The 144,179-nt window shown below is 47.1% G+C and overlaps 1 protein-coding gene across 2 annotated transcripts; it reads left to right on the top strand.

The window, feature by feature from the left end:
• The first annotated feature begins 36,211 nt into the window (after nt 1–36,211).
• On the top strand, nt 36,212–141,802 carry LOC139235005 (alpha-synuclein-like). 2 transcript variants are annotated; one of them, XM_070866076.1, is made up of 6 exons: nt 36,212–36,376; nt 36,498–36,634; nt 37,875–37,916; nt 49,970–50,115; nt 137,271–137,363; nt 141,192–141,802. In XM_070866076.1, exons 2-6 carry the CDS (start codon nt 36,514–36,516, stop codon nt 141,222–141,224), a joined length of 435 nt encoding a protein of 144 aa, XP_070722177.1. In that variant the 5' UTR covers nt 36,212–36,376; nt 36,498–36,513; the 3' UTR covers nt 141,225–141,802. The 2 variants fall into 2 exon arrangements, with proteins under 2 accessions (XP_070722177.1, XP_070722186.1); XM_070866085.1 differs by lacking the exons at nt 137,271–137,363; nt 141,192–141,802 and adding an exon at nt 88,659–88,727.
• Nucleotides 141,803–144,179: the final 2,377 nt, after the last annotated feature.

The raw sequence follows: 144,179 nt of genomic DNA, 5'->3' as shown, positions 1-144,179 counted from the left end.
TGGACTTGGACAGGGCCATCACGATCGCTCAGTCAGGCATGATGACGGATAGAAGTCTAAAGCAGATATCAGTGAAAAATCGAAACTCGGCAAGTACTGTAAATATGATCGATTCAGCGTTCGGCAGAGCGGCACATGGCAGGGCCTACCCGACTGCGTACGCGAAACCTGTGGCGGCCCAAAGTCCGCCAGCGGGAATGCATTAGATTTCTCCGTGTTGCCATTGTGGGGGAAATCACCGGCACCAGCAGTGCCGATTTAAGCAATATACTTGCAAAGGCTGTCTGAGAGTGGGGAATCTCCAGCGCAAGTGTCCGCAGATGAGCAAGCGTGCTGCGACACACCACGTGGAGGATGATGGTCAGACTAGTGCGGATCTGGATACGCAATCCAAGATACCAGAGGAGGAAATGTATGGACTGTACTCATTCCTAACTAAGAGCAAACCGATAATGATCAACGTGAAATTTAATGGGGTGCTGGTATTAATGGAACTGGACATGGGGAGTGAGTCAATCGATAATGAGCCAGAGGGCATTTGACAAGCCGTGAGGCCCAGGCTGAGTCCAGTCAATGCCAAGTTGAGCACATACACCAAAGAACTCATAACGGTGATTGGCAATGCCACAATTAAAGTGTCGTATGACGGTGCGGTTCACGAGTTACCGCTGTGGATTGTCCCAGGCAATGGCCCGATGCTGTTCAGCAGGAACTGGCTTGAAAAAATCAGATGCGACTGGAATGACATCAAGGTGTTGATGTCGGAGGAAGGTACATGTACCCAAGTACTGAGCAAGTTCCCCTCGCTGTTCGAACCAGGCATCAGCAACTTCACGGTAGCCAAGGCGCAGATCCACGTGGACTCGGATGCAAGACCCGTCCATCATAAAGCTCCGGCAGTTCCGTATATGATGAGGGAGAAGGTCGAAATCGAACTGGACAGACGCCAGCGTGAAGGGATCATATCACCGGTTGAATTGGATCAGCCCCGTTCTTGCGCTGAAAAGTGATGGCACAGTCAGAATCGGTGGAGACTACAAGACTACGATCAGTATCCGTTACCGAAGGCTGATGACTTGTTTGTAATGCTAGCGGGGGAAAGTTGTTCACCAAACTGAACTTGACATCGGCCGACATGACACAGGACCTGGTCGAGACGTCGAAGAGACTTGCGTGCATTAACACGCATAAAGGACTGTTTATTTATCACAGGTGCCCTTTTGGAATTCGCTCGGCTGCAGCAATATTTCAGAGGAACATGGAGAGTCTACTGAAGTCCATTCCCAGAACCGTCGTGTTCCAAGATGACATCCTGATCACCGGTCGTGACTCAGAGGAACATCTGAACAATTTGGAAGAGGTTCTACATCGTCTGGACAAAGTGGGACTCAGATTGAAACACTCGAAGTGCGTCTTCATGGCATCAGGCCCACGGACGCGAAAACCAAGGCCATCAAGAATGCACCCAAGCCGCAGAATGTGACGGAGCTGCGTTCGTTCCTGGGTCTACTCAACTACTTCGGTAACTTCCTACCTAAATTGAGCACCTTATTAGAACCACTGCACATGCTGCTAAGAATAGGTGACAACTGGGTGTGGGGTCCATCTATAGACAGAGCGTTTGAGAAAGCCACTAATCTACTTTGCTCTGACATGCTGCTGGTACATTATAACCCATGTAAACGTTTAGTATCGGCGTGTGATGCTTCATCATATGGAATTGATTGCGTACTCCAACAAGCTAATGAGTCCGGTAAACTTCAACCAGTCGCGAATGCTTCAAAAGGTTTGTCTAAAGCGGAAAGAGCCTACAGCATGGTAGAGAAAGACACACTAGCCTGTGTGTATGGGGTTAAAAAGATGCATCAGTACCTGTTTGGTCTTCGGTTTGAACTGGAGACAGATCACAAACCACTCATTTCACTGTTATCTGAAAACAAAGGTATCAATACCAATGCTTCATCCCGCATCCAGAGGTGGGTGCTGACATTATCCACTTATGATTATGTCATTCGTCATACACCTGGCACCGAGAATTGTGCCGATGCTTTGAGCCATCTGCCATTGCCCACACCGGAGGTGGAAATGCCACAACCGGCAGATCTAATGTTAATCATATATGCTTTTGAGAGTGAAGGAACCCTTGTCACGGCTCAACAAGTTAAGACCTGGACCAGCCAGGACCCGATTTTATCGGTGGTAAAGAGTTGCATCCTCAAAGGTGATTGGTCTGCCATACCCAAGTAAATGTGCGAGGAGACCAAACCTTACATTCGTCGCAAAGACGAACTGTCCATTCAGTCGGATTGTATACTGTGGGGCAATCGTGTTGTTATGCCCAAGAAAGGGAGAGAGAAATTTGTACGTGAGCTGCATAGCACACATCCCGGCATTGTCATGATGAAAGCCATCACCAGGTCTCATGAATGGTGGCCGGGAATTGACTCTGAGCTGGAATCGTGTGTGCATCGGTGCAACACTTGCATGCAGCTCAGCAAAGCACCAGCGGAATCGCCGCTGAGTCTGTGCTCGTGGCCATCGAAACCATGGTTCAGGATCCACATCGACTTTGCAGGTCCCTTCGTGGGGAAGATATTTTTAGTTGTGGTGGATGCATATTCGAAGTGGATAGAGTGTATAATCATGTCATCCAGCACATCCACAGCTATCATTGAGAATCTGAGTGTCATGTTCGCGACACATGGTCTGCCTGACATCGTTGTTAGCGACAACGGATCGCGCTTCACCCGTCAGGAGTTTCAAGAGTTCATGAAACTCAATGATATCAAACATGTGAAGTCAGCACCGTTCAAACCTGCATCCAATGGGCAAGCAGAAGATGCTGTCCAAATCATAAAGCAGAGTATGAAGCGAGTAACCCAAGGGTCACTGTAGACCCGCCTGTCATGCATACTTCTTAGTTACAGGACAAGACCACAAACGCTTACCGGGGTCTTGCCAGCTGAACTAATGATGAAAAGAGGTCTTAAGACCAAGCTATCTCTTGTACACACTGATTTGAATAATCATGTTGAATATAGAAGACAAAGTCAGCAAGGGTATCACGATCGCGTAGCTGTGTCACGCGATATTTCTGTAAATGATCCTGTATATGTTCTGAATTATGGTCAGGTTCCCAAGTGGATCGCTGGTACTGTCATGGCCAAGGAGGGCAACAGAGTATTTATTGTCAAGCTCAAAAATGGATCAGACAAAGCTGCGGCACACAGACGAACTGGAACAGTCGGAGGAAGAGACAATCGACGACCAACCAACCTACCCCCAGTCATCAGAGGATTCAGTGGTCATCAGTGAATTGGGACTTTCAATCACTGACATGTTCAATGAAAATGGATTTTCAATCCCTGACGTGGCCATTGCTACTCCCACCAGGTCAGCCACCCAGCCACCAGTCACAACAGGCTCTGAACACTCACCCAAGGCTGGAGTTGAACTGAGACGGTCAACCCGGGAGCGTAAAACACCGGACCGTCTCTATTTGTAAAAGACTGTGTTAATATCTCAGAGGGGGGGCATTGTCATGTATGTACTTTTGGGATCACTAGCCACTAGATGGCGTCACTGTTGGAGGCCATTGGGCTGCACGCACGTGTGCGCAGCCCAAGTATAAAAGGCCAGCCATTTTGTACATTAGTCACTTTGGGCCTTAATAAAGCAGAGCCAAGGTCATACCCCTTGGAGTTTAACAGTACTCAGTCTAACAGTTATTGTATACACAACAGTGAGCATGACAGATCCATTGCATTACTCATTTACAAAGCCAAGTTCTAACGGCAACGTAACAGAAACATCATGTGGCTTGAATTGGTAATGAGGCTTTCCTCTGATTCCGTTTGAAATGAAAGAATACAGTCAGACATAAAACGTGATCTCTGGTATCCTTTCAAGCCTTTCTGGCAACGTTGCGTGTGAGTTGCAAAATCCAGAATTTGCGGTCGGATGCCTCGGACCTGAAAATTTTTAACGAATTTACCTGTTGGTCCGGGAGGTTCGGAGACTTGTGGTCATGGGGCTCTACGTGAAGGCCTGCGTGGAGGCCCATGTATCTCAGGGACGAGGGCACTTCGTACCAGTCTCTGGGATCACGTGGGCCGGCCCAACCAATCAAAGTAGGGGTATTCCCATTGTCCGGTTCACTCAGAGCGGGGTGAACCTGTGGAATTCTCGACCACAGAAGGCTGTGGAGGCCAAGTCACTGAATATATTTAAGAGGGAGATAGATCGATTTCTAGAAGCAAAAGACATCAAGGGGTATGGGGGAAAAGCGGGAATATGGTCTTGAGATAGAGGATCAGCCATGACCAAATTGAAAGGCGGTGCAGACTCAAAGGGCTGAATGGCCTACTACTGCTCCTATTTTCTATGTTTCTATGTACTTGTGGTGAGTTCCATATGTATTCCACAAGTATAATACCCCCAAAACACACGAGCACTTAAAATATATATATTTTTAAATCACATATTTAAAATTAATCAAGATGAAATTGAACTAATTATTTAAAACAAAAATTTAATTTTAAAAAAAGTGTATATTTTTAAGGGTCTAAAAATAAACTCATCTTATTTAAATTATTGAAAAAAATTTATTTTTCTGTCCTTTAAAAGTTTTACGCCCACGGGAAGCCTCTGACTGCAATTTCTGGGCCATCGTTTTGCAAATCACGCGTAATATTACCAAAAGGCTTGAAAGGATACCAGTGTTCACGTTTTATGTCCGACTGTATTCTTTCATTTCAAACAGAATAAGAGGAAGGCTTCATTACCAATTCAAGCCACATGATCTTTCTGCTACGATTTCATTAGAACGCGGCTTTGTAAATCCAAGTGATGCATTGAATCTGTCATGCCCACCCATTGCTTTTATCAGTTGTAAGAATTTCACGGGAATTTGCTGGGCAGGAGGTGGGCAAACTGCCCCACTCTCTGCCCACGGGGGCCCTCTACTTTCGGATGTGTGCGATCTGTCAAGAGAATTCTTGACAGATCACCAGCTCCGGATTTAGGTGCGTGTGCAGCGCATACTTAAATCTGGAACTTGCGGGATCCCTACGGGTGTGTACCAAAAGAAAAGTCCGAACTCGCATTTGAATTTGATTTTAATGCTTTTGTGTTCCTAATTTTAGACTGTAAAGCCCCAATATCATCGCTGTTAAATACCTCTGGACTATGAAAGAAACCCACCAACAATCACCTGGAACACTGCGTCCAATTCTGGTTGTCAAGAAATCTCAAGTGCTGGGGGTGATGCGGAGAAGGCCCTGGAGGTTGATCTCTAATGTCAGGGGTCTGAGTTGTGAGGAAGGTCTGGAGACACTTGGGGCTAGACTTTCCCGAGAGCTCCTCGACGCCTGATTGCCCGGCCGGAAAAAACGCTAACGTTTGGTAAGTAACGCTGGCGAGAATTTCCATAATTAAGTTAAAAATAATTGCCCAGCAGTTTCTCGACAGTTAAAGACGAAACTAAGCGAAACGGGCGGTTCTTAAATTCTTTTTAAAAATTTACTCTGAGGCTGCGGTTGGGCCTAGGGAGAGGGGAGACTTTTTTTTAAAATTTCACTCCAAAAAAAACTAAAAATTAAAAAACATTTCCAAGATAGTTTTAAAGCTAATCGCCATTTTACAATTAAAACATTAAATAAATAAAGAACCTTTAACATTTGCTAATGCAGTTCGGGAGTGTTTAAACTAATATGGCAGGGGGATGGGAACCTATGCAGCGAGACAGGGCGAAGTAATATGGAGTCAGAAACAGATGGTAGAGCGGTAAAAAGCAATAGTGGAAGGCCGAGTAAACAAAGGCAAGAAACAAAAAGGGCCACACTACATCATAATTCTAAAAGGACAGAGGGTGTTAAAAAAACAAGCCTGAAGGCTTTGTTTCTTAATGCAAGGAGTATCCGTAATAAGGTGGATGAATTAACTGTGCAAATAGATGTTAACAGATATGATATGATTGGGATTACAGAGACGTGGCTCCAGGATGATCAGGGCTGGGAATTCAACATCCAAGGGTATTCAACATTCAGGAAGGATAGAATAAAAGGAAAAGGAGGTGGGATAGCACTGCTGGTTAAAGAGGAGATTAATGCAATAGTTAGGAAGGACATTAGCTTGGATGATGTGGAATCTATATGGGTAGAGCTGCAGAACACCAAAGGGCAAAAAACGTTAGTGGGAGTTGTGTACAGACCTCCAAACAGTAGTAGTGATGTTGGGGAGGGCATCAAACAGGAAATTAGAGGTGCATGCAATAAAGGTGCAGCAGTTATCATGTATGACTTTAATATGCATATAGATTGGGCTAACCAAACTGGAAACAATACGGTGGAGGAGGATTTCCTGGAATGCATAAGGGATGGTTTTCTCGACCAACATGTTGAGGAACCAACTAGGGGGGAGGCCATCTTAGACTGGGTGTTGTGTAATGAGAGAGGATTAATTAGCAATCTCGTTGTGCAAGGCCCCTTGGGGAAGAGTAACCATAATATGGTGGAATTCCACATTAGGATGGTGGAATTCTACATTAGGATGGAGAATGAAACAGTTAATTCAGAGACCATGGTCCAGAACTTAAAGAAGGGTAACTTTGAAGGTATGAGGCGTGAATTGGCTAGGATAGATTGGCGAATGATACTTAAGGGGTTGACTGTGGATGGGCAATGGCAGACATTTAGAGACCGCATGGATGAACTACAACAATTGTACATCCCTGTCTGGCGTAAAAATAAAAAAGGGAAGGTGGCTCAACCGTGGATATCAAGGGAAATCAGGGATAGTATTAAGGCCAAGGAAGTGGCATACAAATTGGCCAGAAATAGCAGTGAACCCGGGGACTGGTAGAAATTTAGAACTCAGCAGAGGAGGACAAAGGGTTTGATTAGGGCAGGGAAAATAGAGTACGAGAAGAAGCTTGCAGGGAACATTAAAACGACTGCAAAAGCTTCTATAGATATATAAAGAGAAAAAGGTTAGTAAAGACAAACATAGGTCCCCTGCAGTCAGAATCAGGGGAAGTCATAACGGGGAACAAAGAAATGGCAGACCAATTGAACAAGTACTTTGGTTCGGTATTCACTAAGGAGTCACAAACAACCTTCCGGATATAAAAGGGGTCAGAGGGTCTAGTAAGAAGGAGGAACTGAGGGAAATCCTTATTAGTCAGGAAATTGTGTTGGGGAAATTGATGGGATTGAAGGCCGATAAATCCCCAGGGCCTGATGGTCTGCATCCCAGAGTACTTAAGGAGGTGGTCTTGGAATTAGCGGATGCATTGACAGTCATTTTCCAACATTCCATCGACTCTGGATCAGTTCCTATGGAGTGGAGGGTAGCTACTGTAACCCCACTTTTTAAAAAAGGAGGGAGAGAGAAAACAGGGAATTATAGACCGGTCAGCCTGACATCGGTAGTGGGTAAAATGATAGAATCAATTATTAAGGATGTCATAGCTGCGCATTTGGAAAGAGGTGACATGATAGGTCCAAGTCAGCATGGATTTGTGAAAGGGAAATCATGCTTGACAAATCTTCTGGAATTTTTTGAGGATGTTTCCAGTAGAGTGGACAAGGGAGAACCAGTTGATGTGGTATATTTTGACTTTCAGAAGGCTTTCGACAAGGTCCCACACAAGAGATTAATGTGCAAAGTTAAAGCACATGGGATTGGGGGTAGTGCGCTGACGTGGATTGAGAACTGGTTGGCAGACAGGAAGCAAAGAGTAGGAGTAAATGGGTACTTTTCAGAATGGCAGGCAGTGACTATTGGGTACCACAAGGTTCTCTGCTGGGGCCCCAGCTGTTTACATTGTACATTAATGATTTAGACGAGGGGATTAAATGTAGTATCTCCAAATTTGCGGATGACACTAAGTTGGGTGGCAGTGTGAGCTGCGAGGAGGATGCTATGAGGCTGCAGAGCGACTTGGATAGGTTAGGTGAGTGGGCAAATGCATGGCAGATGAAGTATAATGTGGATAAATGTGAGGTTACCCACTTTGGTGGTAAAAACAGAGAGATAGACTATTATCTGAATTGTGACAGATTAGGAAAAGGGGAGGTGCAACGAGACCTTGGTGTCATGGTACATCAGTCATTGAAGGTTGGCATGCAGGTACAGCAGGCAGTTAAGAAAGCAAATGGCATGTTGGCCTTCATAACGAGGGGATTTGAGTACAGGGGCAGGGAGGTGTTACTACAGTGTACAGGGCCTTGGTGAGGCCACACCTGGAGTATTGTGTACAGTTTTGGTCTCCTAACGTGAGGAAGGATATTCTTGCTATTGAGGGAGTGCAGCGAAGGTTCACCAGACTGATTCCCGGGATGGCGGGACTGACCTATCAAGAAAGACTGGATCAACTGGGCTTGTATTCACTGGAGTTCAGAAGAATGAGAGGGGATCTCATAGAAACATTTAAAATTCTGATGGGTTTTGACAGGTTAGATGCAGGAAGAATGTTCCCAATGTTGGGGAAGTCCAGAACAAGGGGCCACAGTCTAAGGATAAGGGGTAAGCCATTTAGGACCAAGATGAGGATAAACTTCTTCACCCAGAGAGTGGTGAACCTGTGGAATTCTCCACCACAGAAAGTTGTTGAGGCCAATTCACTAAGTATATTCAAAAAGGAGTTAGATGTAGTCCTTATGACTAGGGGGATCAAGGGGTATGGCGAGAAAGCAGGAATGGGGTACTGAAGTTGCGTGTTCAGCCATGAACTCATTGAATGGCGGTGCAGGCTCGAAGGGCCGAATGGTCTACTCTTGCACCTATTTTCTATGTTTCTATCTTTCTAACTTACCTTTCTTTGCAGAGTGCTCACCTACCGCCTTGCTTAAGCAGCTTTCACAGGGCAGTTCCCTCGGCGATCTGGACGGGCTTCCGTTGAGGCCAAACTTACGCACTGGCGATTTTCCCGGTGGTGCACATCGCCGGTTTGATCCCGGCGGGCGTTTTGAGATTTGTGCGGTACCATTCAAAAAGTAAGGGGGGAAACTTTCGCCGGGCGGTTTCTCTCCCAAAAACAGCTGTACCGCCGAGAAAACCGCCAGAAATGAAGACGAAAATCTAGCCCATTGGCTTTTCAGCCTGGAAACGAGGTCTCTGGGAGATGGTCTTATAGAGGGACATAAAGTTGCTTAGGATATCGAAAGAGCTAACCTGGAATATTGCTCTAAATTAAACTGCAGGAGTAGAACTAGGGGACACAGGTTTGAACTACCGAAAGATATTTTTCGGATTGATATCAGGCAAAGCTTCTTTTCATGAAGACTAATCAATGTGTGAAATGATTTTCCAGTTAGAGTAATGGAGGTAAAACTCCTGGAACTATTTAAGGAACAATTGGAGGCTACGATGGAGACCTACAAGAGCAGGTCAGGGGCTGGGTATTCTGCAGCGAGTGTCTCACCTCCTGACTCCCCAAAGCCTTTCCACTATCTACAAGGCACGAGTCAGGAGTGTGATGGAACACTCTCCACTTGCCTAGATGAGTGCAGCTCCAACCACGCTCAAGAAGCTCGACACCATCCAGGACAAAGCAGCCCGCTTGATCGGCACCCCATCCACCACCTTCAACATTCACTCCCTCCACCACCAGTGCACCGTGGCTGCAGTGTGCACCATCTACAAGATGCACTGCAGCAACTCGCCAAGGCTTTTTCGGCAGCACCTCCCAAACCGGCAGACTCTACCACCTAGAAGGACAAGGGCAGCAGGCGCATGGGAGCACCACCACCTCCACGTCCCTCCAAGTCACACACCATCTCGATTTGGAAATATATCGCCGTTCCTTCATCAAAATCCTGAAACTCCCTCCCTGCCAGCGGAGTACATACTGCAGCGGTACAAGGTGGCAGCTCACCACCAACTTCTCAATGGCAATTAGGGATGGGCAATAAATGCCGGCTTTGGCAGCGACGCACACATCCAAGAAACGAATAAAACAAACATGAGGACGAATCAATGTGTGAACTGATTTTCTGGATAGAGTAGTGGAGGCAAATCTCCTGGAAAAATTAAAGGAACAATTGGAGGCTACAATGGAGGAATTGAGATGGGTCAAAAGGCCTTCTTTATTTGTAATTATCTTATGATCAACAGTGTGGACAGAGGTTTGGAAACTGTTGACTTTAATTGTACAACCAAAAAGAGATTTGGCTGTGGAATTCGAACAGCAATAAAATGCCACTTGATCTGCATAATGCAATGAACAGTTCACACACCTCACTTCAACTGTGGCCTTTTCAGAGTGTGCAGATGTAAAAATCGATGGATTATATGCCCCAACTCATAAGAACATAATAGGAGCTGGATCAGGTCATTTGGCCCTTCGAGCCTGCTCCTCCATTCAATATGATCATGGCTGATCTTCCACCTCAACTCCACCTTCCCGCCCAATCCCCATATCCCTTGATTCTCTTAATATCCAAAATTCTATCAATCTCTGCCTTGAACATAAGAAATAAGAACATAAGAAATAGGAACAGGAGTAGGCTATTTGACCCCTCGAGCCTGCTCCGCCATTCAATAAGATCATGGCTGATCCGATCCTGGCCTCAACTTCACTTCCCTGCCCGCTCCCCATAACCCTTTACTCCCTTATCGCTCAAAGTCTGTCTATCTCCACGTTAGATATATTCAATGGCCCAGCCTCCACAGATCTCTGGGGTAGAGAATTCCAAAGACTCACGACCCTCTGAGAGAAGAAAGTCCTCCTCATTTTTGTTTTAAACCTCTAATTCTGAAACTATGCCCCCAAGTTCTAGATGATATTCCTCAGCTCATGAGAACATAAGAAATAGGAGCTGGAGGAGGTCATTCAGCCCTTTGAGAACATACCTAGTGACTGAGCATCCACACCCCTCATCAATGCACATTCTGTGCATTAGCTAATTCGCAAGAGTAGCCAGCTGTGCTGTTACATGGACGCCAACAGACCTTGATTCTGCTGTGCCGGCTGTGGGGTTAAATCTTTGTGCAGCATATGAGAATTGCTCCATAGGTGTCATCAAGGTCTAGGTCGGTGATTGGAGTGTGGGCAGCTACAGCAGGAGCGGCGAGAGATTGTAGAGGGATATGATCGGGGCCCAGGAGAGGCGTGAGTTCAGGGCCCAGAAGAGGCGAGGGCCCAGGGGCAGCAGGGCCGCCACACTGTGATATGTGCGCGCACTAGGTCCGTGCAGCAGAGCAGGTCTCCAGTCGTCTTGGGTAATCCTTGCCACTGGACCAAGACCTAGCTCTGTCAAGCCCGTGTGGTGGCTGGTGTGCAACGGTCACCCCACGTTAAAAAAATCCACGCACAGGCATCTTCCACCCTTCAGGATGTAGTTCGAGACCTTGAATATTAAGTCCTTTATTGAAGCAACTGTGAACTCATCCTTTTTTGCATATCATCTTCGTTTCGAGGGACTGCCTATGATCATGATGAGGTGTCTGTTACAGACTGTGGAACATTGATGGGATCAGATGGTGGCACGTACTGCCAGGGAAAAATCTGAGTGTCTTATGAATGCAATCTGAACCTTCCTGATCTGTCACAGATTGTGACACCAAGCACAGTCTGAATCTTTGAGCGAGCGACACAATATTTAATAGTCTCAAAGAAATTGTTGATGGCAAGAAGCTTAGATAGGGAGATCAATAAGTAGAAGCTGAATGGCCTATGGGGAATCTTGCAGATGTTTGAAGTGCAGTGCTGTCATGTGCAGACCGGTTAGTTTAAGTTAGCTGAGCCACACTGATGTTCATTTTCACTATGGTTGTTCCAGTGGGTCAATACATTGCCTGTTGTGGGAGCAAACCGCACAGATCAGAAAGGGCTCAGGTTCGAAGGTGAGTTAGCTCATCGCTGCCAGACTGGCTACAATTCTGTTGCCCCATCAAAACCCAGCAACTGAAAGACTGCTTAGACTAGGAAGAGAATCAGCAGGGCCTCCTGCTCCTGACTGTTACCCACTTCACGAGTGAGGCCATCTGATGAAGACAAAAGATGGGTCTTGGTTGTCGTGTTTGTTTTTTCCTTGAATTTCCGTGGGTCCAATGGCACACTTTGCAAGTGAAAGGTGACGGGCAAAAAAATCGCTCAGGGCTCATCGACGCCAAGTCCTGCCCTCGACTGCAAGTATCCATCAGAGCCTTTTCCACCAGGGACTTAGCCTGTCCCAAAACATGGCCCAAAATGTCGGTGAGAGCATGAGCTGGGAAGCGGGAATGCTGCCGCTGGAAATTTCCTCAGTCCCGGCCTCTCTAACGCCAAACAACACTGAAGGCCGGAATGAACTCAGCATCCAGGCAGGGCTGCACAACGTCTGGAGTAGGCCCCATCTGAGGATGTAGGCCTGAGCCCTGGCCTGGATTCCTGATCCAACGACTTCACTCATATTCCTGAGAAAGGGGGCCAATTTGGCACTGCAGTCAATTTGTCAAATGGCAGATCGTCGAACAGCTTGCACAGAGGGGCAGAGGCAACATCTCCTGCCATGTCAATGAGGTCATCATGTCATAGGCAGTCCCTCGAAATCGAGAAGTCTTACTTCCACTCTAAAAGTGAGTTCTCAGGTGACTGTACAGTCCAATACTGGAATTACAGTCTCTGTCACAGGTGGGGCAGACAGTGGTTGAAGGAAAGGGTGGGTGGGGAGTCTGGTTTGCCACATGCTCTTTCCGCTACCTGCACTTGTTTTCGGCATTCTCTCGGCGACGAGACTGAGGTGCTCAGTGCCCTCCCGGATGCTCCTCCTCCACTTTGGGCGGTCTTGGGCCAGGGACACCCAGGTGTCGGTGGGGATGTTGCATTTTATCAAGTAGGCTTTTGAGGGTGTCCTTGAAGTGTTTCCACTGCCCACCTGGGCTCGCTTGCCATGTAGGCGTTCCGAGTAGAGCGCTTGCTTAGGGAGTCTTGTGTCGGCCATGCGGACAATGTGGCCCACCTAACAGGGCTGGTCGAGTGTGGTCAGTGGCCTGATCGAGAACACTAACGTTAGTGCGTCTGTCCTCCCAGTGGATTTGCAGGATCTTGCGGAGGAAGTGCTGGTGGTACTTCTCCAGCATTTGAGGTGTCTGCTGTACATGGTCTACATCTCTGAGCCATATAGGAGGGCGAGTATCAATGAGGTGACCTTTCTCTGAACTTGTGTCGGCCGGAAGACTCAGGAACAGAAGCAGCTGCTTACCCACGTTTCTGCCGGGAGAGTGGGCCTGCATATTTCTGGCATCAACGTTTCCCTCTCTAAGCTTATCGCTTTGCTTGGTCATTGTTATATAGGGAGGGGGCTGTTGGCTTTTCTAAGGTGTACCTGGTCTTGGACTCAACCTCCAGTTGAAAGTCTGCTGGTAGCTCACCTGTGCAGCGTAGCAGTTACGCAGTGTCAGGTAAGGTCATCGCTAGCCCCATGTCCCTTTTCCCAGAAGCGCCTTTGCAATTTAGACAGTGTTCCCTGCCTTGCAATTTGCCCGTGGTTGCCTTGGTGAGCTCGTATGGCTGAATTTAAATTGTGATGCAAACACTTCGAATTCCTTTGAGTTCATATATTGGTGCTTTAGCTGATATAACTTCAAATTGTCGAAATTAGTTTTCATCAACCGACTATCCTTTTTTTTTGATTTCAGTAAGTCTGTCAATTTCAAAGAAATCAGATTAAAATCAGGACGTGTGAAATAATTGCATCCATTCACTCTTCACACCCTATTTTCTCCAAGAGCCTTGTCAATATTTGGCGATTAGTAAGTGGTTCCTTTTGCTGTTTAGCTTGAAAGATTTTGCATATATCCCACCGAGATATAGGTATCTTGGTATTTATCAGAGATCAATAAATCACTTCTGTAGCTGTCTGAAAACAACCTTGGATTCTGATGTGGTCTGTGTGATCTCTCTGCTTCATCTCTTCTCTCATATGCATCCGTATAACTGCCTCACGTCCCTTGAATATCAATCTATCCTGTATACATAATTCATCCCTCATAGTTATTCCAGCAGTTGGGACAAGTATTGATTTTTTTTCTCCCCGTGTCTTATATTGGCCCAGATTTTTATGACCAAAATAATGGTGAGTTTAATGGTGCACAAGGTACAACCTTGCTTCTGCTTTATTTAGGCCCAAAGTGTCTGACTCACAAAATGGCTGGCCTTTTATACCCGAGCAGCACCATGTGCGTGCTGCTCAGTGGCCTCCAACAATGACACCATCTGGTGGCTACAAACAGCATGTACATACATGACAGAGTGCTGCATTGTTGGAGGTGCCGTCTTTCAGATGAGATGTTAAACCGAGGCCCTGACTGCTCTCTCAAGTGGACGGAAAAGATTCCATGGCACTATTTCAAAGAAGAGCAGGGGAATTATGCCCCATGTCCTGGCCAATATTTATCCCTCAATCAACGTAACAAAACAAATTATCTGGTCATTATCACATTGCTGTTTGTGGGAGTTTGCTGTGTGCAAATTGGTCGCCGCATTTCTTACATTAGTATTTCAGTATTAGTACTTCTTTGGCTGTGAAGTGCTTTGAGGCTTCCGGTGGGTGTTGCTGGTAAGGCCGGCATTTATTGCCCATCCCTAATTGCCCTTGAGAAGGTGGTGGTGAGCTACCTTCTTGAACCGCTGCAGTCCGTGTGGTGAAGGTGCTCCCACAGTGCTGTTGGGGAGGGAGTTGCAGGATTTTGGCCCAGCGACGATGAAGGAATGGCCGATATATTTCCAAGTCAGGATGGTGTGTGACTTGGAGGGAAACTTGGAGGTGGTGGCATTCCCTTGTGCCTGCTGCCCTTGTCCTTCTAGGTGGTAGAGGACGTGGGTTTGGGAGGTGCTGCTGAAGAAGCCTTGGCGAGTTGCTGCAGTGCATCTTGTAGATGGTACACACTGCAGCCACGGTGCGCCGGTGGTGGAGGGAGTGAATGTTTAAACCTAGATTTACTGTAATATTAATGTGATAATACTGTAACAGTCAGTTCATTATTGACAATGAATACAAACACCAGGAAATTTCCCGGTGGATTCTCCTGATTGTCTGTTAATACTTCGGCAGAAATCCTGGACTGGGATTATAGCGGTTAAATCGGGAGAATTGCTGAGGAAATCCCGGTAAAGTTATTTTAGTGTGAATGTGAGATTGTCACTTTTACTAACACACATGACAGCAAGATCTCTTTATCTTCTTAAAAAGTCTAAGGGACAGATGAAAAAAATATTGTTTCACGCAGCCAGTTTTTGTGATCTAGAACACGATGGAAGCAGATTCAAATTGTGACTTTCAAAAGGGAATTAGATAAATACTTGCATTGGGAAAAAAAGTGTGCAGGGCTATGGGGAAAGAGCAGGGGGAGTGGTACTAATTGGATCGCTCTTTCAGAGAGCCGTCACAGGTACAAAGAGCCAAAAGGCCTCCTTCCGTGCTATATGATTCTACCAAGTCTGCTCGAGTCGAGGATGACTTGCTTCCACGCCAAAAAGTTACAGATGTTTCAATGAACGACCTATTATTCCAGGTCCCGAATTAAATCTTGGAGGGTGGAAGATGCCTGTGCGTAGATTTTTTTAACATGTGGTGACCGTTGCACACCAGCCACCACACGGGCTTGACAGAGCTAGGTCTTGGTCCAGTGACAAGGATTAACCAAGACGACTGGAGACCTGCTCTGCTGCACGGACCCAGTACGCTCACATATCACAGCGTGGGCTGGGCCTTGCTGCCCCTGGGCCCTCGCCTCTTCTGGGCGAGCAATTACCAGCTCGCACTCTGCCATACTGAGATAAACATTAATGTAATAAAGCTACTCAAACTTCAGGAACCCCCACCGCAGTTTTTTTGTAAACTTGTGCCACTTTGCTCTCCCTCAAAAAGCTGTCGAGGTTGGAGGTCAATTGAAAATGTCAAAACTGAGATTAATAGATTTTTGTTAGGCAAGAGCATTAAGGGATATGGAACCAAGGAGAGAAAATGGAGCTAAGATACAGCTCAGCCATGGTCTAATTAAATGGTGGAACAGGCTCGAGGGGCTGAATGGCCCACTCCTGTTGGGAGCCCTCATAAACCACAAACTGCACAGTAATTAATTATTTGAATCATATTTATGGAATTACTTCACAACATCGATGCAGCTTTTGAATCAACAGAAACCAAGTCAAAGGAAGAATTATAAAGGTAAATCTTCCGTCAGTAAGTATGATCGCAATTAGAACTGATATCTATAAATGTAAAGCCGTTGCTCAGTGGGTAGCACACTCGCCTCTGAGTCAGAAGGTTGTGGATTCAAGTCCTGCTCCAGAGACTTGAACACAAAAATCTAGGCTGACCCTCCAGAGCAGTGCTGAGGGAGCGCTGCACTGTCGGAGGTGCCATCCTTCAGATGAGACGTTAAACCGAGGCCCCGTCTGCTCTCTTGGGTGGATGTAAAAGATCCCATGGCACTATTTCGGAGAAGAGCAGGGCAGTTATCCCTGGGGCCAATGTTTATCCCTCGATCAACATAACAAAAACAGATTATCTGATCATTATCACATTGCTGTTTGTGGGAGCTTGCTGTGCGCAAATTGGCCGCCAGGTTTCCCACATTACAACAGTAACTGCACTCCAAAAGTTACTTCATAGGCTGGAAAGCACTTTGGCACGTCCTGAGGTGGTGATAAGGCGATATATAAATTCAAGTATTTCTATTTATAGCATGTTAGCAATTTACATTAAATGTGAGCATCCGTAATAATTGAAATACTACAAGAGACTGGATTTGTTTTTGAATCAGATGCATTGTTGTATATATTTATTTTGTACAAATGGCACATTCACAGAAGACACAGAATAAACTGGCAACCTTTTTCAAACTAGTCAATGACATTGTAAAGAAATTAGGATTTGCTCTGTGCACAATCAAGAGAGAATTCATGAGACTAACGCAAAGCAACTCAAGTTACAAATTGCACTGACTGCAGGCATTGAAATGTTAAATACCAACAAGTGTAACAGACTGATTTACAAGGTCCAGTCGAGTCATCAACATAGAAACAACTAGCAACTTTGCTGAAGATATTTTAAATGAATCAAATATGTTGTCCAAAAATATTTCTCTCAACTCACAGCGACCTAAGTGTCACGTGAGAATAAAAGAGCATAAGAACATAAGAATTAGGAACATGAGTAGGCCATCTAGTCCCTCAAGCCTGCTCCGCCATTCAACAAGATCATGGCTGATCTAGCCGTGGACTCAGCTCTACTTACCCGCCCGCTCCCCATAACCCTTAATTCCCTTATTGGTTAAAAATCTATCTATCTGTGACTTGGATACATTCAGTGAGTTAGCCTCAACTGCTTCCTTGGGCAGAGAATTCCACAGATTCACAACCCTCTGGGAGAAGAAATTCCTTCTCAACTCGGTTTTAAATTGGCTCCCCCGTATTTTAAGGCTGTGCCCCCTAGTTCTCGTCTCCCCGACCAGTGGAAACAACCTCTCTGTCTCTATCTTGTCTATCCCTTTCATTATTTTAAATGTTTCTATAAGATCACCGCTCACCCTTCTGAACTTCAACGAGTAAAGACCCAGTCTACTCAATCTATCATCATAAGGTAACCCCCTCATCTCCGGAATCAGCCGAGTGAATCATCTCTGTACCTCCTCCAAAGCCAGTATATCCTTCCTTAAGTAAGGTGACCAAAACTGCACGCAGTACTCCAGGTGCGGCCTCACCAATACCCTATACAGTTGCAGCAGGACCTCCCTGCTTTTGTACTCCATCCCTCTCGCAATGAAGGCCAACATTCCATTCGCCTTCCTGATTACCTGCAAACTAACTTTTTGGGATTCATGCACAAGAACCTCCAGGTCCCTCTGCACCGCAGCATGTTTAATTTCTCCCCATTCAAATAATATTCCCTTTTACTGTTTTTTTTCCCAAGGTGGATGACCTCACACTTTCCGACATTGTATTCCAGCTGACAAACCTTAGCCCATTTGCTTAACCTATCTAAATCTCTTTGCAGCCTCTCTGTGTCCTCTACACAACCCGCTTTCCCACTAATCTTTGTGTCATCTGCAAATTTTGTTACACTACACTCTGTTCCCTCAGGTCATCTATGTATAATGTAAACAGTTGTGGTCCCAGCACCGATCCCTGTAGCACACCACTAACCACCGTTTTCCAACCCGAAAAGGACCCATTTATCCCGACTCTCCACGTACCTTTATCTTCTGCAGTAACCTTTTGTGTGGCACCTTATCGAATGCCTTTTGAAAATCTAAATACACCACATCCATCAATACACCTCTATCCACCATGCTCGTTATATCCTCAAAGAATTCCAGTAAATTAGTTAAACATGATTTCCCCTTCATGAATCCATGCTGCGTCTGCTTGATTGCACTATTCCTATCTAGATGTCCCGCTATTTCTTCCTTAATGATAGTTTCAAGCATTTTCCCCACTACAGATGTTAAACTAATCGGCCTATAGTTACCTGCCTTTTGTCTGCCCCCTTTTTTAAACAGAGGCGTTACATTAGCAGCTTTCCAATCCGATGGTACCTCCCCAGAGTCCAGAGAATTTTGGTAGATTATAATGAATGCATCTGCTATAACTTCCGCCATCTCTTTTAATACCCTGGGATGCATTTCATCAGGACCAGGGGACTTGTCTACCTTGAGTCCCATTAGCCTGTCCAGCATTACCCACCTAGTGATAGTGATTGTCTCAAGGTCCTCCCTTCCCACATTCCTGTGACCAGCAATTTCTGGCATGGTTTCTGTGTCTTCCACTGTGAAGACCGAAGCAAAATAATTGTTTAAGGTCTCAGCATTTCCATATTTCCCATTATTAAATCCCCCTTCTCATCTTTTCCGTTTTATATATCTGTAAAAGCTTTTACTATCCGTTTTTATGTTTTGCGCAAGTTTACCTTAATAATCTATCTTTCCTTTCTTTATTGCTTTTTTAGTCATTCTTTGCTGTCGTTTAAAATTTTCCCAATCTTCTATTTTCCCACTAACCTTGGCCACCTTATACGCATTGGTCTTTGATTTGATACTCTCCTTTATTTCCTTGGTTATCCACGGCTGGTTACCCCTTCTCTTACCGCCCTTCTTTTTCACTGGATTATATTTTTGTTGAGCACTATGAAAGAGCTCCTTAAAAGTCCTCCACTGTTCCTCAATTGTGCCACCGTTTAGTCTGTGTTTCCAGTCGACTTGAGCCAACTCTGCCCTCATCCCACTGTAGTCCCCTTTGTTTAAGCATAGTACTCTCGTTTGAGACACTACTTCCTCACCCATCAATCTGTATTACAAATTCAACTATACTCATTCCGAGAGGATCTTTTACGAGGAGATCGTTTGTTATTCCTGTCTCATTACACAGGCCCAGATCTAAGATAGCTTGCTCCCTTGTAGGTTCTGTAACATACTGTTCTAAGAAACAATCCCGTATGCATTCTATGAATTCCTCCTCCAGGCTACCCCATGCAATTTGATTTGACCAATCGATATGTAGGTTAAAATCCCCCATGATTACTGCCGTTCCTTTTTCACATGCCTCCATTATTCCCTTGATTATTGCCCGCCCCACCGTGAAGTCATTATTTGGGGGCCTATAAACTACGCCCACCAGTGACTTTTTCCCCTTACTATCTCTAATCTCCACCCACAATGATTCAACATTTTGTTCATTCGAGCCAATATCGTCTCTCACAACTGCCCTGATATCATCCTTTATTAACAGAGCTACCCCACCTCCTTTCCCTTCTTGTCTATCTTTCCGAATTGTCAGATACCCCTGTATGTTTAATTCCCAGTCTTGGCCCCCCTGCAACCACGTTTCTGTAATGGCCACCAAATCATACCCATTTGTAATGATTTGTGCCATCAACTCATTTACTTTATTTCGAATGCTGCGTGCGTTTAGATAGAGTATTTTAATACTAGTTTTTAAACCATGATTTTTAGTTTTTACCCCTCCTGCAGCCCCTTTACATTCAGTGGCCCTTTTTGTTTTTTGCCTTGAGTTTCTCTGCCCTCCACTTTTACTCATCTCCTTTCTGTCTTTTGCTTTTGTCTCCTTTTTGTTTCCCTCTGTCTCCCTGCATTGGTTCCCATCCCGCTGCCATATTAGTTTAACTCCTCCCCAACAGCACGAGCAAACACTCCCCCTCGGACATTAGTTCCGGTCCGGCCCAGGTGCAGACCGTCCTGTTTGTACTGGTTCCTCCCCAGAATCGGTTCCAATGCCCCAGGAATTTGAATCCCACCCTGCTGCAACACTGCTCGAGCCACGTATTCATCTGAGTTATCCTGCGATTCCTACTCTGACTATCACGTGGCACTGGTAGCAATCCTGAGATTACTACTTTTGAGGTCCTACATTTTAATTTAGCTCCTAGCTCCTTAAATTCGTCTCGTAGGACCTCATCCCTTTTTTTACCTATATCGTTGGTACCAATGTGCACCACGACAACTGGCTGTTCACCCTCCCTTTTCAGAATGTCCTGCACCCGCTCCGAGACATCCTTGACCCTTGAACCAGGGAGGCAACATACCATCCTGGTGTCTCGGTTGCGGCCGCAGAAACGCCTATCTATTCCCCTTACAATCGAATCCCCTATCACTATCGCTCTCCCACTCTTTTTCCTGCCCTCCTGTGCAGCAGAGCCAGCCACAGTGCCATGAACTTGGCTGCTGCTGCCCTCCCCTGATGAGTCATCCCCCTCAACAGTACTCAAAACGGTGTATCTGTTTTGCAGGGGGATGACCGCAGGGGACCCCTGCACTACCTTCCTTGCACTGCTCTTCCTGCTGGTCTTCCATTCCCTAGCTGGCTGTGGACCCTTCACCTGCGGTAAGACCAACTCACTAAACGTGCTAGTCACGTCATTCTCAGCATCGTGGATGCTCCAGAGTGAATCCACCCTCAGCTCACAGAGACCAATGCAAGTATTGTGAGGCCACATCAAAAGTCCTGCTTTCGGATCATTTTCCGTACACAGTAAAACCTCGAAACAATGGTTAAAGGGCTAGAAATTCTTTTGAGGTGAGAAAAGTATCAGCGATACTCCTTTTTTCATCCCGGGAACTTCAGCTTAGAGCTCTTCTTCTCTAAGGGCGCTAAAGTGTGTGAGGGGGCGGTGGCAGCAGATGCTGAAGAATGTTCAGTGCAGTGCTGTCAGCCTCAGAGGCTCCAACCCTCGCATGAAGGGAAGAGCTAAATATACTTTGCAATACCCTCCCGCTTACTTCTGGAGGGCCAAGGGGACCCGAGCGACTGCCATTAGATGTGGCCCTTATGGCTAAGGGGATCAAGGGGTATGGAGAGAAAGCAGGAAAGGGGTACTGAGGGAATGATCAGCCATTTTCTTATTGAATGGTGGTGCAGGCTCGAAGGGCCAAATGGCCTACTCCTGCACCTATTTTCGATGTTTCTATGTTTCTATTACAGCCCCGATCATTCTCAGAGAGTGCAGGGCTGAGGAATCGTGCAGCAATCAGCCGTCAAAACGATTCCGCAGGCACCGACACTGGTGCGAGGAATGAAGTTTGCCCTAGCTGACCACCAACTGCCTTTAAATATCGCTCCCCAAGCGGCCAGCCGAGGTGACAACACCTCCCGCTGGTGAATCCGCTGTGCCCGGTCACTAGCCCAATAGCGCCCCATTACTGCCTCCGGCAAGCGCTAATGGGATGCGCAAAGCAGCCTAATTTCGCCCCCAAAGTATTTAACCAAATAGAGAGAGTGCTCGGTTTCACCGTCCCATTTCTTCGCTAATCGTTTTGCCTCTCGCCTCACAATTTAATCACTGGGCGTGTTGGTCCTCCAGTACAAGAGCTTCCAATGCTGCTGTCCCATTCTCGGTGAAACAGCAAGTGTCTAAGTCAACGTTTGGCACCGTTATGCTCGGAGCTGCCGGGCTGGCCCGCAGGAACCGTTCCTTTGCGCTGTGGCGGGGTAGTGAAAAAAGGCTCCCTGCCAGTTCTACATCTTAATAGGCTGGGATTGAAGGCCTGTGGGAAACAGAAAAATAATCCGTAAAAAAAAGAGCTGAAGGGAACATCGAGAGATGGGACAAGCAGTTTGAATTCAAACAGGAAGCGGCATGGTGAAGGACATCAGAATTGGCCAATCAACAAAAGGAATGAGTTATCTCTGGCCAAACACCACTGGAAACCCGGCTATCATGCGGGCCCAGTCTAATGTGGAGTATCAAAGCTGCAGGACACAGGATTGCTCGTTTTCTTGACATCAAAGGGAGTTTTTGGAAGCCAGCAGGCCAAACACTCGAAGTTATAATTCCAGTTGGACTGATCACCCACAGGATTATCATCATCATCACCATCATCGAAGCGAGGATGACTTGCTTCCACGCCAGAAAAGGATGAGTTCACAGGTGTTTCAATGAAAGTCCCGAACAACATCCTGAAGGGTGGAAGATGCCTGTGCGTGGATTTTTTTAACATGGGGTGGCCGTTGCACACCAGCCACCACACGGGCTTGACAGAGCTAGGTCTTGATCCAGTGGCAAGGGTTACCCAAGACGACTGGAAACCAGCTCTGCTGCACGGACCCAGTGCGGGCACATATCACAGTGTGGGCTGGGCCCATGCTGCCCCTGGGCCCTCAGCTCTTCTGGGCCCAGAACTCACGCCTCCTCTGGGCCCCGATCACGTCCCTCTACAGTCTCTCGCCGCTCCTTCGCCCCGACCTCGCCGCTCCTGCTGTATCTGCCCACGCTCCAATCAACGACCTGGACCTTGATGATGTCACTCTTCGCTGGCTTCGCCCTCCTGCACCAGCTCGCACTGCTCGCTGAAGTAGTATGCCTCCACGCTGGTACCTGAGGCCTCCACGCTGGTACCTGAGACCTCCACGGAGCTCCCCGAGGCCTCCACGCTGGTACCTGAGGTCTCCATGCTGCTACCCGGGGCCTCCACGGAGCTCCCCGAGGCCTCCACACTGGTACCCGAGGCCTCCACACTGGTACCCGAGGCCTCCACGCTGCTCCCCGAGGCCTCCACACTGGTACCCGAGGCCTCCACGCTGCTCCCCAGGGCCTCCACGCTGCTCCCCGAGGCCTCCACGCTGCTCCCCGGGGCCTCCACGCTGCTCCCCGAGGCCTCCACACTGGTACCCGAGGCCTCCACGCTGCTCCCCAGGGCCTCCACGCTGCTCCCCGAGGCCTCCACGCTGCTCCCCGGGGCCTCCACGCTGCTCCCCGGGGCCTCCACACTGGTACCCGAGGCCTCCACGCTGCTCCCCGAGGCCTCCACACTGGTACCCGAGGCCTCCACGCTGCTCCCCGAGGCCTCCACGCTGCTCCCCGAGGCCTCCACACTGCTCCCCAGGGCCTCCACGCTGCTCCCCGAGGCCTCCACGCTGCTCCCCAGGGCCTCCACGCTGCTCCCCGAGGCCTCCACGCTGCTCCCCAGGGCCTCCACGCTGCTCCCCGAGGCCTCCACGCTGCTCCCCGAGGCCTCCACGCTGCTCCCCAGGGCCTCCACGCTGCTCCCCGAGGCCTCCACGCTGCTCCCCAGGGCCTCCACGCTGCTCCCCGAGGCCTCCACGCTGCTCCCCGAGGCCTCCACGCTGCTCCCCGGGGCCTCCACGCTGCTCCCCGGGGCCTCCACACTGGTACCCGAGGCCTCCACGCTGCTCCCCGAGGCCTCCACGCTGCTCCCCGGGGCCTCCACGCTGCTCCCCGAGGCCTCCACGCTGCTCCCCGGGGCCTCCACACTGGTACCCGGGGCCTCCACACTGCTCCCCGAGGCCTCCACGCTGCTCCCCGAGGCCTCCACGCTGCTCCCCGAGGCCTCCACACTGCTCCCCGAGGCCTCCACGCTGCTCCCCGGGGCCTCCATGCCGCTCCTTTGATGGCCCCGACCTGCCGCTGCCGTTCTCGGTTGGACCCAGTTGGAAACAGACACTGAAGCCGCGCCTACACTTTGTCCGTGCGGCATCATGGCTGTGCATGCGCTGTCCTGCTCACTGGATCAAGATGGCGGGGCTCTGAACCTTCCTGCACAAAGATGCCGGCAGTTAGCCTGGGCCTGTTATTGGGAGAAAGCCCCAAGCTGAAAACGAGGATAGTTTAGATTATTATTCAGGGCTTGCGGCGTACACCAATTGTCTATGAAGCCTCGCTCACCCCGCCTCCCCATCTGCTGGCCCATTACTCGCCTCTGTTCCATGTTCCTTACCCAACTTTGCGGAGGCCATCATCACCCTTCCATCTCTGCCATTGCACGCCACGCGCATGTCACGTAGTGCTGCCCCAGTGGCTGCAGCATGGCTGGTGGAAGGCTGCTGACTTTCATGAGGGGATACTGCCAGTGGAATTGCTGGTTGACCTTCAGGAGCTGGGAGTGTCAAATCAATTGTACGTAAGCCAGTTTGGGCATCGTTATTGCCAGAAAGAGTGTGCATAACCAGTTAACTTAGAGGCACAGATATTGCGAAGGAATTAATTGTTTTAATTGTATGTAACTGGATGACCAGAGGCATAGATATTGCAAAAGGTTGAATTTAAAATCTGTAAGTTAGAGAATTTATAGTTTTGTTTGATACCTCTGAACCTGTACTCAGTAGTTTTGAACTAAGAATTTATAGTTGTTTTCATCTTTTTTTGTAATAAAGTCCATTGTATTGGAAAATCTCTCTGTTCTTATAAGTCTTGGGGCTGGAAATTCCACCACAAAACCTGCTATGACTGCGCTATGATTTCGAGGTGGAAAATTCCTGAAAAAAATGGGGGGAAAAAAACAGCTGGTGGGAAAAATCGATGTTGAGCGAGGAATCGCGCCGGAAACCGCGATCATCGCCAACTTTTCTCATTTACCGATACCGCTGTGCGTTGGGCCTCGGGAGCAGGGGGGGAAAACACAAAAAATATTTTTCCAAAAAAAAACATTTTGAAAAATCGCAAAACATTCACAAGACCCTTCTCTCGTGAATCGCTGCAAAAGAATTTAAAAATAAACTTCAACTTACCTTTTTTGCAGGTTTTCATACCTACCGCCGTTTCCTCGGGCTGCCCCGACAGGTTTTTCCTCTGCGTTTTTATTTCCCATCTGCGGGTCACCGCTGTGACCAAACTCGGGCGGAAGTGCTTTTTGCAGTGGTGCACGCCGGTGGTTCGCCCCCACAACGGTATTTCGAAACCTTCCATGAATTTCCCGCCGCAACGTTTTCCGCCCAAAACGACGAAATACTGCCAAAAAACGCGGCGGAAGGCTGATGAACTTACAGCCCGTAGAATTTTACAGCACAGAAGGAGGCAATTCAGACCATCGTGCCTGTGAAAGAGCTGCCCAATTAGTCCCACTCCCCCAGCTCCTTCCCCCTTATAATAGCAATTTTCTCTCCTTCAAGTATTTATCCAATTCCCTCTTGAAAGTTACTTCTGCTTCTGATTCCACTGACCTTTCAGGCAATGAATTCCAGATAACAACTCGCTGCGCAGAAAGATTCGCATCTCCTCTCAGTTTCTTTTTTCAATTACCTTAAATCGACCCTTCTGCAAGTTTCTCCTTCTCAAAATTCGATCAAAATCCTTGGTGATTTTGAATGGCTCTGTTAACTCTCCCCTTAACCTTCTCTGCTCCAAGCACGACAATCCCAGCTTCTCCAGTCTCTCCATATAACTAAAGTCCCTCTGGGATAGTATTAAGCAGTCCCTCCTATCGAGCCACTTCCACACCAAAAAAGGGATGAGTTTACAGGTGTTTCAATGAGGGACCTGACATTCTAGCTCCCGAACTACACGTTGAAGGGTGGAAGATGCCTGGGCGTGGATTCTTTTAACGTGGGGTGACCGTTGCACACCAGCCACTGCATGGGCTTGACAGAGCTAGGTCTTGGTCCAGTGGCAAGGATTAACCAAGACAACTGGAGACCAGCTCTGTACCTTTCTTGTGAAAGTCTCTGCACCCTCTCCAAGGGTATCCCACCTAAAGTGTGGAGCCCAGAATTGGACGCAATACTCCAGCTGAGGCCTCACCAGTGGTTGATAAAGGTTTAGCATAACTTCCTTGTTTTTGCACTCTCAGGGGCCGATTTTCAGCAAGGCCTCCGCCCGCGCCCAAGTGCCGCCCAAAGTGCCGATGGCCGCCGAGGTACCGGACGGTACTTTGGGCAGGATATTCATCGCCGAGGTCCCTCAAAGGTCGGCGGGCGACAAATGGACGACGTACACCGCCAATCTGGGCGGCAGCGGACGGGAGGTCTCATGCTCGGCGGCAGAGGCGCTTGCCGCCCAAGTGCCGCCGGGGATGGATTCGGGCCCACGGAGGGTCGAAGACCTGAATTTAAAAAATCAACAGTAAAAAGTTTTAAAACTATTGGAAGACCTTCAGGGGACCCCATCCAGGTAAGTCGCTGTGGAATTTGAAAAAAAAATGTTCACTAACCTTTTTTTCAGGTTCCTCATGCTCACCGTCGGGGACAGACCAGCCTCCAGCCAGCAGTCCAGCCCGCCCCCCCACCCCGTACTGCTGCTGAGTCCCGCCGACTCCCACCCACAGGAATCAGGGAGCTCAGCGGGCGGGAGCTCAGTTGGACCGCTCGGTCGCCCGCTGGTGTCAGCGGCCGGTTCCTGGCGGCTCTCCCCTCCCACCCGCTCCAGGTCACCTCTAAAGTGACACTGGGCGGATCAAGAAGGGGCAATGTTGGCGACAGTCAGCGGCAGTCGGCGGGGGCGGATGGTGAGTTGATGAATTTTGGCCCCATACCTCTATTTGCATCTTTGGAAGAAAATTTGTAATCGACGTTTTCATGTCAAGCATATTTTTGCTCCCTCAACTAGATTATAGTTCTGTTGATTAAAAATTGTGAAATGATGAGCAACATACTATGTTGAACACCAGTCTTCTGCACAACAGTTTTTGGAGAACATAAGAGTATAAGATATAAGAGCAGGAGTAGGCCATACCGCCCCTCGAGCCTGCTCCGCCATTCAATAAGATCATGGCTGATCCGATCATAGACTCAACTCCACTTCCCTGCCCGCTCCCCATATCCCTTGATTCCCCTAAAGTTCAAGAATCTGTCTATCTCAGCCTTGAATACATTCAATGACCCAGTCTCCAGCTCTCTGGGGTAGAGAATTCCAAAGATTCACCACCCTCTGAGAGAAGAAATTTCTCCTCATCTCCGTCTTAAATGGAGTACCTTTAGTGCTGCAACGGTCTCATTTTGCAAATAAAACTAATTTATATAAAGGGCGATTTATTTGCACCGTCATTGAAACAAATTATTGCAGATCATCTGCACAAAACACACAAGCTGCATATTAAAAGTTGCAGTTAAATTACATGTCCTTATCACAAGAGAAAGCTCGCCTCATTATAGTACTTACCGTGCTTTACAGTCAATACTTTGTGAGGAAGCTGGGTCTGTGTGATTCCTAACCCCAGTGCGTTATTATACGTTAGACCCTGAAATGGCAGCCAGGGAAAAGTCAAGATACGTTATGTTAAATCCATTTTCTCAAAGCGCTTAATTTTGGCTTTTGTGGGACTGCGGCTGTATTGAGCGACAACTTGGCTTTATATCGTGCCATTATAGAATTTCATACGGCTGCAATCTCTCAGTTATCTCCAATCATAGAGTCTGGAAGATGCGCGGAGTACCTTGTGGTGATTATGATCCACCAAGCCACCTATGATGTTTTTCCTTCTTAGGCAGTCCTCTGGAGCCGAGGATGACTTGCTTCCACACAAAAATGAGTTCTCAGGTGACTGATGAGACCAATGCGGGCCAGGTCCCGAGCTTCGTTTTAACGGGTGGAAGATGCCCGTGCGTGAATTCTTTTAACGTGGGGTGGCCGTTGCACACCAGCCACCACACGAACTTGACAGAGCTAGGTCTTGGTCCAATGGCAAGGGGATCCAAGACGATTGGAGACCAGGCTCTGCTGTATGTGCCTAGCACACAAACACACACTCCTATTTCTAGTGACCTCCTCCCTCAGGTTCACTCCCTGGTTTTCAGAGATCGCGGTGTAGGCGAGCACATTAATCTTGGAGCAGCTTGTGTATAGGTCCATAGAATACGGACACTGAGCCCCAGACCCCCCCCCCCCCCCCTGGCTCCAGCTCGCTGCTCTTTCTCCAGCCGCTCATGCTTTGGTCATTGGTTACCACATGTATTCTGGTCTCGTGTCCCGACCTCGCTGCTGGACCATGCCTCACCTACCTTGGCTCCCGAAGTCAGGACCCCGTCATGTAAGCGTTTGTTGCATCCAGCTCATTTGGAGAATCAGAGGTGAGGTAAGCCAGGTCCTCTTTCTTCATTGCTTCACTGAGGTGCTCGGAGGTAACGGTGATTCCCTGACAAGTCAAATTACAATAAAACATGTCATTGCATTAGTAATTCAACATCAGCTTGCATTTCTATAGCACCTTTAATGTAGTACAACATCCCAAGGCACTTCACAGTAGCGATTATCAAACAAAATTTGACATCAAACTACATAACAGATGAGAGGTAGGTTTTAAGGAGCGTCTTAAAAGGAGGAGAGACAGAGAGGCGGAGAGCTTTAGGGAGGGAATTGCAGTGCGGAGGGTCAAGGCAGCTGAAGGTGGGCCATTAAAATCATGGATGCGTAGAAGGCTAGGATTGCAGGAGCCCAGAGATTTCGGAGGGTTGTACAGCTGGAGGAGATTACAGAGATAGGGAGGGGCGAGGCCATGGAGGGATTTTGAAATTGAGGAGCTGGGAGCCAATGGAGGTCAGCGAGCACTGGAGGGTGGTGGGTGAACATGACTGTATGAGTAGCAGAGTTTTGGGTGAGTTCAAGTTTATGGAGGGTGGAAAAATGAGAGGCCGTCCAGGAGAGCATTGGCTCCGTGAGTATCAACAAAGCGTAATGTTTTAACACACAACCCTACGGCACCGACAGCTCCTGATCACCTGATCACTGCTACGTTAAAAACTTGAGTCAGTCTTTCTTCGTTTCTAGTTTGACAACTATTTTGTGTGAAGTTTCTTCGGGCTGGATTTTCGGATGGAGGATTTTTCGGGCGGTAATGGCGGCTTGGCGGTAATGTCTGTGCCGGGAAATGGTTTGTGTCTGCCAACACAAATTTTAGCAGCTGGCTCCTGAGTGTGGGGCAGAGCGCTAAGGGAGGCATTCCTTGGCGGGGGGGAAATCGCCACAAAACACACAAAGGAATTCCTGATAGCTTAACCTGCCCACATTAGGATAAATCTCAAAAATAAAAATAGACAAAACAATCAAGCTTACCTCATTCATTACTTATTTCACAATTTTAACCATTATGCACACACTTTAGTTTTGTGCATTTAACACTGCGAAATATATCACGGCCTCAGCAATGAACGAAAAAAACACAACGCACTTTATATTGAAAAACTCCCATCACTTACTGCTAACTCTAACAATATTCTCACACAAAAGCCATTTCATAATGGGAGAGGCGCAGAGAATGAGGAGGTGAGCCAGCACGTCCACAATGCAATCACAGCACATTCCTGTCAATTATCTGTCGGGTTTTCATGTTTTATACCCGTACCAGGAGTACAACCTCAAAAGATCACTTAAAACTGCTGTGAGAAACTTGGTTATTTGGAAAATGTAATATCTTCAATGGTGTGGACGGGGCTATCATCATCATGGGCAGTCCCTCGAATCGAGGATGACTTGCTTCCACGTCAAAAAGTTCACAGAGGTGTTTCAATGAAGGACCTAATATTCCAGGTCCCGACATCTCAAAGGGTGAAAGATGCTGTGGGTGGATATTTTTAACGTGTGGTGGCCGTTGCACACCAGCCACCACATGGGACAGGGCTATGGGCTGCAATCAGGAACACTTCAGGAGAAGAAGGAAGATGGGAGGCAACATTTTATTTAGAAGTGCTCCTTTTCGACAAGAAGATGTCAGAATTTTTTTTGGTTAGCGTTTATTTTCTTCTACACACAAAAAAAATCGAGTAATATACTTTCTCTAGACTTTCCTTTCCCATTAACAGAAAATTCACCCAAATGTCCAGCTTGGCAGATTTCAGTCATAAAATGTGAAACTTTTTTATTCCTGTTCCACGCTTTTCCTCCTTCCCCCATCCACCTAATGCACGTGTTAATCCTGGGCCACTGGAGCAAGCAAGTGGCCAGTTCCTAGGCTCTCATTTGTGCCATTCTGTAAATGGCCACCACAAAAGAAAGAAAAAAAGAAAGACTTGGATTTATATAGCGCCTTTCACGATCACCAGCTGTCTCAATGAGCTTTACAGCCAATGAAGTACTTTTGGAGTCTGGTCACTGTTGTAATGTGGGAAACCCGGCAGCCAATTTGCGCACAGCAAGCTCCCACAGACAGCAATGTGATAATGACCTGATCAACTGTTTTTTTTTGTTATGTTGATTGAAGGATAAATATTGGCAGGGACACCCGGGATAACTCCCCTGCTCTTCTTCGCAATAGTGCCTGGGATCTTTTACGTCCACCTGAGAGGGCATACGGGGGTCTCGGTTTTACGCCTCATCCGAAAAGACGGAAAATGCATGAGAGCATCCCAGATTCAACAGTCAGACTTTTACTCTCTTTGTAAAAAAGGGGCATGGAGACAGGTTATTACCAAAATTCAAGCCAATGCCTTCTCCCCTACCTCAAGGACAGCTGCAGTAAAATGTAAAACCCCACATGGAATCATGGGCATAAACCACATCTCACCGCAATACGTCACTGCCGTACCATCCCTTTCTCCCTCGATACTCAAAAAACAAAATTTAAGACTGCCCTTCAATAGTATCATGCTGTGTACAGTTGGTCTCCATATTACAAAATGAAGAGAGGCGCGGGAGAAATTGCAAAAAAGATTTACAAGGGTGATACCAGAATAGACTGAACAAGGCTGGGGCTCCTTCCTTCAGTAGACCTGATAGAGGTCTATAAAATGATGAAAGGGTTCGATAGGGTAGACGTAGAGAAGGTGTTTCTACTTGTGGGGGAGACAAGAGCTAGGATCTATAAATACAAGGTTGGCACTGATAACTCCATTCAGGAAAAACTTCTTTACCCAGAGGGTGGTTAGAATGTGGAACTCACTACCACCGGGAGTAGTTGAAGCGAATAGCATCGATGCCTTTAAGGGGAATCTGGATAATTATATCATCATCCATCATCATAGGCAGCCCCTCGGAATCGAGGAAGACTTGCTTCCACTCCTGAAGTGAGTTCTTTGGTGGCTGTGCAGTCCAACATGAGAGCCACAGACTCTGTCATAGACAGTCGTCGAGGGAAGGGGTGGGTGGGACAGGTTTGCCGCACGCTCCTTCCGCTGTCCGCGCTTGATTTCTGCATGTTCTCGGCGCCGAGACTCTAGGTGCTCAGCGCCCTCTCGGATGCACTTCCTCCACCCAAGGCGGTTCCTGGCCAGAGTCCCCCAGGTGTCAGTGGGGATGTTGCACTTTATCAGGAAAGATTTGAGGGTGTCCTTGCAGCATTTCCGCTGCCCACCTTTGGCTCGCTTGCCGTGACAGAGTTCTGAGAAGAGCACTTGCTTTGGGAGTCTCGTGTCTGCCATGCGGACAATGTGACCTGCCCAGCGGAGCTGATCGAGTGTGGTCAGTGCTTCGATGCTGGGGATGTTGGCCTGAGTGAGGACACTGATGTTGGTGCGCCTGTCCTCCCAGGGGATTTGTAGGATCTTGCGGAGACATCGCTGGTGATATTTCTCCCGCAACTTGAGACGTCTACTGTACATGGTCCATGTCTCTGAGCCATACAGGAGGGCAGATATTACTACAGCCCTGTAGACCATGAGCTTGGTGGCAGTTTTGAGGGCCTGGTCTTCAAACACTCTTTTCCTCAGGCGGCCGAATGCTGCACTGGCGCACTGGAAGCGGTGTTGGATCTCGTCGTCGATGCCTGCTCTTGTTGATAGGAGTCTCCCAAGATATGGGAAGTGGTCCACGGTGTCCAGGGCCGTGCCGTGGATCTTGATGACTGGGGGCCAGTGATGTGCGGTGAGGACAGGCTGGTGGAGGACCTTTGTCTTACGGATGTTTAGCGAAAGGCCCTTGCTTTTGTACGCCTCAGTAAATGCGTCGACGATGTCCTGGAGTGCAGCCTCTATATGTGTGCAGACGTGGGCGTCGTCCGCGTGCTGTAGCTCGACGACAGAGGTTGGAGTGGTCTTGGATCTGGCCTGGAGATGGTGCAGGTGGAACAGGTTCCCACTGGTTCTGTTGTTTAGTTCCACTCCAGCGGGGAGCTTGTTGACTGTGAGGTGGAGCATGGCGGTGAGAAAGATTGAGAAGAGGGTTGGGACGATGACACAGCCCTGTTTGACCCCGGTCCGGACGTGGATTGGGTCTGTGATGGATCCGTTAGTAAAGATCACGGCCTGCATGTCGTCGTGGAGCAGGCGGAGGATGGTGACGAACTTTTGGGGGCATCCGAAACGGAGGAGGACGCTCCATAGACCCTCGTGGTTGACAGTGTCAAAGGTCTTTGTAAGGTTGAAGAAGGCCATGTATAAGGGCTGGCGCTGTTCCCTGAATTTTTCCTGCGGCTGTCGCGCGGCAAAAATCATGTCCGTTGTGCCCCGTAGTGGATGAAATCCGCACTGTGACTCCGGGAGGAGCTCCCCAGCCACAGGGAGAAGGCGGTTGAGGAGGACTCCTGTGACGACTTTCCCAGTGGCTGATAGCAGGGAGATTCCTCTGTATTTGCCGCAGTCAGACTTGTCCCCTTTTTTAATGATGGTCACGATTACTGCATCTCTGAGATCCCTCGGCATGCTCTCCTCCCTCCAAATGGGAGAGATGAGAGAGGTCATGTATTCGCGCCAATAGTGCTTCTCCGCCATACTTCAATACCTCAGCAGGGATTCCATCCGCACCCATAGCCTTATTGTTTTTAAATATATGAGGGAGAAAGGAATCGAAGAATATGCAGATAAGGTGAATGAAGTAAGGTGGGAGGAGGCTTGTGTGGAGCATAAACACCAGTATAGACCTGATGGACCGAATGGCCTGTTTCTGTGCTGTAAATTTGATGTAGTTCTACAAAACGTCAGTGCAACTTTCGCTCTTCCTCACCTTCAACACCATTAAACTATCAAAGCTGCAGACCAGCACTACACAAACATTACTTGGAGTGACATCGCTCATGAAGTGTTTCCCCTCCTCGCTCCGAGTTTGACATTCGTGTCTTCTTTTTAGGCTTCTTCTCTTTACTTTTTTGCCAAACCCCAGAGGAAGAGAAAGATTAGTGGAAAGTGATTTGTTTAGAATTTTAATTGTACCGTTGATAAGTGAAAGAAGGTGTTAGCAAGGCTGCTTTTGATCATTCAATGTATCCTTGCAGATATTTTAATGAGCACTGGCTAAAACAAATGGCCCCAATTTTAATTAAGCATCTAATACACAAGGCTAGTGCGATTTCATGTTCCTGACATGTGGCACAAACTCCAAATAATTCAAGCCCTTGGGGTTTGTCAGGAATTGTTACTTGCTCTTGTCACTATATTACAGGAAGCACTGCACCGAAGTCTCAAAAATGTGCATAATGAGGGGCTATTAAAAACGGAAAGCAGAAAGATTGGGGGATGGGAAGGGTAAATTGATCAAGCAGAATTAATGGCGAGAAATAACGGTGAGGCGATCAGAGGAGGGGGGAGGCAGAAGTGGAGAGGGAGGGGGAGAGGGAGGGGGAGGGGGAAGGGGAGAGAAAAGGGGAGGGGGGAAGGGGAGGGGGAAGGGGAGAGGGAAGGGGAGGGGGAAGGGGAGGCGGGGGGGAGGGGGAAGGGGAGGTGAGGGGTGGGAGGGGAGGGGGAGGGGGAGGCGAAGGGGAGGGGGAAGGGGGAGAGGGGGTGGGGAGAGGGAGTGTGAGAGGGAATGGGAGGGGGAAGGGGAGAGGGAAGGGGAGAGGGAAGCAGGAGAGGGGGTGGGGAGAGGGGGAGGGAAGGGGAGGGGAAGGGGAGGGGGAGAGAGAAGGGGAGAGGGGAAGGGGAGGGGGAAGGGGAAGGGGGAGAAGGGGTGGGGAGAGGGGAAGAGAAGGGGTGAGGGAAGGGGGAGAGGGAAGGGGAGAGGGAAGAGGAGGGGAAGGGGAGAGGGAAGAGGAGGGGGAAGGGGAGAGGGAAGAGGAGGGGGAAGGGGAGAGGGAGGGGGAGGGGAAGGGGAGCGGGAGGGGGAGAGGGGAGGGGAGAGGGAAGGGGAGGGGGAAGGGGGATAGGGGAGAGGGGGAGGGGAGAGGGGGAAGGGAGGGGAAGGGGAGAGGGAAGGGGAGGGGTGAGGGGGAAGGGGAGGGGGAAGGGGAGAGGGAGGGGGAGAGGGAAAGGGAGAGAGAAGGGAAAGGGGAGAGGGAATGAGAGAGGGAAGGGGGAGAGGGAATGGGGAGAGAGAAGCATGGTGGAGGCAGATTAAATCGTGGCTTTCAAAAGGGAGTTGGATAAATACCTGAAGGAAAAAATTTGCAGGGCTACGGGGAAAGGGCGGGAGTGTGGAACTAGCTGAAGTGCTCTTGCAGAGAGCTGGCACGGGCTCGATGGGCCGAATGGCCTCCTCTTGTGTTGTAACCATTCTCTGATATCTAACCTCGGAATACTCAATATTGAGACTGGAGGTCCAAAATAGAAGCTTGTTCCGTTTTCCAGCAATGGCAACCTCATTGTGATGATGATTAAAAAGAACATCACTAAAGTGGATTGAGGGGCAAAGAGAGCTCTTCATTGCAATCATGTGTAATATTTGCTGAGGGATTTCTCTGTTGGTAAAGTATTGTCTCCCTATTCCCTCATACATTAACAGCTTGGCATTTATGCAGCATAAAATATCAAAGAGCAGAGAATTCTCCTCAGCAAATATGATAAAATCAGATGAACCTCACAGGCCTCACTATGAAAAATGTTTGCTTTTTTTACAGCACAATCGGCATTTCTCACTGTAGGCTTTGTCTTCACTTGCACGGAGTGAAAGACAGATTCAATTTGATTACTGACGACTTTTTTCTGCTTTATTTAGCATTTACACTTTCACCAGATGGCAAAACTCGCCTGTTTCTGTGAGGCTTCTCCATGTGACACCATGCACAGCATATAAGGAAAATATATACCAATTAAAATTGCCATCAAAATACTGTTGGAACAGAACACAATTATTGAAAAGGGATTTTTTTTATTGTTGTTCAAACAAAATATTATTTAATCTGGTATTCAAAGAAAAAAAAGAAAGACTTGGATTTATATAGCGCCTTTCATGACCACCGGACGTCCCGAAGCACTTTACAGCCAATGAAGTACTGTTGGAGTGTAGTCACAGGTGTAATATGAGAAACGCAGTGGTCAATTTGCAGACAGAAAGCTCCCACAAAAAGCAATGTGGTAATGACCCAATAATCTGTTTTTGTTATGTTGATTGAGGGATAAATATTGGCCCAGACACCGGGGATAACTCCTTCGATAATCTTCTTCGAAATAGTGCCATGTGATCTTTTACGTCCACCTGAGAGAGCAGACGGGGCCTCGGTTTAACGTCTCATCCGAAAGACGGCACCTCCGACAGTGCAGCGCTCCCTCAGCACTGCACTGAGAGTGTCAGCCTAGATTTTTGTGCTCAAGTCTCTGGGGTGGGATTTGAACCCGCGGCGAGGGTACTACCCACTGAGCTGCAGCGTGACATCAGGGGAAAAAGCAGCAAGTAATCTCAGAGAACTGTTCATTTTCCAGTGTTTACTTCTCTGTTTACTATTATCAAGGGACAACATTAAATCCTCAACCCCCTTCACATCGAGGGGAGAGAAAGAATTCTTAATAGTATTTAGATGATAAGCTGGATTAATAGCAAACCGATTGAACAGCACTGAAAGGACTTGCGTTAAAATATACATGGATGTGAATTACAGTTCATTTCTTGATCTGGAAGGTTTTGAATACAGCTATGATCTTCAATACAGGGTCGGACGGACGAAACATTCCACCGTCAAGAAACACATGTCAGATTGCTGTTGAGCCAAGACTATGAACCGTCCCCTGCAACAGTTCAAATAAGGTGCTGGTTGAGAATGATGTATTTTATAAATGTTGGGGGGCGAGGAGAGCGAGTAATCGATTGTCCCACAGGGGGTTTTGGAGGCCGAGAGATGAAAGTCTTTCACATTAACAAATCAGGAGGCACGCCTGCCTTCCCGAGATAGGGACGTAGCGGGGGGAGAGAGAGAGAGAGAGAGAAAAAGCTCTCAGTTGTCAGCCGGAGTCATTGCAATCTCTTCAAGCAGCAGGCTCTGAGCCTTTGACTACTTGTTTCAGCCGTGGACTGCGTTCCGCACAACCTCTGAGCCTAAAAGCCTCCAGCCAGCAGTGATGTACTGAATGACTGGCGGATTACTTCCTTTATTTTTTTTGCCCAAAAAATAAAACAAAAACAAAAAGCAGAAGGTACAACTTGTGTTTGCATGTGGGGGTGTTGTGGGGAGGGAGGGAGGGGGTTTTAGAGAATGTGTGTTTTTTTAAAGAAATGATTGTGAAGACTACTCATTGTGTGATCTCTCTTCCTCAGAGACCAAAGGGTGACAATGGATGTGTTCATGAAGGGACTGAGCAAAGCCAAGGACGGGGTAGTGGCAGCGGCAGAGAAAACGAAGCAGGGAGTGGCAGAGGCAGCAGGAAAGACAAAAGATGGGGTGCTCTATGTGGGTAGGTGGACACAAATTAAGCTTCAAATATTTTTAAATGTGGATGTCTGGTATAAACAGTGTGCTATTTATTCATCCATTCCAGAACCTCGGGGGATGGGGGAAGTATAATTTAAAAAAAAACTCTTCAGGGATGTGTAAGGAGCTGGGGAATTAAGTGAACCCTCTTTTCGCTTCTACTATCAGAATTAGAGGAGGCGAGTTTGGAAATAATGTGGAGAGCGACGCTGTTGGTGGTGACACGGTGGGAAATGATTGGGGAATAGAATCAAGTGTTTGGAATGGGAAGGGAGAGAGAGAGAGAGAGAGAGAGAAACCCCCACCCCCCCAGAACAATCCAGTTGACAGTTGTAAATGCAAACTATTGGGTGATTGTAAGGTGTGTGTGTCTGTGTGTGTGTGTGGGGGGGGGGGGGGGGTATGCATTTATTTTAACCCAGCATTTGATTCTCCTGCCTGGAAGAGATTTCATTCAGCGAGGAGGGAGAATGGTCTCAAGGTCATGTCGCTTCTGATTTGGTGAACATCTTTTCATTAAAAGGGAAAACTGGAAAGTGTGAATGTGATTTGCAGAAATTTGACAGCGAGCAGTGATTATTCCATTCCTCAGTAAGGGATACAAATCCAGCTACTTTTTGCATTTAATTTTTTTTTTAATCGTTGGATTTAAATGTTGCTTTTTAAAAATTCTCCCGCATTAATCTGGGAGTTGTGAATCTGAGTGTGTTTACGCCGTTTGCCAATTTGTCCCGCGATAATCTGGAGTGAGGTTTGAGGGGGGGAGGATTCCGGGAGAGGGGGGGGAGGGGGTGTTCCCTCCTGGATGAGTGTAACAATGGCGAGTTTAACCCTTTGCTGACTTGCATTGCTGTGTGTTGCTGGTTGCTGAGCCAAACCAGTTGCTTTCCCTGAAAACCCTCCCCTCCCCAGCACTCTCCCCCCTCCCCCCCCTTCCCTCACTTCCCGGGATCGGTGCCAAAAGACCTGTCAATGTGTGTTGACCCAGGGGAAAGGACATCAGCTTGGGCTGATGGACTGGGACTGGCAATGTTGCCTCCCCACCAGCTCTTGCTGGCTTTTCATCAGAACCCTTTGGGTTCCTGAAAGAGGGGGGCATTGGGGTAGTGGTGGGGGGAGAGGGGGAATTTGCTGCTGTGATTTGTGACATCCTCCCGAAAATATGCAATTTATTAACAGGGTTTTTCCCTTTTTTTCTCTCTAAAAAATTTATTCATTTCCAGGCTCCAAGACTAAAGAAGGTGTGTTTCATGGAGTTTCCTCAGGTATCAGTGGTTAATATCTCTCGCCGTTTGTCTGTGCTCGTCTCTTTGTCCACGTCTGTGTCTGTCTACCTGTGTCTAGATTTCTTTGGGAACATAGGAACAGGAGGAGGCCATTCAGCCCCTCCAGCCTCTTCCGCCATTCAATTAGATCGTGGCTGATCTGTATCTGATCTTCATTGACCCGCCTTGATTCCGTAACCCTTAATACTCATACCTATCAAAAATCTATCAACCTCAGTTTTGAAATTTCCAATTGATCCCCCAGCCTCAACAGCTTTTTTGCAGAGAGAGTTCCAGATTTGCACTACCCTTTGAGTGATGAAGTGCTTCCTCACCACCTCTGAAAGGTCGAGCTCTAATTTTAAGGTTATTTCCCCTTGTTCTGGACTCCCCCTACCAGAGCAAATAGTTTCTCTCTATCTACTGTATCAAATCCTACAATCATCTTAAGCACCTCAATTAGATCATCTCTTAATCTTCTGTACTCAACGGAATACAAGCCTCGCCTATACAACCTGTCCTCATAATTTAACCCTGTTAGCCCCATGTTCATGCCTTAAATCGGTCAGACTTTATCTTCCTGCAGACTTGGTTTGAGCTTTGCTTTGATACACAATCTCAGGTGGGAAATGACCGAATTGACTGTAGCAGCAAGATATGTGAGCACCTTGTACCTGCTACAGTGTTGTATTGCTGCAGTGGGTGAAAAGTGAGGTTTCAAAAGTTCAGTTTGACCAGCTGAGAACATGTCAAATGTCATTATTAACCTCTGTACTGCTAGCAGAGCCCCTCACTGTTTCACTGGTTATGCTCCGTACAAGTCTCCTCCCACCTTACTTGATGGCTCATTGTGTGACTCATGAAGTAAGGTGGGAGGAGGCTTGTTTGGAGCTGAATGGCCTGTTTCTGGGTTGTATAATTCTGTGTAAATCAGGGCACCAGCAAGGTTGATAAGATTCGAAGAAAATGCGATATAGATCAAGTTGTGGTAAGGTTGAGTTTTAAAATGCGAGAGAACAGGGTGCAGCCAGCAGTCTAACTTGGCTCAGCAGAGCACTCGCAGGTGCCAATGTTAAATCAGTACTTATAATTACGCCCTAAATGTTGCATGCTGCGTTTTCTAAAGTCCCTGAGCCAATTTCTCGAAGTAAGCATAAAGTAAGGAGGGACAAATTGGTAAAACGCAAGTTCAAAAAGCACTTCTTCTCACATACAGAGTCATTAATTTGTCTGGTTTGGTCTTTTCAGATGGTGACTAAAATCAAAAGCTGTGGAACTATTAAAGAGGCAGTTGGATACTATGATAGTGGGACTGAAGGTTACTATAATGGTGGGACTGGAGGTTACTGTGTCAGAGGGACTGGAGGTCACTGTGTCGGAGGGACTGGAGGTTACTGTGTCAGAGGGACTGGAGGTTACTGTGTCAGAGGGACTGGAGGTTACTGTGTTGGTGGGACTGGAGGTCACCGTGTCGGAGGGACTGGAGGTCACCGTGTCGGAGGGACTGGAGGTCACCGTGTCGGTGGGACTGGAGGTCACCGTGTCAGAGGGACTGCAGGTCACTGTGTCGGAGGGACTGGAGGTCACTGTGTCGGAGGGACTGGAGGTTACTGTGTTGGTGGGACTGGAGGTCACTGTGTCGGAAGGACTGGAGGTCACTGTGTCGGTGGGACTAGAGGTCACCGTGTCGGTGGGACTGGAGGTCACTGTGTCGGAGGGACTGGAGGTTACTGTGTCGGTGGGATTGGATGTTAATGTGTTGGTGGGACTGGAGGTTACTGTGTTGGTGGGACTGGAGGTCACTGTGTCGGAAGGACTGGAGGTCACTGTGTCGGTGGGACTAGAGGTCACCGTGTCGGTGGGACTGGAGGTCACTGTGTCGGAGGGACTGGAGGTTACTGTGTCGGTGGGATTGGATGTTAATGTGTTGGTGGGACTGGAGGTTACTGTGTTGGAGGGACTGGAGGTCACTGTGTCGGTGGGTCTGGAGGTTCCTGTGTCGGTGGGACTGGAGGTCACTGTGTCAGAGGGACTGGAGGTCACTGTGTCGGAGGGACTGGAGGTTACTGTGTCGGAGGGACTGGAGGTTACTGTGTCGGTGGGATTGGATGTTAATGTGTTGGTGGGACTGGAGGTTACTGTGAAAGGATGAGCTAAATAAGCTGAATGAGGTTGCCTTATCTGCACCAACCTTGTGATCCTTGTAATAATATTGCTCGGAGCACAGTTGTGTTAAGGTGGGGCAAGTGTTTTTTGAGGCGTTGTAATATCCATGCCGAATCTGGTCAATTTCTACACGTTGCAATTTGCCATGTGAGTACCACAACCTGCATAAAAACTGTGGTAAACAGCGAAAGCGCTACTACAGAGGAGTCTGCCAGTGAGTGTGTGTTGAACAGGCTACAGGGAGTTGCATCAGTGTAACACAGTTTGACTCAGTCACTCATCACTTGCCTTCCCGTTTTTAGTTTGATTCTTGCTCCTTATTTTCCCTGATGGAATCGTTCCAAAGGCTATAACAGGTCTCTGGTTCCACGTGCAACGGACTATTTTGTTGCGTCTGGACACTGAATGTCGGTGGGTTGGCATCACAGCCAAGTAAACGCAAGGGGGCAGCATCGAGAGTCCCACAGCAGATGTTCGTCTTGTCTTCTGCTTCTTTCTGTCGCTGTACATCTGCTGCCATCTCCACTTGTATCGTCACATTGTTACCTGGTGATTCATCAGCTTCTGCCTGCCCCCTGACTGCTGCTGTCTGATTGATTTACATGCTCCCCCCATCCAACACCACCCCCCAAGTTGGATGTTTCTGTGCTGGTGTTTACAGAGGCTGGAGGGCTTGATGGATTCTTATGTGAGGGAGCTGCTTCCTGTCCCTCCCAAGTGCCCGTATGCCCACCCATGTTGGCGTTGGGCATGTGGCCGATAGCTGTGCAGAGTAGCGAGGCCAATACAGTTTCTGCCGGCAGAAGGGTAGATGTGCTAGCCTGTAACTGAGAGTTAGGTGTAAGCAAAAAAGAAAGAAAGAAAGAAAGAAAGAAAGACTTACAATTATATCACGCCTTTCACGACCACCGGACATCTCAAAGTGCTTTACAGCCATTTAAGTACTTTTGGAGTGCAGTCACTGTTGTAATGTAGAAAACACGGCAGCCAATTTGTGCACAGCAAGCTCCCACAAACAGCAATGTGATAATGACCAGCCAGCCTCTTTTTTGTTACGTTGATTGAGGGATGAATATTGGCCAGAACATCAGAGATAACTCCCCTGCCCTTCTTCAAAACAGTGCCATGAGATCTTTTACGTCCAGCTGAGAGAGCGGTCGGGGCCTTGGTTTAACGTCTCACCCGAAAGACGCTAGCAAGAAGACAAAGCTGAAGTGATGCCCTGCCTCGGGCTAGTACCAGCAAGCTCTCCCTTGCCCACTCCCTTGATGCGCTCCACGGTAATCGCTTAGAAGGCCAATTTGTTTGAGGCGGTGGAGCTTAAGTGGTCTACCCACCCCTCCCTGCTCCCCCCCACCCAGCCCCCCCCAGCATGACTTCTCTCACGAATGGTTGTGGGTCTGCTACAGAAAAACAGCAAACAGATATTTCATGAGAATTGAAGCCCCAGATACAGCCCTAAGCTCAGCCTATATTCCACCTGCAGTGACTGGAAGAGTAGAGAACATGCAAGAAAATTAAGGAGCCAAAAAGAAGCGGGTAAGAAAACATGCAACACTTATGGGAGTGAAGGGAATGTCTTAGCTTTGGTTTTCCACCAAGCTGGGACTGAAGTTGCAACTTCATTGAGATGCTATTGAGATAGGGTTTGGTGGGCGAGTGTAAAATGTCAGATTTGGAGCCAACACTTTGTGGCTGCACTGCTGGTGTGGTAACTAGCCATTGACTGAGTGCGTAAACAGAAACTGTGTGACAAAAATATCCTTGTGTCGATCTGGTAGCTGTCCCCTTAAATCAGGGACGATACATGTTTTTTTTTAAAAGCTAACTGCCTCAACCTAATTTATTATCTGTATTTTATAAATGTGTTTTTGTAATGTATGCACAGTTTGTAGAGTTGTTGAGTTGGGAGTGGCTTAGCCAGTCACGTGATGTTCACAAGACTCAATAAAACCCCAGCCAGTTGGGTTCGGGGGATCCACAATGAGGCAGGTGGTTGTGAGCCTGGTGGATGAACTGCTAATGTGCAGAGTGATTGTTAAACCTTTGCTAATAAACCAACTAGCTCTTAATTGCAATGTGTTGCTGTGAATTCTTAAGCAAAGAACCCATGAAGCAAATACATTACAGTTTTAAGGCTCTCTCGGAATACATTTGAAAGGCAGCCGAACACAGATAAATATGTGCAGATTTTTATATGACTTGAATATTTATGAATAGGACAGCCTGTTATTTTGCTTCAATGAGGCTGTCAGTTGTGAATCTATAATAAACATTGGCAACGGGTCAAGAGTTCTAAATAGATGCAACCAATCAATTGTCTTGAATGTAGTGGAATCAGACAAAGATTTTGGAGCCCTCTCACAGAGGAGGAGCAGAAAGGAGTGTTGAATGTTATAGTCTTTGAAGAGAAACAAATTAACATTAGATTTGAAACCTTTTGTGATTTTCCCCTTCAAGGAGATAGATCATATAATTTCTAGTGTAATTATCTTATATATTCCTTGCTTATTGTTAAATTTGCTTAATAGCTTAAAATTAGATCTCAGTCCGATTTAATGTTCGATCACTTTTCCATGAGTAATTTCAGTAGATTCAAGACAATTACGAGACCAGGGTTTTCTGCTTGTTGTTCCGTGCACGTTAACGAACAGGGTATATTAATATTAAGGCTAATGAAATCCCTCATGAAGGCCTAGGGAGTTGGGACTCACACAGGAGAGTGATTTAAGATGGAGAGAGAAAAATAATCTCGAGTAAAGGTATAATGTATGCATGCTCATGGGTTTGTAGGGCTGTTGCACTGTGAGTCGCTCAGTCAGTCACGTGATGTTCACAAGACTCAATAAAACCCCAGTTAATTGAGTTTGGGTTCTTCACGATGAGGCGTGTAGTGGTGAGCCTGGTGGATGAACTGGTAGGGTTCAGTTTGATCGTTAAACCTTTTCCAATAAACCAGCTAGTGCCTTACAGCAAATGTGTTGCTATAAATGCTTAAGCAAAGAACCCATGAAGCAAATACACTACAGAAGGTAGCATAGACAGAAAAATGTAACACACAGTACAGGCAGTCCTTCCCTCTCAGTGGGTATTTATTGAAGTGTACCTTGGTGGAACTCTTCCTCAGTCCTCGGAACTTTGTGTCTATTTGTTTCCGTGGCCCTTGGCTGTGCGAGATCGAATTGATTCTTTGCCACCTCCTGCTAAGCCTGCTACACGGCCGCACAAAGTGGCCACTTCCCTGCATGCCAGCTTCTCCAGCAGGATCTCCTGCTGCTCTTCAGTAAAGGGAGAACAAGTGGTGAAGGAGGCAGTTCTCCCTGAAGTGGGCAGTTCTTGTAGCTCCTCCAGCCATTACAGAGACCCCACCAATATGGTTCCACCTTGTTCTAAGTGCAGCAGCCCTTTAAGAGCTGCTGCATTTCAGAGTCCCGGCCCAATATGTAACACATTTGTTGGCCCTATCGCAGAATTTTATTTCCCAACTGCAAATAATGCCGATTTCGCAAGTTGGTTAACAAATGTTCACATAATCCTTCACAAATGTCACTTAGATGGTGGTCTCTAAAAACACGAAGAGGAATGTGATGAAAATAAGAAGCGGCATCAGAAAGAACAGGGAATTTATTTTACTTATTGGGAAAGATGGGTAATCCCCACATTCCTCATTGCAGTTGTTTCACACATGAAATAAACTCAATATTGCAGCCTTCATCGTACGTTCTCCGTCACTTAACTCAAAATTTCTCTTCGAGTGTATTCAAAGCCCAGAAAATAGGAAGTGGTAACCTTTATCCACCTTTACTTCTGTAATATCCAGTAGAGTATTGAAGTTGAATTCAGTGAGGTGTTAAAGATTGACTTTGGGAGAATGATAAATTGGATTTAGGAGCATCATGTTCTGCGAAGCAGGAGACGTACAGTTCTCACTGAAAGGAACCTGACAAGAAAACAAGGCTTCCTGAAAGAAAAGCCTTTCAGATGGCAAATACTATTTTTACGTGACAGATTTGCCAGCGAAAATCCTGTTTTTTTTTTGAGGGATGGGGGCAGGGGAGACTATGTTACATTAGCACATTATATGAACGAGTAATGTTAGTGAAGAGATTAAGAACCAAAATTGCTTCACTCACATCGCCTCCAAGTCACAGAAAGCTTGCTGATGTATATCTTATTCTTACCATATTACTATGCACAAGATAGAGTGCCGGAGCATAAAAGACAGAGAATGAGGTGTGTTCAAAGCTTCTTACACTCTGACAAATTCATTACAACCTGCTTCTGAAAGGGATCATCAGGTGGAGTGTTGTCAGGGAGATACTGGGCGAATATGGCCACAGCTTGGGGAGAAGAGTATTTTTTTCTCTTCCAGAAAATTGGACTCGAGTTTAAATTCCAGGGTGAATCTCTGTGGAGAATTCATTGGGTTGCGTGTAGCTTGACATTGCTATTTTGTTTAGTAGCCTGATAGATTATATATATATATATATATATATATACAAGCAATAAGATTAGGAGTGAATTTATTTTTCTAAATGAGAGAGAGGGAGGGAGCTGATAGTGCAAGCTCTGCAGCTTTCCTTGATAAATCCACATTCAAATTACCTGCCAGAATTTTTTACATGGAGAAAACAAGGTGTTGTCTCATTGCACAGTCTTCTAGTACCGATCTCACGTCTGACATAAATTAATTGCACACTCCAACAAAGATTGACTTTATTATATGTTGCTTGTGTTGTACTTGCCTTCCTTTCTGTGCCTAAGGTACACGTTTCAGACCAAAATTTGGGACTCTTCTCCTTTTCATTCATTCATGGGATGTGGGCATCGCTGGCAAGGCCAACATTTATTGCCTGTCCCTAATTGCCCTCGAGAAGGTGGTGGTGAGCCGCCTTCTTGAACCTCTGCATTCCGTGTGGTGAAGGTACTCCCACAGTGCTGTTAGGGAGGGAGTTCTAGGATTTTGACTCAGTGACGATGAAGGAAAGACCGATATATTTCCAAGTCAGACTGGTGTGTGACTTGGAGGGGAACTTGGAGGTGATGGTGTTCCCATGAGCCTGCTGCCCTTTTCCTTCTATGTGGTAGAGGTCGCAGGTTTGGGAGATGATTATCTGCCAATTTCCATACTCCAACAGAAGATCCCAGCATTATGGTGGATACTGGAGGTCCTTGTCTGTATATATGTGTAATAATTAAGGCACTGATAAATCATGATCCCAATTTCCGCTTGAAATGCTGGCCATTCTCAGCGTGTGAGCTGGGAGCGATTACTCAGCAAGGCCTGCTGAGATTGAGCAACCACTCGCCTGACAAGGTCCAAGATTAGGAAGAAGGTAGGGTCTATGTGAGATGAGTAGAATCCGTTTTAACTGAGTTTGAGCATGATTACAGTACAATACAACCACACACTCCTCTGTTCTTCATATTGGATCAGCTATCTCCTTCAATTCCATATATCACTTTAGTGTCTTATCAGGCTGCACTAGTGGATAGGGAACCACTGTTGACATTTAGAAAAAATCAATTAAGAATGCCAGTAAATGGGCCGAAATTTCTGTCTGCACTAATTTTAGTGAAAAGCATTTATATAGCGCCTTTGAAGACCTCACAATGTTCCAAAGTGCTTTACAGCCAATGAAGTAGTTTTGAAGCGTAGTCACTGTTTTAATGTAGGAAACACGGCAGTCAATTTGCGCACAGCAAGCTCCCACAACGTGCTATTGACCAGATAATCTGTTTTTTTGAATAAGGGATAAATATTGGCTAGGGCACCAGGGATAACTTCTCCTGCTCTTCTTCAGAATAGTGCCATGGGACCTTTTACATCCACCTGAGAGGGCAGACGGGACCTCAGTTTAACGTCTCATCCGAAAGACGGCACCTCCGACAGTGCAGCATTCCCTCAATACTGCACTGGGAGTGTCACTAGATTTTTGAGCTCAAATCTCTGGAGTGGGACTTGGAACACACACGAACTGCTAACTCAGAGGCGAGGATGCTACCCACTGAGCCACAGCTGACACAAGGTTGAAGTGAATTAAAATTGGCAACCATTTTTCAAATCACACCTACTTTTTCACTAAAATTAGGAGGGACATTTGCTATGTCTTTAATACTCTTATGATAACTCCATGAGGTTGAGTATTGTACTTGAGCTGTTGTTACCTTGATCCCATTTATTGTAACTCCAGAGTGAGGCACAAGCATGGTGGGCAGCCTTTTATACTGGGCCCTGCACACTTATGCAGGTGACCCTCAGGTCTCTCACCGCAGTGCCCTCTGGTGGCGCATCTTATGTGACTATACAGTTAGTTGACATGGTCTCCATACATGACAGACATGAACTTTGGCCTCAATGTGTGGCTGTACTGTCTGCTCTAATTACAGGAAGATATATCTCTGAGTCATTGTTGTATGAGATAATCCTACAAATGATTAGCCATGCAGGACATTCAGTTATATCGCGCAGTCAGTTGAGTATAAGTTGAAGATGTCAAGCTAAAACGACACAGTTCCCTGGGAGGACTTCCCCTTGTTTAGGTTTTGGCCACCAAGGCACAAGAGAAACATTGAAGCAACGGTGGTGGAGCAGAGAAGAGCCACAAAGCTTATTCTTGGGCCGGAAGTTGAATCTGGAGGCAGGTCAGGACAACGGTTGAGTAACCCAGGAAAACAGGTTTCTGCAGGGGGCCTGATAAGTATTTAAATGCTGTTTCTCTCCCGCACCCAGCCAGATGGAGAAACTGCTAAGTGGAGACGAGTAGAAAGTCGCTTACCTCCTGGATCCAGCAGTCCTCACCTTCCTTTAATCGGCAGGTTTCCCGAGGCCTGCAAAACCCGACCAGCCAGAACTTTTCGCCCAAAGTATTTCTTCATACTCAGAGTGGCCAACACTTGCAGGGCTGGATTTCCGGATTTGATGTTGTTGGGGCGATAATGGCAGTGGGGCGGTAAAGTTAGCACCCGGGAATAGTTTGCGCCTCAGTAAGTAACATTGAGCAACTGGGCACTGAGTCAGGGGGCGCAATGCTAAGGGAGGCGTTGTACACCTCTCTTGGGTGCTAGCGTGGGAAACTCTGAGCTAAGGAGCCGGGCCGGGAGCGGGCCGAGAGACGCCTCAAGGGGGGTGGGGGGGGGGGGGGGGGGGCGGTGGGAAACCTTAAAAGACATGCCCGCGCCACCACAACACAAATCTCAAAAGAACTTGAAAGAAAAATCAAACACACTTACCTTAGGAGTCCATTCCTTACCTCGTCGCTGTGGGGATGGTTGGAGCACCCAGATTTCCCAGGCGGTCAGTCAGTGTGGGGCGCGCTTCGGGGCGTACAGGTCGGCCTGAAGTCCAAACTCGCGGCGGTGTCGCAACCAGGGGCGCTGCACACCGGGCGCAGCTCTTCCGGGCGGCGCTGCTCCGCGCCGCCGCTAAACCGGACCCGAGGATCGCTGCGGTTGCGGGCGCGCTGGAGGCTGACCGCCCGCCCAGAACACCCCACCGCCGCCATTGCCATCGCTCCGGAACGATAAACGGAGCGGAGAAGAGCCGAAAATCTAGCCCCAAATTGGAATGGTCTTTGGGTAGAGTAGCACAGCTGGAAACTTAAACGTGTTCAAGAGACTGTTTGATAATGGCAGGTCCTTTATTCTGGATGGAATAAGCTAATCGTGGGGACAAACAGTATCCTAACATGGTGCAGTGCCGCATGTTGGGACCTAATGCATGTTGCACCTAACTTCTAGGCTTTTAATGATTCAATCCACTCTGGATAAATCTGTACTTAGGATCTTAAAATTATACAACACAGAAGGAAGCCATTAAGCCCATCGTGTCGATCTTTGAAAGAGCAAGCCAATTAATCTCACTCTCTGCTCTTTCTTCATAGCCCTGCAAGTTTTTCAACTACAAGTATTTATGCAATTCAGTTTTGAAAGTTACCACTGAATATGCTTCCAGCACCCTTTCAGGCAGCGCATTCCAGATCATATCAACTCGCTGCAATTTTATTTTCCCCTGTGTTGCCGCGGGTTCTTTTGCCAATTACCTTAAATCTTTTTCCTCTAGTCACCAACCCTTCTGCCATGGGAAAAAGTTTCTCCTTATTTACTCTTATCAAAACCCTTCATGATTTTGAACACTTCTGTCAAATCTCCCTTTAATCTTCTCTGCCCTAAGGACAACAACCCCAGCTTCTCTCGACTCTCCACGTAGCTGAAGTCTTTCATCCCTGGTACCATTCTAATAACTCTCCTGTGCACTTTCTCTCAAAACCTTGACATCCTTCCTAACATTTAATGCCCAGAATTGGCCACAATACTCCAGCTGCAGTTTAGATCTGCGCACTATCGTGAAGGGTTTTGACAGAGAAACTGTTTCCAATGGGGGAAGGGTTGGTAATCTGCCCTAGATTTCCCTTGTTTGTAAATTCACGAAAGGATTTTTACTTCACAATGAAGCAAATTTTCCATTGTTGATTAGTTACCAACAAAGGGCAAAGAATCAAGGACAAATCGTTGTTCTCTCACTTACATCCAAAATCCTAGTCGAGTCAAGGCCCAGTAGTTGCTGACATTTGTTTAAGCCAGGTTGGGGTAGACTGAATTCCGCCAACCAGTTCCTGAGGTTGGCACGACTCAACAAAGCTCCCTTTTCCCAGAGACAGAATGGTAGGCCACAGAAAACTGGCAGCAGGAATGTCCAGCTTGCCTTTTTACAAAAATAAAATTGGCTGTGACACGCTGTAATCTTGTCTCTGAGCTGTTGATACCCCAGCCCATCTGCTCAGCTGGCTGTTGAGAAGGAGCGAAAAAGCCGCAAAGGAATGTATCTCAACCTGGTGCCAGCTTAGCTGGACTTCCTGCCTCTACCTTGCACTTCTAAAGAAAGAAACAACTTGCAATTATACAGTGTCTTTCATAACCTCAACGCATCCCAAAGTGCTTCACAGCCAATGAACTACTTTTGAAGTGTAGTTACCGTGGTAACTTAGGAAAACATGGCAGCCAAGTTGCGCACAGCAAGGTGCCACAAACAGCAATTAAATAAATGATTTGATGACCTCGGTTGAGAGATAAATGTTGGACAGGATGACTGGGTGCCCCTGTTAGGCGGAAATAAGAAGAATACTGAAGATAAATGGAATGCTTTGGAATCGAATTGTTGGCTGTACCTTCAGCTGCCCAGGCCCTAAGCTCTGGAATTGACTCCCTAAACCCTTCCGCCTCGCTAATACAAAAAACAGAAAATGCTGGAAACACTCAGCAGGTCAGGCAGCATCTGTGGAGAGAGAAATAGAATTAACGTTTCAGGCCGATGACCCTTTGTCAGAACTGGAAAAAGTTAGAGATGTAACAGGTTTTTAAGCGAGTGCAGAGGCAGGGAAAGGAGGGGAGGGGAGGAAAGAACAAAAGGGAAGGTCTGTGATAGAGTGGAAGGCAGGAGAGATAAAGAGACAAAAGGGACGATGACACCAGGCAAAAGGAGATGGTAATGGGACAAGTTAAGAAACAAAAGATGAGTCTAGATAGGATGTCCCTGCCCCTCTCTTTTAAAATCCTCCGAAAAACCGACCACTTTGATCAAGTCACTTGTCCCAATGTCACCTGACGTGGCTCATTATCAAACTTTGATCACGCTCCTGTGAAGCCTAGGGATGGTTTAGTTTGTTAACGGTGCTATATAAATGCAAGTTGTTGTTGTTGTTGTTGGTTCGAGTATGGGTAAAATATTCTCATCTGGCAATTGCAACCTCTCTTAAAAATAGACCCAGCAAATGACTGGTCCATGGCTGGTCTGTGTGATTTTCTGTACCGATTGGAAAGGATGACCCTCCTTGAACTGTTGAGTTTTCACTCGGTCAGAATGTCCCTTGTGGTTTTTTTTTTGGCAGTGGCTGAGAAGACCAAAGAGCAGGCGTCTCTGGTAGGGGGAGCCGTGGTGACTGGGATGTCCACAGTCGCTCAGAAAACAGTGGAGGGAGCTGGAAGCATAGCAGCTGCTACTGGACTGGTGAAGAAGGAACAATTGGTGAAGCAGGTTAGCTTTTCAAAATTCATTTCAATGTTTCCCCCCCCCCCCCCCCCTCCACAAGGCTATTATATTATTATCCACGAGACACCCACCTCCCCTCAGCTCTGTCTGGTTACGGTCTGGACATTGATAAATGATCCTTTTTTGCGTCGCGTTGAGAATGAGTGCTTGACGTCACCATCAGCTGAACACAATCTGCTGAGACTCAGGTGGCCCACAGGCTTCAAAGGAATAATACAGACAGAACGGTTGTATTAAAAACCGTTCCCTGCGCCTGTGAGAAGGCGGAAGCTCTGAAAAGCTGAGAATATTAACGTGAAAATGCAGCAATAGACGGGTTATTTTGAACCATTGCCTGCATTGGACCACTTCTAGTGAAAATATTTAATTGCTCGGTCTGGCACTAGCAAGCGAGTAGTGTTTTGAGCGGCAGTCGGTTTAGTCTGAATTGTGCTCTTCTTCAGGTCGAATCAGCCCTGGGAGATTGGAAAATTTTGAATAGAGAACAGCTCCCACCGGCACCAGTGTGTAGTGAATAAGTCAACGTGAGCTGTGAAAATAGGGTCCTTTTAGAGTCGGGGAGGACTTGTAGCAGTGGGTAATGTTTCAAAGCGAGACTATCGAGAATGAGCACCAATAGAGAATTCAGAACCTGATGTGCCCTGAATTGAGAGATTCCCATAGAATTCCAAACCTGAAGTGGCTTGTATTGGGTTTAGTTGTGAACACCTGAATATTACCCATTTTGGATTCAGGTTAGGGTGAGTCCTGTGAAAATAATGGCGACATGGCTTTTGGGAAAGGCTTCTTCAAACCATACAGTAAAGTCTTCCTGATCCTCACTCCTTAAATACATGTTTCTATTCGTTGATCACTGCTGCTCTTGCTACTGGCAGGAAATGGTTGAGTTAACCTCTCGTCTACTCTCCTGCGTGACTATATAAGGATTTAAATGTCTCTTGAACAGATTCTCTTCTGATGTTCCAGTGCAGAGTCACGGTGTGTACTTGCAGCAAAAGCAAGCACTGCCTGGGCGTTCACTCTCAAAAAAACAACGTTCAGTAATCCACGTTAAATGAAAAAAAGAAAGACTTGCATTTCTATAGCTATTCATAAGAACATAACAAATAGGAGCAGGAGTAGGCCATACGGCCCCTCGAGCCTGCTCCGCCATTTAATACGATCATGGCTGATCCGATCATGGATTCAGGGCCACTTCCCTGCCCGCTCCTGATAACCTCTTATTCCCTCACGACCACCAGATGTCTCAAACTGTTTTACAGCCAACGAAGTACTTTTGGAGTGAAGTCACTGTGTAATTTGGGAAACGCGGCAGCCAATTTGCGCATAGCAAGCTCCCACAAACAGCAATATGATAATGACCAGATAATCTGTTTTCGTTATGTTTATTGAGGGATAAATATTGGCCAGGACACCGGGGATAACTCCGCTGCTCTTCTTCGAAATAGTGCTATGGGATCTTTTACTTCCGACCTGAGAGAGCAGACGGGAGCTCAGTTTAGCCTCTCATCAGAAAGATAGCACCTCTGACAGGGCAGCACTCCCTCAGCACTGCACTGGAGCGTCAGCCTAGATTTATGTGTTCAAGTTCCTGAAGGGGGACTAGAACCCATAGCCTTCTGACTAAAAGGCGAGTGTGCTACCCACTGAGCCACAGCTGACACCCGCAAGTGTAGCCACTGTTGGAATGTAGAGAAATACAGCAGTCCATTTGCTCAGAGCAAGGTCCCACGAAAAGAAAACAGTTGGTTGTGGGATACATATTGGAAAGGATACCGGGAGAACTCCCTTGCTCTTCTTCAAAACAGTGCCATGGGATCTTTTACATTAACCTGAGAGGGCAGACGGGGCCTCGGTGTAACGTCTCATCTGAATGACGGCACCTCCAACAGTGCAGCACTCCCTCTGTACTGCATTGGAGTGTCAGCCAAGATTTTGTGCTCGAGTCCCTGGAGTGCACCCACAAGTCCTTCTGAGTCTGAGGTGAGAGTGCTACCACTGAGCTAAGGCTGACGTAATTATAATAACATAAGTTATAATAATTCAAAATGGATTTGGGGCTAATGCTGAAATCCGTGAATAGTTGCAGCAGGACCACTGCAGTTTGTGTGTGCGAAGTCCAGAATATTGACCCGATACTGCCCAATTTTGCAAGGTCTAGTCCTCCTAAAGTCCTTAGAGAACGATCCCTACGCACATTGGCCCAGGATCAGGGAGTGGGACTGAAGTATCTGCAGGACATATTACATGGGCTGCTCGGAAGAATTGACAGGTTGGGGGACACAAATTATTCCAGCCTTTAGAAAGGTGGAAAATAGATCTTAAATATTTCATCATCCTTTCCAAAAGAGGTAGCAGACCATAAGGAAGGCAAACCCAATGGACAGGCATTAAGTGGAGTCTGTCGGCAAGTGGTGGAGCGGTGCAGCCAGTCTGACCCCCGCTTGATCCCTGATGAAGTGGCAATCGATTGGTGCAATGAGGGTTTACCCTGTGTGACACCACAGGGCACCCATCCAATAAAAGATGCCAATGCACCAATCCTAACAGGAGATGGCAGCTCATACCAATGCTGTGTATGGCACAGCTACAGGACCTGGGAACATATAGAAACATAGAAAATAAGTGCAGGAGTAGGCCATTCGGCCCTTCGAGCCTGCACCACCATTCAATAAAATCATGGCTGATCATTCATCTCAGTACCCCTTTCCTGCTTTCTCTCCATACCCGCCTTGATCTCTTTAGCCGTAAGGGCCATATCTAACTCCCTCTTGAATATATCCAATGAACTGGCATCAACAACTCTCTGTGGTAGAGAATTCCACAGGTTAACAACTCTATGAGTGAAGAAGTTTCTCCTCATCTCGGTCCTAAATGGCTTACCCCTTATTCTTAGACTGTGACCCCTGGTTCTGGACATCCCCAACATCGGGAACATTCTTCCTGCATCTACCTGTCCAGTGCCGTCAGAATTTTATATGTTCCTATGAGATCCCCTCTCATCCTTCTAAACTCCAGTGAATACAAGCCCAATTGATCCAGTCTCTCCTCATATGTCAGTCCTGCCATCCCGGGAATCAGTCTGGTGAACCTTCGCTGCACTCCCTCAATAGCAAGAACGTCCTTCCTCAGATTCGGAGACCAAAACTGGACACAATATTCCAGGTGAGGCCTCACCAAGGCCCTGTACAACTGCAGTAAGACCTCCCTGCTCCTATACTCAAATCCCCTAGCTATGAAGGCCAACATGCTGTACCTGCATGCCAACTTTCAATGACTAATGCACCATGACACCCAGGTCTCGTTGCATCTCCCCTTTTTCTAATCTGCTGCCATTCAGATAATATTTTGCCTTCGTGTTTTTACCACCAAAGTGGATAACCTCACATTTATCCACATTTTACTGCATCTGCCATGCATTTGCCCACTCATCTAACTTGTCCAAGTCACCCTGCAGCCTCTTAGCATCCTCCTCGCAGCTCACACCGCCACCCAGCTTAGTGTCATCTGCAAACTTTGAGATATTACACTCAGTTCCTTCATCTAAATCATTGATGTATATTGTAAATAGCTGGGGTCCCAGCACTGAGCCCTGCGGCACCTAACTAGTCACTGCCTGCCATTCTGAGAAGTATCTGTTTATTCCTACTCGTATGTTTCCTGTCTGCTAACCAGTTCTCTATCCATGTCAATACATTACCCCCAGTACCATTTGCTTTAATTTTACACACTAATCTCTTGTGTGGGACATGTGAAAAACAAAGAAAGACTTACATTTATATAGCGCCTTTCACAACCACCGGACATCTCAAAGTGCTTTACAGCTAATGAAGTATTTTTGGAGTGTAGTCACTGTTGTAATGTGGGAAACACTGCAGCCAATGTGCACACGAGCAAGCTCCCACAAACAGCAATGTGATAATGACCCAGATAATCTGTTTGTTTTTTGTTATGTTGGTTGAGGGATAAATATTGGACAGGACTCCTGGGATAGCTCCCCTGCTCTTTTTTGAAATAGTGCCATGGGATCTTTTACGCCCCTTGAGCGAGTAGACGGGGCCTCGGTTTAATGTTTCATCCGAAAGACGGCAGAGCAGCGCTCCCTCAGTACTGCACTGGGAGTGTCAGCCTGGATTTTTTGTGCTCAAGTCCTCGGAGTGGGACTTGAACCCACCATCTTTTGGCACAGTGGCGAGAGTGCTACCCACTGAGCCATGGCTGATACGGTGGGAGAAGATAGCATCCCAGAAGGACCCTAGCAAGTTAAGATTGCCCACTAGTGGTGTGTATCAGTCAACATGTTCCAAATCTTCTGCTCACCCACGCAAAGTTGTTGTTCTTGGCCTTCCATCTCATGCATGCTCATGAGGGCACACATTCAATTGAAATCCTTGTCACACCCAGATCAAACCATTGTAAGATCACTGCACGCTACCTAGGATGGGCTTCACGCTGGCAGCAATCAATGACTCCCCTTCAACTTTGGGGAAATGTCCCAGTACGGTGAGATGTGAGCAATTATGTTATTCTATCAGGGCATCCCCAGCATCGAAGCATTGACCACACTCGACCAGCTCCGCTGGGCGGGCCACATTGTCCGCATGCCTTACACAAGACTCCCAAAGCAAGTGCTTTACTTGGAACTCCTACACGGCAGGTGGGCAGAGGAAATGTTTCAAGGACACCCTCAAAGCCTCCTTGATAAAGTGCAACATCCCCATCGACACCTGGGAGTCCCTGGACAAAGACCGCCCTGAGTGGAGGAAAAGCATCCGGGAGGGCACTGAGCACCTCGAGTCTCGTCGCCGAGAGCATGCAGAAAACAAGCGCAGGCAGCGGAAGGAGCGTGCGGCAAACCTGTCCCACCCACCCTTTCCTTCAACCACTGTCTTTCCCACCTGCGGCAGAGACTGTAATTCCCGTATTGGACTGTTCAGTCACCTGAGAACTCACTTTTGGAGTGGAAACAAGTCTTCCTCGATTTCGAGGGACTGCCTATGATGGTGATGGAGAGGAGATGGAAGTGCTGCTCATCCTAAACAATGCATTTATCATCTGTTTGGTATGTGTTTGGCCGGTAATTTAGCTGACATTGAAGTACTAAGTGTGAACGAGCCACAGGGGTAATAAGTAAATATATAGCAGCTTTTTCAAGGGTTCCCAGTTGCCTAAGTCTACACCAACAATGTCATGTACAATGGACTCCCAATTAGATAATGTAAATATGTATTCTTTGGAAATCATGAATTAAATTAATACTTTATCTCCAATTTACGAATTGAATATTAACTTTACAAATTTAGAAAGTAAAATTATAAACATAGAACATAGAAAATAGGTGCAGGAGCAGGCCATTCGGCCCTTCAAACCTGCACCACCATTCAATATGATCATGGCTGATCATGCAACTTCAGTACCCCACTCCTGCTTTCTCTCCATACCCCTTGGACCCTGATCATTTCAACCATTAACTGATACCTAAAAAGACAAAATAAAATTTCTGTAAAATGCAGAAAAACTCAACATGAAAGAAATAAGTATATAAGACAGATGAAAATCCAAAATTGGAACTGCACAGCAGAAACCAACAGGCATAAACATATTCAGACCTTTTAACTCGCTCCCAAACCGCAATGTAAAATTGTTTCCAAATACAAAAGCGTACAAATAGTCTTAATTTTCTCGGCAGAGTCCATGATCAGGGATCCAATGTGAACTGCTGATAAAGGTGCCTTGCCAGCCACTGCTGGTGCTGTGCTATCTCTATGTTGCACGTTTGCCCTTGCTGCAGATGGTAAAAACTCTGCAACTGGCTGCCTGCAGAGTCTGCCTTTGGCTGGCAGGTATACTGAGGTCTGCACATATGGTCTGGCACTTGCTGTTGTTCTTGGCCTGTCGTCTCAACCGTAAGTCCTGTATTTGAGGCGCTTCAGAAACAAACTTACCGTAAATATTTAAAAAAAAAAACAAGCCCCTAACAATTTTCCACGGCACTAAATTTTGCTGCTAAAGATTTCAGAAACACGAGAGAAACTGCAAATACAAAACAACCTTGGGGTGGAAATTCGGTTGGAGGACTTATTAGGGCGCCAATGGCGGCGGAAAATGGTTGGCGACGGCTGCCAAAAAATTGGTATTGCTGCGCCCTGCGTGTGGAGGGGAGCGCTAAGGGAGATGTTCCACACCTCTCCTTAGGGAGCTCGGCCAGCTGAGCAATTGGAAATCCCGAGCTAAAGAGCCGGCCTCGGAGCACCCGAAGAGAGGCTTCCCTGCAAAAACAAAAAATTTGGCACAAAAAACATTCCTGATAAAGTACCCCCCCCGCGCGCCCCCCCCCCCCCCCCCCCCCACCCCCACCAAATAAAAGTGAATCATAAAGAAAATACAAAAAAATATCAATTTCAGTGATCTTTTTCAATTGTTCCTTCCCCCAGCGCCCTGGGACAGCTCGGCACGCCAGCTTTCTCTGGCGGTCTCACCAGAGGGCGCTACGGGTGTCGCTCCAAGCAAATATCGCGTTGCTGTCGATACCGGGGGTGGGGGTGGGGGGGGGGGAGGCGTTGCACACCAGCGCGGCACTCCCGGGCAGTACTGCTCAACGCTGCCGGTACCGGCACACTGAACGTGCCGAACGACGTCTGTCCCGACCCTTTCCAGGGCCGCTAACTGTCCGAATTTCCACCGCCTTGTGTTTAAGACGATGCTGTGAAGCATTGCGGAAAAAAAAACCCCTGTAAAGCCTGTTCCACTAGAAAAACCCCTTCACTCGTGGAGCTTTGAAATGGGAGCTAGGCGAAAAGATCGACCGAGTGACTCCTGCGCAAATTTCAACAATACCGTTCACAGTGGCTCGTGTAGTCCTGCAGCGATGAAGGCACATCTACTCTCGGCTAAAACGCTTTTTACCGAAATCAAGAGCCCTCAACCAGCCTGGCTCTGGAGTTAAAAGGGGACATAACATTTTTAGAATTGTAAAAATCGAAATGTTCATTTAAAGAGGCGAATACATTTTTTTTTTAAGGAGGTGAGGGGATACACACCTGTACAGACTGTTGCCATCACGCTAGACTGAAGTCAGTTGAAGGAATCCGTTGATTTATAGGAACCACGATGGTTAATTTTCAACCAGTTCCCCCTCCACATGTCAAATGTAACTTAAACGTATTCAACGCGAAGCGGAGTAAGAACTGAGATCTCTTATCACTTGTCAGGGCTGTCAAGACGGGAGCTGTGAGGAGAAAGATCTGATCAGAAACACTGAGGCAGATCACAATCCCCTTTCAAACAATTAATATAGCGCCTTTCACGACCACCGGATGCCTCAAAGTGCTTTACAGCCAATGAAGTACTTTTGGAGTGTGGTCACTGTTGTAAAGTAGGAAACGCGGCAGCCAATTTGCGCACAGCAAGCTCCAACATACAGCAATGTGATAATGACCATATATTGGCCAGATAACTCCCTTGCTCTTCATCGAAATAGCGCTGTAGGATATTTACGTCCACCTGAGAAAGCAGATGGGACCTCGGTTTAACGTCTCATCCGAAAGACGGCTTCCGGCAGTGCAGTGCTCCCTCAGCGCTGCACTGGAGTGTCAGCCTAAATTTATGTGCTCAAGTAATAGCAAGTAATCAGAAAGGCAAATGGCATGTTGGCCTTTATTGCAAGGAGGATAGAGTATAAAAGTGGAGAAGTTCTACTACAAGTGTACAGGGTATTGGTGAGGCCACAGCTGGAGTACTGCGTACAGTTTTGGTCTCCGTATTTAAGGAAGGATATACTTGCATTGGAGGTTGTTCAGAGAAGGTTCACTCGGTTGTTTCCGGAGATGAGGGGGTTGACTTATGAGGAAAGGTTGAGTAGGTTGGGCCTATACATTGGAGTTCAGGAGAATGAGAGGTGATCTTATTGAAACTTATAAGACAATGAGGGGGCTCGATAAGGTGGATGCAGAGCAGGTATGGGGGAAACTAAAACTAGGGGACAGAGTCTCAGAATAAGGGGCCACCCATTTAAAACTGAGATGAGGAGGAATTTCTTCTCTCAGAGGGTTGTAAATCTATGGAATTCTATGCCCCCGAGAGCTGTGGAGACTGGGTCATTGAATATATTTAAGCTGGAGATAGACAGATTTTTGAATGATAAGGGATTAAAGAGCGTGGAGCGGGCAGGGAAGTGGAGCTGAGTCCATGATCAGATCAGCCATGATCTTATTGAATGGCGGAGCAGGTTCGAGGGGCCAAATGGCTGACTCCTGCTCCTATTTCTTGTGTTCTTAAGTCCATGGAGTGGGACTTGAACCCACAACCTTCTGATTAGGAGGTGAGTGGGCTACCCACTGAGCCACAACTGAAACAAGTGGCTCATACCTGAATAAGTTCGACAATTCACAATATTAATAAACAAAACTCCAACTGAATAAGATTTTTTTTTATCGGCTTCTTCCTCATTTTGGGAAGTCCGACGGCAGCAAACAAACAAAAGACACTGGGACCGCGCATGGTCAACTATTACCGGTTCGATGGCAGCAGACGCGCACAAATCCAACAGAATTGTGCTCGTGTTCATTTGAATTATTATGCCGTAAAATCTGGGCTCTTAGGCTAAGACAAGGAATGGCCACAAGCATCCTCATATGCAAAATGCAGCAGATGGCCCAGCCCAGTAGGAAACTGGCACAAGATCTGCTCTCCCCAATTTCCCTGGGGAGTTCTCCCTGCTGTCCAGGCCAATTCTTTTTTGTTAATCGTTCTCTAAGATTCAGGCACATAAAAGGATTTTTAATTAAGTCTGGGCGCACTGGCGTTGTCTTAGCCAATATTTATCCCTCAACCAACATCACGAACATAGATTGTCTTGGCCGCTAACACATTGCTGCCTGTGGGAACTTGCTGTGCACAAATTGTCTCCCGCGTTACCTACATTACAACAGTGACTACACATCAAAACGTGCCTCATTATCCGTAAAATGCTTTGAGACGTACTGAAGTCACGAAAGGCGCCATATCAATGTAAGTCCTTTTTTTTATTTCGCAGTGGCTGAGGTAACTTAACAAACAGGACGTATCATAGATTGCACTTGGAATCTTACTGGTCCCTGTGGCTCAGTTCTACATTGGGCACTGGAGTTACTCACTGATCCATGAACTAAACTAAATGTGTATTACACATGTTTAGTTCTGTTTGTGGATGGCAGCATGAAGAAAAGAAAAGACTTGCATTCATATAGCAACTTTCATGACTGGACCACCCAAAGTGCTTTACAGCCAATTAGGTACTTTTATTTGAAGAGTATTCACTGTTGTAATGTAGGAAACGCAGCAGATCATTTGCACACAGCAAACTCCCACAGCCATCAAGATGTTAATGACCAGATAATCTGTTTTTACTGATGTTGGTTGAGGGATAAATATCGGCCAGGACACCAGGGAGAACTCCCTTTCTCTTCTTCGAAATAGCACCATGGGATCTTCTACATCCACCTGAGAGAGCAGACGGTTTGACATCTCATGCGAAAGACGGCACCTCTGACAGTGCAGCGCTCCCTCCGCACTGCACTGGAGTGTCAGCCTGGATCTTTGTGCTCAAGTCCCTGGAGTGGAACTTGAACCCACAACCTTCTCAAGTCAGGACCGAGAGTGCTACCCACTGAGCCACAGTGACAGCAGTTGCTTTTCGAGCTAGATCTCTGTCTCTGAAGGTGCCCCTGGCAAGATAAATAATGTGATAATGTAGCATTATACATTGTCAGAGGCACAGCCTTGGTTATGTCCCATGATTTCTTTTAAATGGAATTACTGAGAGAAAAATGGACGCCTGCGAATAATTACAATGGTTTAATTCAATTGAAAAGTTCAGATAACTGCGGAAAATGTGCAAGGGAAGTTAAAGCCAGTTATGAACTTTGTCTCATTCTCGGATTAGATTCTTAAAATCACTTGAGAATGTCTGATTTTTCTGTGCTTATGCCTTGTAATGTAATCTTTGTGAGTATAGATTGGTTACGTTTGGTTGGTTTCAGTGCTGGCACTGGCTGTTGGTACATAGACTGATACCGAATGGTGTCTTCATTGATACGCATGGATTGTGTTCAAGTTAACAGTTTGTTCCAATTAAATGGTTTCGGGAGGACCAGGAGGTCACAAGTTTGTGTATAAGGCCGGATCTAGGTTAGGAGGTGGTTCTTTTCCCAGGGGATAATGGACCTCTGGAACAGGCTGCCATCTCGTGAGGTGGCTGCAGGTTCGTTGAATCCCTTCAAGAGAGAGCCAGATATCCGACATTACAACTGTTTCTGGCCGGGGCGGAGATCACCTCTTACAGAAGGTAGGTACTGCAGCGAATTAAGGCCAGACTGATTTCCTGAACTGGTTTCAATCGCCATGGGGAGGGGGGGGTGGGATCGGAGAGGAATTTCCCAGATTGTTCCCCAATTTGGCCTCGTTTTTTTTACCTGGCACGATAATTTAAAGGGGAACGTGCAGCCCCTTAAAGGGGCAGTACACTCGAAAATAAATGAGCAGCAACATTGGTGAAGAGTGTATCTATTGTGAGGCACGGGTATCGTAATTGTTTGGGACAGGCTGGATGGACCAAGGGGTCTTTTCCTGTCTGCCATTGTTCGTATGTTCGCACTGAAAACATTCAAGATTGTGACTTCAGAATTGATGGATTATTAATAAATTAACAGCATTAATAAATTAACTGACTGCAAAAGCTTCTATAGATATGTGAAGAGAAAAAGATTAGCGAAGACAAACGTAGGTCCCTTGCAGTCAGATTCAGGTGAATTTATAATGGGGAACAAAGAAATGGTGGACCAGTTAAACAAATACTTTGGTCTGTCTTCACGAAGGAAGACACAAATAACCTTCCGAAAAAACTAGGGGACCAAGGGTCTAGTAAGAAGGAGGAACTGAAGGAAATCCTTATTAGGTGGGAAATTGATGGGATTGAATGCTGATAAATCCCCGGGGCCTGATAGTCTACATCCCAGAGTACTTAAGGAAGTGGCCCTCGAAATAGTGGATGCATTGGTGATCATTTTCCAACAGTCTATCGACTCTGGATCAGTTCCTATAGACTGGAGGGTAGCTAATGTAATACCATTTTTTAAGAAAGGAGGGAGAGAGAGAGAAAACGGGTAATTATAGACCGGTTAACCTACATCATAGTGAGGAAAATGTTGGAATCAATTATTAAAGATGAAACAGCAGCGCATTTGGAAAGCAGTGACAGGATCGGTCCAAGTCAGCATGGATTTATGAAAGGGAAATCATGCTTGACAAAGCTTTTGGAATTTTTTGAGAATGTAACTAACAGAGTGGACAAGGGAGAACCAGTGGATGTGGTGTATTTGGACTTTCAAAAGACTTTTGACAAGGTCCCACACAAGAGATTGTTGTGCAAAATTAAAGCACATGATATTGGGGGTAATGTACTGACATGGATAGAGAATTGGTTGGCAGACAGGAAGCAGAGAGTTGGGATAAATGGGTCCTTTTCAGAATGGCAGGCAGTGACTAGTGGGGTGCCGCAGGGCTCAGTGCTGAGACCCAAGCTATTTACAATATACATTAAGGATTTAGGTGAAGAAATTGAGTGTAATATCTCCAAGTTTGCAGATGACACTAAGCTGGGTGGCAGTGTGAGCTGTGAGGAGGACGCTAAGAGGCTGCAGGGTGACTTGGACAGGTTAGGTGAGTGGGTAAACGCATGGCAGATGCAGTATAATGTGGATAAATGTGAGGTTATCCACTTTGGTGGCAAAAACACCAAGGCAGAATATTATCTGAATGGCAGATTAGGATAAGGGGAGGTGCAACGAGACCTGGGTGTCATGGTACATCAGTCATTGAAAGTTGGCATGCAGGTACAGCAGGCGGTGAAGAAGGCAAATGGTATGTTGGCCTTCATAGCTAGGCGATTTGAGTATAGGAGCAGGGAGGGCTTACTGCAGTTGTACAGGGCCTTAGTGAGGCCTCACCTGGAATATTGTGTTCAGTTTTGGTCTCCTAATCTGAGGAAGGACGTTCTTGCTATTGAGGGAGTGCAGCGAATGTTCACCAGACTGATTCCCGGGATGGCAGGACTGACATATGAGGAGAGACTGGATCGACTGGGCCTGTATTCACTGGAGTTTAGAAGGATGAGAGGGGATCTTATAGAAACATGACGGGACTGGATATGTTAGATGCAGGAAGAATGTTCCCGATGTTGGGGAAGTCCAGAACCAGGGGACATAGTCGAAGGATAAGGGGTAAGCCATTTAGGACTGAGATGAGGAGAAACTTCTTCACTCAGAGAGTTGTTAACCTGTGGAATTCCCTACCCCAGAGAGTTGTTGATGCCAGTTCATTGGCTATATTCAATATGGCTCTTACAGCTAAAGGGATCAAGGGGTATGGAGAGAAAGCAGGAAAGAGGTACTGAGGTGAATGATCAGCCATGATCTTATTGAATGGTGGTGCAGGCTCGAAGGGCCGAATGGCCGACTCCTGCACCTATTTTCTATGTTTCTATGTTTCATTCAAACACCAAGAAATAACTCTGGGTCACGATGTAAGCAGCGATATTTGGGTAAGACATGCAGAACTGGCTCACTGTTCGATGTGTCTAATCCAAATCCCACTGCCCCAACTTTCTTACTCAAATACCACTGCTGCCACATATCCTACTGATGTCCCACTTCTCTGAGGCCTGCTGAAATGCCTAGAATGAGTGGACATCGATATCGAATTAATTGTAAGAGATTACAGGAAAGATGTGATTGCACTGGAGAGGGTACGGAGAAGATTTACGAGGATGTTGCCTAGACTGGAGAATTTTAGCTATGAGGAAAGATTGGACAGGCTGGGGTTGTTTTCTTTGGAACAGAAGAGGCTGAGGGGATACCTTATTGTGGTGCATAGAATTATGAGGGGCCGAGATAGAGTGGCTAGGAAGGGCCTATTTCCCTTAGCAGAGGGGTCCAGAACCAGGTGGCATAGACTTAAAGGAATTGGTAGGAGGTTTAGTGGGGATTTGAGGGGAAATTATTAAATTATTTCACCCAGAGGGTGGTGGGGGTCTGGAACTCACTGCCTGAAAGGGTGGTAGAGGCAGAAACCCGCACCACATTTAAAAATTGCTTTGATATGTGTTTGAAGTGCCGTAACGTACAGGGCTACGGACCAAGAGCTGGGAAATGGGATTAGGCTGGGTAGCTCTTTGTCGGCTGGTGCGGGCACGATGGAAAGAATGGCCTACCTCAGTACTATAAATTTCTATGACTCTATGATTATAATTGGAAGAGATGATCAGTAATTACAAAGAACTTGTTTCCAATGTGTCCCACCCCCATTATGACTCATCTCCTTCCAGCAGAACTGGCCCATTACATATTACTTACTTGACAGGGAGCTGGTTAGGCTGAACGGCCTGTTCCCATGTTGTCTTTTCTATGTAGTTCCCTTTCTCGTCACACCTCATTTTCAATTGTTCTCTGAGAATTAGGTAGATATAAAGGGTTCTTAATGCAAGTCTGGGCGCACTGGCATAAGAGCATAAGAACATAAGAAATAGGAGCAGGAGTAGGCCAGACGGCCCCTCGAGCCTGTTCCACCATTTAATACGATCATGGCTGATCCGATCATGGACTCAGGTCCATTTCCCCATAACCCCTTATCCCCTTATCGGTTAAGAAACTGTCTATCTCTGTCTTAAATTTATTCAATGTCCCAGCTTCCACAGCTCTCTGAGGCAGAGAATTCCACAGATTTACAACCCTCAGAGAAGAAATTTCTCCTCATCTCAGTTTTAAATGGGCGGCCCCTTATTCTAAGATCATGACCTCTAGTTCTAGTCTCCCCTATCAGTGGAAACATCCTCTCTGCATCCACTTTGTCAAGCCCCCTCATAATCTTATACGTTTCGATAAGATCACCCCTCATTCTTCTGAATTCCAATGAGTAGAGGCCCAATCTTCTCAACCTTTCCTCACAAGTCAATCTCCTCAACTCCAGCATCCACCTAGTGAACCTTCTCTGAACTGCCTCCAAAGCAAGTATATCCTTTCTTAAATACGGAAACCAATACGCAGTATTCCATGGTCCTGGCCATTATTTATCCCTTAACCAACATCACTGAAACAGATTATCTGGTCATTATCTCATTGATATTTGTGGGAGCTTACGGTGTATAAATTGGCTGCCACATTTCCTACATTACAACAGTGACTTCACTTCACAAGTACATAATTGGCTGTGTAATACATGACCGGGTGCTTAGTGAAAGGTTCTATATAAAAATGCAAGTATGTTATTTTCTTTTTGTTCCCTCTTTCTCATTACACAGTGCGCACCATCTGAGAACATAGGAGTACCACTTGTGGGAGCTGAAATTGCCCGTCTCCTGAAGGCCTGTTACCACCGCAAATTGGCGGCCACGGAGTGGAATGGCCGCTGACTTTTCGTGGAATGGCCGCTGCTGGCCCAATTGCCCTCCCGAGCTTTCCTGGCGGTGTCCCGATCCCAACCTACTGCTCCGCTGCTGCCGATCCGCCTTAAGCACGTCATCACCGTCGATCTAAGCCCCCCCCGCCGGAGACGTTTCCCTCCGAAAATCTTCAGCCCGCCTGGCGGTGCCAAAACTTGCTTTGTCCCGGTGGTCCAGTGAGGCTGTGGCCTTGTGCAACGGACAGTGCGGCTTCCCTTAAAGGGGAAGGCGTACCTCTGCGGCCGCCGGGTTTGTTTTTGTCGGCCGACTGCCATATCGGCCGACAAAGATGCGCTGACACTCTCCCTGGTAGCCCAGTGGCCCGAAGTTTAAAAAATCGCGGAGGCGCTCCCCTTTTAAGTGAAGGATGAGAGCCGTGGTGACGTCATCGCGGCAATGACTCCGCTCCGCACCCAACTTCCGCCCCTCTCTTGCTGTCACCGCCGCGTCTTTGCCCCTCAGGTGTAGTCACCGCCCCCATTTACCTCGACTTCCGGATCAAAATAAAAAAAGAACCCAAAAAGATTGCACAAGTGTCGACCTGAAGCGCAGCTGCGGTAAAACAATTGAAACGGGGTGGAGCAATTTCTACCCCCTCATGTCTCCACAGTTATGTTGCCATACATGGAGAAAGAGAAGGATAGGGAGAGTGAAAGCAGAAATTGGAAATGTTGGTTCTGCAATCCTATGCATCGATATTCCAGACAATCCCTGGGGAGGTGCATAGTCTGGATTTGGTTGCTTCCGTGGAACAGGGGGGGGAAAAAAAGCAAAGAAAGACTTACATTTATATAGCGCCTTTCACAACCATCGGGTGTCTTACAGCACTTTACAGCCAATTAAGTACATTTTGAAGTGTATTCACTGTTGTAATGTAGGAAACGCAGCAGTCAATTTGCACATAGCAAGCTCCCACAAACAGCAATGTGATCATGATCAGATCAATCTGTTTTTGTTATGGTGTTTGAGGGATAAATATTGGCCAGGACACCGGGGATAACTCCGCTGCTCTTTTTCAAAATAGTGGCGTTGGATCGTTTACATCCACCCGAGAGCGCCTCAGTTTTAACATCTCGTCCGAAAGCACTCCCTCAGCGCTGCACTGGGTTTTTGTGCTGGAGTCTCTGAGGTTGCAACTCGAACCCACAAACATTCGGACTCAGAGGCTGGAGTGATACCCACGGAGCTGCTGGTCGACAGAAAACAGCACAAGCTGGCCAGTGAGAGGGAGGAAGGATTGACAAACTTTCGTCGGGGAGCAGAAATCCTCCTCCTCATTTAAAACATTTTTTTTTTCCAAGAGGACGAGTCTGAAGGGCACTGTTGCTGTGTGTGCAGCCTCTCGCTTGCCTCTACAAGTAATTGCAGGTTACCTTGATAAGTAATGAGGCAGTCCTGCTGAAAGGAGATGAGGCACAATGGGGGGGATGAGAACACAGTGGAAACAAGTTCTCTGTAATTACCGATCATCTGCTTGAATTGTTGTTAAAATGTTTATAATTTGTGTATTGATTCTCCAGAGTTATATTTTCAGTCTATTTGTTTTTGCGTGTGCCTCTACCATGATAAATCTACATAGCTCGACAGAATTCTTGATGGGAATTTAATTTGCAATTGTTTTGGTGTATTTCTTTCATCAGACCCTAAATCTCTTTTGTTTTAATTGCAGCGCAGATAAATACGTCTCGCAGAAATGGGTCACTTTATGTTTTTTTATGTCATCATCATAGGCAGTCCCTCGAAACGAGGATGACTTGCTTCCATGCCAAAAACGGATGAGTTCACATGAGTTTTCAATGATATTCCGGATCCCGAACTACATCCTGAAGGGTGGAAGGTGCCTGTGCGTGGATTTTTTTAACGTATGGTGGCCGTTGCACACCAGCCACCACATGGGCTTGACAGAGCTAGGTCTTGGTCCAACGGCAAGGATTAACCAGGCCGACTGGAGACCAGCTCTGCTGCACAGACCCAGTGCGCGCACATATCGCAGTGTGGGCTGGCCCGTGCTGCCCCTGGGCCCTCGCCTCTTCTGGGCCCTGAACTCACAGCTCTCCTGGGCCCCGATCACATCCCTCTACATCCTGATGTACATCCTGATGTACGTTGTACGTCTTTGATGCATTTTCTTCATTTCACTTGTTGTTGGCCTAAGCAGATGGGGCGAAGAATAACAGACCCCATTGGACTGTCTGCGCACATGCACTGCGCGCGATGGGGTCAGTTTTACGTGGTGATGCTCCTGGCATAGAGCTTCGCGTGCCAAAAGCGTGTCCATCTGCTGCCCATGGGAAGAGCTGGCTTCCTGTTGCCTTCCTCAGGGTTTTTAATCTGCTCATCCTAAAATTCTCATCCTTATTTTCAAATCCCTCCGTGGCCTCGCCCCTCCCTATCTCTGTAATCTCCTCCAGCCCCACCACTCCCCGAGATGTCTGCGCTCCTCTAATTTTGCCCTCCTGAGCATCCCTGATTATAATCGCTCAACCATCGGTGGCCGTGCCTTCAGCTGCCTGGGCCCCAAGCCCTGGAACTCCCTGTCTAAACCCCTCCACCTCTCTTTCCTCCTTCAAGACGCTCCTTAAAACCTACATTTTTGACCAAGTTTTTCGTCACCTGCGTTAATTTTCACTTGTGCGGCTCGGTGTCAAATTTTTTAAATCTTATAATACTCCTGTGAATCGCTTTGGGATATTTCACCACGCTATATAAATACAAGTTGTTATTCTCCAAGGTGAGTTGCAACCATGGTTAAAGAGCTTGATCTACCCTTTCCAATTGGGGGAGTGGTGGGGAGGTGGCCTTTGATACCCACAGACACCAGTACCCCTACTGGTCGACAGCCACTGGTCAGAGCCACATCTCCGGTCTCCATTGGCCGGGGCTGTCCGGACTGGGCTTCGATCCCGACTCTGTCGTGGGATCAGGGCCTTCCGAAATCTCCATAAAATCACCAATGGCCGGATAGGACTCTGGACAAGGAGCCCTGGACAGTTTTCCCCTTCCTGCCAACTCTAGCTCCCCAATCATCTCCAGGGCTGAGGTCAGCGAACTCCATGAAGCCCAGGGGTCGAAGTTAGGACCTTCCTGCTGGTCAGGACTGGCTTATGACTTCAGCTGGTCACTGCTACTTCAGCAGAACCATTCGAAAGGACAATGCTGTTAGCATTAAACTGACTGGACTGTGTTTCAGTCGTAACAATCCAGTATACTTGTGGGAAGTAGAACTGACTGATTGTAAACCACTTGTTCTGGGTTCACAACCACAGTCTGTAAATTAGTATGTGTGTGTGCCCACCTTTCTCACAACGCCATGCTTAAATCTCTCCATTCAGGTTTTCGCCTCAGCCACAGCACTAAAATAGCCAGAACCAAGTCGCAAAGGACATCTTCTGTGACTCAGACCGTGCTCCATTAGCGCTTCTCGTCCTCCTCGATCTCTCTGCAACCTTTGACCTGGTCGATCGTGGCGTCCTTCTCACGCACGATGCTCGGCTCGCTCTTACTGATCCGAACGGAACCAGCGCATCTCCGGCAATGGCTTCTCTTCCTGCCCCCGCGCTGTTCCCGCCAAAGACCTGAAAGGTCTGTCTTTGGCCCCTTGTCTTCCTCAGCTACATTCTACCCCTTGGCGAGATCATCTGCGCACAAGCTGGCCACGATGTACTGTCAGCTCATCATTATAGGCAGTCCCTCGGAATCGAGGAAGACTTGCTTCCACTCTTAAAATGAGTCTTTAGGTAGCTGAACAGTCCAATACAAGAACCACAGTCCCTGTCACAGGTGGGACAGATAGTTGTTCAGGGAAGGGAAGGGGTGGCTGGGACAGGTTTGCTGCACGCTCTTTCCGCTGCCTGCGCTTGATTTCTGCATGCTCTCGGCGATGAGACTCGAGGTGCTCAGCGCCCTCCCAGTTGCACTTCCTCCACTTAGGGCGGTCTTTGGCCAGGGACTCCCAGGTGTCAGTGGGGCTGTTGCACTTTTTCAGGGAGGCTTTGAGGGTGTCCTTGTAACGTTTCTTCTGCCCACCTTTGACTCGTTTGCCATGAAGGAGTTCCGAGTAGAGCGCTTGCTTTGGGAGTCTTGTGTCGGGCATGCAGACTATGTGGCCTGCCCAGCGGAGCTGATCAAGCGTGGTCAGTGCTTCAATGCTGGGGATGTTGGCCTGGTCAAGGATTGTCAGCCAGGTGCAGGGAAGCTCCCAGCTCGGTTGCTAAGTGAAATGGTAGTGGCACATTGGAGCAGTTGGGGGAGATTTGCCCTTCAGATTGGATTTAAGGAGCATTTGTTGGAGCAGAGGTAGGGGAGCTTTGCTCATCATGCATGTCGTCCATATTATATAATGTCAGCTGTGGCTCAGTGGATAGCACACTCTCTCGAGTCAAAATATTGTGGATTCAAGGCCCACTCCAGGGACTTGAGCACATAACTCTAGGCTGACACTCCAATGCAGTGCTGAGGGAGTGCTGCACTGTCAGAGGTGCCATTTTTCAGATGAGGTGTTAAACCGAGGCCCCATCTGCTCTCTCAGGTGGAGGTAAAAGATCCCATGGCACTGTTTTGAAGAAGAGCAGGGGAGTTATCCCCGGTGTCCTGGCCAATATTTTCCTCTCAATCAACATCAATAAAACAGATTATCTGGGTCATTATCACATTGCTGTTTGTGGGAGCTTGCTGTGCGCAAATTGACTGCCGCGTTTCCGACATTACAACAGTGACCATTTCAAAAGTACTTCATTGGCTGTAAAATGCCGGTGGTCATGAAAGGCGCTATATAAATCCAAGTCTTTATATTACATCTGACCTGGGAGTACGTGAACCTGATAATGGGGTGACAGCCGGAGAGAGATTGATTCCTCAGCACTCATCTTAAGGAACATAACCCCATTCCGTAAATATATTCTGAACAAAACGTTGTCACAGAATGCTCCAGGGTTGTACACAAACTAGTTCATGCCTTTGACACACATTAACAGAAGCCTGTCAGATCTTAGCTATTATAATGACGCCAGGATTATTAGCTCCAGAGATCTGCTTTTAAAAAATACATGCAGAGAAGTAAAAAACACATTCTAGTTGAGTTTTAATGTTTTACTGATTTTCAAATATAATTCTTTATGGAATTAAATATCATTAGCAAACAGTACACAGTAGCCATGAAATTCATTTTCAACTAGTTTCGATCGCCTGGATGGGTCGGAGAGGATTTTCCCAGATTTTTTCTCCCTAAATTGGCCTGGGTTTTTAATCTGGTTTTTGCCTCTCCCAGGGGATCACATGGCTCCAGTTGGGGTGGAGTGTAGAATGTTTCAGTATAAGGGGTGTCGCAGTTATGTGGGGTGGAATGGTTGGGCTGGGTGCTCTTTGCCTTTCCGTCATTGTTCATGTATCTGTAACCTTTAGGGCTGCTGACCGAGGGCCTTGCAGCTCTTTGTCGGCCGGCGCGGACACGGTGGGCTGAAATGGCCTCCTTCTGCGCTGTAAATTTCTATGTTTCTATGTAACTCTAAAGAAAGACTTGCATTTATATAGCGCCTTTCACGACCACCGGACGTCTCAATGTGCTTTACAGCCAATGAAGTACTTTTTGGAGTGTAGTCACTGTTGTAATCGGGGAAACTCTGAGTAAAATCATTTTACAGAATGTAACCCAAATGAAAACATCAATATTTGTAATTTTTATTATTTTTATCACCATCCATCTTTTAAATTATTTTGCATCCCACCTCTTGCATTTCCTTGTGACGCCCATTACCTTGTGATAGAGTCGAAGCAGATATTTATGGAAGGATATACTTGCTTTGGAGGTAGTTCAGAGAAGGTTCACTAGGTTGATTCCAGAGATGAGGGGGTTGACTTATGAGGAAAGGTTGTGTAGATTGTGCCTCTACTCTTTGGAATTCAGAAGAATGAGAGGTGATCTTATCGAAACGTATAAGTTTATGAGGGGGCTTGACAAAGTGGATGCAGAGAGGATGTTTCCACTGATGGGGGGAGACTAGAACTAGAGGGCATGATCTTAGAATAAGGGGCCGCCAATTTAAAACTGAGATGAGGAAGAATTTCTTCTCTCAGAGGGTTGTAAATCTGTGGAATTCGTTGCCTCAGAGAGTTGTGGAAACTGGGACATTGAATAAATTTAAGACAGAAATAGACAGTTTCTTAAATAAAAAGGGAAGAAGGGGTTATGGGAAGCGGGCGGGGAAGTGAACCCGAGTCCATGATCGGATCAGCCATAATCGTATTAAATGGCGGAGCAGGCTCGAGAGGCCGTATGCTCCTATTTCTTATGTTCTTATGTTCTTATATCCTGAATCAAAGTATCCACTGGTCCCTGTCTGGCCTCGCTGCTAGCCTTCACGGGAGGGTAGGGGAGATTGACTCATCTTCCAAATTTCCCCTTCCTCCCTCCAACTGGGAGCTGCCTTGGCTCAGTGGGTAGCACTCTCACCTCGGCGTCAGAATGTTTGCGGGTTCGAGCCCCACTCCCAGGACTTGAGCACATGATCCAGCCCGATGCTCCCAGTGCAGTACTGGAGGGAGTGCTGCACGGTCGGAGGTGCCGTCTTGCGGATGAGTCGTTGAACCAAGACCCCCGAGGGCGGATGTAAAAGATCCCACGGCACCATTTCGAAGCAGAGCTGGGGAGGTCTCCCCAGTGTCCTGGCCAATATTTCATCATCATCATCGGCAGTCCCTCGGAACCAAGGATGACTTGCTGCCACTCCAAAAGTGAGTTCTCAGGTGGCTGTACAGTCCAATACGGGAATTACAGTCTCTGTCGCAGGTGGGACAGACAGTGGTTGAAGGAAAGGGTGGGTAGGGAGTCTGGTTTGCCGCACGCTCCTTCCGCTGCCTGCGCTTGTTTTCTGCATGCTCTCGGCGACGAGACTCGAGGTGCTCAGCGCCCTCCCGGATGCACTTCCTCCACTTCGGGGGGTTTTTGGCCAGGGCCTCCCAGCTGTTGCTGGGGATGTTGCACTTTACCAAAGATCCCACGGCACCATTTCGAAGAAGAGCTGGCAGGGTCTCCCCGGTGTCCTGGCCAATATTTATCTCCCAACCACCACCGAAAAACAGATCATCTGCTCATTCGTCTCTTTGCTGGGATCTTGCTGTGTGCAAATTGGCCACCGCGTGCCCCAACATTGCAACAGTGACAGCCATTGTTTCACTTCAGATCGGCTGACTGCAGTGCGGGCAGTACAGCAGGAGCGGCAAGAATTCATAGAGGGACGTGATCGGGGCCCAGGAGAGGCGTGAGTTCGGGGCCCAGAAGAGCCGAGGGCCCAGGGGTAGCACGGGCCCAGCCCACACTGCGATATGTGTGCGCACTGGGTCCGTGCAGCAGAGCTGGTCTCCAGACGTCTTGGTCAACCCTTGCCACTGGATAAAGGCCTAGCTCTGTCAAGCTCGTGTGGTGGCTGGTGTGCAACGGCCACCCCATGTTGAAAAAATCCACACACAGGCATCTTCCACCCTTCAAGATTTAGTTCGGGATCCATAATATTACGTCCTTCGTCGAAACACCTGTGAACTCATCCCTTTTCGGCGTGGAAGCAAGTCATCCTCATTTCGAGGGACCGCCTATGCTGATGATGACAAAAGTCCTTTAGTTCATTCAAAAAATAAACAAGAGCGTTACAGTGACTGTCTTTGTAAAGGTTGCTCGATTGCCTAAGGTGTTGTGTATGAGGTATCCCACTGTCTCCAATCTGACCTAAGCAGTATCTTCAGAGCCCCCGCCCAGGTTGCAATATGTTTTTGGTCCTTTGCTCATCCTGGTGCCTCAGTCAGTCGCTGCACAGCTGCCTCGTTCACTCCACGTTAATATTCCACACAAAAACTTGGGTTCCAACCTTTCCCACCTCACTTTTATTTTTCCAGCTGGTGCCTGGCAAATAACTGGCCACAAATGAAGTCCAGTTGCCAACCAGATGAATTCAGGAGGCTGTATCTGCTGCTTACCCTCTTGTCCTTCTGCTCCTTTGCAACTTGTGATATGCACGCTGCTAGACTTTCCACGGCATATTTTCAGCAATTGCTGATAGAATCCATTCATCGTCAAACTAACCAGGTCACGTGTAGTGTCAGCTGCGGGTCAATGGGTGGCACTCTCACCTCTTAAGTCAGAAGGTTGTGGGTTCAAGTCCCACTCCAGGAACTTGAGCACGAAGTTATCTAGGCTGACACTCCCAGTGCAGTGCTGAGGGAGTGCTGCACTGTCGGAGGTGCCGTCTTTTGGATGAGACGTTAAACCGAGGCCCCGTCTGCTCTCTCAGATGGATGTAAAAGATCTCACGGCACTATTTCAAAGAAGAGCAAGTGAGTTCTCCCTGGTGTCCTGGCCAATATTTATCCCTCAATCAACGGAACAAAAAAGCAGATTATCTGGAACATTCATAGGCAGTCCCTCAAAATGAGGATGACTTGCTTCCACGCCAAAAAAGGATGATTTCACAGGTGTTTCAATGAAGGACCTAATATTCCAGATCCCAAACTACATCCTGAAGGGTGGAAGATGCCTGTGCGTGGAATATTTTAGCGTGTGGTGGCCGTTGCACACCAGCCACCACATGGGCTTGGCAGAGCTAGGTCTTGGTCCAGTGGCAAGGGTTATCCTAGATGACTGGAGACCTGCTCTGCTGTATGGACCTAGTGCGCACACATATCGCAGTGTGGGCTGGCCCGTGCTGCCCCTGGGCCCGAACTCATGTCTCTGCTGCACCCTGATCACATCCCTCCACAGTCTCTCGCCGCTCCTGCTGTACCTGCCCACGCTCCAGTCACCGACCTGGACCTTGATGACGTCACTCTTCGCTGCCCAGGAGGGCAGGTACAGGGTCATTATCATATTGCTGTTTGTGGGAGCTTGCCGTGCGCAGCTTGGCAGCTGAGTTTCCCACATGGCAACAGTGTCTACACACCAAAAGTACTTCATTGGCTGTAAAGCGCTTTGAGACGTCCGGTGGTCGTGAAAGTCTTTATGATTATCGCAATAAGAGGGATTGGGCCTGAATTTGCTGAATACCTGTGCCATAGTAAGGGAGCATCTGCGGAGTACACCGTTATTATAGTGCTGAAACTCCAGGAAATTATGGCACAGGTGAACTCTGCCTTTACTTGCGTCACACCATAATTTGCTGGGGCTTTCGCGCTACTCCACGGAGACCGTTGAGGAATAGCTAATTATCCCAGCCCCGCGTCCCGATTAAAATCAATGGCCGTTGCGAATTTGTGCATTTAAGCTCATGTTCTCACTGCTGCCACTTAGAAAGATATATAATGTTGCTGGCGACCTGGTAACAGCATGATTTATGTGTTTACTCAAGATGGTTGCTTCTGATGCCTCATTATCCACAGACTCTTTCTCATGAATAAAATTCCATGCGGTATGAGATGTTTCTCTGAAAATCCAGAAAGCACTAAATAATAATCCGGAGAAGTGAGTTCAAATCCCACCATGGCAACTGGGGGAATTTAAATTCAGTTAAATAAATAAATCTAGAATTTTTTTCAAAAAGCTAGTCTCAGTAATGGTTGTTGTGTATGGAGAAAGAGTCAGACTGAACACTGTGAGCTCAAAGGAAAGTGTGACCTTAGTCTTTTATTGCAGGTCTCCAGAGTGCCTCTCCTTAACTCTGTGAAGCCTCCTTAAATACCTGTGCTCTCAAGGGATTATGGGATCCCTTGGGACTCCAGGGGATGAGCCCTCTGGTGGCTGCACAGAGTAAATACAAGTCCACCTGTATAACAACACTCCCCTCCAAAGTCAATAGTATAACTATATACAATGTGAGTCGATCTGGGGCCCTTTTTGCCCTGGTTGATCGTCTCGGTGTGAAAGCTGTGTTGTTGAATCATTTCTTGGGTCCTCGCTGGGTTGCTGTGCAGCTGGCCTTGCTGGGCTGCCTGGTGTGTTGGGCCCTGCAGGGCTGCTGCAGATGATGGGTTCTGCTTCTTGGCAACTGTGGTGCCGGTTGCCACTGTATGTATGTTGGGGGATCAAAAAAGGTAGGGTCCAAGGTGGGTTGCTCAGAATAGTCCGTGGATCTGAGTTTGATTTGGTCCAAGTGTTTCCGGTGAATGAGTCCATTTGAAAGTTTGACCCGAAACATCCTGCTCCCCTCTTTGGCCACGACAGTGCCAGGAAGCCACTTGGGACCTTGTACATAATTTCATACAAATACAGGATCATTGACTTCAATCTCACATGACACATTTGCGCTATCATGATATGCACTTTGTTGAAGCCACCTGCTCTCTACCTGTTCATGTAGATCAGGGTGAACTAACGAGAGCCTTGTCTTAAGTGCTCTTTTCATGAGCAGTTCAGCAGGTGGGATCCCAGTGAGTGAGTGGGGTCTCGTGCGGTAGCTAAGCAGGACTCGGGATAGGCGAGTCTGCAGTGAGCCTTCAGTTACCCTCTTCAAGCCTTGCTTGATGGTTTGCACTGTTCTCCCTGCCTGACCATTGGACGCTGGTTTAAACGGGGCTGATGTGACATTTTGATCCTGTTACGGGTCATGAATTCTTTGAACTCAGCACTGGTAAAACATGGCCCGTTGTCACTCACCAGGACATCGGGTAAGCCATGTGTGGCAAACATGGCCCGCAGGCTTTCAGTAGTGGCAGCGGACGTGCTAGCCGACATTACCTCACATGCACGTAGGTCCCCTGCAGTCAGAATCAGGGGAAGTCATAACGGGGAACAAAGAAATGGCGGACCAATTGAACAAGTACTTTGGTTCGGTATTCACTGAGGAGGACACAAACAACCTTCCAGATATAAAAGGGGTCGGAGGGTCTAGTAAGGAGGAGGAACTGAGGGAAATCCTTATTAGTCGGGAAATTGTGTTGGGGAAATTGATGGGATTGAAGGCCGATAAATCCCCAGGGCCTGATGGACTGCATCCCAGAGTACTTAAGGAGGTGGCCTTGGAAATAGTGGATGCATTGACAGTCATTTTCCAACATTCCATTGACTCTGGATCAGTTCCTATGGAGTGGAGGGTAGCCAATGTAACCCCACTTTTTAAAAAAGGAGGGAGAGAGAAAACAGGGAATTATAGACCGGTCAGCCTGACATCGGTAGTGGGTAAAATGATGGAATCAATTATTAAGGATGTCATAGCAGTGCATTTGGAAAGAGGTGATATGATAGGTCCAAGCCAGCATGGATTTGTGAAAGGGAAATCATGCTTGACAAATCTTCTGGAATTTTTTGAGAATGTTTCCAGTAGAGTGGACAAGGGAGAACCAGTTGATGTGGTATATTTGGACTTTCAGAAGGCTTTCGACAAGGTCCCACACAAGAGATTAATGTGCAAAGTTAAAGCACATGGGATTGGGGGTAGTGTGCTGACATGGATTGAGAACTGGTTGTCAGACAGGAAGCAAAGAGTAGGAGTAAATGGGGACTTTTCAGAATGGCAGGCAGTGACTAGTGGGGTACCGCAAGGTTCTGTGCTCGGGCCCCAGCTGTTTACACTGTACATTAATGATTTAGACGAGGGGATTAAATGTAGTATCTCCAAATTTGCGGATGACACTAAGTTGGGTGGCAGTGTGAGCTGCGAGGAGGATGCTATGAGGCTGCAGAGCGACTTGGATAGGTTAGGTGAGTGGGCAAATGCATGGCAGATGAAGTATAATGTGGATAAATGTGAGGTTATCCACTTTGGTGGTAAAAACAGAGAGACAGACTATTATCTGAATGGTGACAGATTAGGAAAAGGGGAGGTGCAACGAGACCTGGGTGTCATGGTACATCAGTCATTGAAGGTTGGCATGCAGGTACAGCAGGCGGTTAAGAAAGCAAATGGCATGTTGGCCTTCATAGCGAGGGGATTTGAGTACAGGGGCAGGGAGGTGTTGCTACAGTTGTACAGGGCCTTGGTGAGGCCACACCTGGAGTATTGTGTACAGTTTTGGTCTCCTAACCTGAGGAAGGACATTCTTGCCATTGAGGGAGTGCAGCGAAGGTTCACCAGACTGATTCCCGGGATGGAGGGACTGACCTATCAAGAAAGACTGGATCAACTGGGCTTGTATTCACTGGAGTTCAGAAGAATGAGAGGGGACCTCATAGAAACGTTTAAAATTCTGACGGGGTTAGACAGGTTAGATGCAGGAAGAATGTTCCCAATGTTGGGGAAGTCCAGAACCAGGGGACACAGCCTAAGGATAAGGGGGAAGCCATTTAGGACCGAGATGAGGAGGAATTTCTTCACCCAGAGAGTGGTGAACCTGTGGAATTCTCTACCACAGAAAGTTGTTGAGGCCAATTCACTAAATATATTCAAAAAGGAGTTAGATGAAGTCCTTACTACTAGGGGAATCAAGGGGTATGGTGAGAAAGCAGGAATGGGGTACTGAAGTTGCATGTTCAGCCATGAACTCATTGAATGGCAGTGCAGGCTAGAAGGGCCGAATGGCCTACTCCTGCACCTATTTTCTATGTTTCTATGTTTCTATGCAATCCACTTGGAGTATGCGTCTACCACTACAAGGGACATTTTACCCAAGAACGGGCCTGCATAGTCGACGTGTACCCTAGACCACGGTTTGGAGGGCCATAAACATAGCGCCGCCTCTCTGGGTACATTGTTTAACTGCGAGCATGTATTACATCAGTGAACGCAGGACTCTTAAGTCCGCATCGATACCGGGCCACCACAACTGGGATCTGGCTATCGCTTTCATCATTACGATGCCGGGGTGGGTACTGTGGAGGTCATTGATGAAGGTGTCTCTGCCCTTCTTGGGGACCACTACTCGATTGCCCCACAGAAGGCAGTCTGCCTGTATAGACAGTTCATTTTTGCACCGTTGGAACTGCTTTATCTCTTCCTGCATTTCTACTGAGACACTGGACCAGCTCCCATGAAGCACACAGAGATAATAAGGGGTCCTGGCTTGTCCAGGTTTTGATCTGCCGGGCAGTGACGGGTGATTGCTCACTCTCAAATGCTTCCATAACCATGGCTAGATCTGCGGGCTGCGCCATTTCCACCCCCGTGGTTTCCCAGTTAATAGTTCAGCCTCATTACGCAAATGGACTTTATGACATCAGAGTGTCATGTCGTCTCAAGAGGAGGCCAGTGGATTAGCTTAACAATTGAAATCATTTATACTGTGCAAGCCCTTTTGATGCCACATAAAAATATTCACGGGTCAAAATTATCACAATTCCAGCATTAATATTACTGTTTCCTTTTAATATATAAAGATTTTAAGGGCTGGATTTTCGGTCCTGCTCATTTCGGGGCGGTAATGGCGGCGGGGCGGTAAAGTTTGCGCCTGGGAACAGTTTGCGCCTCAGTCAGCAAAATTGGGCAGCTGGGCCCCAAGTCTGGGGCAGAGCGCTAAGGGAGGCGTTGCACACCGCTCTCAGGGCGCTAGGCCGACTGAGCAAGCGATAATCCCGAGCGAAACAGCCGGCCTCGGAGCGCTGTAAGAGAGGCCTGGGGAGAAAAAAAAAAACCACCAAAAACATTCCCAATAAATAGCTCACACCACCACAACATAAATCACACAAAAGAAATAGAAAACACTCACACTTACCTGAGGTGGACATCACTTACCTCACTGCGGCCGTTTCGCTCGGACCGCCCACTTTCGCAGGCAGTCCCACCAGGGGCCGCTCTACAGAGTGCGACGGATCGGGCGGAAGCCAAAAATCGATCCAATTGCACATCGGCTCACCTCTTCCGAGCGGCAATGCTCCGCGCTCCGCCGAAACCGGACCCGTAAACCCGTAAGCAGGACGCTGGAAGCTGGTCGCCCGACTGGAAGAGCTCACCGCCGCCATTGCCCCCCTCCTCCAGGAGGGGTGAAAACAGAGTTAGGAAAATCCGGCCCACTGTGTATTTGTAGCCAGAGGAATGCGTCATAGTTATTCCTAAATGCTTTTTTCTCGAAGCGACTACTCACAAAAGTGGCCACAATCGGAAGCACCTTGGGTTTGAGTCGGACATCGGCTGCACCGCTACTGACTGGCTGCGGCCGGTTTCAACCAGTTCTTCAGCAAGCTACAGGAAAGATGTGATTGCAATGGAGAGGGTACAGAGGAGATTTACCAGGATGTTGCCAGGACTGGTGCATTTTAGCTATGAGGAAAGATTGGATAGGCTGGGGTTGTTTTCTTTCGAACGGAGGAGGCTGAGGGGAGACCTGATTGAGGTGTATGAAATTACGAGGGGCCTAGATGGAGTGGATAAGAAGGACCTATTTCCCTTAGCTGAGGGGTCAACAACCAGGGACCATAGATTTAAAGTAACTGGAAAGAGCTGGAAAGTGGGATTAGGCTGGATAGTTCTTTTGTGACCGGCACAGACGAGATGGGCTGAATGGCCTCCTTCCGTGCTGAAAATTTCACAGATTCTAAGTTGTGGAAATATGCCTCTGAAGGATTGGGGATCCTTAAGGGGTTCGTGGCCAGTATCGCCTTTGCCGCAAATTCGGCCCCTTGTTACGAGTTCGTATGTACCACACAAGTGATCCACCTGCAAGTGTGCAATGGAGACCACCACTCCAGAGCATGAATGAGACTGATTACGTGTCTCCAAATGCAGCGTTTCAGCAACTAGTGCGCGACCAAACCTTGCGTGGGAACATGCGTTTCTGTTGCCACCCATATTCCAAATCTGCCCTGCATCATCAGCTCGGAACTTTGGAGTCTGCCTCACCATATCAAGGGGCCGTTTGTAATGGTCATTTAAGAGGTTATATAAGCTCACCATAAGCTCGAGGAACGGCACTTCATCTATCTAAGCTGCTCCGTCTGTAGTATCTCAGATCCTGTTGAAGGGCTCTGTCTGGAATGTTAATATTTGCCATACAGATACTTCCTAACTTGTTTATGTGCTTCCAGCATTTTCTGCATTTCTCTTTCAAATTTCCAGCATCTGCAGTATCTTTTTCTTTAAATGACCAGAGGGTTGATTTACTTCCATACCTTCCTCGATATGTGTTTCATTGTTAGAGGCAACGTGACTCCCTTCCCTCCCGTACCCCTTCAAGAAATATAGTCACTGGTTGGTTATTGCACAATTGACAAGTGAAGGTGTTTGAGTCCTGGCTAGTGGGACAACAGGTCCAATGATGGACAACAGGTCCAAGTCGCTGGAGAAATACCACCAACGATGGCTCCGCAAGATCCTGCAAATCCCCTGGGAGGAAAGATGCACCAACGTTAGCGTCCTCGACCAGGCCAACATCCCCAGCATCGAGGCACTGACCACACTTGATCAGCTCCGCTGGGCAGGCCACATTGTTCGCATGCCAGACACGAGACTCCCAAAGCAAGCGCTCTACTCGGAACTCCTTCACGGCAAACAAGCCAAAGGCGGACAGAGGAAACGTTACAAGGACACCCTCAAAGCTTCGCTGATAAAGTGCAACATCCCCACCGACACCTGGGAGTCCCTGGCCAAAGACTGCCCTAAGTGGAGGAAATGCATCCGGGAGGGCGCTGAGCACCTCGAGTCTCGTCGCCGAGAGCATGCAGAAAACAAGCGCAGGCAGCGGAAGGAGCGTGCAGCAAACCAGTCCCACCCTCCCTTTCCCTCAACGACTATCTGTCCCACCTGTGACAGGGACTGTGGTTCTCGTATTGGACTGTTCAGCCACCTATTTTTAGAGTGGAAGCAAGTCTTCCTCGATTCCGAGGGACTGCCTACAATGATGATGACCAGGAGCTCCTTGGGAACAACACATTGACCATTAAACAACTTTTTAAAAATTCGTTCACGAGATGCGTGCGTCACTGGCAAAGCCAGCATTTATTGCCCATCCCTAATTGCCCTTGAGAAGGTGGTGGTGAGCCACCTTCTTGAATGGCTGCAGTCCGTGTGGTGCACGTGCTCCCACAGTGCTGACTTTGTCGCAGCGGTTTATTACAGAGAGCAGTTAAGAATCAACCACCTTGCCGTGGGTCTGGAGTCACATATAGACCAGACCGGGTAAGGACGATAGGTTTCCTTCCCTAAAGGACTGTAGTGAACCAGTTGGGTTTTTCCAACAATCTGGTAGTTTCATGGTCACTGTTACTGATACTTGCTTTTTAATTCCAGATTTATTTAATTAAGTGAATTTAAATTCCCCCAGGTGCCGTGGTGGGATTTGAACTCACAGCTGCAGATTATTATTTAGCGCCTAGTGGAGCTTCTGAGAAACATTTCATAATAGATGGCATGGGCGATGGGAACATAGAAACAGGAGTGGGCCATTTAGCCCCTTGAGCTTGTTCCATCATTCAGATCATGGCTGATCTGTGACCTAACTCCTTAAACCTGCCTTTGCCCCATGTCCCTTAATACTTTTGGTTAACAAAAATCTATCAATCTCAGATTTAAAATTAACAATTGACCTAGCATCAATTGGCATTAGCAGAAGGATTGATGCGTTTAAAATCGTCAAGCTCAGGGATGTAGAAGATCGTTGGGGGCTATTTGTCGTGCAACAAGACAACAGCCCAAAAGGTCATGAAGTTAAACTGAGAAGAGGTCTATTATTCATCCAACACATGGTATTATACAATCCTTTGTACATTCCCACTTCATATCTTGCTTATGGTATTGCTGTTGGGGTTGAGGAGAAGCAATTGGTGAGAGCCCGAATTGTAACGTCTATGTCAAAGCTAGCCGTTACCATACCATAGGGTTGCTACATCCCTTTTCTCTTTGAGTATAAAGTTAGCCATTGTTTTTCAAAACTTCAGCAATAGGTTGGGCCTATACACATTGGAGTTCAGAAGAATGAGAGATGATCTTATCAAAACATATAAGGTAATGAGGGGGCTCGACAAGGTGGATGCAGAGAGGATATTTCCACTCGTAGGGGAAACTAAAACTAGGGGACATAGTCTCAGAATAAGGGGCTGCCCATTTAAAACTGAGATGAAGAGGAATTTCTTCTCTCAGAGAGTTGCATATCTATGGAATTCTCTGCCCTAGAAGGCTGTGGAGACTGGGTCATTGAATATATTTAGAGCGGAGCTAGACAGATTTTTGAGCGATAAGGGAATAAAGGGTTATGGGGAGCGGGCAGGGAAGTGGAGCTGAGTCCATGATCAAATCAGCCATGGTTTATTAAATGGCGGAGCAGGCTCGAGGGGCCAGGTGGCCTACTCCTGCTCCTATTTCTTATGCTCTTATGATTAGGTCAGGATATTTTTGCCTTGTATGAACTACTGGAAGCAGAGTTCTTAACCTGATGGTTTCCAGACTTTCCTCATTATCTTACCCTGCTTCATATGAACCTTGACCTCCTCTACTTAAAGAAAGAATTCCCCAAAACACTTCATGTGCCAATTAATTTTTTTGAAGTGTAGTTACTGTTATGCCGGCAGATGTACACAGCAAGATCCCACAAATAGCAATCCAAAAAATGGTCAGTTTATTTGTTTTTGGTGGTGCTGGTTGAGAAATAACTGTTGGTCCGGGACACCAAAATTGCACTGGTGTAGCGTAATATGAGCGTACTTCTGATTCTCCAGCTAGCTTCAACATTACACCAAGAAATATGGCAAAAGGTCAGAGCTTCAGAATGTAAATCCCTTAATAATGTAGTGTGAAAACTGTTGATAAAGAATAAAAGACATATCTAACATTCTTGTAACTCAACATTAACAATCAATTACTAGCAGTAATCAAGAGAAGTTACTTATCTCTTACTGTACATCACATATAAATACAACAATTCCAGAACAATTGGATGAGGAGAAGTTATTTACATCACTGTACTTCTAGGAAGGTTTAATACAGCAGGAGGTTTGTTTCTAATCACTAAAAGTTACAGACAGTCTAAGCTAAAATGGATGCTGTTTACCCTCTGCTGCTGCTGGTTTCCTCTTTGGTTTTGCTTTCTCTTTGTTCTTTTCTGTCCAATCAGAAAAACGCCACCCTGTGGCTGGAGTACTTCATGACAATTATTGTGTCCAGAATTAAACTGGCTCCGACCAGTACAGGTATAGTCTTCGAATAGTACCACGAGGTCTTTTACAGCCATCTAAACAGGCAGATGGGACTTTGATTTAGCGTCTGATTAGGAAGACAGCAGCTCTCACAAGGCAGCACGCCCTCAGTATTGCACTGGGCTGTCGGCACAGATTGTGTGCTGAAGTTCTGGAGCGGGGCATGAAACCATGGCCCTCTGACTCAGAGGCATAGTGCTACTCACTGAGCCAAGGTGACATTGCCAGCTGTAATGCACACACCCGCGAGTATGCTCACAGGTTTGCAGAGCTTAGCCAGTCACGTGACGTTCACAAGACTCAATAAAACCCCGGCCAGTTGGGTTCGGGGAATCCACAACGAGGCAGGTGGTTGTGAGATGAGTGGCTGAACTGGAAATGTGTAATGTGATAAAGTTGCTAATAAACCAACTAATTCTTAATAGCAATGTGTTGCTATGAATTCTTAAACAAAGAACCCCTGAAGGAAATACATTACACCAGGCAAGACGATCCTGTTTTCTGTAATTCTTGCAGATTGACTGATGTTTCCGTTTTTTGCCGTTGTGCTTCTGCCCACAGTATTCCCAGTGCTGCACTCATCACTGCTGCTGTATTTAATTCCATGGCAATCTAATCTTGGCAGTCATGCCTTCGACTTTATGGAAGCTGCCGTTTGTGTTGGGGCTGAGATAAGTTTATCGAGTGAGAGCCCTAATTGTAAAATCTCCGGCTAAGCTAGCTGCGAGCATAGCAATTCATCTTGCTCTATTCTTTCCTCTCCTTGCACAAAGACTGTCAGCTGTGACTGAGTTCTCTGGCTCCAATGTGTTTGTTCGAGAGTTCTGCCGCGCTGTACACTGTCAGACAATTTGTTCAATCTCATTCTGTTTCACCGAGGAGACTTTCCCTCCCGTGTGACTCTCTACTTCCACATAGGACCTGACTTCTGAACATAGATTTCTGCAATCGAAGGTAACTGCCAACATTTTTGTGAATGAAACTGGGGAACGTTGGTGATACTAACTACAGCTTGCATTTATATAGCGCCTTTAACATAGTAAAACCTCCCAAGGCGCTTCACAGGAGCGTTATCAAACAAAATTTGACAGCGAGCCACATAAAAAAATATTGGGGCAGGTGACCAAAAACTTGGTCAAAGAGGTAGGTCTTAAGGAGGGTCTTAAAGGAGGAGAGCAAGGCAGACGGGTGGAGAGGTTTAGGGACGGAATTCCGGAGTTTATGGCCTCGGCAACTAAAGGCACGGCCGTCGATGGTGGAGTGATTAAAATCGAGGATGCGCAAGAGGCCAGAATTGGAGGAGCGCGGAGATCTCGGAGGGTTACAGGGCTCAAGTAGTTTACAGAGATAGAGAGAGGCGAGGCCATGGACGGATTTGAACACTTGGATGAGGGCTTAGTGGACCCAGGAGTCAATGTAGGTCAGCGAGCACAGGGAGTGATGGGTGAACGGGATGTGGTGCGAGTTGGGATAAGGGCAGCCGGGTTTTGGGTGAGTTGAAATTGTTGGAGGTTGGGAGGCCAATCAAGGGCGCATTGGAGTAGTCAAGTCTGGAGGTAACAAAGGCATGGATGAGGGTTTCAGCAGCGGATGAGCTGAGGCAGAGGCGGAGACGTGCTGATATAGGCGGGATCAAGGGGTATGGCGAGAAAGCAGGAATGGGGTACTGAAGTTGCATGTTCAGCCATGAACTCATTGAGTGGCGGTGCAGGCTCGAAGGGCCGAATGGCCTACTCCTGCACCTATTTTCTATGTTTCTATGATATTGATACAGAGGAGATTGATCAGCATGTGAAAAGCATGGGCTGGTGCTTCGTATATACAATTTTGCTGAATGTTACTTACCTTTTTTCAGACAGTAACAGGTTAGCTGTGTTCTTAGTTTACTTAGAATCCTAGAATCTTACAACACAGTAGGAGGCTATGCGGCCTGTCATGCCTGTGCTGGCACTTTGAAAGAGCTGTGCAATTAGTCCCAGCATTTATAATTTTTTTTTGGCTTTATAACTAAAAGAAAGACTTGCATTTCTATAGCGCCTTTCACGACCACCAGACGACTCAAAGCGCTTTACAGCCAATGAAGTACTTTTGGTGTGTAGTCACTGTTGTAATGTGGGACACGCAGCAACCAATTTCCAAACAGCAAGCTCCCATAAACAGCACTGTGATAATGACCAGATAATCTGGTTTTGTTATGTTGATTGAGGGATAAATATTGGCCAGGACACCAGGGATAACGCCCCTGCTCTTCTTCAAAATAGTACCGTAGGATCTTTTATGCCCACCTGAGAGAGCAGACAGGGCCCTCGGTTTAACGTCTCATCTGAAAGACAGCACCTCCGACAGTGCAGCACACCCTCAGCCCACATTGTGATTTGTGTGCGCACTAGGTCCGTGCAGCAGAGCAGGTCTCCAATTGTTCTGGTTAACCCTTGCCACTGGATAAAGACCTGGCTCTGTCAAGCTCATGTGGTGGCTGGTGTGCAACGGTCACCACACATTAAAAAAAAATCACGCTCAGACACCTCAATTTGAGTTCAGGACTGGAACATCGGGTCCTTCATTGAAACATCTGTGAACTCGTGGAAGCAAGTCATCCTCGTTCGAGGGACCGTCTATGATGACTCCCTCAACACTGCACTGGAGTGCCAGCCTAGATTTATGGCTGCTTTGGGACATCCTGACGTTGTGAAAGGCGCTATATAAATGCAAGTCCTTTCTGGTTTTGCTTTCCCGCTGTTTGATTAGTTGGAAATTGGTGCACAGCGGATGTCCAAGCTTCCAACATACGTTCGAGCAATCATCGGAACTACATGCAGCAGTCACTCAATATTCCAGTGCCTACTTCCATCAAGCAAGGTTCCCCCTTGGGAGCAGGAAGTCAGGAAATTACCTCTTGACTTTTCATTTTGATGACGTACTTCTTCAGCGCTCTTCGGTGTGCCTAAAGAAACTTGCAGCCTTCAATTGTTTTATTTTTCTGCAGGTTGTAGCGCTAGTCACCTCTTAAAAAAGATAGGTGCTGCAAGGAATTCAGGCCCAAATTGACTAGGGAGAGGTCAGAGAGGAATTTCCCAGACTTTTTTTCTCAAATTAACCCAGGATTTGTATCTGCTTTTTCACACCTCTCCCAGAAGGTCACGTGATTTTTGGGTGGAGTGGGGAGTGTATATATTGTGATACACAAGGTACCAACAACAACAACTTGTATTTAGAGAGCGCCTTTCACGTCGTAAAACGTCCAAAGTTGCTTCCTAGCAGTGTTATAAGACAAAAAAATTTGACACCAAGCCACATAAGCAGAAATTACGGCAGATGACCAAAAGCTTGGTCAAAGAGGTAGATTTTAAGGAGCGTCGTATATGAGGAAAGATAGGTTGAGAGGCGGAGAGGTTTAAGGAGGGAGTTCCAGAGCTCAGGGCCCAGGCAGCTGAAGGCACGGCCACCAATGGTGGAGCGATTATAATCAGGGATGCTCAAGCGGGGCAGACTTCTCGGAGGATTGTGGGGCTGTAGGAGATTACAGAGATTTTTTTTTAAATTTCAAAATATACTTTATTCATATAAAAATTTGTACAGTACATTCAAAAGCTGTTCAGTACATTTAGCTGCAGCCAGCAATCCCATACACTACATTTGGGTGCTGACGGCAGTTCCGTTCGATACATTTGCTTGCTTTTTAGTTCAAGTACAATTCGGAGATTACAGAGATAGGGAGGGGCGAGGCCATGGAGGGATTTGCAAACCAGGATGAGAATTTTGAAATCGAGGTGTTGCTTAACCGGGTGTATCACAATTGTGTGAGACAGGCTAGATGGACCAGAGGGTCTTTTCCTGTCTGTCATTGCTCGTATCAAATGTTTGCATTACCTCTGCTTCAGTGTGTTGGGGCTGCACTCAACTGTAAAGGGCCATAAAGCTCACTGCCCCGAAACTCTATCCTGTATTTTCTTATCTTGCCACACATATAAAACTGGAGCGATTGTTCGATGCCTGCAATCTCCTTCTACTTCGTTGTGCTGTTTTTATCAGTGCTACTGAACCGCGACAGAATCTTGTGTTGAAGATAATTGGTTCTGAACTGTTTTTGTTACTGCCTCCTGCAGCCAAGGTCAACAAAGATCCCATTTTTAAAGTTCAAGAGTGACTTACTTTTCTTTGGCTGCTTTTGCTTTAGCTAGGCCCGACTCTCAGTGAGTTGCAATTTTCTTTCCAGCAAACCGTTTTATTTCCCTTTTCCCCCTGACTTTGCGAGAATTATAGCTTTGACATATGTCAGCTGTGGCTCAGTGGATAGCACTCTTGCCTCCAAGTCCGAAGGTTGTGGGCTCAAATCTCCTGAGCATCAAAATCTAGGCTGACACTCCAGTGGAGCGTTGCACTGTTGGAGATGTTGTCTTTTGGATGAGACATTAAACCGAGGCCCAGTCTGCTCTCTCAGCTGTATGTAAAAGATCCCATAGCACTATTTCGAAGAAGAGCAGGGCAGTTATCCCTGGGGCCAATATTTATCCCTTAATCAACATCCTAAAACCAGTTTATCTGGTCATTATCACATTCATGTTTGTGGAAGCTTGCTGTGCGCAAATTGGCTGCCGCGTTTTCCACATTACAACAGTGACTACACTCCAAAAGTACTTCATTGGCTGTAAAGTGCTTTAGGATGTTGTGAAAGTTGCTATATAAATGCAAGTCTTTATTTATAGCTTTACCTCATTTGATTCTTTAAATCATTTGAGCAGAAGTCAGGCTTTCTGTTCTGTTTGGAGGCATTTTAATGTCTGACACCCATTGCCTTGGACACTGCTCTCCATATTATTGGACCCAGAGACCTGAGGGCTAACATGCACCTGTGCACTCTGCATCCCCCTCTGCGCACAATGCATGCAGGCCCATTTGAGACCTCCCAATTTGACTCCCACCATGTGACTCAGCAGTGCCCCAGTTGCTAGGCGTCCATTAGGCTCCTTGATGCCACACTTGGTCAAATGTTGCCTGGATGAGTGCAGCTCCAACAACACTCCAGAATCTTGACACCATCCAGGACAAAGCAGCCCGCTTGATTGGTAATCCATCCAACACCTTCAACATTCACTCCCTCCACCACCGGCGCACCGTGGCTGCAGTGTCTCATCTTAAGCAGTCCCTCGGAATCGAGGAAGACTTGCTTCCATTCTTAAAATGAGTTCTTAGGTGGCTGAACAGTCCAATACGAGAACCACAATCTCTGTCACAGGTGGGAGGGATAGTCATTGAGGGTAAGGGAGGGTGGGACAGGTTTGCCACACGCTCCTTCCGCTGCCTACGCTTGATTTCTGCATGCCCTCAGCGATGAGACTCGAGGTGCTCAGCGTCCTCTCGGTCTTTGGCCAGGAACTCCCAGGTGTCAGTGGGGCTGTTGCACTTTATCAGGGAGGCTTTGAGGGTGTCCTTGTAACGTTTCCTCTGCCCACCTTTGGCTCGTTTGCAGTGAAGGAGTTCTGATTAGAGTGCTTGCTTTGGAGTCTCGTGTCTGGCATGCGGACAATGTGGCCCGCCCAGTGGAGCTGGTCGAGTGTGGCCAGTGCTTCAGTGCTGGGGATGTTGGCCTGGTCGAGGATGCTAACGTTGGTGCATCTGTCCATCTACAAGATGCACTGCAGCAACTTGCCAAGGCTTCTTCGACAGCACCTCCAAAACCCGCGACCTCCACCACCAAGAAGGACAAGGGCAGCAGGCGCATGGGAACATCATCACCTCCAAATTCCCCTCCAAGTCACTCACTATCCTGACTTGAAAATATATCGGCCGTTCCTTCATAGTCGCTGGGTCAAAATCCTGGAACTCCCTCCCTAACAACACTGTGGGAGCACCTTCACCACACGGACTGCAGCGGTTCAGGAAGGTGGCTCACCACCACCTTCTCAAGGGCAATTAGGGACGGGCAATAAAGAGCAAGGGACTAGGACTAATTGGATAGGTTGTTTAAAGTGCCGACACAAGGGGCCGACTGGCCTTCTTCTGTGCTACATGATTCTACTGTTTCATCAGAGCAAATCACCTTGCTACATACATGGTTTAAAAGTTAAAAGTCTCTTTCAGGAACACAATGCTCCCAACAGACAGATCACACCAGGTTGGACAAGAAAGTGAATCAATCCAGTGCCTCTCGGCTCCCAGGTTTCGAGCTTGACTCCAGCCCGGCCTGATTGATAGGTTGCAGAGCTCGAGTTTGGCAGCTGTAAAGACCATCTGAGCGAAGTGAATTTAGCCAATCACAGTCCCTTTTCCCAATGGGCACGGATCAGCAGTCGGACCTATAATTCTGCTCTGAATGGAAGAATATTCCGATTACTACATGGCAATTCATATCTATGCACTTCCACTTTTACACACTTGGGACTATATTACAGTATGGATTATAACACCGGGCTCATTAAAGGGCGATCCCATCAATCTATGTAAAGGTGATTTATTGAAAAATAATAGGCCTGTCTAACTGGTAAACTCAGTGGCAAGCACTTGATCTTTACATTAAAGAGATAATTGGAATGGAGTTGGTGCCAAGATGCCACAGTGTTGGTGACTTTTTCTGTTTTTAGACCTAATGTTGGCCTCCTTTCAAATTCTTCTCTCTTGAGCATCCCCGATTGTAATCGCTCAACCATCGGTGGCCGTGCCTTCAGCTGCCTGGGTCCTAAGCTCTGGAACTCCCTCCCTAAACCTCTCCGCCTCTCAACCTCTCTTTCCTCATTTAAGATGCTCCTTAAAACCTACCTCTTTGACCAAGCTTTTGTTCATCTTCCATAATTTCTTCTTATGTGGCTCTGTGTCAGATTTATCTGCTTTGTCTTATAACACTGCTGTGAAGCGCCATGGGATGTTTCACTACGTTAAAGGTGCTAGATAAATAAAAGTTGTTGTTGTTGCTTTATTCAGCTCTTCCCACCTGTTCTTTTCATTCTTTACTACTTAGAATGATATAAAATTTATAGCACAGAAACAGGCCATTCGGCCCAACAGGTCTATGCTGGTGTTTATGCTTCACACGAGCCTCCTGTCGCTTGAAACCAATTTTGACAATGACAACTCGCATTATTTTCCACCTTCAACAGAAGTGTAATCAGATAAAAATCGACACCAGGGCCAAGAAGGAGATATTAGGAAAAAGAAAGAAAGACTTGTATTCATATAGCGCCTTTCACGACCACCGGGCGTCTCGAAGCGCTTTACAGCCAATGAAGTACTTTCGGAGTGTAGTCACTGTTGTACTGTGGAAACGCGGCAGCCAATTTGCACACAGCAAGCTCCCAACAAACAGCAATGTGATAATAACCAGTTAATCTGTTTTAGTGATGTTGATTGAGGGATAAATATTGGCCGAGGACACCGGGGGGTAACTCCGCTGCTCTTCTTCAAAATAGTGCCACGGGATCTTTTTATGTCCACCTGAGAGAGCAGACAGGGCCTCGGTTTAACGTCTCATCTGAAAAACGGCACCTCCGACATTGCAGCGCTCCCTCAGCACTGCACTGAAATGTCAGTCAAGAGTTTTGTGCTCAAGTTTCTGGAGTGGGACTTTGACCCCACAACCTCCTGACTCAGGCGAGTGTGCTACCCACTGAGCCACTGCTGACACTAGGAGGGCCTCAAGCGTGTAAGGAAACTTTATGATTTAAAATTCAAGGCTGCACCAAGGATGAGGTGAATTGTTTAACATCGAAAGTGCTTCTCCCATTTTGTTTTCTTCATTTAACATCTTAGTTTTCTATTTGTGCCCTAACTTGAACTCTCAAAGTGTGTGTTTAATACACCAAGTTTCTGATAAAGCCACTGATCGTGTCTTTAGCACAGAGGGACACCATGACCCCGCCCCCCTACCTGATGAAAATTTGGCCTGTTCTCCAACATCTTGTGGTATTGCTACCTTTCTGGGCCTGGTTTCCTCAGCTTCCCGGCAGAAAGGCTATTGCCGCGCCAGTTTATGTGGCACAGAGTGGTTCCGATCAACGTGATAAAAGTGGCCACCAGGTTCACAAAGCGAACCCTAAGCCAACAGCCACCTCTGCCGCTCAGATATCTTAAAATCACAGAATCTTACAGCACAGAAGGAGGTCATTCGCCCCATCGTGCCTGTGCCGGCTCATTGAAAGAGCTGTCCTCTTAGTTCCACTCCCCTGCTCTGAAAACGTTTCATTTTCAAATATATATTCAATTACCTTTTGAAAGATATTATTGAATCTGCATCCACCACCCTTTCAGGCAGTGTATTCTCGATCATAACAACTCGCTGTGTAAAACAAGTTCTCCTCATCTCCTTGGTTCTTTTGCCAATTATCTTAAATCTGTGTCCTCTGGTAACCGACCAAACCGCCAATGGAAACAGTTCCTCCTTATTTACTTGATCAAAACTCCTTTTAAGTCTCTCCTTAACCTCCTCTGCGCTAATAAGAACAATCCCAGCTTCTCTAGTCGCTCAACATAACTAAAATCCCGCAGCCCTGGTATCATTCTGGTAAATCGCCTCTGCACCCTCTCCAACGCCTTGACTTTCTTCTGAAAGTATAGTGCCCATAATTGGACACAATACTCCAGCTTCGACCTAACCATTGACTTATGGAGGTTTAGCATGGCCTCCTTACTTGGAGGTGATGGTTTCCTTTGACATTTCTGGTCTTGTCAGCCCCGGTGGCAGAGATCGTGGGGAGAGGGATGTGCGGTTGAGGTAACATTGGTGATTTGGTGCAATGCATCCTGGAGATCTGGATGAGCAGAAATGTTCTCCAATTGAATATTGGGAAGCCCGAAGGCGTTGTTTTTAGTCCCCGCCACGAACTTAGTTCCCTAGCCACTGACTCCATCCCTCTCCCCAACCTCTGTCTGAGGCTGAACCAGACTGTTCGCAACCTTGGTGTCATATTTGACCCTGAAATGAGCTTTCGACCATATATCCGCAGCATAACTAAGACCGCCTATTTCCACCTCCGTAACATCGCCCGTCTCCGCCCTTGCCTCAGCTCATCTGCTGCTGAAACCCTCACCCATGCCTTTGTTACCTCTAGATTTGACGATTCCAACGCACTCTTGGCTGGCCTCCTACATTCCACCCTACGTAAACTAGAGATGATCCAAAACTCAGCTGCCTGTGTCCTAACTCGCACCAAATCCCGCTCACCCATCATCCCTGTGCTCACTGACCTACATTAACTACTGGTTAAGCAACGCCTCGATTTCAAAATTCTCATTCTTATTTTCAAATCTCTCCATGGCCTTGCCCCACCCTATCTCTGTAATCTCCTCCAGTCCCACAAACACCCCCCCCCCCCCCGCCAGAGATGTCTGCGCTCCTCTAATTCTGCCCTCTTGAACGTCCCTGATTATAATCGCTCAACCATCGGTGGCCGTGCCTTCTGTTGCCTGGGCTCCAAGCTCTGGAACCCCCTGCCTAAACCTCTCTTACCTCTCTTTCCTCCTTCAAGAATCTCCTGAAAACATATCTCTTTGACCAAGCCCTGCGCTAATTTCTACTTATGCGGCTCGGTTTCAAATTTTTTATCTCATAATACTCCTGTGAAGCGCCTTGGGACATTTCACTGCGTTAAAGGCGCTATATAAATACAAACGTTGCACACACTGCAGCCACAGTACACCAGGGACAAAATTGGGTGATATCGTCCCCTTTACTGCTCTCTAGCTACACTCAGTTACAATAATATGTTATTTAATGGCTTTTTACATGTCATTTATATTTCAGCACTGTCGTTGCTGATTAATAGGAATACAGTTAATATGGGTATTCTTTCTTGAAGCACTAACCTATAATTAAAGACAGAGTGACTGAGCACTTAGAGAAATTTGAGCTGATTAGAGAGTCAACATGGATTTGTAAAGGGTAGGTCATGTCTGGCTTCTCTGCTGGGCAGCCTCGATTCTGCTTCTGCAGACTCTGTTTTCGGCTCCTTCTCTTGTACTATTTTGCTCTATGTTAAAGAAAAAAGAAAGAAAGACTTGCATTTATATAGCACCTTTCACAACCACCGAATGTCTCAAAGCGGCATACAGCTAATGAAGTACTTTTGGAGTGTAGTTACTGTTGTAACGTGGGAAACGCTGCAGCTAGTTTTGCGTACAACGCAAGCTCCCACAAATAGCAATGTGATAATGGTCCGATAATCTGTTTTTTTGTTCCGTTGATTGAGGGCTAAATGTTGGTCAGGACACTGGGAATAACTCCCCGGCTCTTCTTCGAAATAGTATCATGGGATCTTTTACATCCACCTGAGAGAGCAGACAGGGCCTCGGTTTAGCGCCTCGTTGGCCAGGACACTGGGAATAACTCCCCTGCTCTTCTTCGAAATAGTGTCATGGGATCTTTTACATCCACCTGAGAGAACAGACGGGGCTTCGGTTTAACGCCTCAATCGAAAGACGGCACCTTCCCGACAGTGCAGCTCTCCCTCAGCACTGCACTGGAGTGTCAGCCTAGATTTTAGTGCTCAAGGCCCTGGTGTGGGACTTGAACCCTCAACCTTCTGACTCAAGAAGTGAGTGTGTTACCTACTGAGTCATGACTGACACTGTTCACAATGTTCACACACATAAACTCCCCTTTACATTTCTGCTTGACAGCAACCAGAGGAAAATACACCAGCCAGCATCTATTGCAGGCATCGCCCCTGTGCTCGCTGACCTACATTGGTTCCCGGTTAAGCAACACCTCAATTTTAAAATGCTCATCCTTATTTGCAAAACCCTCCAGGGCCTCTCCCCTCCTTATCTCTGGAATCTCCTCCAGCGCCCCCCCGCCCCTCTCGGAGATATCTGCACTCCTGTAATTATGTCCTCTTGAGCATCCCTGATTATAATCACTCAACCATTGGTGGCCGTGCCTTTTATTGCCTCGGCCCCAAGTCCTGGAACTCCCTGCCTAAACCTCTCCATCTCACTACCTATCTTTCTTCCTTTAAGACGCTCCATAAAACCTACATTTTTGATCAAGCTTCTACCGTAATATCTCCCTTTGGGGCTCGGTGTCAAATTTTGTTTTATAACGCTTCTGTGAATTGCATTGGGATGTTTTACTACGTTAGAGACACTATATAAATAAAAGTTGTGGTTGTTGTAGGAGCCTTGCTGGTCCGTCTGGCTGAGTATAACAGCACATGGTGTAACCACCCATTGAGCCAATTGGGACGGCTATGCGCGTTTTTATTCTGCTAAAGAAAACATGGATATTTGATGCCTACTTGTGGCCTATTGCATTCGAATCCACTGTAAGGAAGCAGTTGCATTCTTTATATTAACTTTCACTTTTCTGTTGAAAGGCTTTGCTGAGCATACAGCTACAAGCTTTCTTTGTCTTGGCAGATTGCCCTTCTAGGGATAAACTCTTCCAAGGATGCATCTACCCAAGGCAAATGATAAATTGCCCAGTTGAAAGAGTTGATTAGCAACTCAAGCAAGATAAAGCCTTGATAAAGTGTATGGGAGGCCCTCCTGAATAGCTCAGAAACATGGACCATGTACAGTAGACACCTCAAGTCACTGGAGAAATACCACCAACGATGTCTCCACAAGATTCTACAAATCCTCTGGGAGGATAGACGCACCAACATCAGTGTCCTTGACCAGGCCAACATCCCCAGCATCGAAGCACTGACCACACTTGATCAGCTCCGCTGGGCAGGCCACATTGTTCGCATGCCAGACACGAGACTCCCAAAGCAAGCGCTCTACTCGGAACTCTTTCATGGCAAATGAGCCAAAGGTGGGCAGATGAAACGTTACAAGGATACCCTCAAAAGCCTTCCTGATAAAGTACAACATCCCCATTGACACCTGGGAGTCCCTGGCCAAAGACAACCCTAAGTGGAAAAAGCGCATCCGGGAGGGCGCCGAGCACCTCGAGTCTCGTCGCCGAGAGCATGCAGAAATCAAGCGCAGGCAGCGGAAGGAGCGTACGGCAAACCAGTCCCACCCACCCCTTCCCTCAACGACTATCTGTCCCACCTGTGACAGAGACTGCGGTTCTCGTATTGGACTATACAGCCACCTAAGAACTCATGCTAAGAGTGGAAGCAAGTCTTCCTCGATTCCGAGGGACTGCCGAGGAGTGAGTGAGTGAGTGAGATTGAAAGAAGAAGCTTATAATGTTGCGAAGAACAGTAGTAAGCCTGAGGATTGGGAAAGTTTCAGAAACCAGCAAAGGATGACCAAAATATTGATAAAAAGAGAAAAAAATAGACTATGAGAGAAAACAAGCAAGAAATATAAAAACAGATTGTGAGAGCTTTCTACAAGTATGTAAAAAGGAAGAGAATAGAAAAAGTCCCTTAGAGGCTGAGGCAGGAGAAATTATTACAGGGAATAAGGAAATGGCAGAAACGTGAAACAAATATTTTGTATCTGTCTTCACGGTCGAAGATGCAAAAAGCATACCTAAAATGGTGGGGAACCAAAAGTCTAATGAGGGTGAGGTACTTAATGAAATTCATATAAGTACAGAAAAAGTATAAGAGAAACTAATGGGACGAAAATCCGACAAATTCCCTGGACCTGACAGCCCACATCCTCGGGTTCGAAAAGAGGTGGTTGCATTGGTTTTGATCTTTCAAAATTCCATAGATTCTAGAACGGTCCCAGTGATTGGAAGGTAGCTAATGTAACCCTGCTATTGAAGAAAGGAGGGAGAGCGAAAACAGGGAACTACAGCCAGACATCAGTCGTCAGGAAAATGCTGGAATCCATTGTTACGGAAGTGCTCTTCGAAAATCAGAACATGATTAGGCAGAGTCAACATGGTTTTATGAAAGGGAAATCATGTTTGACAAATTTATTCAAGTTTTTTTGAGGATGTGGCTCCTTTACAAGCCACTTTGCATGTACAAAAATGTGTTTATTTATCATTTGTCATGATCCCAGGCTGGACTCTCAAGGTGTTGGCCCAGATGCATCCTCATGTCACTGTCACACCGGCTGCATATTCTGTCCCAATCTGCTCCCGAGTCGGGAACATAGAAAATCTCAATATAAGGTGTCTCCAACCCGGAGTTGCATTGGGATTGCCACAGGGGGATTGAGAATGTCTGTTCTCAAGTCCCATCCTTCTTTTGCTGTCTCTCACTCTCTGACCATCGGAAACTGATGGTGATCGGCAACGTTCCCGTTCATTTTTTGGGGGGGGTGCGCTGCCCATTTAAGAAAGCGGGCATGTGCAGTTTTTCCTGTTGAAAAGTGGGCAGCGCAGGAGGTACAGTCGGGCAGCTTAAAGGGACCTTTGGTAGTATTCTCAATCTCCCTGTGGCAATCCCAATGCAACTCTGACATTGGAGAGGAAGGGTTGGAGATTCCTTATATTGGGATTTCCTATGTTCCCGACTCAGGGGCAGATTGGGACAGTGACAAGTGGATGCATCTGGGCCAACACCTCGGGGGGCCCAGCCTGGGATCACTGCGGGAGAAGGGGGGGGTGGGGAAGGGGGTGGGGTGAGGTTCAATCTCTGCTGTCCAGCTTATGTCCGCCTCTCCACCTCTCCCTCCCCCTTTAAGACGCTCCTTAAAACTTAACCTCTTTGACCAAGCTTTTGGTCGTCTGTCCGAATATCTCCTTATGTGGCTCGGTGTCAAGTTATGTCTGAAAACGCTCCCGTGCAGCTCCTTGGGATGTTTTACTACTTTAAAGATGCAATATAAATGCAGGTTGTTGTAGTTCACAGCTTGCTCATTTGCTCAATCCATTCTGCATTTAATTAAATAGTTTTGGCCTCGTCGTTTGGCAAAGTAAGGAATTCCTACTGAGAAATAACACACTGACATTTGCCAATTAGCTAGGAGCAACTTCATTTTGAAGCACTATTTATACAAATCGCGTTCTTCATCTTTTTTAATCTTAAAAGCTATTTGATCAGTGGAAGGACTTGTATACTTTTTGATTCGGTCTGACTTTACAAATCTTTGAACAGGCATTACATAATCATTGCACAATTATCTCGTTCTTTGTCTCCCAGCTCTAGGGTTAGTATATCATCACAATGGAGATGAATATAATAATTCATCAATAGGTCCATGCCTGAGACATTGCCGTGGAAAAATTTCCGCAAAGTTCATCGCTTGCTGATGATGCATGGCAGCTCAACAACATTTAAAATGGATTCACATAAACTCCCCCGCCACCACCACTAAATGTGCGCCATGAACCAGCTTCAAACAGAGAAAGCTTGGAATTTATATATCAGGATGTCCCAAAGTGCTTTACAACTAATGAAGTACTTTTGTTTCATAGACACTGTTCTAATGTAGGCAACGCAGCAGTCCATTTGCACAGAGCAAGCTCCCACAAACAGCAATGTGATAACGGCCAGACAATCTGTTTTTTTGTGACACAAACACAAAAACAAAATAGTTGCGGATGCTGGAATCTGGAATAAAAACAGAAAATACTGGAAATCTCAGCGGGTCAGGCAGCATCTGTGGAGAGAGAAACAGAGTTAACGTTTCAGGTCGATGACCCTTCGTCAGAACTGGAGAGTGTTCAGAAAGAACGGATTCTTAACAAGCCCTGAAAGGGGGAGGGGAAGAAAGAACAAGAGGGAAGGTCTGTGATAGGGTGGAAGACAGAAGAGATTAGAGAGACAAAAGAGATGATGGGCCAAATTGAAATGGTAATGGCAGGAGTTAGAAAAACATTAGTCGAGATAGGGTGTGAATAGTGGGATAATGACCAGCTGCCATTAGAGACAAGGAGAGGAAAATAAAAATAAACAGGCTCAGTGGAGGGTGGGGGGGTGACGGGAGGGAGGTGGAGGCGTGGGCGGGGGGGGGGGGGGTGCGCGAGGGGCAGCGGTTACGGTCTGAAATTTTTGAACTCGATGTTGAGTCCAGAAGGCTGCAAAGTGCCTAAACGAAAGATGAGGTGCTGTTCCTCGAGCTTGCGTTGAGCTTCGTTGGAACAGTGCAGAAGGCCGAGGGTGGAGAGGTCAGAGTGGAGAATTAAAGTGACAGGCGACCGGAGGCTCAGGGTCACACTTACGGACTGAACGGAGGTGCTCCGCAAAGCGGTCGCCCAATCTACGCTTGGTCTCCCCAATGTAGAGGAGACCACATCGTGAGTAGGAAATTTGAGTCAAGGATACACAGAAGAAGATTTTATGAATCTGGATCGAATTGATCCCAATTTTTGCTCTCTGGAGTCTTCACAATTTAGTTCGTTTTTAGCCTTTGCAATTTGCTCTGGCATTGAACCCAAATGATCACGGTGATAAAGAGAGTGAGCACCAGACCCAGCCTTGTGCCAATTTGTAATCAGAAAATATAAACCAAGAAATATCTGTGAACATTATTAGTAAATGGTGAATGGTGGGTGGGGGGGTGGGGTGACAGTGTTGGTGTGACTTCCCTTGATCCACCATTCAACAGAGCTGCTCATTAACTTAAAATCAAAAGGTTTGAACCAGAGGGGACAACGGAGCAAGTTATTGTGATCTGGAACGTGCTGCTTGAAAGGGCGGAGGAAGTAGACTCAGTGGTAACTTTCAAACGGGATTTGCGCACAGAGTTGAAAAGGAAATATTTTCAGGGCTATGAGGAAAGAGCAGGGTAGAGTGAATCTAATTGGATTGCTCTTTCAAAGAGCCGGCACAGGAACAATGGGCCAAAATCTGGAATAAAAAGCTAGTATCGGTAATAGTGACCATGAAACTACCGGATTATCATAAAAACCCATCCAGTTCACTAATGTCCTTTAGGGAAGGAAATCTGCCGTCTTTACCCGGTCTGGCCGATTATGCGACTCCAGACCCACAGCAATGCGGCTGACTCTTAACTGCACCCGGAGATTGTGCCGTCATCGCCGCGCGCGTTACCACGTTAGCGCCCCGGCCCCAGCGAAAACACCGGCAGCTGCAGGAGGAGCGTCTCGGGCGGCTGGCCGCTACCGGGGCGAAGATTAAAGGCGAGGTGACCGAGTGGAAAAATAAAGAAAAACGTACCTTCTCGTTGGCGCTGCTGGTCCTTTTACTACGCGGGGGGTCCTGGCCGGCCGCGATCACTCAGCCCGGCGCTCTGCTGGTCCCGGTAGGTCCCTCTTTACTTTGCTGAGTCGGCAGCATGGGACCTTCCCTCTAAGCGAGGGAGGGGCCCCTCGGACGTGGCGGCGTTACACGATTCAGCACGCAGCACCACCGAGGCATCCACTCCGTTAGCGCCCCAGGAAGGAAGTGGCGCACTTGATTTAGCGTTCCACTTCCTTCCAGAGGGCTGTATTCCAAACTTTTGGAGAGGGGCGTGACTTCTGCGCCTGGCGCATGTCGACCCGATTCTGAGCAAGATAATTACACCGAAGTGTACAGCGAAGAACGAGCAGTGCAGAAACTTGCGCAGTACACAAATTGCTCCAAAACAATTACGTCTAAAATTTTAATCATGTTATTTTATTTTGCGTTTGACCGAGTCTCGGATGGAACGTTACCTGGGCAGTGACTCCATGAATACCCGTCGGATGGAACATTACCTGGGCAGTGACTCCATGAATACCCGTCGGATGGAACGTTACCTGGGCAGTGACTCCATGAATACCCGTCGGATGGAACGTTACCTGGGCAGTGACTCCATAAATACCCGTCGGATGGAACGTTATCTGGGCAGTGACTCCATGAATACCCGTCGGATGGAACGTTACCTGGGCAGTGACTCCATAAATACCCGTCGGATGGAACGTTACCTGGGCAGTGACTCCATAAATACCCGTCGGATGGAACGTTATCTGGGCAGTGACTCCATGAATACCCGTCGGATGGAACGTTACCTGGGCAGTGACTCCATAAATACCCGTCGGATGGAACGTTACCTGGGCAGTGACTCCATGAATACCCGTCGGATGGAACGTTACCTGGGCAGTGACTCCGTGAATACCCGTCGGATGGAACGTTACCTGGGCAGTGACTCCATAAATACCCGTCTTCACCGTCTAACGTGGAATAGGGATTGCAAAGAGGGAGCCTGAGGAACCCAGTGCTGCTGTCCCTTTCTAAGGGGCCGAACTTGGTGAAGGCCAAGTTCCGCCCAAAAGACCGCCGAGAGACCAGGCGGCACTTTGGGCGGGAATTTGATGAAAAATAATTTAAAAGTTGGGCCGGCGGCAAACGAGCGACGTACGCCGTCAAACTGGGTGGCAGCGGGCAGGAGCTCCCAATCTCGGCGGCAAAGGCTCCTGCCACCGAAGTGCCACCGAGGAGGGAGTCGGGCCCACGGAGGGTCAAAGACGTTCAAATAAAAATGATTGGACCAAAAAGAAATTACCCAGAGGACCTTCAGGGCAACCCATTAAGTTAAGTCGCTGTGAGAAAAAATGTATTAAAAAGTTCGCTAAGCATTTTTTTCAGTTTTTTTTAAACTTACCGTCGGGGTTAGACCAGCCTCCTCGCGGTAGTCCTTCCCCCCTGCTGGCGCCGACTCCCACCGACTCCCGCTCGCACCAATCTGGCATCTCGGCGGGCGGGAGGTCACTTGCGCCACTCGGCCTTCCGCTGACATCAGCGGGTGGTTCCCGGCGGTTCTCCCCTCCTGCCCGCTCCAGCCCAAGTGCAAACTGGCACAGGCGGAACCCGGAGAGGAATCTCGGCGGCAGTGGGCGGTAAGGCCATCAATTTCGGCCCCTAAGTCTATTTTGCCGAGGTGCTGAGAAACATTTGAAGATCAAATGGATTCTACACAATTTTCAGGCAATTGGAATATTGAGCATTGTTCACAGCGAGGCAGGCAAGTGATGAACAGCAGTCTCCCGGCCATCTGTTGGTTATTTGATTGTGATACTTTACTGCAACACAAACCATTCATAATGTCTGATTAGGATCCACAACTAAAGTAACCATCGCCTTTCAAAGGCTCGATAATTTAACTTGAAGTTCACAGGTTACTCAGGCTCCCGCCCAGGCAACCCAACTGCCACAGACCCTCGTGCTGCAGAAAACATCTCCTCCCTCCACCACCGGCGCCTCCTGGCTGCAGTGTGCACCATTCTACAGGATGCACTGCAGCAACTCACCAAGGCCTCTTTGGCAGCACCTCCCAAACCCGCGAGCTCAACCACCTAGAAGGACGAGGGCAGCAGGTGCATGGGAACACCACCACCTCCACGTTCCCCTCCAAGTCACACACCATCCTGACTTGGAAATATATCACCGTTCCTTCATCGTCGCTGGATGAAAATCCTGGAACTCCCTCCCTAACAGCGCTGTGGGACAATGTTCCCTGTCATTTTTTTTTTTTGACGCGTGGTCCCATTAACTGCCCCATTTAAATTTTCACGCATGCGCGTTTTTTTTCCATTGAAGAGCCGGTGAGCGGTTTGCGCGGGACCTGCAGACTGTGCTTAGTGGGAATGTTGCTGTGGGAGTACCTTCACCACACGGACTGTGGTGGTTCAAGGTAGCGGCTCACCATCACCTTCTCAAGGGGCAATTAGGGATGGGCAATAAATGCCGGCCTTGCCAGCGACGCCCACATCCCGTGAAGGAATTTTAAAAGAAAGAAAGCATGGGCTTCCCTTGGCCAAGTTTTTAAACCACCATTTCCCTGTCTGTCCAAAGTAAACAACAACAACAACGTGTATTTAATGCAGTAAAACATCCCAAGACATTTAGCAGGGTTGTTAGACAAAATTACTGACAGCATGCCACCTAAGGAGATATTAGGACAGATGACCAAAAGCTTCAGCAAAGAGGTAGGGTTTAAGGAGCATCTTAAAGGAGGAGATAAAGGTAGTGAGGCGGAGAGGTTTAGAGAGGGAATTCCAGAGCTTAGGACCCGGGTAGCCGAAGGCAGTGATGCAGCTGTGAAAATCAGGGATAGAAACATAGAAAATAGGTGCAGAGATCTCAGGGGTTGTCGGGCTAGAGGAGGTTACAAAGGTAGGGGAGGGGTGAGGCCGTGGAGAGATTTGAAAACTAGGATGAGAATTTTAGAACCGAGGTGTTGCCAGACCGGGAGCCAATGTAAGTCGATGAGCACAGTCATATAAAAAATACATTGGCCCTGAAATTCTGACGTCCCGGGCACGTACGAAGGTCCTACGGATCCAGGAAAGCATCGGAAAAGCCGGGTTTCGGCGCGCAATGCGCATGCGCTGAAAACCGGCTTTTCCGATCTGTCAAGTTTCTGGCTTGACGGATCTCGCGCATGCTGGGATCGAGGACACTTGCAGGGCAAGATTTCCGATATTTATCTTGCCCTGCAAATGTCCTCAAAAATCTTCCGCCTGAAAAAGCAGGGCTATATAGCGTACTTTTACAGGCGCTAGTGTTTAAAAATACATAAAAACATTACAATTAAATTAAATAAACACATATGAAAACATACTTTATTTTAAAAACCTCCCCACTACGGTATGTTTGTTTTAAGGTATCTTTAAAAAAAGCCAGGAAAATATTTTTTATCAGAACTTTAATTTAAATGATTCTTAAATATGTTGTGTATTTTTCTATATTTTATTGATTTTTTGTGTGCTTGTGGAGGGGTTTCTCTAATGGGAACTCCAACTTCTGGAGTTCCCATTATTATGAATGAGAAAATACTGTACCTTGATTGGCTGCCCAGAGCCATGTGACTACAGCGCCAGCCCTGCGCACGTCCTGACGTGCACGCGCTCCGATGCGTAGGAGTGAAGGCCTCAGGCTCGGGAGTTCGAGCGGGCACAGCAGCAACAAGTAAGTGCGCAGTTTTTTACCTTTTTTCTTTAGTTTGCCCACGGGAAGACCTCTATCGGAATTTTCCCTGTTTGTACTTTTCCCTGTTTGATGCATGAAGAAGCTCTGCGTCCAACATGTAACTGATGCCCACCTTAGACTAGTGCAGAAAGAGGAACATCTCGTGGACACATTTAACAATGCTCAGTTCGTATTGTCAAAAATAATCTGGAACCTCTGAAATCACAGCCATCCCATATACCTTGGGTAATGCAATGTGGTATCTATGGGCTCAATTTTCCCCAGTATTTGCGCCGTTTTTTTTGAGCAGGCTGCTTTTTCTGGCCTAAAATCCCCAGTTTCCGCAATCAATTTGCACCAGCGTAACTCAGTTACAATTTTTTTAAATCAGCTTTTTTTCAGCCAAAGGGGTCGTAACCAGTCACCTACACCACTTCTGGCCATTTAGGAAAGTTTGGCCAGCTGAGAGTTACTCCAGTTCTGATTCGGCCAGCGTATGTGGCCTCTCCAGAAAACCTTCCCTAGAGTTAAGGAAATCGGCGCAGCAGATGCCCGAACACACTGAAAGAATTGAAAAACACAAAGCAGCAACTTACCTCCAACCCTGCCCGAAGGCTGTACGCTACCATTCTCGGTCCCCGGTCCTCACACACAGTCCGGTCCCATTCTCGGTCCCCACACACAGTCCGGTCCCATTCTCGGTCCCCACACACAGTCCGGTCCCATTCTCGGTCCCCACACACAGTCCGGTCCCATTCTCGGTCCCCGGTTCACACACACAGTCCGGTCCCATTCTCGGTCCCCGGTCCCCACACACAGTCCGGTCCCATTCTCGGTCCCCGGTCCCCACACACAGTCCGGTCCCATTCTCGGTCCCCGGTCCCCACACACAGTCCGGTCCCATTCTCGGTCCCCGGTTCACACACACAGTCCGGTCCCATTCTCGGTCCCTGGTCCCCACACACAGTCCGGTCCCATTCTCGGTCCCCGGTCCCCACACACAGTCCGGTCCCATTCTCGGTCCCCGGTTCACACACACAGTCCGGTCCCATTTGTGCGAACCGATGCTTTTCAATTATTCAGTGGAATCTGAGATGCCAAATAAATCCTGAATCTTCCAACAACTGTCGAGCTTAAAGCTTCATCACATGTTCATTCCTCTGCCATGTTGTCTAGAGAACTCGTCCAATTCACAAAGCAGCTCGGCTCATGTCTGCCAAGCATAAATGGCTTTCCTTTCCTAATCTTGTGAAATTTATCTCCCATCGAATTGACTTAATTTATTGTTAATATAACAGTGTGTCACAGAATAAATATTTAATTCAACAATCCAAATGATAGATGGCAAATGTTCATTTCGAACTGCAGTTGTTCGCAGTGACTGATTTGAAAGAGATGGTAACTATAAGTGGAAATGCTTTGCATACAATGTGCTCAGTCACATTGGGCGTGCGTCGTATGTTTTTTCTGCCCATACAGGGGGGGCAGAAATTGCCCCTTTTTATAGCCCCGTTAGTGCCCCTGGTGCGCAAGCTTCGGCTGAAGGGAAAGGAGAAGAAAAGTAATAAAAAATTGAGGTTTACTGTGGTTTGCCGATGCAGATTTTCTCTTCTTGATGTAGCCCTGTTCGGCAGAGCTGATCTCTTTCCCCCACCCCCTCCCTTCCTGCCGCTCTGGGTGTGTTTTCTTTGTAACGGCCACAATATTTTCTTTTCAGTCGGTGAACAACCGGAAAAAAAAACCACACTGAAACTGCGCACTGCGTTGGCAGCAGTCACATCCCTTAAAATAACGGAAAGAGCTGTCACTGGACTCAGTGTGGCCATTGGGGCCAGTATAGCAGTTTTAGGCGGTCCCACGCATCGAGGAAAACCCGCTTTCACACCAAAAAGGGATAAGTTTCACAGGTGTTTCAACGGGGGACCTAATATTCTCGGTCCCGAACTACATCCCGAAGATGCCTGTGTGTGAATTCTTTTAACGTGGGGTGTCTGTTGCACACCAGCCACCACACGGGCTTGACAGAGCTCGGCCTTGATCCAGTGGCAAGGGTTAACCAAGACAACTGGAGACCTACTCTGCTGCATGGACCTAGTGCGCGCGCATGTCGCAGTGTGGGCTGACCCGTGCTGCCCCTGGGCCCTGGCCTCTCCTGGGCCCCGATCTCTCACTGCTCCTCCTAATGGAGCTGTCAGTAACAGGACATCAGTTAGTCTCCTCTTATCTTGGAGACATCCAATGTCGACACTATTATTTGAAATATCAAAATATTAAACTCCAGCCTAGTTGAAGGATTATTACCATCAGCAGAAACAAACGGCAACATACAGAATGAACACGATTCAGCCCCTGATTATCGATGCACTTGCTTTGAGTGTGGTGGAAGCCGTCTCAATGATTGCATTTATGTTTCAGCAGCCCATCGAGCCCATCTTTGGTAGATATACCAATGGATGCTTCAAGTGACCATGGGGTCCCAGGCATGGTGGCATGGGCTATGGCTGATGTGGCAGTCGCCATTGAGCACCAGGCCAATGCTATGGTAGGCATGCAGACTGTCATGTCGCCAGTGCGTGGTGGCATCAATCACCTCCGTGGTGTGCTGCAGTCGCACACTTACTGCAGTGCAGGCAGCGCTGAGAGCTGTGCTGAGAAACCTGGAACATTTGTAAGTCTTACATTAAGAAGAGGAATTGAATTGGTTAATAATATTAGTTTGAGGGCTGGAATTCTATACAGACTATTTCGAGAAACTTCAACGATCAACTGGGAAAGGCAGCAGAACATAAGAAATAGGAGCAGGCGTCAGCTATTTGTCCCTTAAGCCTGCTCCACCATTTAATACGATCAAGGCTCATCTGATCATTGGGCTCAACTCCACTTCCCTGCCTGCTACCCATATCGCGCAAAAACCTGTCTATCTCCACCTTAAATATATTCAATGACCCAGCCTCCACAGCTCTTTGGGGCAGAGAATTCCATAGATTTACAACCCTCTGAGAGAAGAAATTCCTCCTCATCTCAGTTCTAAATAGACGGCCCCTTATTCTGAAACTATGCCCCCTAGTTCTAGATTCTCTCATGAGTGGAAACATCCTCTCTCCATCTACCTTGTCGACCCCCCTCAGTATACTATATATTTCAATAAGTTCCCCTCTCATTCTTCTAAACTCCAATGAGTATAGGCTCAACCTTTCTTCATAAGTCAATCCCTTCATTTCAGGAATCAGCGTAGTGAACCTTCTCTGAACTGCCTCCAAAATGCTTTACAGCCAATGAAACACTTTTTGAAGTGTAGTCACTGTTGTAATTTAAGAAAACGTGGCAGTCAAGATCCCATAAATCAATGAGCAGATGAATGACCAGATAATCTATTTCAGTGATGTTGGTTGCGGGGTGACTATTGACCAGGGGACCAGAGAGAGCTCCCCCTGCTCTTCTTCGAATAGTGCCGTGGGATCTTTTATGTCCACCTAAGAGGGCAGACGGGGCCTCGGTTTAACGTCTCATCTGAACTATTTTCCTGTCGGGAGGATTAAAAGAAAGACAGTATTGTACATATATTTAGGATCGTTTTCAGTTTTATATCTGCTTGACTTGATGCATCTGTCCAATTTGTTCATTTTCTATGGTGTGTTAAGCAGGCTTAACAATCAATGGAGCATCGACTTTGAACACTGATCTTCTTGACAGTTCTTGGGAGACGTTCCTCCATCGATTGTAGATGTTATTTTACTTGCATGTACTGAATTAGAGCATCCAAGTTGCAAACTGGCCAGATTTCAAACTGAATCTAGACTCTGGCTCAGTCCCAGTGCTCAGCCCTGTCTATTATATTCCTTTAGTGGTTTATGTTATAGCTTCAGTAATCCAAGGAAGAGGCTTATAAATTGGCCAGAAAAAGCAGCAAACCTGAGGACTGGGAAAAATTTAGAATTCAGCAGAAGAGGACTAAGGGTTTGATTAGGAGAGGGAAAATAGAGTAAGAGAGTAAGCTTACAGGGAATATAAAAACAGACTGCAAAAACTTACATGGATATGTGAAGAGAAAAAGATTAGTGAAGACTAATGTAGGTCCCTTGCAGTCAGAATCAGATGAATTCACAATGGGGAACAAAGAAGTGGCAGACCAATTGAACAAATGCTTTCGTTCTGCCTTCACAAAGGAAGACACAAATAACCTTCCGAAAATACGAGGGGACCAAGGGTCTAGCGAGACGGGGGAACTGAGGGACATCCTTATTAGTCAGAAAATGGGTGTTAGGGAAATTGATGGGATTGAAGGCCGATAAATCCCCAGGGCCTAATTTTCTGCATCCCAGAGTACTTAAGGAAGTGGCCCTGGAAATAGTAGATGCATTGGTGATCATTTTCCAACAATCTATCAGCTCTGGATCAGTTCCTATGGACTGGAGGATAGCTAATGTAACCCCACTTTTAAAAAAGGGAGGTAGAGAGAAAACGGGTAATTATAGACATCGATGGTGGGGAAAATGCTGGAATCAATTATTAAAGATGTAATAGCAGCGCATTTGGAAAGCAGTGACTGGATCGGTCCAAGTCAGCATGGATTTATGAAAGGGAAATCATGCTTGACAAATCTTCTAGAATTTTTTGAGGATGTAACTAGTAGAGTGGATATGGGAGAACAAGTGGATGTGGTGTATTTGGACTTTCAAAAGGCTTTTGACAAGGTCCCACACAAGAGATTAGTGTGCATAATTCAGGCACATGGGATTGGGGGTAATATATTGATGTGGATAGAAAACTGGTTGGCAGACAGGAAGCAAAGAGTGGAAATAAACGGGTCCTTTTCAGAATGGCAGGCAGTGACTAGTGGGGTACCGCAAGATTCAGTGCTGGGACCCCGCTAGTTACAATATATATTAATGATTTAGATGAAGGAATTGAATGTAATATCTCCAAGTTTGCAGATGGCACTAAGCTGGGTGGTGGTGTGAGCTGTGAGGAGGAGGCTAAGAGGCTGCAGGGTGACTTGGACAGGTTAGGTGAGTGGGCAAATGCATGGCAGATGCAGTATAATGTGGATAATTGTGAGGTTATCCACTTTGGTGGCAAAAACAGGAAAGCAGATTATTATCTGAATGGTGACAGTTTGGTAAAAGGGGAGATGCAACAAGACCTGGATGCCATGGTACATCAGTCATTGAAAGAAGGCATGTAGGTACAGCAGGCAGTTAAGAAAGCAAATGAAATGTTGGCCTTCAGAGCGAGAGGATTTGCGTATAGGAGCAGGGAGGTCTTAGTTGTACAGGGCCTTGGTGAGACCACACCTTGCGTATTGTGTGTAGTTTTGGTCTCCTAATCTGAGGAAGGACATTCTTGCTATTGAGGGAGTGCAGCGAAGGTTCACTCGACTGATTCCTGGGATGGCAGGACTGACATATGAAGAAAGACTGGATCGACTAGGCTTATATTCACTGGAATTTAGAAGAATGAGAGGGGATATAGAAACATATAAAATTCTGATGGGATTGGACAGGTTAGATTCAGGAAGAATGTTCCCGATGTTGGGGAAGTTCAGAACCAGGGGTCACAGTCGAAGGATAAGGGTAAGCCATTTAGGACCGAGATGAGGAGAAACCTTTTCACCCAGAGAGTGGTGAACCTGTGGAATTCTCCACCACAGAAAGTTGTTGAGTCCAGTTCATTGGATATATTCAAAAGGGAGTAAGATGTGGCCCTTACGACTCAAGGGATCAGGGGGTATCGAGAGAAGGCAGGAGTGGGGTACTGAAGTTGCATGATCAGCCATGATCATATTGAATGGTGATGCCGGCTCGAAGGGCCGAATGGCCTGCTCCTGCACTTATTTTCTATGTTTCTATGCTCAGTTGAAGGCTATTTATTCAGGGATTAATTGACTCACTCACATTTATATGCAATTCAATACTTTTCTTTCAGTTAGGAAAATACCTTACATAATCAACTGAATCTCAATAACCTTACATTTTCAGGTCAGGAGGATTCCTACCTTTTAATGGTGTGTGGATATAAGAACATAAGAATTAGGAGCAGGAGTAGGCAATATGGCCTTTCAAGCCTGCTCCGCCATCCAGTAAGATCATGGCTGATCTTTGATCTCAACTCCAGTTTCCCGCTCGATCCCCATTTCCTTTCATTTCCTCATGAGTCCAAAAATCTATCGATCTCGGCCTTAAATATACTGAACAATTCAGCATCCACATCCTTTTGGGGTAGAGAATTCCAAAGATACCGAGAGAAGAAATTCCTCCTTATCTCAGTCTTAAATGGCTCACCCCTTATCCTTAGACTGTGACCCCTGGTTCTGGACTTCCCCAACATAGGGAACATTCTTCCTGCATCTAACCTGTCCAATCCCGTCAGAATTTTATTTTTCTATGAGATCCCCTCCCATTCTTCTAAATTCCAGTGAATATAAACCTAGTCGATCCAGTCTTTCTTCATCTGTCATCCTCGGAATTAGTAGAGTCATTAAACTTGTAGCTTTCTCACTTGATTCATTCGTAATTTTTGAAAGTTATACTTGAAATGGAAACATTTGCAGGCCTACAGGGAAAGCGCGGGGGGATTGGGACTAATATGATACCTCTACCAAAGAGACAGCACAGGCACGAATTCTTGAGCAGGTGATGGATTTCAATTGTAAATTGGCATGCAAGTAAATGCTTTCAGGCTCAAAGAGAATTGTCCAAGTTGTAGCTGGCCTGGCCCTCCCTATCTCTGTAACCTCCTCCAACCCCACCACCAAAGTACCCTTCCATTTTTTTTCGGGTGCAGGGCTCTTTAAGGGGCTACACGGCTCATGCAGAATGCTGCGCATGCGCGTTTTTTTCCTATTTAAAAGCCGCTGGGCCGGCTGCGCTGGAGCTGCAGAGCACTGCGCGACCACACCGCCGTGCAGCTTAAAGGGAACATTGCCAACCATCTACCGAGATCTCTGCGCTCCTCCAATTCTGGCCTCTTGCGCATATCCGATTTCCATCGTGTGTCCGTGCCTTCAGCGGCCTCGGCCCCAAGCTCGGGAATTCCTTCCCTGAACCTCTCCACATCTCTCTACCTTGCTCTCCTCCTTTACGACGCTCCTCAAAACCTACCTCTTTGACCATTTGTGGTCACCTGTCCTAATATCTCTTTACTTGGCTCGATGTCACATTTTGTTTGCCAACGCTCCTGTGAAGCGCTTTGAGACGTTTTAATGCTTTAAAGGCGCTACATAAATACAAGACTTGGGGCGGATTTTCGGCTCCTCTCCCCTCCGTTTTTCACCCCGGAGCGGCGGCAATGGCGGCAGTGTGGTGTTCTGGCCGGGCGGTCAGCCTCCAGCGCCCCGCGGCGATCCTCGGGCGCGGAGCAGCATCGCCCAGACGAGCTGCGCCAGCATGCAGTGCCCCTGGTTGTGACACCGGCGCGAGTTTTGACTCTTGCCCGGCCTGTGCGCCCCGCAGCGGGAAATCAGGTGGTCCAACGGTACCCACAGCGGAGAGGTAAGTAACGGATTCCTAAGGTAAATGTGATTGTTTGTTCCTTTAATTTTGGTTGCGATTTGTGTCGTGGCGCGGGCGATGTTTTGGGAATGTTTTTGTGACTTCCCCTCCCCCAGGCTTCTCTCGGAGTGCTCCCTACGCTAGTGCCCTAAGAGAGCTGTACGGCGCCTCCCTTAGTGCTGCGCCCCCTGACTCAGGGCCCAGCTGCCCAATGTTACTGTCTGAGGCGCAAATTGTTCCCGGGCGCAAGCTTTACCGGCCCACCGCCATTACCGCCCCACATCAACATCAAAGCCGGAAATCCAGCCCAAGGCTTGCTGTTGTTGTTGATATTCTTGCACAGGCATTGGCAGAGACCTGAGAAACAGAGCTGAAATATGTGTGGGGATCGATCGGCTGTGCCTTTAGGCTGACTCGCTACCTTCCTTTCTTGTTCTGGTTTTAAAGAAGCTGGTCGCCACTCCCACTGCTGGTTGTTACGGGTGTGAAGTGACGTGAGTTACAGCCGTCTCCATCCAGTTCCCAGCGGGCGTGAGTCTGCCGAACAAAAGCTGCCCTTAACATCCACTCTAATTGGTGCCTCTTTCACAGCCCTGCTCAAGGGGGCCATCAGGGCAGAGGGTAACAAATGGCAGTGTCATACTGGTGCAGTAGCTGCAGCTCATTTGAGGTTGCACCATGTTGTCAGGGCGATGGGGGAGAGGATACTCGATGCACTTACTGGGTATAAAAGAATTTGGACCATAAAACGTCACTGACACTGCATTTACAAGGGTTCTATCACCAGCCGCGAAGACCCATAAACCAAGAGTGATGTATGGTAGCTAGTTGCACAAATGAAAGAGCGCACACTGTGCAGCAACTGTGAGTTAGTGGGTTTATCTCAGAACAACCCTTGAAGAACTGCCCCAAGATTCAGTCTAGTCAGGCAATCTAGCCTCACGCGCAACATTACTTAATCATTACTTGCTAGCTATTAACAAAATAACTGTGCTGTGGTGTATGTAGCACACAAATCACTGACTCCACACGGTCTGGTGTAAGTCTGACTGCTGTGACCTTCGTCCTTTATTGTTCAGCTCCAGAGTGCCTCCCAGGTGTGGTGGTCAGCCTTATATAGTCCTTGTTACAGGTACTACCAGGGTTTCCCACCGCAGCGCCCTCTGTGGTGTGGCATAGTACTTACATTACATTTAAGGTACTGGGACGATACACACGTCATTACATAACATCACACTTGTCCAACGGAAGGCAGGTGGGCATAGACAGTGCGTTAGTATGGTACATATTATCTGGTACATTAACTGGTTATTGACTGGTAGCGGATCCTTGATTTCCGTGTTAGCCGTTATCATTAATTGTACTTCATCCATTATTTTACACAAATACAGTGGCCATTCAGCATAAAAAAGTAATTCTTATTATAAATTCACTATCTCACATTAACATTGCTCATTTTAGACTCGCTCTGCCAAACAGAAGTCCTTTGTGGGGACCACCTCTTTGTAAGGCCCTTTTAAGACTTCCGGGTGCATTTCCTTTTTAAGGCGCCATCTTTGATGCTCTGCAGCTCCGACACGATGCCGCCGCCATCTTCTTCTCCGCTGCTCTGGATGCCCTCCACCGTCACAGCCTCCGCTCCCCTCCGCTGCCACCTGACTTGCCGCCTCTCCTGCGGCCGTTGTGGCCTCTCCAGCGGCCGCACTTGCCGCGTCCCCCGCGGCCTCCGTAGCGGCCTCCCCTGAACTGCCATGGCCGCCGCCGCCCGACGCTACAAGCTCCTCGGCGGGGCCCGCCCAACGGTCTCTTCCTCTGCGGGGCTCTTCCGAACCGCCGGCCCCTGGATCCCTTGGCGCCCCGCTGGCTCCCCCCCCCCACTAGGCCCCTCTGTGCAGGGCTGCTTGCCTGTGTGAGATCCGGGCCTGGGACTTGCCTGTGGGGATTAAGGCTGCAGGGTCTCTGTGTGAGGTCCGGGCCTGGGACTTGCCTGTGGGTGGATTGAGGCTTCAGGGTCCCTGTGTGAGGCCCGGGCCTGGGACTTGCCTGTGGGTGGATTGAGGCTTCAGGGTCCCTGTGTGAGGTCTGGGGCTGGAACTTGCCTGTGGGGATTAAGGCTGCAGGATCTGTGTGTGAGGTCCGGGGCTGGAACTTGCCTGTGGGTGGATTGAGGCTTCAGGGTCCCTGTGTGAGGTCTGGGGCTGGAACTTGCCTGTGGGGATTAAGGCTGCAGGGTCTCTGTGTGAGGCCCGGGCCTGGGACTTGCCTGTGGGGGGATTGAGGCTGCAGCTCCAGCTCGGTCGGCGCTGCTCTCTGGAGACCCGAGGCACGGCAGCACCCCGGGGAGCAGCAGCCTGTGGGGTGATGAAGTCTTCCCAGCTCCCCCGGACCGTCCCCATCCACCTCCGGCTGAGGAGTGTCGGCCCATCGCCTGCAACGACCCACAAAGGTAAACCGTGCGTCTCGTCCCCGTGGGATACCTGCACCATCGCTCTGCCGAGAACAGGTATTAGTTCCCTGGTGTAGGTACGCAGCTTCGCCGTGACCGGGACCAGCTTGGGTCGTGCAGCTGGGTTAATCCACAGTTTATCTAAAGTTCTCCGACTCATCAACGACGGACCCGAGCCCGTGTCCACTTCCATACTCACTGGGACTCCGTTGATTTTTACTTCACTTATCACTGGGGGCGAATCGTCGGTACACGTACACAGTCCAAGCACCTCATCTTCTTCTACCTGCTCCTCGCTGAACAGTGGATCATCCCCCATCTCCTCAGCCACACGGTGAGTCTGATTTCTTTTACACATACGCTGAAGGTGGTCTTTAACGTGGCAGGTATTGCACGTGTACTCCGCAAACCTGCACCGGTGAGCCCCATGGCTTCCTCCACAACGCTAGCATGGTGCTGCTTGATTGGCCCCCCTCGGCGGACTCTGAGCTCCAGGATCCCGAGGTCCATGCTCTCTGCCCCGGGCAGAGCCACGTTCTGCCGTTTTGTCCGTGGTGGGCGCTATCCTGTGGACAGTGCCTGCCGGGTTCGAGACTGTGTGGATTATTTGTTTGGTGCTGCAAGTCGAGGTCATATATCCCCGGCTGTTGGCGATGGCCTTTGTCAGAGTGACTGTGGGTTCCGTGGCTAGCAGCTTGTGAAGGAGGCCTTCGTGGCCAATCCCCATAACGAAAATGTCCCGCAAAGCCTCGTCATGGTGTGCCCCAAAATCACACGGCGCCGCGAGTCTCCTGAGGTCCGCAGTGTATTTGGTGACATCCTGGCCCTCAGGTCTGCAGTGATGGTAAAATTTGTATCTGGCCGTGAGGATGCTCTCCTTCGGTTTCAACTGGTCACGAATGAGTTCAGTCAGCTCCTTGTATGACTTGTCCCTGGCGCTCCCATGTGCCAGCAAATCCCTGACGAGACAGTAAACCTCATCTCCACAACTGGAGAGCAATATCGCCTTACGCTTCTCTCTCATTGCGTATGTGTCCTCCGTCAGGTCATTTGCTGTGAAGTAGTACTCGAGCCTTTCCGTAAAGGCCTCCCAATCATTGCCCACGGTAAAATCCTTTAGCGAGCCCAGAGTAGCCATGATTGCGTGGAGTTCATCCGCTTCCTCGTTGCCAATGTGGTGTATGTAGCACGCAAATCACTGACTCCACACGGTCTGGTGTAAGTCTAACTGCTGTGACCTTCGTCCTTTATTGTTCAGCTCCAGAGTGCCTCCCAGGTGTGGTGGTCAGCCTTATATAGTCCTTGTTACAGGTACTACCAGGGTTTCCCACTGCAGTGCCCTCTGTGGTTTGGCATAGTACTTACATTACATTTAAGGCACTGGGACGATACACACATCATTACATAACATGTGCCTTGTCTCATTTCGGCGTGTAAGCCGCCTACCATTTTTTCTTGCTGGTGACCTGTCACAACCTTTCTCTCACCGTTGATCCAAGCGAGGTATTTAAAGTGATGCCGGGATTTGTTCGGGTAGGCCGAGAGAACGTGAGGGCATAATCTTAAAATTAGAGCTGGCCCATTTAAGAGTGAAATCAGGAAGCATTTTTTTTTCCCCCCCACACAGAAGGTGGAAATTCTGGAACTTTCTTCCCCAAAAGTCTGCGAATGCTGGGTCAATTAAAAAGTTCATGACACCGATCGGGCGATTTGTGTTGGGTAAGGGTGTCAGAGGATGTGGAGGAAAGGTGGGTGAATGTTGAGGTGCAGATCAGCCATAGAATCATGGGGGCCGAAATTCAGGGTCCGGATAAGGCCCGTTTCCACCATTTTGTGGCGGAATCGAGTGGCCGCCATGTTGCAGCCCATTGGCCTCCCCGACCCAAATTCAGCTCGGGGATTTTTCGGCCTGTCCCCACTTCTGCCCCGCTGCTGACGACCGCCGCAAGCGCGCCATCAAAGCGCGCAACGCCGCTCTCCCGCGTCTACATTTTAATCCGCCCCAAATTTAGTTTAAAAAACCCATGAGCCGCTGGACAATGCCCCCGACAGCTTTATTCTGTCGGTGCACCTTCTGCTGCCTGTGTGCTGCCCGGCAGCACGGGCGGCTCTTCAAGGGGAGGGCCCACTGCCACGGCCGCCATGTTGTTATTTTTGCCGGCCAACTCCCTGATCGGCCGGCCAATTATTGCCCCCGGGTTTGGCCGGGTCGCCAACAGGCAGCCTGGCGGCGCCCCCCCCACCCCCAGTCTTGGGTGCCAGGCCGCTGGCCCAGTCGGAACCCTCCCTGGTGGCCCAGTGTCCGAAGCTAAAAAAAATCCCCGATTCTCGTGGTGACGCACACGCGCAGTGACATCACCACCACTACGCCGCTGAGTGACAGCGATGGACACTCGATCCCGCCCCAAACTCCGCCCCTCAGCATGACTTACCGCCACACTTCCGCCCCCACTATGACCGCCTTCCGGTCCGACGTCAAAAAAAGTACAAAGTCCCGACAATTGATCCGGAGACCACCTCATCACTCCCGGCGGGAAAACCAGCTAATAAATCGTTGGTGCGGCAGCTTTCTGGCGTGCCTGAATTTCGGCCCCATAGAAAAATATGGAACAGAAGGAGGCCATTCAGCTCATCGATTCTGCGCCAGCTCTCTCGAAGAGCAATCCAGTTAGACCCACTGCCCGCTCTTTCCCCAGATCCCTGCAATATTTTCTTCTTCAACTATTTATCCAATTAGACATAATCTAACTGAATGTGTGAACAGGCTCGAGGGGCTGAATGGCCTACTCCCGTCCCCATGTTTTGTCCTGTTTGCCTGTGTTTATTTGAATGTCTCACACAGCCTCAGTCTTTTATTTAACTTGCTGCTCTGTTTTTTGAGTATACAGAGTCTACAGAGCCCAGAGAGAAAAGTGTGGACTTTCAAATGTTAATCGTCACAGGGTTACACACGGTTGCCTTGGTTACACCACTGTGAGGATAAGCATTTAATTATGGCTAAATTCCAAATCTGCAAAAGAAGACATGAAAATTATTCTCACCACTGTTTACGAGCAAGGACAGAATGGGTAGAGGGAAAATTCCTAATTTTTTTAAATTCAAGAAGGAAAGAACTTGCATTTATATAGCGCCTTTCACAACCTCAGGACATCCCAAAGTACTTTACAGCCAATTAAGTACTTTTGAAGTGTTGCAATATAGGAAATGCGGCAGCCAATTTGCACACAGCAAACCCCCCACAAACAGCAACGTAATAATGACCAGCTAATCTGGGTTTTTTTGTTATGTTGGTTGAGGGATAAATATCAGTCAGGGATAACTCCGCTGCTCTTTTTCAAAGTAATGCCATGGGATTTTTTACTTCCAGCTGAGAGTCTAGAACCAGGGTCATAGTCTCAAAATAAGGGGTCGGCCATTTAGGACTGAGATGAGGAGAAATTTCTTCACTCAGAAGGTGGTGAATCTTTGGAATTCCCTACCCCAGAGGGCTGTGGAAGCTCAGTCATTGAGTATATTCAGAGATCGATAGATTTTTGGATATTGAGGGAATCAAGGGATATGGGGAAAGTGGAGTTGAGGTAGAAGATAAGCTATGATCTCATTGAATGTCAGAACAGGCTCGAGGGGCCGAATGGCCTACTCCTGCTCCTAATTCTTATGTTCTGAGCAGAGACTTTTTTCCCCTTCCAATGTCTAATTCCAATCTTTCACAGTGACAGCAGATAGCTAAAATGCCACGGTTGGTGCAGCAAATGAGGTCTCTGAATATTGTTGAGGCCCCGGGCATTTTTGAATGAGAGAAAGCAACGGCTCGCGCGTCTGCTGGAGAAATCAGTTCCGTCTTGGGGGCGACTTGCTTCTCTTTTTAAATGTTGCTGGATAATTAATATGGGTGGTTTATTAAAAAGCAAGAATTTCTCTGTGTGCCGGGATGAAGCGGTTTTAATGATACCAGAATGGCACTTTCGGTTTAAGTCAACCTCGAGTGGGACTGATTGAATCAGAGTGCGTTGGCTGAGTTGGCCCGTGAGACGTCAGCAGGCATGACGGATTTCTGCTTTCTGTGGCATTGGGGCATCCAGACGCAGTGCCTTGGCCGCACAGGAAAGCTAATGATTGCCAGAGGGCCAAGCTTGTCTATCGAAGACGAGTTGTGTTCCTGTCAACGTGATGGGATATTTAGAGCATTCTTGGCAACTCTTCCCCCCCCCCCCCTACCAACGCAGTTGATGTGAATGGACTGCAAGGAACGTGAGAGAAATCCAGCACTAACAGGACGGTGTGAATCCCGCCCATGGATGGGAAATGCCAGTGAAGCAATCGACTTCTCTTTGAAACAGGGGCAGGCGGTTCTTTGAAGCTGCATCTGACCCCGTGCTGCACCTGAACAGCAATTGATCGCTGCCTTCGCTGGGTGCAACACTGAAGCACTGCATGTGCAAGTGGTGCCATCTGTGTTGTATTCTTTATGGCCCAGGGGAGCCGAGGGCCCAGGGGCAGCACGAGCCCAGCCCACACTGCGATATGTGCGCGCACTAGGTCCGTGCAGCAGAGCTGGTCTCCAGTCATCTTGGTTAACCCTTGCCACTGGGCCAAGACCAAGCTCTGTCAAGCCCGTGTGGTGGCTGGTGTGCAATGGTCACCACACATTAAAAAAATCCACGCACAGGCATCTTCCACCCTTCAACGTGTAGTTCAGGATCTGGAATATTAGGTCCTTCATTGAAACACCTGTGAACTCATCCCTTTTTGGCGTGGAAGCAAGTCATCCTCGATTCGAGGGACCGCCTATGATGATGATGATTCTTTACAACATCACTAAGATGGCTCTGCAGGAACTTGTCATGTGACCTTGTCACATGATCCTTTTATTGTATTTACATGAGGAGTTGCATTACCACAGAAGCGCTATTCCACCATCCATCACCTCTTAAATTTACACACATTAAGGAAAGGAATTTGCGTTTCGCTGTTTAATTCCCACATTACAACGGCGACTACACTCCCAAAGTACTTCACTGGCTGTACAGCACTTTGAGGCATCCGGTGGTCGTGAAAGGCGCTATATAAATCCAAGTCTTTCTAATCAGACTGGTGCGTTGACTATTTAATGTCACGCATTATTAAAATAAGTTTCTCTTTGAAACAAACAGGTGTTTATTTTTTATTGTTCATTCTCGCAATTTGGGCGTCGGTGGCAAGGCCAACATTTACTGCGCGTCCTTAGCTGCTTTCAGTATTCCATACCGTTTCGCCGGCAAGTTGCCTGGGGACGCCTATTAGGTGTCCTCAGCTCACCGGCCCTGTAATGAGGCCCGAAGCCCAATATCGGGTGTACCTCAGGCCTCAGCGATCAGGCGCAGGGACAACAACAACAACTTGCATTTATATAGCGGTTTTAACGTAGTAAAACATCCCAAGGCGCTTCACAGCAGTGTTATAAGACAAAACAAATGAATTTGACACCGAGCCACATAAGAAAAAATTACAGCAGATGGCCACAAGCTGGGTCAAAGAGGTAGGTTTGAAGGAGCATCTTAAAGGAGGAAAGAGAGGCGGAGAGATTTAGGCAGGGAGTTCCAGAGCTCAAGGCCCAGGCAGCTGAAGCCACGGTCACCGATGGTTGAGCGGTTATAATCAGGGATGCTCAAGAGGGCAGAATTTGAGGAACGCAGACATCTTGTGGGGTTGTGAGGCTGTAGGAGATTACAGAGATAGGGAGGGGTGAGGCCATGGAGGGATTTATAAACAAGGATGAGAATTTTGAAACCGAGATATTGCTTTACCGGCAGCCAATGTAGGTTAGCGAGCACAGGGGTGATGGGTGATCGGGACTTGGTGCGAGTTAGGACATGGGCTGCTGTGTTTTGGATCACCTCAAGTACTGCACAGCCCTCCTCCTCCCATGCACCCCCAAAAAGGTTCATTCACATATCTAGGGATGTATGTCTCCAGTTTTAAACTCAGGGCTTTGACACGGGGGATTCAGCCTCAATGGTTTCTCCTCTGCACTGCCCCCAGCACTTGAATATTTCCTTTATGTCTCAATGACCAAGGCGCAGTACTCAAGGCTGCTCATGCACAAATAAAAAGCATGGAACACAAAAGTAGATTGAACTCAACAACATTCCTTCTCTAGACCATGTAAAATATGTTCTGTCTTCCATTCCACTCCGCCTCCAGAGGAAAGTTGTCACTGAGTTTATCCCTGTCCCGCAACAAGCAATAAAGAATATTTGTCAAGTCTTATATCCTGGAGCAGCTGCATTCCTTAACTTGACATGACCATGGTCCAGAGACTTGAGCACAAAAATCTAGTCTGACACTCCAGTGCAGTGCTGAGGGAGTGCTGCATTGTCGCAGGTGCCGCCTTTCAGCTGAGACCGAGGTCCCGTCTGCCCTCTCAGGTGGACATAAAAGATCCCACGGCACTATTTCAAAGAAGAGCAGGGGAGTTCTCCCCGGTGTCCTAGCCAATATTTATCCCCAATCAACATCACTAAAACAGATTATCTGGCCATTATCACATTGCCCGTTTGTGGGAGCTCGCTGTGCGCAAATTGGCTGGTGCGTTTCCTACTTTGGGATACCCCGTGGCTGTGAAAGGTGCTATACAAATGCACGTCTTTCTTTTATGGACCCAGAACCTCAGGAGATATCATCCTTCAGACTGGATTCAGATATCTCCACTTGTATTTATCCTTACAATCTTCCAACTCATTCCGAACCAGAGAATCATGCCATTCTCCTTTCTGTTGATGTTGTCGTTAGCAGTGTTAGCTGGCATAGCTTTACCCATTTTATTTAACAATGTATTCCGTAGATTCACTGCTGGGGAAATATTGATCTGCTGTCATCATCTTCAGAGGTTTTGTTACAATGTTAAACCGTTTCACATCTCAACCAGTGTAGGGCGGGCTTATTCCATTAAGAAATGTAGATGACACCTGACCGATTGCCGCAGCAATTTTCATCAAATATTGGAGCGCTTTACGATTAGAATCGTTGAACCTGACAGCACAGAAGGAGGCCACTTGGCCCATTGTGCCTGTGCCAGGTCTTTGAACTAATTAGTCCCACTCCCCTGCTCTTACCCCATAGCCCTGCCAGTTTTGCATTCCTTTTCAACTACTTGTCCAATTCGCTTTTGAAAATTACTATTGAATCTGCTTCCACCACCCTTTCAAGCAGCACCTAATAACTCACTGCGTAAAGCCATTCCTCCTCATCTCTCCCTCTGGTTCGTTTGCCAATTACCTTAAATCTGTGTCCTCTGGTTGCCGATCCTCCTGCCGTGAAAACAGTTTTCCCCCATCTACCTGATTACATTAAGTCAACAGCATCAGAGACACCTTAAAAATCAATGAATCCTGCAGATTAATCAAGCGTATCAGTGAGTCATTGATTTCGAGATGTTGTCTAGACAAGTAAAGCAAACTGTTATTATTTAAAATCACAGCTTCAGTGCAGCGCATCACTGCAATGAAACATGAGTTGTATTCGCATTAAATGCGATATAATTCTGACTAGTATTGGCTTTTAAATTAGGGTTTATTTTCATAAATTTTATTCAATTCTATTCCTTGGCAGTGTAAAAAGGAAACTAGTTTTTCGTTTGAGTAATTTTAACTGTTAAGTAGAGTACTTGAATTGAATATACATTTAATTAAAAAGCTCCCCTGCTCAGCTCTAATCAGGCTCCCTCTGGCCTGAGAACAGCAGGCTTTAAAAATGTATGTATTTACACGTCTCTTGGGGGCATATATAAGTGGATTTGGGCATGTTCGCAGTTCAATTAGCTCAATAGTATTACTTTCAAATGCCATAAAGTCAATAATTGGAGCAGATTTTCATGACTCATTGGCAAAATCTGACGACTGGAAGAGCTTGCACTTACAATGCACCTTTCTCACCCTCAGGGTGTCTCAAAGCCAACAAAGTATTTTTGAAGTGCACATGCCACTGTGATGTGGGCAAACACAGCAGCCTGTTTGTGCACAGCAAGCTCCCACAAACAGGCGGTGCCAATACCTGCTTTTCCCCGACAGTGCAGTGAGGCTGTGGGCCTTCTGCAACGGCGGGGCGGCTCCCATTAAAGGGCAGGCCGCCATGTTTTTTTTTGTGTCCGACGACTGCCATGTCGGGCCGACAATTATGCCCCCGGGTTCGGCCGGGCCGCCAACGGGCAGCCTGGCACCTCCTGTTGGGTGCCAGGCCGCTGGCCCAGCCGAAACCCTCCCTGGTGGACCGAATTTTAGAAATCGCGCAGGCTCTCCCCATTAAGTGGTGACGCGGCGCCGTGATGACTACGCTGATGGCTGACAGCGGGAGCCGTTCCAATTCACCCCAACTTCCGGCCCGCTGCTGTACCCTCCGCTCCACTTCCGCCCCCAGTGTGAGCCACTTCTGGTCCAGCTGCTAAAAAAGCCAAAGAGCGGAATTTCTCTCAAGAGTCCACCTCAACCACCATGGCGGTAAAAACCATAGAAATGGGGTGCGTGCGCCACATTTCTAGCGGGGTGGGGGCGGTGCAGTTTCAGCCCCCCAATATTGTTTTGAATCTCCAGCATTGAAGCACTGACCACACTTGATCAGCTCCACTGGGCAGGTCACATTGTCCACATGCCAGACACGAGACTCCCAAAGCAACCTCCTTCAAAGCAAGCAGGTAGGACAGACAGTCGGGACAGGTTTGCCGCATGCTCTTTCTGCTGCCTGCACTTGGTTTCTGCATGTTCTCGGTGATGAAACTCGAGGTGCTCAGCACCCTCCCGGATGCACTTCCTCCACTTAGAGCGGTCTTTGGCCAGGGACTCCCAGATGTCAGTGGGGAAGTTGCACTTTATCAGGGAGGCTTTGAGGGTGTCCTTGTAGTGTTTCCACTGCCCACGTTTGGCTCATTTGCCGTGAAGGAGCTCCGAGTAGAGCACTTGCTTTGTGAGTTTCGTGTCTGGTATGCGAACTGTGTGGCCTGGCCAGCGGAGCTGATCGAGTGTGGTCAGTGCTTCAATGCTGGGGATGTTACCTCATAGTATCAGCTGTGGCTCAGTAGGTAGCACGCATGTGCCTCTGAGTCAGATGGTTGTGGGTTTAAGACACAATCCAGGGACTTGCGCACCAAAATTTAAGCTGACACTCCAGTGCAATGCTGAGCAAGAGTTGCATTGTCAGAGATGCCGTCTTTCGGATGAGATGTTAAACCAAGTCTGCTCTCTCACGTGGACGTAAAAGATCCCACAGCACTATTTTTCAAAGAAGAGCAGGGGAGTTATCCCCAATTTCCTGGACAATATTTATCCCTCAATATGCAAATTGGCTGCTGCCTTTCCCCCATTACAACAGTGACTACACTTCAAAACGTCGGCTGTAAAGCAGTTTAAGACATCCGGTGGTCATGAAAGGCGCTATATAAATGCAAGGCTTTCTTTCCAGCTAATTGTTGCTATTTACAACATATCCATTTTTAGGTGCTGTCAAGCTAAAATATTGGTTCTGCTGAGTTCTATATAGTTTGTGAGGAATTCGATTCATTTATAATGCTGAGATACAAAAATAATTCCAAAATATGTAAATGCTTAATGCAGGTGCAATAAAGAATAAAATGGCTTGAAGGCATTCACCTTGTGCAATGTTAGTACAGCACCTTGTGGATAACAGAATGATATTAGCACTGCTGACATTATTCTACCTTTACAGATAATTAATAACGTCCTTGGGAGCCGAGCTGTGATCTCTACTAATTAAGGGAGCTATCAGATTCTGTATTTAATTTTCACAGCAGCCTGCTCTACATCAACAACTCTGTATTTAAGTATTCTGACTCAACTTTCGTGGTGTGATCACTACAGAATATTCTAGAATGAAGGGATCACGCCCCTCTGCAGCATTGTGCGGGTTTTAATTTATTTTCGGCATACTTGCGTTTATATGAGCAGAACGCCATGTCCCATTGTTTATGGTTAGAATTGGAGTGACATTAACTCTGAGATTCGTTTTACTCTTTATTGTCTGCACGAGACTCTTTTCACAAAGAGCCATTCCATTAGATTGAAGCTTGTGTCAGCCATGGCTCATGGGCAGCACTCTTGTCTCTGAGTCAGAAGGTTATGGGTTCAAGTCCCACTAAATTTAGCCTAATGTTCTGAAGAAGTGCTGCACTGTCGGAGGTGCTGTCTTTTGGATGAGACGTTAAACCGAGGCCCCGTCTGCCCTCTCAGGTGGACGCAAAGGATCCCACGGTGCTATTTCGAAGAAGAGCAGGGGAGTTATCCCTGGTGTCCTGGCCAATATTTATCCCTCAATCATCACAACAAAACAGATGATCTGGGTCATTATCACATTGCTGTTTGTGGGAGCTTGCTGTGTGCAAATTGGCCACTGCGTTGCCCACATTACAACAGTGACGACACTCCAAAACTACTTCATTGTCTAAAGTGCTTTGAGATGTCCGGTGGTCGTGAAAAGCGCTATATAAATGCAAGTCTTTCTTTTTTTTTCTTTAATTCTTAGTAGCACTGAGGGCTAACCTTTCAATGTTGATTACTTGGTCTGAACACAGCACTGATATGAAGGCATGGAATGGGAAATGTCTTACTGGCCCATCAATGCTCTTCCTTCTGTCGTCCTTGTACAGTATGCCCCATTGAAAAAAACATTTAATCCCCTAATAAGTACACTCTTCTATCCCAACGTGTCCATAACTTTGGGGTTCTATTGTATGTTTGAGATATCTATTCCATAGGTTTTCAAATTGAGGTCCACATATGTCATGAGCTCTGTAAAGGGCTAGGGCTTCCTGAGGTCATCAGATTTCTGTTTCATCATCAAATTTTTGAGCTGTTTGGCACTTATTGACTTACAAGGCCACACGCTCCTTGGAAAATAAGAGTCTAAATAGGGTAGAGGAGCAAATGGATCTCGGGGTATAGATACTGAAATCGCTAAAAGCAGCGTTATAGAATTCTGAGTGCATAAAAAGGCAAAAAAAACACTGGGGTTCATTTCTAGAGGGATAGAATGGAATTGAAAAGCAGAGAAGTTATGTTATACTTGTACCAAACTTTGGTTAAACCACACTTGGAGTATTGAGCACAGTATACAGAGGCATTGGTGAAGCAGCAGAAAAGATTTACAAGGATGATACAGAACTGAGAGATGAGAACCATCATGAAAGACTGAAGAGGTTGGGGCTCTTTTCTTCTGCAATAGAATGCACCTTGGTTCCATATCTCTTAATACACTTTCCTAATAAAAATATAGCACTATGTTTCGAAATTTATAATTGACCTAACTTTTTGGGGGAGAGAGTTCCAAATTTTTCACTACTTCCATAGCATAGCAGTAGAGGAGCTATCAGTCTGAGGGGTGAGCCCATCGAGGTCAAATTACAAAAGGGTTTGATAGGGTAGAGAAAATGTTTCCACTTGAAACATAGAAACATAGATAATAGGTGCAGGAGTAGGCCATTCGGCCCTTCGAGCATTCACCACCATTCAGTATGATCATGGCTGATCAGTACTCCATTCCTGTTTTCTCTCCATAGCCCTTGATCCCTTTAGCCGTAAGGGCCACATCTAACTCCCTTTTGAATATATCTGACGAACTCTCCTCAACAACTTTCTGTGGTAGAGAATTCCACAAGTTCACAATTCTCTGAGTGAAGAAGTTTCTCCTCATCTCGGTCCTAAATGGCTTACCCCTTATCCTTAGACTGTGACCCCTGGTTCTGGACTTCCCCAACATCGGGAACATTCTTCCTGCATCTAACCTGTCCAATCCCATCAGAATTTTATATGTTTCTCTGAGATCCCCTCTCATTCTTCTATATTCCAGTGAATATAAGCCTAGTCGATCCAGTCTTTCTTCATATGTCAGTTCTGCCATCCCGGGAATCAGTCCGGTGGGGCAGTCCAAAAGTAGGGGCCATCAATATGAAATAGTCACCAATAAATCTAATAGGGAATTCAGGACATACTTCTTTATCCAGAGAGTGATTAGAATGTGGAAGGTGCTACCACTTAGAGTAGTTGAGGCGAATAGCATAGGTTTCTTTAACGGGGAAGCTAGATAAGCACATGAGGGAGACAGGAATAGAAGGATATGCAGATAGGGTGAGATGAAATGGAGTGGGTGATGGCTCATTTGGAGCATAAACACCGGATGTCCTGCCTTTGATCTGCAAATTATGTGTAATTCACCGTTTTATACAGTATATGTTATGTATGCAACACATTGCAACCAGCATTCTACCGCCACCAGAGGGCGCATCTGTTGGAGTCCCAAGGGATCCCAGCATCCTTTGGGAGCACTGCATATAAGCAGGCCTCCCATGCTGTGCCAGCACTGTGGAGTCAGAATAAAGAGACTAAGGTCAAACTTACTCAAGTCTCCAGTACTCAGTCACATTGCTTTATTTGAGACATAACAGTATACTGTTCACTTACCTTTGGAACCTGAGTCTTAGTCTGATAGAGTGGACATTCATGAATAAAAATAGAAAATGCTGGAAATTTCAGCGAGTCTGGCAGCATCTGTGGAGCGAACCAGATTGACGGTTCAGGTCAATGACCCTTTGTCAGAACTGGCAAAAGTTCGAAATGAACACATTCTTAAGGTGCACTGAAAGGGAAGGTCTGTGGTAGGGTGGAAGGCAGGAGAGATTAGAGAGACAAAAGGGATAATGGGTCAACATGAGATGGCAATGGCAGAAGTTGGAAAACATAGAAAATAGGTGCAGGAGTAGGCCATTCGGCTCTTCGAGCCTGCACCACCATTCAATAAGATCATGGCCGATCATTCCCTGAGTACCCCTTTCCTGCTTTCTCTCCATACCCCTTGATCCTCTTAGCCGTAAAGGCCATATCTAACTCCCTCTTGAATATATCCAATGAACTGGCATCAACAACTCTCTGCGGCAGGGAATTCCACAGGTTAACAACTCTCTGAGTGAAGAAGTTTCTCCTCATCTCAGTCCTAAATGGCCTACCCATTATCCTAAGACTATGTCCCCTGGTTCTGGACTTCCCCAACATCGGGACCATTCTACCCGCATCTAACCTGTCCTGTCCTGTCAGAATCTTATATGTTTCTATGAGATCCCTTCTCATCCTTCTAAACTCCAATGTATAAAGACCCAGTTGATCCAGTCTCTCCTCATATGTCAGTCCAGACATCCCGGGAATCAGTCTGGTGAACCTTCGCTGTACTCCTTCAATAGCAAGAACGTCCTTCCTCAGATTAGGAGACCAAAACTGAACACAATATTCCAGGTGAGGCCTCACCAAGGCCCTGTACAACTGCAGTAAGACCTCCCTGCTCCTATACTCAAATCCCCTAGCTATGAAGGCCAACATATCATTTGCCTTCTTCACTGCCTGCTGTACCTGTATGCCAGCTTTCAATGACTGATGAACCATGACACCCAGGTCTCGTTGCACCTCCCCTTTTCCTAATCTGCCGCCATTCAGATAATATTCTGTCTTCGCGTTTTTGCCCCCACATTATCCACATTATACTGCATCTGCCATGCATTTGCCCACTCACCTAACCTGTCCAAGTCACCCTGCAGCCTCTTAGCATCCTCCTCACCGCTCACACCACCACCCAGTTTAGTGTCATCTGCAAACTTGGAGATATTACACTCAATTCCTTCATCTAAATCATTAATGTATATTGTAAAGAGCTGGGGTCCCAGCACTGAGCCTTGCGGCACTCCACTAGTCACTGCCTGCCATTCTGAAAAGGTCCCATTTATCCCGACTCTCTGCTTCCTGTCTGCCAACCAGTTCTCTATCCACATCAGTATATTACCCCCAATACCATGTGCTTTGATTTTGCACACCAATCTCTTGTGTGGGACCTTGTCAAAAGCCTTTTGAAAGTCCAAATACACCACATCCACTGGTTCTCCCTTGTCCACTCTACTATTACATCCTCAAAACATTCCAGAAAATTTGTCAAGGATGATTTCCCCTTCATAAATCCATGCTGACTTGGACCGATCTTGTCACTGCTTTCCAAATGCGCTGCTATTTCATCCTTGATAATTGATTCCAACATTTTCCCCACTACTGATGTCAGGCTAACCGATCTATAATTACCCGCTTTCTCTCTCCCTCCCTTTTTAAAAAGTGGTGTTACATTAGCTATGCTCCAGTCCATAGGAACTGATCCAGAGTCGATAGACTGTTGGAAAATGATCACCAATGCATCCACTATTTCTAGGGCCATTTCCTTAAGTACTCTGGGATGCAGATTATCAGGCCCCGGGAATTTATTGGCCTTCAATCCCATCAATTTTCCTAACACAATTTTCCGCCTAATAAGGATATCCTTCAGTTCCTCCTTCTCACTAGACCCTCGGTCCCCTACTTCTGGAAGGTTATTTGTGTCTTCCTTCGTGAAGACAGAACCAAAGTATTTGTTCAATTAGTCTGCTATTTCTTTGTTCCCCATTATAAATTCACCTGAATCCGATTGCTATGTTTGTCTTCACTAATCTTTTTCTCTTCACATATCTATAGAAGCTTTTGCAGTCAGTTTTTATGTTCCCGGCAAGCTTCTTCTCGTACTCTATTTTCCCCCTCTTAATTAAACCCTGTGTCCTCCTCTGCTGAATTCTAAATTTCTCCCAGTCCTCAGGTTTGCTGCTTTTTCTGACCAATTTATATGCCTCTTCCTTGGATTTAACACTATCCTTAATTTGCCTTGTTAGCCACGGTTGAGCCACCTTCCCCGTTTTATTTTTACTCCAGACAGGGATGTACAATTGCTGAAGTTCATCCATGTGATCTTTAAATGTTTGCCATTGCCTATCCACCGTCAAACCCTTTAAGTATTATTTGCCAGTCTATGCTAGCCAATTCACGCCTCAAACCATCAAAGTTACCTTTCCTTAAGTTCAGGACCCTTGTTTCTGAATTAACTGTGCCATTCTCCATCTTAATAAAGAATTCTACCATGTTATGGTCACTCTTCCTCACACAACAAGATTGCCTCACACAACAAGATTGCTAATTAAAGATGAAAAAGATGAGTGTAGACAGGTGTGAATGGCGGAATGATTATCAGCTGCCATGGAAAACAGAGAGAGAAAAAGAATACATAAGATCGGGGGGGAGGAGGTTTAAAAAAAAAGGAGGAAAGGAGCAAAATATGGGCAGAGGTTATGGTCTGAAATTGTTGAACTCGATGTTGAGTCCAGAAGGCTGTAAAGTGCCTAAACGAAAGATGAGGCGCTGTTCCTCGAGCTTGCGTTGAGCTTTAGTGGAACAGTATCGGAGGCCGAGGTCAGAATGGGAGTGGAGCGGAGAATTAAAGTGACAGGCGACCCGAAGCTCGGGGTCACCCTTGTGGATCGTGGACATTCAGTTGGCTTTTCAAAGAGCGGTGAATCATGTGGCAGGATGTGATGGATTCCAGTAGCTGGTGTACAATGAAATTGTTCTCCGTTGCGGTCACTATCATATATGGGCAGATTAAAGTTCCCTCAGGACCATTGGGGGAATGCAAGATCCGCCTACAGGAATGGCTGGTGACTCCGAACGTGAGAAAATATCAAGCGTAAAAGCCCCAAAACACAACAGTTCCTGCATGTGCATCATACAACGACAGGATTAGGTTTGATTGTGATGCTATCTTTGCTCAGGGAGCTGGCAGCACACACGGTGCAGGTTTACACAGGCAGAAAGGCCACTTGGGTGAGGACTGTAGGGCTGGTGTGATCTTTGTTGGGGTGGGGAGGGGCACAAAAGTAGATGTGTAATCGTACATTATGAATCCCGACAATAACTACATGATTAATGCAGTTGACATAGTGGCTGACTGGCAGATCATTGCTGCCCTATCCATGTTAATGTGCATCCTGTGCCAATGCTCGGCAGCCTGCCAACTTGCTGATTAGTCTAGCCAGTGTCAATTGACTGACATCTTGCCAATTGCTCTTGCATTTCTGACTGCGCCCCCTCATTTTACCATTCTTACCAATCTTGCTATTTAGTGGGCATCTTGACCACTGATTTATCAGCTCTTCAGTACCACTATCGTACAGGTCACCAGAACATAAAGAGGATTCTGTGAATGGCACACAGCCACAGTGCGAAAAGATGCATAACAGAAGTAGGCCATTCAGTTCCTATCAGCCGTGATCTTATTGAACGGCGGAGCGGGCTCGAGGGGCCGTATGGTCTACTCCTGCTCCTAATTCTTATGTTCTTGTGTGATAGTTGCTATATTTTAGCTGCTCGTCAATCTACTTCGAGGGTTCTGCATCATTCCGTTTCCTTATTTGTTATGAGTCAGCCAGTGGCTCAGCGGGCAGCACTCTCGCTTCTGAGTTAGAAGGTTGTGGGTTCAAGTCCCACTTCAGGGATTTGAGCACATAAATCTAGGCTGACACTGCAGTGCTGAGTGAGTGTTGCACTGTTGGACGTGCTGTTTTTCACATGAGATCTTAAACTGAGGCCCTGTCTGCTCACAGGTGGATGTAAAAGATCCTACAATACTATTTTGAAGCAGGGCAGTTATCCCTGGTTTCCTGTCCAATATTTATCCCTAATCAACATAACAAATACAGACTATCGGCTCATTATCACATTGCTGTTTGTGGGAGCTTACTGTGCACAAAAATTGCACTCCAAAAATAATTCATTGGCTGTAAAGCACTTTGAGACATCCGGTGGTAGTGAAATCGCTATATAAATGCAAGTCTTTCATTTTGTCCTTGTTTACCTTTCTGTTACTCTTAATATATATTCAGTTAAAGCATGGCTGATCTGTACCTTACCTTCATTTACCTGCCATGGTTCCACATCCCTTAATACCTTTACCTAATAAACATATATCGATATCAGTCTTGAAATTTACAGTTGACCTAACCGCTTTTAGGGGAGAGAATTCCAGATTTCCAGTATCTCCACAGCATGGAGCTATCAGCCAGTGAACGATTGATGGACGTACTGTGAGGGCACGACTGAAAACAAAGTGGATGATATTCTTGTGCTCGTGCCTAGTTTTGTCATATACTAAATAAAACCACACCATAGCCTATGTTAATGCTCAAATTTAAGTTGTATAAGGCTAGATCTAGGTTAGACGTCAGGAGGTGGTTCTTTTCCCAGAGAATAGTAGGCCTCTGGAACAAGCTGTCGTTTCATGTGGTGGATGCAGACTCGCTGAATTCCTTCAAGCGAAAGCTGGATTTGTTTCTGTCTGGGGCGGAGATGACCTCTTATAGAAGGTAGGTACTGCAGGGAATTCAAGGCCAGAGTGATCTCCTGGACTAGGTTCGATCGCCTAGATGGGTCGGAGAGGAATTTTCCAGATTTTTTCCCCCCCAAATTGGCCTGGGTTTTTTATCGTTTTTTTTGCCTCTCCCAGGAGATCACGTGGTTTCGGGAGGGGTGGAGTGTATATGTTGTGATACTCAAGGTATCCCAATTGTGTGGGACAGGCTCGATGGACCAGATGGTCTTTACCTGTCTGTCATTGTTCGTATGTTCGTATGCATTCGACAGATAGAGCCCAGTATTGCATTGGCTGCTCCTTGGCTGTCAGAACTGTAAAAGTGGGTAATCGAACTATTACAGGTGAAGAGAAGAGCAACTCAAAGTTGAAGGCTTGGTTAATCTATCTCTCATCCAACAACAACAGGAGCCACCAACCAAGAGTGTTCTCCCTCTTACTCCCCATCAGAATCCTGAGGGTCACTCTTGCTTGTTGTGTCCTTAGATGCTCTAATAATGATTCCACGAGGCAGTGTGTTGTACTTGAACTGTAGTGACCTTAGCCCTTTATTAGTTAACTCCAGAGTGAGGATCACACCTGGTGGCCTGCCTTTTATACCAGGCCAGGCACACCTGTACAGGTAACCTACAAGCCTCCCACTGCTGTGCCCTCTGGTGGCATACCTTGTGACAGTACCAACAGTAGCCATGTGGGATACATGACACTTGTCAAAATGTGACGGGTGGGAAAGTGGAGTTGAGGTCTAAGATCAGCCATGATCTTATTGAATGGCGGAGCAGGCTCGAGGGGTCGTATGGCCTACTCCTGCTCCTAATTCTTATGTGCTTGTGTGATAGTTGCTATATTTTAGCTCCGAGTCAATCTACGTTGAGGGTTCTGTATCATTCCATTTCCTTAAGTCACTTTGTCCCTGCTTACATTTCCATTACTCTTAATATATGTTTTTCTGAATTTGATATTTGCACAGTGATGTGTTTATGGTGGAGTTGGAGCCAAAACAAGTCATTAAAATGTTTATCTTGAAGTTTTTATTTTTAAATTTACAGTAATCTTTTTTAATATGCTCTGGAGAAATTGTGAAATTATCTAGTCAAAATATGAGATTTTGTTTATCATAAGGTTGAAAGTTAATAGTTAATAATCAAGTCAGATCCTGGAGTAAAATGCTTTTTTTCTACCCTTGAAGATTCCTGTCCTTGGGTAGGTTGGAGCTGTGATTAATAGTTTGGTTCATTTTACCTTCGGGAATATTAGGTTATATTAATGAGACCTACGTCAATGCCACATTTCTGAATTTTTATCTCTTTAGCCGATAACAATAACTTGCATTTAAAGAGCATCTTATGTTCTAATGCATATCACAGTAGCATAATCACACAAAGAAATGGATGCTGAGCCAAATACTGGGTTGGGGGTGACCAAAAGCTTGGTCAAAAAGAAAGACTTGCATTTATCCAGCACATTTCACGATCTCGGGACGTTCTAAAGCACTTTACAGCCAATCGAGTACTATTTTGAAATGTTCTAATGTGGGAAATGCGGCAGCCAATTTGCACACATACAGCAATGTGACAATGACCAGATTATCTGTTTTTTTAATGTTGATTGAGGGATAGATATTGGCCAAGACACCGGGGATAACCCCCCTGCTCTTCTTTGAATAGTGCCATGGGATCTTTTATATCCATCTGAGAGAGCAGGTGGAGCCTCAGTTTAACCTCTCATCTGAAAAATGGCACCTCCGACAGTGCAGCACTCCCTTAACAGTGCACTGGAGGGTCAGCCTAGATTATGTGCTCAAGTCTCTGGAGTGAGACTGGAACCCACAACCTTCTAACTCAAAGGTGAGAGTGCTACCCACTAAGCCACGGTTGACCCCAAAGAATTGGGTTTTAAAGGAGAATGTTAAAATAGAAACATAGAAAATAGGTGCAGGAGTAGGCCATTCAGCCCTTCGAGCCTGCACCACCATTCAATATGATCATGGCTGATCATGCAACTTTAGTTTAGAGATAGATGGGGAGATAGTGAGGTTTAGGGAGAGAGTTCCAAAGCATAAGGTTTCGGTGGCTGATGGCATGAGCAACAATGGTGGGGCAAAGGAGCTGGAGGATTCACCAGAAGCCAGAGTTGGAGGAACACAATGCTCTCAAAGGGCTGGAGAAGGTTACAGAGATAGGGAGGGGCAAGGCTGTGAACTGATTTAAACATGAGGATGAGAATTTTAAAGTTGAGGTGTTCAGCGAGCTCATGGGTTTATGGATGAGTGGGACTTTTGCGCAGCTAAGATTTGGATGAGCTGAAGTTGACAGAAGGTGAAGTATGAGGGGCCGACCAGGGGAACATTGCAATAGTTGAGTCTGGAGATAACAATGGTATGGATGAGGGAGTCAGCAGCAGGTAGGCTGAGGCAGGAGAGGAGAGGGTCGATGTTATAGAGGTGGTAATAGCACTCTTTGTGATGGTGGGGATAAGGGGATACATGCCCAGTTTGCAAACCGTCTGGTTCAACCTGACACCGTGGCGGGGAATCGGTAGTAAGAGTTCAGAGTTTAAATCGGGAGCCAAAGACGATGGCTTTGGTCTTGCCAATGTTCAGTTCAAGTTAATTTATATTAAGTTATTGCGATTAGGTTAAATTCAGTATCTATTAACTCCAAACACCACAAACCATCTGGGAGCATTTTATTGTGCCCATTTGCTAGGACAGGTTAAGTGGCCAACACAGTTGTGTTTCTTGCATATCATATCAGTTTGACACAATGAGGTTTGTTCATACATTTTAGAGACATTTTAATCCGTTATATTAGGATGGTTTCCATTTATTGAGCACAATAGAAGTCCTAACTGGCCAGACAATGTGCTGCTATGATACGGCAGCATAGTGGTTATGTTACTGGACTAGTAATCCATCGCCGAGAGCAAGCAGAAAACAAGCGCAGGCAGCGGAAGGAGCGTGCGGCAAACCAGACTCCCCACCCCCCTTTTCCCTCAACGACTGTCTGTCCCACCTGTGACAGGGACTGTGGTTCTCGTGTTGGACTGTTCAGCCACCTAAGAACTCATGATTAGAGTGGAAGCAAGTCCTCCTAGATTCCGAGGGAAGGCCTATGATGATGATAATGATGATGATGATGGTCCAGTAGGCTTGGACTAATGATCTGGGGACATGAGTTCAAATCCCACCACAGCAGCTGGGAAATTTAAATTCAATTAATTCAATTAAAAAAAATCTGGAATGGAAAGCTCGTAATCAGTAACGGTGACCATGGAACTACCGGATTGTCATAAAAACCCATCTGATTCACTAATGCCCTTTTGGGAAGGAAACCTGCTGTCCTTACCCGGTCTGGGCCTATATGTGACTCCAGACCACAGCAATGCGGTTGACTCTTAACTGCCCTCTGAAATAGCCTAGTGAACCACTCTGTTATACCAAACCACTACAAGAAAGTCACTGTGGGAGCACCTTCACCACACGGACTGCAGCGATTCAAGATGGTGGCTCACCTCCACTTTCCCAAGGGCAATTAGGGACGGACAATAAACACTGACCTTGCCAGCGATGCCCACATCCCAGGAATGAATAAATACATATTTTTTAAATTATCTCAACTCCAAGAAGGGAGGCGGTGTTAGTTTTGATTGGCCATTCGATGAGCCAGTCTTTGCCGCAGAGGGCTGGGAGAGGGGCCGAGATTTAGCTGCTGGCTTTTTCTCTCTGGGCAGCTTTCAAACAATCAAAGAGATGGAAAACTCACCTTTTCTAAACAGAAGTTAACTCAGAAAATACTGACTTGTAAATTGAATCTAGGCCCATATCAAAGGATATTTTTATATGTAATATTTTTAATGTTACGAGGAGGAATAGAAAATCCATGAATTTTCACATAAAGCTAAATTCTGTTCAATCATACATAAACCAGTTGGGTTTACGACTACCATTGTCCCGCTAGAGTCGTTAACGGTCCATCTTCAAAGGATGGGAGGAATACGTGTGCGCCATCACAGAATCCAGTACTGTCTGCACGATGCAACCAACGCATTTTGATCTGTAGATTAGCCGAAATGGACTAGTGGCAACACTAGAGGTGTCAGCTGTGGCCCAGTAGGCTGCACACTCGCTTCTGAGCCAGAAGATTGGTGGGTTCAAAGTCCCACTCCACAGACTTGACCACAGAAATCCAGTGCAGTGCTGAGGGAGCTGTCGGAGGTGCCATCTTTCGGATGAGATGTTAAACCAAGGTCCCATCTGCTCTCAGGTGGACATAAAAGATCCCACGGCACTATTTCAAAGAAGAGCAGGGGGAATTATCCCCGGTGTCCTGGCCAATATTTATCCCTCAATCAGCATCACTTAAAAAAAAAACCCAGACTATCTGCTCATTATCACATTGCTGTTTGTGGGGGCTTGCTGTGCACAAGTTGGCTGCCGCGTTTCCTACATTACAACAGTGACTACACTCCAAAAATACTTCATTGGCTGTAAGTCACTTTGGGACTTTTTGAGGTTGTGCAAGGTGCTATATAAATGCAGGCTTTCTTTTCTTATTCTTTTTAAAACAAGTATATTCTTGAAATCTGCTGTTCAATCTAAACAGAGAAGGGGGCATACCCAGAGTACCAGCAGCCAGAACACATTGTCCAACTCCTTCCAACGGAATTTGCTCTGCAATATAAACACATATAAATGCAATTTAGTGGTGTGTCATCTGGACCTGAAGCATAATAAAGGGTTACATAAATGCGATGTGTCGAAAATATCCCATCTACAAAAGCCCTGTTGCATTTCGAAGTCTTTGAAGCCACTCATTGCTTAATAATGTATTGGCACATTCCCAGGCCGATGGCCTGAACACCTAATCTAGTCTATTCTGAGCGTTGCTATGGAAATGGGAACAGGATGGGCACAAGAGAGAGGAAAGAGATGGGAACGCTGAACTACATTGAGAAGAATGAGACGAGAAATGTTGCTGTCGGCTTAACACTGGCAGTAGAAGCATTCATCACATTGCAAGGTTTCTCTAACCTAATAAGAACATAAGAGCATAAGAAATAGGAGCAGGAGTAGGCCATATAGCCCCTCGAGCCTGCTCTGTCATTCAACACCATCATGGCTGATCCAATCATGGACTCAGGTCCACTTCTCATAACCCTTATTCCATTATCATTTAAGAAACTGTTTTTTCTGTCTTAAATTTATTCAATGTCCCAGCTTCCACAGCTCTCTGAGGCAGCGAATCCCACAGATACACAGCCCTCTGAGAAGAAATTTCTCCTCGGCTCAGTTTTAAATGGGCGGCCCCTTATTCTAAGATCATGTCCTCTAGATCGAGTCTCCCCCATCAGTGGAAACATCCTCCCTCCATCCACCTTGTCAAGCCCCCTCATAATCTTATTCGTTTCGATAAGATCACCCCTCATTCTTCTGCATACTATCCTTTTGTGTTTCATGCACAAGTACCCCCAGGACCCGCTGTACTGCAGCACTTTGCAATTTTTCTCCATTTAAATAATAACTTGCTCTTTGATTTTTTCTGCCAAAGTGCATGACCTCACACTTTCCAACATTATACTCCATCTGCCAAATTTTTGCCCACTCACTTAGCCTGACTATCTCCTTTTGCAGATTTTTTTGTGTCCTCCTCAGACATTGCTTTTCCTCCCATCTTTGTATCGTCAGCAAACTTGGCTGCGTTACACTCGGTACCTTCCTCCAAGTCAGGAATATAGATTGTAAATAGTTGGGGTCCCAGCACTGATCCCTGCGGCACCCCACTAATTACTGGTTGCCAACCAGAGAATGAACCATTTATCCCGACTCTCTGTTTTCTGTTCGTTAGCCAATCCTCTATCCATGCTAATATATTACCCCCAACCCCGTGAACTTTTATTTTGTGCAGTAACCTTTTATGTGGCACCTTGTCAAATGCCTTCTGGAAGTCCAAATACACGACATCCACTGGGTCCCCTTTATTCACCCTGTTTGTTACATCCTCAAAGAATTCCGGCAAATTTGTCAAACATGACTTCCCCTTCATAAATCCATGCTGACTCTGCCTGACCGAATTTTGCTTTTCCAAATGTCCTGCTACTGCTTCTTTAATAATGGACTCCAACATTTTTGCAACCACAGATGTTAGGCTAACTGGTCTATAGTTTCCTGCTTTTTGTCTGCCTCCCTTTTTAAATAGGGGCGTTACATTTGCAGTTTTCCAATCTGCTGGGACCTTCCCAGAATCAAGAGAATTTTGGTAATCTCTTCAACAATGTGCAAGGTGCACAAGGAATATTTCATTTCTGTGCCCAGCCACACATGGTTAGAACAGTGCTCCTATTTACACTCCTAGCAGCTGAGCGGCAGATTGGACTTGTTTGCAACAACGAATATTGGCCTGAAATTCCGGACGAATGCCTCCGACCGGAGAATTTTTCCAAAAGTACCTGGTGGTCCCGGAGGAGCGTGAGATTCCGCTGGGAGGCCTTCTCTTCCCGCTGCGGAGCGCGCTCCCGTCCTCCAGGTTCCCACGGAGACGGTGCAGTCACGTGTGACTGCTCAGCCAATCAGGTACTGTATTCTCAATTAATAGCAATGGGAACTCTATCTACGAGCTCTCATTGCTATTAATTAAGAAAAAAAACCAAACACAATTAACACCAAATTAAAAATTAAAAAAACAAATCACATCATTAAAATTAATTTAAATTAAAATTATTAACTATTTTAGAGAACATTTTTTTTCCCCGAGTTTATAAAAAGTTTTTTAAATTATGGTTTAAAATTAATTTAATGTAGTGGGCAGGGTTTTCAAAAATAAAATGTGTTTTAAAAATGTTTTGTTTTAAGTGTGTTTTAAAACTCTTACGCCTATAACAGTAGGCTATACGCCTGCTTTTATCAGGCGCAAGAGCTTTGGGGATATATGCTGGGCAAGATATGGGTAAATCCCGCAATCTTGCCCTTGTTAATGTCCTCGCTCCCGAGATGTGGAGGATCTGTCGAGCTCGAGCTTGACAGTTCGGAAAAGCCATTTTTCAGCGCACGCTCATTGTGCGCTGAAAACCGGCTTTTGCGATGCCTTCCCGGGTCATACACACTCCGTACGGACCCCGGGAGGCCGGGATTTGTGGGCCATTATCTTTGTATGTTCGTTTTGCTAATTCGCTGCCTTGAAAGAGATTTCCAAGGTTGCACTTAAAATGGAGGTGCTGAGTTAAGGCGACCACATGTCCATTTTCCGGGGATGGTCCTTGGATGAGAGACTGTGTCCCCCCCGGGAAAACAATGTCACCCAAAGAGTCCCCGGTTCAGGAAACACGTCCCCGAATACACGCCCGGGTTCAAATCAATCCTCACCTGACCCTGAGCTGTCCTGCGGCCAGTCAATCAAGTGGGCGGGTCTGTGCGGCAGGGCGGGCTCTGATTGGTGGAAGGGATGTCAATCTCCTGTTTTCAACCAGGGCGGAATCACTGAGGGACTTTAATTTATGCCAAGATCGCACTCTGGCCGTGGTACGCGTGCTCCCAATCACTCCGCCACCTCACAGAATCCCCGGATAGTTATGTGAAGTTCGGTTGCACAGGAATTGGCCCCGGAGCCAACAGCCTATTATTCGGGCGGAACGCTCTGGCGTTGCTTTTTGCGGCTTCAGTTTGCATCAAGGTAACAAAAAGGTTTGCCATACTACGCTGTGCAACCTACATTTTCCGTTCTGGCTACTTTACTATGCTGTTGGGCCTCGCATTCGGTTTTCGGAAATATGGTCACCCTACGCTGAGCGGGTGTAAAAATGGCATTAAAGCGGGATTAATGGTGACTTATTTTGTTGACAGGATGAGGATCTTTTCCCTCAGGAGGGTGTGATGGACAGCACGGAAGCACTGCAGATAGATCCTGCCACTGAGGCCTATGGAGCAGCCCCTGAAGTAAGTTCATCAGAACGCTCTGATCGTGGCTAATTTAGAATGGAGGAGGTTAAGTGGCCCTCTAGAGGAGTCCAACGCAAACTTAATCCAATAATAACGAGATACCGGATGGGTTTTTCAATTACCAGTCAGGAATCCAATGATAAGGTTACAAAAATGGCACCGTAAGATGCAGAACTGAACTTCGAGTGGTCTACAGCCACTATAGAAACATTGGCCACTGGAATTTAGAAGAATGAGAGGTGATCTCATAGAAACATAAAATTCTGACGGGTTTAGACAGGTTCGATGCAGGAAGAATGTTCCCGATGTTGGGGAAGTCCAGAACCAGGGGTCACAGTCTAAGGATAAGGGGTAAGCCATTTAGGACCGAGATGAGGAGAAACTTCTTCACTCAGACAATTGTGAACCTGTGGAATTCTCCACCACAGAAAGTTGTTGAGGCCAGTTCGTTTGCTACATTCAAAAGGGAGTTAGATGTGACCCTTATGGCTAAGGGGATCAAGGGGTATGGAGAGAAAGCAGGAATTGGATACTGAAGTTGCATGATCAGCCATGATCATATTGAATGGTGGTGCAGGCTCGAAGGGCCGAATAGCCTACTCCTGCACCTATTTTCTATGTTTCTAGGGTCCCGAGTTTGGTGAAACCTTAGTCCCGCCCAAGTACTGTCCAAAGTTCCCGACGGTACTTTGGGCGGAAGTTTTGTGAAAAAATGTGGGAAAGACCCGCCCAGCGGCAAAAATGGGCCGATTCTGGGCGGCAGCGGGCGGTAGGTGCAATTCTGGGCAGCAAATGCGATCCTCGGCAAAGTACCGCTAATGCTAGAGTCGGGCCCAGGGAGGGGAGGGAACGGATCAAATAAGAGGTTTTCAAACCAATAAAAAAATTAATACCAGAAATCCTTCAGGGGACCCCTTCGATCTAAATCCCCGCAAAAGAAATAAAGAAAAGAATTGCACTCACCTTTTTTTGCAAGTCTTCATACTTAGCGTTCAGGTAAGGCCTGCCTCCACGTGGCGGTGTCTTCTGCTGCTGGAGCGGAGGGCCGGCCGGACCAAACTGGGGACTCAGCGGGCGGGAGGACTCTTGTAGGCGCTGCACGCCAGCGGACGGTCTCCAGCGGTCTCCTCTCCCCGCCGGCGTGAGGCCCTGACCAAACTCGCTCGGAGAGCAGAGCGCCCAGAAAACAACGAGACGGCTGAGAAAACTTCTCGGCCCAGCGTGTCCGCGCCGGTCGACAAAGCTCGCCAGCCTAATCCCACTTTCCACCTCTTGGTCCGTAGCCCTGTAGGTTACAGTACTTCCACTGTACATCCACGCACTTTTTAAATGAGGTGAGGGTTTCTGCCTCTACTAAGCTTTGAGGCAGTGAGTTTCAGATCCCCGCCATGGGTGAAGAAATTTCCCCTCAAATCCCCTCTAAACCTCCTCCTAATTACCTTAAATCTATGCCCCTGGTTGTTGACATATTGGCTTTGGAGGGAGTGCAGCATAGGTTTGCCAGAATGATACCTGGACTTCAAGGGTTAAGTTATGAAGAGAGTTTTACAGCACAGAAGGAGGCCATTCGGCCCATCGTGTCCGTGCCGGCCGACAAAGAGCTATCCAGCCTAAACCCACTTTCCAGCTCTTGGTCCGTAGCCCTGTAGGTTACGGCACTTCAATTGCACTTTCAAGTACTTTTTAAATATGGTGAGGGTTTCTGCCTCTACCACCCTTTCAGGCAGTGAGTTCCACACCCCCACACCCTCTGGGTGAAGAAATTTCCCCTCAAATCCCCTCTAAACCTCCTACCAATTACTTTAAATCTATGCCCCCTGGTTGTTGACCCCTTTGCTATGGGAAATAGGTCCTTCTTATCCACTCTATCTAGGCCCCTCATAATTTTATACACCTCAATAAGGTCTCCCCTCAGTCTCCTCTGTTCCAGCCTATCCAATCTTTCCTCATAGCTAACATTCTCCAGTCCAGGCAGCATCCTCGTAAATCTCCTCTGTACGCTCTCCAGTGCAATCACATCTTTCCTGTAATGTGGTGAACAGAACTGCACGCAGTGTTCTAGCAATGGCCTAACTATGACTGAAGGATGACTAACTCTGACACCTGACTGCGTATTACTGAGAGAAGAATTCAGAGGGCAATTTATTTTTCAAATGTACCTTCTCTTGGCCATTTACTGATTCCTGGACTGACAGGACTTCATATGGCAGGACTGACATATGAAGAAAGACTGGATCGACTAGGCTTATATTCACTGGAATTTAGAACAATGAGAGGGGATCTCATAGAAACATATAAAATTCTGACGGGATTGGACAGGTTAGATGCAGGAAGAATGTTCCCGATGTTGGGGAAGTCCAGAACCAGGGGTCACAGTCTAAGGATAAGGGGTAAGCCATTTAGGACTGAGATGAGGAGAAACTTCTTCACTCAGAGAATTGTGAACTTGTGGAATTCTCTACCACAGAAAGTTGTTGAGGAGAGTTCGTCAGATAGATTCAAAAGGGAGTTAGATGTGGCCCTTACGGCTAAAGGGGGATCAAGGGGTATGGAGCAAAAGCAGGAATGGGGTACTGAAGTTGCATGATCAGCTATGATCATATTGAATGGTGGTGCAGGCTCGAAGGGCCAAATGGCCTACTCCTGCACCTATTTTCTTTATTTCTATGTATGCAGCAGTAATGGGAGCAGAGTTAGAAGTCCTGTGCAGTGACTTCAGTTTTTATTTTATTCTACAGTTACTTCATATTTTTAAATCGGTGTTCCCCCTGCCCTCTCTTAAAGGCTTGGGCACAGTTCCATGGACCGAGGCAGCTCTACAACCTATTGCCCAAAGGCCATTCTTTATGAATTACTCTGGATCGTGAGTACAGGCATGGTTAGTCGATAGAGTAGATGTGGAGAAACTCTTTCCACTTGTGGGTGAGTTCAGAACACGGGAGCATAAATATAAAATAGCCACTGTAATGTATTTGCTTCAAGGGTTCTTTGCTTAAGAATTTGTAGCAACACATTGCCACTAAGAACGAGTTGGTTTATTAGCAAAGATTTAAACATCACACTACACATTACCAGTTCATCCACCAGGCTCACAACCACCTGCCTCATCGTGGATCCCCCGAACCCAACTGGCTGGGGTTTTATTGAGTCTTGTGAACATCACATGGCTGGCTAAACCACTCACAACTCAACAGCTCTACAACTATTTTTGTAGAAAAGAATCAAGTGCCCCCCTGATTAAAGGGGGGGTCACACTCCAAAATCTTTTCAGGTGCCCTCGCTTTTATTTTTCCTGAGGGCACCAAAACATAAATTATACAAGTGCCCCCTGGCTAAAAAAGGGGGGGGGTGCAATAAAACCGTCAAACTTAAATAAATTAAACTTTTGACGTGGTTCAAATTAAAATTTGGTTGACGTGGGTGACGATGCTCTCCAGTCCCTCCGGCGCCCACCTCTCGTGGAAGGCCACGAGCGTACCGGTGGACACCGCGTGCTCCATCTCCAGGAACACCCTGGCTCATCAACAGCTCTACAACTCTTTTGGTTGTAAACAAATTAACCAATTAAATCAAGTGCCCCCCTGATTAAAGGGGGAGGACACTCCACACATTTTTCAAGCTCTACAAACCTGTGAGCACTCTCACTGCTGCATACATTACAGCCGGGACCAACTGCAAGTAGAACCATCCTTCTGGGTGTGGTTGTTTAGCGTGCAAGGGGGCTGTCTTTTGGGCTCATCCCGGGGAGGAAAGAGAAGTGGAGGAAGAGTTTTGTTGAATGCAGACTGACGTTTTTCTCCGGTTCCACCCTTTTTCTCTCCGTAGGACGAATACCAAGACTATGAGCCTGAAGCGTGAGTATCAACAGAAAAGACACACTGACCAAGAACTTTTTTTTTTCCTCTTTTCTCTTTTTCCACGTGGAAGTACTTAAACTCAGATGTTACTAGTTGTAAAATTATTTTTTCTTTTTAAGTCTGTTTTTATTTTACAGTGTACTTTGAAAGTCTTCCATCAGCTGTACTCAAGAGTGTTGTGGCTTTGGCCGGGCCCCATTCCAGTGATTCCCTCCCCACTGAAATGAGGGCCTGGGAGCAGACCCTTCTCTGTTCTGCAGACATTTTGTGTTTGAGGTTCAACAGTGCGAAACTGCCTATTTGTCTACTGCTATGTAAAAAATGAAAGACGTGTGTGTGTGTGTAAGATGTCTCTGTTTGTGTGTGTGTGTGTAACGTGGTGTTACATATTTACTGCAATGTTTTCTATATACGATGGTACTGTTTGCTGAGAACTCTGTTGTGTGTACAATGTATGCAATGGTCAGCGTGGAGCTATGCACATTACAAGTATCTACTGTGACACTGAAAATCAGTTTGTGCTGGTGGTTTCTGACGAGTGTATGTAAATATCTGGTGTTTCTGTGAAACCAATTAAACTGAATATGCAAAACTCAAGCAACCGTGCAGTCTGTTTCACTAAGCATGTTGCAGCAATGCATACAAACATAGAAACATAGAAAATAGGTGCATGAGTACGCCATTCGGCCCTTCGAGCCTGCACTGCCATTCAATATGATCATGGCTGATCATGCAACCTCAGTACCCGACCCCTGCCTTCTCTCCATACCCCCTGATTCCTTTAGCCGTAAGGGCCACATCTAACTCCCTTTTGAATATGTCCAACGAACTGGACTCAACAACTTTCTGTGGTAGAGAATTCCACAGGTTCACAATTCTCTGGGTGAAAAAGTTTCTCCTCATCTCGGTCCTATATGGCTTACCCCTTATCTTTGGACTGTGATCCCTGGTTCTGGACTTCACCAACATCAGGAACATTCTATCTGCACCAAACCTGTCCAGACCCGTCAGAATTTTATAAGTGTCTATGAGATCCCCTCTCATTCTTCGAAATTCCAGTGAGTATGAGCCTAGCCGATCCAGTCTTTCCTCATATGTCAGTCTTGCCATCCCGGAAATCTGTCTGGTGAACCTTCGCTGCATTCCCTCAATAGCAAGCACGTCCTTCCTCAGATTAGGAGACCAAAACTGCACTCAATACTCAAGGTGAGGCCTCACCAAGGCCCTGTACAACTGCAGTAAGACCTCCATGCTCATATACTCAAATACCCTCTCTATGAAGGCCAGCATGCCATTTGCTTTCTTCACTGCCTGTTGTACTTTCATGCCTACCTTCAATGACTGATGTACTATGATACCCAGCTCTCTTTGCGCCTTCCATTTTACTAATCTGTCACCATTCAGAAATGTGGCGAGGGCATAATGCATTGGGCCTGGCCGCATGGTACATGGGAATCCTGGCGTATTGTGCTGCGGTGAGGTTCCTATCTTAGCCGCGCTGCCATCAGGAAGAAGCCTGGGATGACACACACTTCTCCAGAGACAAGGAGAGCTGGTGAAACGGCCGGACATGTGGCGGATTAAATTTAAAGCAGAAAAGTGCAAAGTGATGCATTTTGGTGAGAAGAACGTGGGAAGCAACATAAACTAAAGGGTGCAATCCTACAGGAAGTGCATGAATAGAGAGACCTGGGGGGATATGTGCACAAATCGTTAAAGGTAGCAGGTTACATAGAAACATACAAACATAGAAAATAGGTGCAGGAGAAGACCATTCGGCCCTTCGAGCCTGCACCACCATTCAATAAGATCATGGCTGATCATTCCCTCAGTACCCCTTTCCTGCTTTCTCTCCATACCCCTTGATCCCTTTCGCCGTAAGGGCCATATCTAACTCCCTCTTGAATATATCCAATGAACTGGCAGGGAATTCCACAGGTTAACAACTCTCTGAGTGAAGAAGTTTCTCCTCATCTCAGTCCTAAATGGCCTACCCCTGATTCTGGACTTCCCCAACAACGGAAACAATTTACCCGCACCTAACCTGTCCCAACCCGTCAGAATCTTGTGTGTTTCTATGAGATCCCCTCTCATCCTTCTAAACTCCAATGTATAAAGATCCAGTCTCTCCTCATATATCAATCCGGCCATCCCGGGAATCAGTCTGGTGAACCTGCGCTGCATTCCCTCAATCTCAAGAACGTCCTTCCTCAGATTAGGAGATCAAAATTGAACACAAATTTCCAGGTGAGGCCTCACCAAGGCCCTTTACAACTGCAGTAAGACCTCCCTGCTCCTATACTCAAATCCCCTAGCTATGAAGGCCAACATACCATTTGCCTTCTTTACCGCCTGCTGTACCTGTATGCCAACTTTCAATGACTGATGAACCATGACACCCAGGTCTCGTTGCACCTCCCCATTTCCTAATCTGCCACCATTCAGATAATATTCTGTCTTCGTGTTTTTGCCACCAAAGTGGATAACCTCACATTTATCCACATTATACTGCATCTGCCATGCATTTGCCCACTCACCTAACCTGTCCAAGTCACCCTGCAGCCTCTTAGCATCCTCCTCACAGCTCACACCGCCATCCAGTTTGGCGTCATCTGCAAACTTGGAGATATTACGCTCAATTCCTTCATCCAAATCATTGATGTATATTGTAAAGAGCTGGGGTCCCAGCACTGACCCCTGCGGCACACCACTAGTCACTGCCTGCCATTCTAAAAAGGACCCGTTTATCCCGACTCTCTGCTTCCTGTCTGCCAACCAGTTCTCTATCCACGTTAGTATATTACCCCCAATACTATGCGCTTTAATTTTGCACACCAATCTCTTGTGCGGGACCTTGTCAAAAGCCTTTTGAATATCCAGATACACCACATCCACTGGTTCTCCCTTGTCCACTCTGCTAGTTACATCCTCAAAAAATTCCAGAAGATTTGTCAAG

This window comes from Pristiophorus japonicus, chromosome 2, assembly GCF_044704955.1.
Source record: "Pristiophorus japonicus isolate sPriJap1 chromosome 2, sPriJap1.hap1, whole genome shotgun sequence".
Classification (NCBI taxonomy): Eukaryota; Metazoa; Chordata; class Chondrichthyes; family Pristiophoridae; genus Pristiophorus; species Pristiophorus japonicus.
The sequence above is the reverse complement of the archived record's forward strand: the minus strand, read 5'-3'. Positions and strand labels throughout refer to the sequence as shown.

Coding starts and splice junctions, on each gene's coding strand:
- LOC139235005 (XM_070866076.1), top strand. CDS start 36,514: ATGGATGTGTTCATGAAGGGACTGAGCAAAGCCAAGGACGGGGTAGTG. Junction 37,917..49,969: donor GTTTCATGGAGTTTCCTCAG/GTATCAGTGGTT, acceptor TTTTTTTGGCAG/TGGCTGAGAAGACCAAAGAG. Junction 50,116..137,270: donor AGGAACAATTGGTGAAGCAG/GTTAGCTTTTCA, acceptor TTTTGTTGACAG/GATGAGGATCTTTTCCCTCA.